General features: G+C 44.1%; 1 protein-coding gene across 2 annotated transcripts; it reads right to left on the bottom strand.

Annotated features, from left to right (window-relative positions):
- Positions 1-71,115: 71,115 nt before the first annotated feature.
- Positions 71,116-133,173, bottom strand: LOC143807520 (uncharacterized). Of its 2 annotated transcripts, none has more exons than XM_077289141.1 (4): positions 132,903-133,173; positions 99,494-99,964; positions 82,663-83,127; positions 71,116-71,790 (listed from the first exon to the last, which is right to left on the bottom strand). In XM_077289141.1, the coding sequence occupies exons 2-4, from the start codon at positions 99,941-99,943 to the stop codon at positions 71,251-71,253; spliced, it is 1,455 nt and encodes a 484-aa protein (XP_077145256.1). In that variant the 5' UTR covers positions 99,944-99,964; positions 132,903-133,173; the 3' UTR covers positions 71,116-71,250. The 2 variants fall into 2 exon arrangements, with proteins under 2 accessions (XP_077145256.1, XP_077145257.1); XM_077289142.1 differs by having other exon boundaries at positions 82,969-83,127.
- Positions 133,174-144,179: the final 11,006 nt, after the last annotated feature.

Here is a 144,179-nt window from a genome sequence, read left to right as displayed (position 1 = left end):
TGTGATTGGTCGCGCGGCCGCCCATGTGACCGCTCGCGCGACCAATCAAAAGCCGCGACGTCACCGTGACGTCACCGAAGGTCCTGGAAGGGCTGATTCTTAGGAAGGAAGGCTGCCGGAAAGAAGCCGAGGGTAAGTATATTCCTATTAGGTATATACTCACCCTCGGACATGCCCTGCTTCTTTCCGGCAGCCTTCCTTCCTAAGAATCAGCCCTTCCAGGACCTTCGGTGACGTCACGGTGACGTCGCGGCTTTTGATTGGTCGCGCGAGCGGTCACATGGGCGGCCGCGCGACCAATCACAAGCCGCGACGTCCCCGCGACGTCACCGCTAGGTCCTGGAAGGCTGATTCTAAGGAAGGAAGGTTCCCGCTTAGTACCAGGGTGCATCAGATGGTAAGTATGGCGATATTTTTTATTTTAATTCTTTATTTTACACTTAAATATGGATCCCAGGGCCTGAAGGAGAGTTTCCGTTCCTTCAGACCCTGGGAACCATTGGAAACCCAATGCACTGCATTGGGTTTCGAGTTTCGGCCGACCCTGACCCCGACTTTTTTATAGGATCGGCCGATTTCACTCGACCCGACTTTTGAAAAAGTCGCGTTTCGTGAAACCCGACCCGATCCTATAAATGTAAAGGTCGCTCAACCCTAATTACAGCCATGAGTCTTCTTGGGAATGATGCAACAAGTTTTTCCCATGTGGATTTGGGGATCCTCTGCTATTCTTCCTTGCAGATCCTATCCAGTTCCGTCAGGTTGGATGGTGAATGTTGGTGGACAGCCATTTTCAGGACTCTCCAGAGATGCTCAATTGAGTTTAGATCAGGTCTCTGGGTTATTCTGAAGATACTCCTTTGTTATTTTAGCTGTGTGTTTAGGGTCATTGCCTTGTTGGAAGGTGAACCTTCGGCCAAGTCTGAGGTCCAGAGCACTCTGGAAGAGGCTTTCATCTAGGATATCTCTGCACTTGGCCGCATTCATGTTTCCTTCAATGACAACCAGTCATCCTGTCTCTGCAGCTGGAAACACCCCCATAGCATGATGCTGCCACCATGTCTCAGTGTTGGGATTGTATTGGGCCGGTGATGAGCAGTGCCTGGTTTTCTCCACACATACCGCTTAGAATTATCACAAAAAGGTCTATTTTCATCTCATAAGACCAGAGAATCTTATTTCTCATAGTCTGGGAGTCCTTCATGTATTTTTTAGCAAACTCTATGCGGGCTTTCATATTTCTTGCACTGAGGAGAGATTTCCGTTGGGCCACTCTGCCATAAAGGCCTGACTTGTGGAGGGCTGCATTGAGAGTTGACTGTGGAACTTTCTCCCATCTCCCTACTGCATCTCTGGAGCTTAACCACAGTGATCTTGGGGTTCTTTATCTCTCTCACCAAGGCTCTTCTCCCACGATTGCTCAGTTTGGCTGGACGGCCAGGTCTAGGAAGACTTCTGGTGGTCCCAAACTTCTTCGATTTTAGGATTATGGAGGCCGCTGTGCTCTTAGGAACATTGAGTGCTGCAGAAATTCTGTTGAAATCTTGGCCAGATCTTTGCCTTGCCACAATTCTGTCTCTGAGCTCCTTTCTCATTTGGTCTGACATGCACTGTGAGCTGTGAGGTCTTATATAGACAGGTGTGTGCCTGTCCAAGACAAATCCTATCAGTTTAATTAAACACAGTTGGCCTCCAATGAAGGAGTAGAACCATCTCAAGGAGAATCACAAAGAAATGGACAGCATGTGATTTAAATATGAGTGTCTGAGCAAAGGGTCTGAATACTTATGACCATGTGATATTTCAGTTTTTCTTTTTTTTATTAAATTTGCAAAAATTTCTACATTTCTGTTTTTTTCAGTCAAGATGGGGTGCATAGTGTACATTAATGTGAAAAAAATGAACTTTTTTTAATTTACCAAATGGCTGCAATGAAACAAAGAGTGTAAATTTAAAGGGGTCTGAATACTTTCCGTACCCACTGTACATATACTTGTCCAGCGTTCAGCTGTCCCTACCCCAGGCTTGGAACAAAAAAGAAAGTACTGTGGTAATGTTGCCATTTAGGCTGCTAGACACAGAGGATTTACACCGACTCATGGCGGCAGCCATCCCTCTGTATTCGGTCCCCAGCCACCACTTTTTCTCCCACATTGTACCAGCATGTCTCCAGAAACATCACCCGTGCCCTTACAAATACACTAGCCGGCATTGTCCACTTAACTACCAATACGCGGATAAGCACTTGTGGCCAGGGACTCTACATTTCCTTGATGGCACATTGGGTGAACATTGTGGAACCTGGGGCCGAGTCACACCCTGTCATGGTGCATGTGCTCTCGATGTTGAGGATTACTGGCCCTACTTCTATCAGGGCTTTGGCCACCTCATACAGCAGTTTCTGAACCCCCTCCTGCTCCTCCTCATCCTCCATCTCCAATGTGCTATCTCAGACCACGTTGTCCATGTCAGCTGGAAGCTCTGCAGCACTGCCTCAGTGAAGTAGCAACAAGCTATGCTGAAGCTAATTTGTCTAAGAGATAAACTGCACACCACGGCAGGGTTACTTAAAGGAATAACAGACCAGACAAATCTGTGGTTTTTGCAGCTGAATCTCCAACCAGGCATGGTCTTGTATGATAATGGACATAACCTGGTGGTGGCAGTGAAGCTTTGCAAGCTCACACACATACCATGCTTATCACATGTGATCAACTTAGTAGTTCAGCAGTTTTTCAAACATACCCAGTGCCCATTTTCGCAAGTCGGCAAATGCCAGCTCACCGACTGGTGTGCAATGTCACCACGCTCTGGAAGGCCACACTGCACATGCTGGCAATGCTTTGCGAGCAGAAGAGGCCAGTGGTTGAGTACCAGCTTCAACACACCCATTGGAATTCTGGTTAGCCTCCGCATATAACAACTGAAGAGTGGGCATGGATGTCTGACATTTTCTTGGTTCTCCAAGACTTTGAGGACACCACAAAGATGGTGGGCTGTGATGATGCCATAGTCAGCGCTGCTATCCCACTTCTGTGCCTACTTAAACAGTTGCTGCTCACAATTAAAAATGAAGCTTTGCATGCATACCAGGTGGGGAAGGAGAAAAACAACACAGAGAGATTGTAGCCAGCTCATCTCATCTGCTCAGTGTGGATTGGGTAACAATGAGGAGGTAGACGCTGAGGAGGAGGAAGAGGAGGAACAGGAGCTGGTGGTTAGCGCACCAAAGGCTGGTAACCACCCAACCTTCATCTGGTCTCTTCTATGTGGATGGATTGAGGATGCGAATGAGGAGGAAGAAAGGGAGGAGGAGGAGATGGAGAGGCATCATCATGGTGGAGATAGGAAAGTGTTGGCTGTATGGAACTTGGCACATTTTATGTACCACTGCTTTTCCTGTGACCCTTGCGTTACATTTATTTTTGCAAAAAAAAAAAGAGTACCGGTTGTTCACCCCGCTAGACCCATGCTAGAAGAAGAACTTTGCTTCTCTTCTTCCTGAGGTGAACAGGTCTTTTAAAATGGTGTGATACCAAAAGGCCATTGTGGAAAATATGTTGAAAAAAATTCCTAGCAGACAACACTAGTGGCAAGGGCCAAGCTTCCTTGCCTAACCAAGGAGGAGAGGCCAGGGAGACACACAGCAGAGGCAGGGGTACATTGTCAAAGACGTGGGCCAATTTCAGAACCCAGCCCAGCACATAGGGCCTGATGACCGGGTATTTTTGACAAGGAGGGAAAAAATTTTAAAGATAGTCAAGCAATACCTGGCCGATCAAACCAGCATACTCCCTAATTCTGCTGCGACTTTCAACTATTGGGTCTCAAAGCTGGACACCTGGCATGAGCTGTCCCTCTATGCCTTGGAGGTGTTGCACTGCCCTGCTGATAGCATCTTGTCTAAGCAGGTTTTTAGTGCCGCCAGAGGGGTCATAACAGACAGGCGCTTTTGACTGTCAGAGAATACAGACAGGCTCACTCTCATAAAAATGATCAAAACCTCGATTAGCCCACACTTTTCCACACCACCAGATGACAGCAGTATATAAACTGCTTGTAATATTCCATATTTGAATGAGGCCTGCTAGTTGTTGCCTTTCAGGGGTCTATGGATAACCCTAATCATAATTTCTGTCTGGCTTTGCACTTTCTGCAAAGCCTTTATGACTGTATAAGTATGTCAAATACACTTTCAAAATATTTTCGTTCAAGATGTTATGGATTCAATGACTCATTCATACGTTTAACACGGTTATTGTTGCATTGTGGTAGTATGTAAAGAGTAGAAAAAGCATTAAAAACATAGTTCAGAATTAGATTACTCCTCCACGCAGTATTACATGCTTTCTGTCACATTTTGGTGGTATATAACAGTAGAAAAAAGCATTAGAAAATTTAGCTTGTTTCTTCACATTAGTTACCCATACAATATTCCATGTTTTGGGGTACATTTTTGTGATATATAAGGGTATGTTTCCACAGTACGGATTGGCAGCTCTGAAAAAAACTGAAATTATGTCTAATATTCTAGGTTCTTCAAAGTAGCCACCTTTTGCTTTGATGACAGCTTTGCACACTCTTGGCATTCTCTTGATGAGCTTCAAGAGTTAGTCACCAGGAATGGTCTTCTAACAATCTTGAAGGAGTTCCCAGAGATGCTTAGCACTTGTTGGCCCTTTTGCCTTCACTCTGCGGTCCAGCTCACCCAAACCATCTAGATTGGGTTCAGGTCTGGTGACTGTGGAGGTCAGGTCTTCTGGCGTAGCACCACATCACTCTCCTTCTTGGTCAAATAGCACTTACACAGCCTGGAGGTGTGTTTGGGGTCATTGTCCTGTTGAAAAATAAATGATAATCCAACTAAACGCAAACTGGATGGAATAGCATGCCGCTGCAAGATGCTGTGGTAGCCATGCTGGTTCAGTATGCCTTCAATTTTGAATAAATCCCCAACAGTGTCACCAGCAAAGCACCCCCACACCATCACACCTCCTCCTCCATGCTTCACGGTGGGAATCAGGCATGTAGAGTCCATCTGTTCACCTTTTCTGCATTGCACAAAGACACGGTGGTTGGAACCAAATATCTCAAATTTAGACTCATCAGACCAAAGCACAGATTTCCACTAGTCTAATGTCCATTCCTTGTGTTCTTTAGCCCAAACAAGTATCTTCTGCTTGTTGCCTGTCCTTAGCAGTGGTTTCCTAGCAGCTACTTTACCATTAAGGCCTGCTGCACAAAGTCTCCTCTTAAAAGTTGTTGTAGAGATGTGTCTGCTGCTAGAACTCTGTGTGGCATTGAGCTGGTCTCTAATCTGAGCTGTTGTTAACCTGCGATTTCTGAGGCTGGTGACTCGGATAAACTTATTCTCAGAAGCAGAGGTGACTCTTGGTCTTCCTTTCCTGGGGCGGTCCTCTTGTGAGTCAGTTTCTTTGTAGCGCTTGATGGTTTTTGCCAGTGCACTTGGGGACACTTTCAAAGTTTGCCCAATTTTTCAGACTGACTGACCTTTATTTCTTAAAGTAATGATGGCTACTCGTTTTTCTTTACTTAGCTGCTTTTTTCTTGCCATAATACAAATTCTAACAGTCTATTCAGTCTATTCAGTAGGACTATCAGCTGTGTATCCACCAGACTTCTGCACAACACAACTGATGGTCCCAACCCCATTTATAAGGCAAGAAATCCCACTTATTAAACCTGACAGGGCACACCTGTGAATTGAAAACCATTCCCGGTGACTACCTCTTGAAGCTCATCAAGAGATTGGCAAGAGTGTGCAAAGCTGTCATCAAAGCAAAAGGTGGCTACTTTGAAGAACCTAGAATATAAGACATAATTTCAGTTGTTTCACACTTTTTTGTTAAGTATATAATTCCACATGTGTTAATTCATAGTTTTGATGCCTTCATAGTGAATGTACAATTTTCATAGTCATGAAAATACAGAAAAATCTTTAAATGAGAAGGTGTGTCCAAACTTTTGGTCTGTACTGTATATTTTTGAGTAAAATGTAAACTTGTTCTATTATTCTATAAAATACTGACAACATGACTCTGAATTTCCAAGCAATAAATTTTGTATTTTTTTTTCAGAAAAGGAGAAATGGTCAAAATTAAAAAGAAAAAAAACCCAGTGCTTTCAGACCTCAAATAATGCAAAAAAACAAGTTCATAATCATTTAGGAACAACAATACTAATGTATTAACTCAGGAAGAGTTCAGAAATCAATATTTTGTGGAATAACCATGATTTTTAATCAAAGCTTTCATGCGTCTTGGCATGCTTTCCAACAGTTTTTCACACTGCTTCTGGCGCAAAAATTTAAGCAGTTCTTAATTGTTTGATGGCTTGTGACTATCTATCCATCATCCTCTTGATTACATTCCAGAGGTTTTCAGTGGGGTTCAGGTCTGGAGATTGGGCTGCCCATGACAGGGTTTTGATGTGGCAGCACTCACTGTTCCTGACGCAATCCTTTATTCACAGCAGTTTAAAGTGGACTGATACTGTACATGTATACTTATTTCACATATTTTTATTATGAGAAAGTTGAACAATTTTAAAATTTGAATGCAAGGGTTTGATAAATTAGGATAGTATAAGTGACAGTATTGATATATAATAATGACGTTGCCTTCGTCTGCGTTACTATTGTAACAAATAGTGTAAAGTTGCTGTTTTTCATATTACAGAGATTAGTAATCAGGGAATGCATCTAAAAACCTTGATATACTAAGCCTTTAACTTAAGTACATAAATGCTGTTTTCAAATGGCAGGATATATTTTGAGCCACTTTAATACCCTAAATATAATTACCTCTTTCATGATGACTGAAAGCATTTGTACATTAATGACTAGTTATGCGCTGTAAGAAGTATCTTTTTAGCTATCTTTACGTTTCTGTTAATTTTTCCACTTCTCTCATCCACATCAGAGAAGAAAAACGAGATTCGGATCTTTTACATAACAAAAGTGGCAAACCCAGAATTTATCCCATTTCATGTGTAATATAAGCATAAAAAACTCTGATCGCCATTCTTTCTAGGTTTTTTGGAACTGCAGGATCTTTGCAGTGATTTTGTCCAAAGACACAGGTATTTCATGCAATTTTGCAACTTTTGGGGTAAAGAAATACAATGAAACTTGCACCATAACCTAAATAATTGTAATTACTAGTTTTAATTTGTGATGAGTGAGTATACTCTCTGCTCGGGGTTCTCCCGAGCACGTTCGAGTGGTCTCCGAGTACTTGTGACTGCTCGGAGATTTAGTTTTTGTTGACACAACTGCATGATTTACAGCTTTTAGCTGCCTGAGTACATGTGGGGGTTACCTGGTTGCTAGGGAATCCCCACATGTAATCAATCTAACAGTCGCAAATCTTGCAGCTGCAGCAAGGAAAACTAAATTTCCGAGCAGTCACAAATACTTGGAGACCACCCGAGCGTGCTCAGGAAAACCCAAGCAATGAGTATACTCGCTCGTCTTAATAAAGGAGAATTCTGCATGTTAAGGTTCAGTATCACTATGGAGGGTCGGGAGCACCGATAAAACAATCTATGTTTGTGGGTAGACTGAAATTCCCTGAACAGCAAACATTTTGATATGTTGGCCAATACTTTGCTTCTCTTGTAGTGCTGTTGCATAGTATTTGTATATTTGTATCTTTTCGACCAAAGTGTATGTGTACCTACCCATGAATGTAATCCTTTGGAAGTGCTACCCTTGTCCTATGCTTTCTGCCTTGTACATTTGAGTATGAGGCCACCCTTGGACTGTGCATCTTTATCCCACCATATTTTCAAGATTATTTTTAATTAGAAGAAAGCTGGATCCTATCTCTTGTTCAGTTCGTTTGAGGCTTGGTAGGCACATAGGGAGGTGAGCCGTTGGGAGTCTATCCAATGAGGTCACCTTGTTGTTGGTGGATGGACACTTTTCATCAAACATGTTAACTAAGCTAACATAATTTTTATGTATATGGCAAAAGTGGAATTCATGTAGTCACTAATTGCCAGTGCTGTTGTATATAGTTTGTATATTTTCCATGGAATATGTGCACTTGTATATTAATTTATGAATGTGGGAGTGTCAGCTTTGTCCTGTGTTTTCTGAACTGTACATTTGGGGCATACTCTCCCAGGGCTGTGTACCCTTCTCCAACCATCTTTCAGAGTCTTATTTTTAACTCATTTGGGCAATTTTTTTTTCACTTTCGTTTTTTTGCTACCTTTCTTCAGATAGTCATATCTATTTTATTCTTCTATTGGCATAGCCATATAGGAACTTACATTTTGTTGGATAAGTTGTAGTTTTGAATTAAACCATTCATTTACCCATACAATGTACTCTTTTCATAAAATAAAATGTTAGCTTAGTATTAGTACCCCAAATTTTTTATGTGTGTAACAATAGTGAACTTCATTTATTCAGTAATTGCAGAGTGCCTTTGTATACTGTTTGCCAATTTGTTTATATGTTATTGGCTCACCAATAAGGTGGATTTTCTAAGCCATATGTCTGCAACACACACAACATTGTGTGGATTACCAGGACAGGGCAAAGTGTGAATTTATTGTGATAGATAGATCAGGTAGGGAAGATATGCGAGATGGAGGAAAGATAATTAGTTCAGACTTGTCCACATTGAGTTTGAGGAAGCGAGAGGAGAAGGAGGATATGGCTGATAGACACTCTGGGATTCTGGAGAGCAGAGAGGTGACATCTGGGCCAGAGAGGTAGATCTGAGTGTCATCAGCATATAGATGATACTGGAAGCCATAGGACTTTATGAGTTGTCCCAGGCCAAGGGTATAGATTGAGAAGAGAAGGGGTCCTAGGACAAAGCCTTGAGGGACACCAACAGAGAGGGGGCGAGATGAAGAGGTAGTATGAGAGTAGGAAATGCTAAATGTGCAGTTGGTAAAGTATGAGGAGATCCACGATAGGTATACACACAGCTCTGCTGCATTCACACACACACCTCTACTACAAATATGCTACATCGATTTTAATAATGAGCAGTTTAGTAGAAGGTACAAAATCTTCTTGCTCATCATACTTTCCAGTTTCCTTTGGGTGTGTGACTGATCACATGAATGATATACTAGTAGGTTGTTCAAGTGTGGTTTTAAATGGTGGGTCGTTTTAGAACCTACAGCATAGTAAGGACTGTAGGAAGCCCCCATTCAGCTATAGTGATGTGCAGGTTCTGCTTCTTTTCCTACCCTGCTCTGATCAGACTGATCAATGTTGAGCAGGAGGAGAGATACCTGTGTCGCTGCTTAGTTTTCTCAATGATAGGGAAGGATAATGTTTGAACCCTAATGTTGATCAGAGGAAGGTGCCTCCGGATTATAAATTTTCCTTGCTAAAAATTGCATCTTAAAGTAAAAAAAATCATATGTCTATGGCTAGCTTAAAATAGTTTTTCAGGGATTATTTGTGGGCCACGACAAAGATTTGGTTTCCTCACACACATTTACATTGTGAGCCCTGTAAGAGTGGTGGATTGTACTATCACTTTTCTACTGAAGCCACCAAACGCGATATAACAGAATGTGAATAATGCTATACGTCTTTCATATATATTGTGATATGGTAAGGTGTAATTTAGAGAGTGTGATAAGTATTGAAAATGTGATATACATAGTGTATAATGATAAAGTAAAGTATAGTACAAGGGAAGTTCTGCCCAGCAACAGACAGCAGGGTAAGTGAGATTTAAGAGTTAGGACTAGCCCATAGTGAAAGGGGCTAGTGCCAGGGAAAGGAGACTACTTCCTGATAGTTAGTGAGATAGGAGTTTGGAGAGTAACAAGTGTGCAGTGCTGCCAAGGGGTAATAATAAGAATAATAATTTTATTTATATAGCGCCAACATATTCTGCAGCGCTTTACAAATTATAAAGGGGATTTGTACAGGCAATAGACATTACAGCATAACAAAAATCAGTTCAAAATAGATACCAAGAGGAATGAGGGCCCTGCTCGCAAGCTTACAAACTATGAGGAAAAAGGGGAGACACGAGAGGTGGATGGTAACAATTGCTTTCGTTGTTCGGACCAGCCATAGTGTAAGCATCGGGTGTTCAAGTAAAGCTGCATGAACCAGTTAACAGCCTAAGTATGTAGCAGTACAGACACAGAGGGCTATTAACTGCATTAAGTGTATGAGAACATGATGCGAGGAACCTGATTATGGTTTAGGTTTTTTGAATGGGCCACACAGGGATAGTTAGGTTAATGCGTTGAGGCGATAGGCCAGTCTGAACAAATGTGTTTTTAGGGCACGCTTAAAACTGTGGGGATTGGGGATTAATCGTATTAAACAAAGTAGTGCATTCCACAGAAATGGCGAAGCATGTGAAAAGTCTTGGAGATGGGAGCGGGAGGTTCTGATTATTGAGGATGCTAACCTCAGGTCATTAGCAGAACTGAGAGCACAGGTAGGGTGGTAGACTGAGACCAGGGAGGAGATGTAGGGTGGTGCTGAGCCATGGAGTGCTTTGTAGATGAGGGTAATAGTTTTGTACTGGATTCTGGAGTGGATGGGTAACCAGTGTAATAACTGGCAAAGGGTAGAGGCATCGGTGTAACGGTTGGTGAGGAATATAATCCTGGCAGCAGCATTCAGGACAGATTGGAGCGGGGAGAGTTTGGTAAAAGGGAGGCCGATTAAGAGAGAGTTACAATAGTCCAGATGAGAATGAATGAGTGAAACAGTGAGCGTTTTTGCAGAGTCGAAAGTAAGAAAAGGGCGAATTCTAGAAATGTTTTTGAGATACAGATAAGAAGAGCGAGCCAGTGATCGGATGTGGGGGGTGAATGAAAGCTCAGAATCAAGTATGACCCCAGGGCAGCGGGCATGTTGCTTTGGGAGTAATGGTGGTGGATCGCCCCCAGGCGCAGGGCAGTGGGGTACTCGGTACCGGGTCCCTCTGTCTCGGTTCTGGGGATGTCACGGTGGCCCGACCCGGTCCGTGGCCCTGCTAAGGGGCGCCCAATTTAAAGGTGAAGTTTGTCAAGTGTTCGTGACGCCACCTGTGGTGTTCGATCAGGGTGACCGACGCTGCTAGGGGTCCGCTGGGGTGATGGAATGGCAGCTAGATGTTATACCTTCCCACAGGTGAACTATGTCCCCAGGGCTTCCCTTGAAGAGTAGGTGGTAATGGTGGATGTTGGATGACGCGATGAATAACGAGGACACAAAGGTTGCAGTCTCTTTACCTTTTACTGAAGACTTCAGCGTCCACAATCCAGAGCACTGCTAACAGGGCTGGCTGAATCCGGACGGTCCGAAGGCACATCCAGAGTTCCCTTTGCAGGTGGAAATCAGTAGCCTTCCTACTAGCGCCTGTGTGTTGTTGTACTTCCCTGCTGAGCACCACGGGATAGTCCTCACAACTGTCTTGTATGTTTCTAATATTCTCTCTCTACATCCCCTAGATGATATGGATAGGACGACCTGTATGACGGGGTAGGCCTGGAGCTTTTTTATAGGGACATTAGAGACGCCCCTCTCCCACAATTTGCCTCCGTTGTCTTCATTAGGTTAAAGGTTGGGCAGCCAACTTGGAATTAACTGTCCTGCCGTTGTTTGAAGTAATGCGTAGAGCCTATTACTCCCTCGGTGTTCCGGCCACCGGCTACGCGCCTCAGAAGGATGTTGCCGATCTTAAGGCAGGACTCCTCCTGGTGTTATCTCCTTGTGCTGTGATCTCGTTTCTCACTTCTCCACAATATACTTCGCTTCTTGTCCTTTCTTAGGATGCTGCCGCAATGAGGTGCAGGCGCAGCTCCGTAACGTTCTATCTCTTGCTAAGTCTCTGTCAGGATCCCACCCCTGACACGGACCTCTGTCTGCAGCTCAGATGTTCCTCCTTCTCTCCCTGTCTGCCTGACAGGTCTTCTCTGGGTCTCACCCAGGCAGCTTTCTCACTAACTTCCTATCCAACCCCGTTTTACCCGAGTGTGAGGAGTGGCGTAATAGATAGGACCCTTTGCTTCCCCTGGTGGTTGGAGTGTGAAGTGTAGTGTGTGACTGTGATACCTGGTCAGGTGAACTCCTTTAGTGCCATCAGACGTACCATCACTCCCCCCTGGTGGGAGAGCAACATTACTGCAACAACCAGGACTCTGGGGCGCTGCAGTGGAACCACACACGGAGATGGCAATGTCAGGCAAAGGTAGGTCAGTGGAGGGAGAGAACACGAGGAGTTCAGTTTTTGACAGGTTCAGTTTCAGATAGAGGGAGGACATGATGTTAGAGACAGCGATAAGACAATCACTGGTGTTTTCTAAAAAGGCAGGCGTGATATCAGGAGAAGAAGTGTATAATTGGGTGTCATCAGCATAGAGATGGCACTGGAACCCAAATCTGCTGATTGTTTGTCCAATAGGGGCGGTATACAAAGAGAAAAGGAGGGGGCCTAGTACTGATCCTTGAGGAACCCCAACAGTAAGAGGAAGATGAGAGGAGGAGGAGCCAGCAAAAGTTGTGGGTGAACCACATCGAAGAACATACTGGAGTGAGGAATAGCAATATCCTAAAGTGAGAGTTATTGAAAAGACAGAGTGACCATCCACCTTTAAAGGTGTTTTTGGATTGGATGACATATGTCACGAGAAACCCGAGAGCTTGCTAGTGCTGAAGGTAATGTACCTAAAGAAGACAGAGCATGGGACTATAGTGGGCGTCCTGACTGGTAGATCCAGGGCGCCTATAATAATAGGATGCAGAACCGCTGAGCTAGTAGATAGAAAATCGATAATCAGGACTCTTGCCTTGAAGCTAAGTCATGGTGAAATAAGGCAAAAGAGTGTGCTTTACCAGCCTTGGAGTAGACTACCATCCATGATCACTTTATAGCCCCCGTGGGGACAGTGATGATAATGACTGTAAGGTGCTTTAGCACATGAGGTCGCTATATAAGTGGAGCGCCCCCACACCGCCGCAGGGCCGAGGGGTACCCGGAGCCGGGCCTCTGAGTCTCAGTTCTGGGGTTGTCACGGTGGCTAGACCCGGTCCATGGCCCTGTCTGTCAGTGGGGGACGTCCGGTGCAATAAGTGGTGTTGTAACGGTGCAGTTGTGGGGTGCAGGTCGCGGTAAATAACGAGGACACCAGGTTGCAGTCTCTTTACCTCTTTACTGGAGATCTCTGAGTCCTCAGTCCAGAGTACGGCTCACCAGGCTGCGCAAGTCCGGCCGGTCCAATGGCACCTCCAGAGTCCTCTTCACAGGTGGAAATCGGTGCCTTCCTTCTTAGCGCTATGTGTTGTAGTCCTCCCCTGCTGTGCTTACGGAAAGTACCCCACAACTGTTGTGTCTGTTTCTTAAGTTCCCTCACAACTCGATTAAATGATGTTCTTCTAATCGTCCGTCCCTCCCTGATGTTACGGTTAGAACGGCACCCGTTTGTCGGGTAGGCCTGGAGTTCTTCCGGGACCCTAGAGACGCCCCTCTCCCGCAATTGCCTCCCAAGACTTCATAGGTGATATGTGTTAGACAGCCCGCCTTAAACTGACTGTCCTGCCGCTGTTTAGAGTATTGCTTGAAGCTGAATGTTATAATACTCCCTCGGCGTTCCGGCCACCGGTAGTGCGCCTCAGTAGGGTGTTGCTTCGGTCTTACAGCACGACCCCTGCTGGAATTCTCCTATCGCTTGATCTCGTTTCTCACTCAGCACAATCTATCTCGCTTCTAGTCCTTTCTTGAATCCCGCCGCTTCCCGGAGCTGGCGCGGACCCGTTACGTTCTTTCCAATGCCAAGCCTCTGTCAGGATCCCACCCCTGACAGAGACCCTACTGTCTCTTCCTCCACAACACCCTCTGCCACTGAGTGTTGCTTCATCCAATCCAGTCAGCTTTCTGATCTAACTTCCTGCCTGACCCCCAGTTTACCCACTATGGTGGGGAGTGGCCTAATGAATAGAACCCTTAGCTCCCCCCGGAGGCCCGGCTGTGAAATGTATTGGTGTCTGTGATACCTGATCAGATGAACTCCTTCAGTGCCATCGGACGCACCATGGCTCCCCATAGTGGCGGAGCCACAGTACTGCAACGACCAGGACTCTGGGGGCGCTGCACTCCCCCCTGGTTAAACACAGTACTCCGGGACTGGGAAGAAAACAACAATACAAGTTAGCAAAAAGACATACAATTTTTGTTGAGTGTAATAACAATAAGCATATTTAAACAGGCTTCCCTTTATGGGAGGTGAGGACACTTGAACGTTACAAACATGGTTAACATTATAAATTACAGGCTATAAATAACTCCTGTTACCCAACCGGGTATTCTACTAAGTGCAAACATTATTGAACAATAATTTAACTTTGCCTTTAAGGATATACACTCTTAGTCCATTAAAGACCTTCCTATAGTCACATTATAAGGTACTTCAACTTTTTTCATTCTCCTTCTTTAAATCTGCAGGACCGCCTGTCCTATCGGCACCAGACCTACTGCCTCTCCTTTCAGTTACAGGACCGCCCCGTTCAGCCAGGGCCTACTGCCTTTTCAACTACTATACACAGTATAGAACATAACTTTTCTTTCAGTTCGAGAACACTGAGCCGGCTCTACTTGGCTCCTATAAGGACTCACCCACTAACCCTTACAGGTTCACTTTCTGTCCTTAGTAACACATTACTAACTTTCGATGGGGAACGCAGGGTTTACCTTCTACTCCCCCCCCCCTTTTCTTATCAACATTATCAACTATCTTCTTTTCATTTAACCAGTTAAACACATATAACTTTTCTCAGGTAAACATTATCATCGTTTTCTTCCATTGACATTATTGCTACCGATCTTAAAGCAATATCACCATTTACGTGCATCAAATGAACATCCCCTTTAAGAGAGGACCAAGTCTCTGTGAGGTAGCACATCTTCGCAAGCTACCAGTCCATACTTCAGCAAAGGTTCCAGTGCGGTATCTTCGCAAAGAGTCCTTGTTTAAGTAAAACCAGTAGGGAGCGCCTTTAATAAGGTGCAAACTATGTACAAAGAAGTTCCGATCATGCATTGTTCATGATTTCTCAGTTTTTGAATAATCATAGAAAAAATAGAAAAATAACCAAAAACAATAGGGATCCCGGGTAAACAAAGGGATCCCTTTTAGAGTTAGCCCTTTACGGGTATAGCAACAAAGTAGTGGAACAGTAACTATTTACAAATTCAGGGTATCGAGGTTTATTCTTCCAAGTCTGGGGCGGTCTCCCCCCTGGTGGAGGCAGCTCCTGAGCTGGTAGTTGGTCTCTCAGGCGACCTCAGATCAGCCGGTGCCTGAATTTGAAGGCTAATCCTGCTTGCAAGTTCTGGAGCCGCTACGAGGCGTACGGTGGTGATAGGAATAAGATCTGGCAAATCGGGATCATTCATGATCGGAGCAACAGGGGACGCTCTTTCAGGCCCACACCGTCGAACGTTCCGGGCACACCATCCTTGTGCACTCCGATGGCGGGTGTAGGTCACCTGATCTCCCCTCTGTAACGGATCACCATTTCGGCTGCAGCAGGGGGTCTTCACGTTATAGCTAGTAACAAAAACATCAGTTGGTAGCCCCGGTTCTTGTATGGAACCCCATCCCCTCTTCGGGTGGTAGGCCAGCACGGTTCCCCGCTTTACCACGTCTTTCCTACCGGGACTAGACTTCTTACGTTGTGTGTCAGGCAATTCGGTCTCGTCTCGATCTTTCCAGTGTTGAATCAAACATTGCTTATACTGTTCCCAGGTAAGTACCGCAAGGGTGAGGCCCTCTTCCCGGGTCCCATCCGGCCCGGTCCAGGGGGTGTCCCACCGAAGGATCACCCCGTCTAGGCCCACATCTAGGGGTTCTCCCATCTTGGTAGTGGGGGCACTAGCTTCCCCATCGCGTTAGAGGTGAGGATCACCCGCTCCACCAAGAAGGAACGATCATTGCTAGGGTGAGGAGCGGTCACAGGAGCGGGATCGATCGGAGGAACCGGATCGGTCGGGGGAGCAGAATCGACCGGGGGAGTAGGGGCGCTTTCCATACCTGCGCCTGATGTGGTTCCACCGGTGTCGATCCGTTCCGCTGACAAGGACACTGGAGTCAGCTGCTGCTCGGACCGCGGCTCCTCTAACGCGGTCCTCGGACGCGGCTCCGCTCGCTGTGGTCCCTCCTCCGCTGGCTCCGGGGTCGGGATTGGTGGACTCAGCTCCGCTATCTGTTCCAGGGGCTTCGGGTCCGCCTCCGATAAATGAGGGTAAACCGGGACTGCTCCTTCCCCGTTCCGGCGCTTGCTGTTCTTCGTCATGATCCGCTGATCGGTGGCAATGCATGCATCGGACTCCGCCATTTCTCCGGGGCCGAGCTTCCCCATCTCCTGCTTCCCGCCGTTGCAAATCAGGGGGTCGTCCTCTGCTTGAGGGCAGGTCCTCACCTTGCAGCCAGAAGCGCAGGGGGCGGTAGCCATTTCTCGCGCCACTCTGGTAGTCTCCTCCCATGGCACGCCCTCCTTCTTCTCTGGCGTAGCAATGGCGGCGGCGTTTGGCGGGAACTTCTCTGGGTCAATGGCAATACACAGTCTCTCAATAAAGTACAGTCCAAGCACAACAAATCACAGTTCCAAGGCACACATGACCTGATTCTTCAGGCTTTAAGTAGATCCTGTTCGTGACGCCAAGTTGGAGCGCCCCCACACCGCCGCAGGGCCGAGGGGTACCCGGAGCCGGGCCTCTGAGTCTCAGTTCTGGGGTTGTCACGGTGGCTAGACCCGGTCCGTGGCCCTGTCTGTCAGTGGGGGACGTCCGGTGCAATAAGTGGTGTTGTAACGGTGCAGTTGTGGGGTGCAGGTCGCGGTAAATAACGAGGACACCAGGTTGCAGTCTCTTTACCTCTTTACTGGAGATCTCTGAGTCCTCAGTCCAGAGTACGGCTCACCAGGCTGCGCAAGTCCGGCCGGTCCAATGGCACCTCCAGAGTCCTCTTCACAGGTGGAAATCGGTGCCTTCCTTCTTAGCGCTATGTGTTGTAGTCCTCCCCTGCTGTGCTTACGGAAAGTACCCCACAACTGTTGTGTCTGTTTCTTAAGTTCCCTCACAACTCGATTAAATGATGTTCTTCTAATCGTCCGTCCCTCCCTGATGTTACGGTTAGAACGGCACCCGTTTGTCGGGTAGGCCTGGAGTTCTTCCGGGACCCTAGAGACGCCCCTCTCCCGCAATTGCCTCCCAATACTTCATAGGTGATATGTGTTAGACAGCCCGCCTTAAACTGACTGTCCTGCCGCTGTTTAGAGTATTGCTTGAAGCTGAATGTTATAATACTCCCTCGGCGTTCCGGCCACCGGTAGTGCGCCTCAGTAGGTTGTTGCTTCGGTCTTACAGCACGACCCCTGCTGGAATTCTCCTATCGCTTGATCTCGTTTCTCACTCAGCACAATCTATCTCGCTTCTAGTCCTTTCTTGAATCCCGCCGCTTCCCGGAGCTGGCGCGGACCCGTTACGTTCTTTCCAATGCCAAGCCTCTGTCAGGATCCCACCCCTGACAGAGACCCTACTGTCTCTTCCTCCACAACACCCTCTGCCACTGAGTGTTGCTTCGTCCAATCCAGTCAGCTTTCTGATCTAACTTCCTGCCTGACCCCCAGTTTACCCACTATGGTGGGGAGTGGCCTAATGAATAGAACCCTTAGCTCCCCCCGGAGGCCCGGCTGTGAAATGTATTGGTGTCTGTGATACCTGATCAGATGAACTCCTTCAGTGCCATCGGACGCACCATGGCTCCCCATAGTGGCGGAGCCACAGTACTGCAACGACCAGGACTCTGGGGGCGCTGCATAAGCAATGTATAATAAATAATAAATTAGGCAACCTACAAAGTATCAGTAGGATAATTAAACCAAACACACACATCTTGCCGTTTTTTACAAGCCTAAAAAAATGCAAGAGAGCAAGAAAACTATGTGATTAGTAAGCCCATACAGGAATTTAATACTAAAAAAGTGCTTTAAGGGCAAGTTTATGAACTGCAAGTCTTCAAAAAAGCTATTTTTTATCACGTTTTTCATTTTCTTTTTTATAATGCCATGGCCAGATGTTAGCTGTTAAACAGTAGAGAAATATAAAACTTAAGACAAACAAAGTATTTTTACCATTATATGGTCTTTGTGCATTATTGGCATAGCCTAGCAGTTTTGCACTATAGAAAAAAATATTTACAAAAGGGTATGTATAAAATATTTGAATCTAAAATACCCTACCAAGAATGCTTGTTAAAACAAAAGTGTGTGTGTGTGTGCGTGCGTGTGTGTGTGTGTGTGTGTGTGTGTGTGTGTGTGTGTGTGTGTAAAACCTTCAACAATCTTTTCTTCAAAGCTCACATGACTTCCTAAAAAACTGTTTATTTTAGTAAACCCTAACTTTAAAAAAAAAAGAAAAAAGGTGTATATAAATACCAGACACTTTACAGCGAAATCAATGACATTTACGCCTAGTACATGTCCTAACATATGTTGCGTGAGGTTGTTTTCAAACTATTCTTTAAAGCATGTTATACAAGAAATCCCATTTGTTCCGTCATTCAAAAATATAATATTACAAAGCAATTAGAAGACGATCCTGCTTTATTACGTTGATGATTCAAACACCTAAAAGTGAGCAGCATCTGTAATTTTCTATAATCTCTGCATTACGTCTAGTAACAATGAAAAGGTCTGAAACACATTTAAAGTAGTTAATGTCGTCATTTCATTGTGTAATATACTTTTTATTGTAAAATCTAAATGACCCGTCGTTGCTCACATTTCATGACTTATATGTTCCTATGCGTGCATCTTACATGAGCTTGTTCAGGTCAGATTATACTGTATCATCAAGAATGACAAATACAGTGGAGTAAAAAAGTGTTTGCCTCCTTCTTCATTTCCTATTCTTTTGCATGTTTATTGCACTTAAATGTTTCAGATCACCAATCAAATTTAAATGTTAGAAAAGATAACACAAGTAACACAAAATGCTGTTTTGAAATCAATGTCTTTTTTATAAAGGAAAAAATAAATCCAAACCTACAGGGTCCTGTGTGAAAAATTGATTGCCCCCCGCCCCTTAAAACATAAATTAACTATGGTTTATCACAGGGAAGATTAGTTCAAATTCCCTAGCCATACCAAGGGATGATTACTACCATACCTGTTCTTAATCAAGAAATCAATTTATATTTGCATTGATTTCCTGTATCTTTTAGTGGATCTCAGTCTCTTCTGAATCAACATTTACTTGAGATCTATCTGAGAGCATATATGTTTTGATATTTGTCCATGTTACTTGAAAACTTAAATAAAGAATTAAAAAAAAAAAAAAGAAATCAATTAAATAGGATCTGCCTGACAAAGTTAAGTAGAGCAAAAGCTCACCAAAGCTAGACATCATGCCTGTGATGCAGTTGCAGTGCAGTTTAGCTCAACCTCCACCAGGGGGTGCTGGTGAGGGAAGAGAGGTTGCACACTCACAGCGTAGCAACAGTGAAAAGCTGCACAGGTATCACAAGTAACGAAAGAGTGGTCAGACGAGCAGAGTCAGAAACTGACAGAAGCAGAAGTACCAGAGGTAACAGCAATTAACGAAGTCAGAGACAAGCCAGAAGTCAGAGTCAAACGGGAGCGCGGTATCCAAAACAAGAGACGTAAGACGTTGTCGGGCACAAGCCAGAAGTCAAAGCCGGTCGGGGAATGATTATCAGAGATGGAAAGCAAGAGGTGGGGTACAGAGATCAGGTCGAGTCATATACAGAACTGTTAAGAAAACCACCAGCCGAACACTAAGTCAGGGATAGGGAATGGGTCTCACACAAATACGGGAAGTCAGAGGAAGAAGGATCACCAGGGTATACAGGTCAGCTGCTCTAGCCTGGAAGCATGAACTATCACTGACACAGGCAACCAGAAATAGCACCAATAAATAGCCACCCAAGAACCAAAGAGAGGCTCAGGAAAGGTTAACCCCTCCATGACCAGGCCAGAGAAAGGGAAGCAAGAAGCAAACCCCGACCTGGATCATGACAATGCCGCAATCCAAAGAAGTACTGGAACAAATCAGAAGCAAAGTAATTGAGATCTATCAGTCTGAAAAAAACTTTATAAAGCCATTTCTGAATCTTTGGGACTCCGGCGACCCACAGTGAGAGCCATTATCCACAAATGGTGAAAACATGAAAGAACCTTCCCAGGAGTGGCTAATCCACCAAAATTACCAAAAGAGCGCAGTGACAACTCATACAAGAGGTCACAAAAGACCCCACAACAACATCCAAAGAACTGCAGGTCTCACTTTCCTCAGTTAAGGTCATCATGACTCCATCAAAAGAGAGAGTCTGGGCAAAAATGGCCTGCATGGCTGAGTTCCAAAACAAAATGCACTGCTGAGCAATAAGAACATAAAGGCTCGTCTCTGTTTGGCAAAAAAACACATCTTGATGATCCCCAAGACTTTTAGACAAATACTCTGTGGACTGACAAAAGTTTAACTTTTTGGAAGGTGTATTTCCCATTACATCTGGCGTATAAAATAACACAGCATTTCTTAAAAAGAAAATCATACCAACAGTAAAATGTGGTGACCATATATAACAAACATGACCAAGACACATGATCATAATAAACTGTAGTATATTGCCCATAATCATGTGTCTATTAGGACTAACTGACCCATCATCAATATCACATATAGACACCATAAACAAAGCAATGATGCAACTGGTCACTTTTATATAGAAAAACTCTATATAATCTTTATTAATAATAATTTAAAAACATAACATCACATCAAACCAAATTTGGGACAAAGGGTGAAATTGGAGCACCTTATACATACTGTGTGTTACATAGGTGACGGACCTCCATACCCGGAATCAGAACCCACCACTGAATATATATAGTTGTGTATATGGTCCAACAATGTGGACTTTAGCCAGCGTTCTTGCTTCAATAATATTGATACCAATCATCAGTTAATATGGACTCAGACTGCTAGCACTGCCATATAACACATACCCCCCAAAAAGAGAGTTACCACCAAAGGAACATCTATATGCCGAAAAAATCAGCTAAATCATTACCTCTGTAGTGGGGGTATCGTGGTGAGGCTGTAATCCGGGCGATGGCGTCTGCCCCAACGCGCGTTTCGGACCTAATCCTTTTTCAAGGGGCCTGGCTGTACTACCTCGCATTGATCTTTAACCCCTTCATGACCCAGCCTATTTTGGCCTTAATGACCTTGCCATTTTTTGCAATTCTGACCAGTGTCCCTTTATGAGGTAATAACTCAGGAACGCTTCAACGGATCCTTGCGGTTCTGAGATTGTTTTTTCGTGACATATTGGGCTTCATGTTAGTGGTAAATTTAGGTCGATAATTTCTGAGTTTATTTGTGAAAAAAACGGAAATTTGGCGAAAATTTTGAAAATTTAGCAATTTTCACATTTTGAATTTTTATTCTGTTAAACCAGAGAGTTATGTGACACAAAATAGTTAATAAATAACATTTCCCACATGTCTACTTTACATCAGCACAATTTTGGAAAGACATTTTTTTTTTGCTAGGAAGTTATAAGGGTTAAAATTTGACCAGTGATTTCTCATTTTTACAACAAAATTTACAAAACCATTTTTTTTAGGGACCACCTCACATTTGAAGTCAGTTTGAGGGTTCTATATGGCTGAAAATACCCAAAAGTGACACCATTCTAAAAACTGCACCCCTCAAGGTGCTCAAAACCACATTCAAGAAGTTTATTAACCCTTCAGGTGTTTCACAACAGCAGAAGCAACATGGAAGGAAAACGTGAACATTTAACTTTTTAGTCACAAAAATGATCTTTTAGCAACAATTTTTTTATTTTCCCAAGGGTAAAAGGAGAAACTGGACCACAAAAGTTGTTGTCCAATTTGTCCTGAGTACGTTGATACCTCATATGTGGGGGTAAACCACTGTTTGTGGGCACGGCAGGGCTCGGAAGCGAAGGAGCGCCATTTGACTTTTTCAATGAAAAATTGGCTCCAATCTTTAGCGGACACCATGTCGCGTTTGGAGAGCCCCCGTGTGCCTAAACATTGGAGCTCCCCCACAAGTGACCCCATTTTGGAAACTAGACGCCCCAAGGAACTTATCTAGATGCATAGTGAGCACTTTAATCCCCCAGGTGCTTCACAAATTGATCCGTAAAAATGAAAAAGTACTTTTTTTCACAAAAAATTTTTTTAGCCTCAATTTTTTCATTTTCACATGGGCAACAGGATAAAATGGATCCTAAAATTTGTTGGGCAATTTCTCCTGAGTACGCCAATACCTCATATGTGGGGGTAAACCACTGTTTGGGTGCACGGCAAGGCTCGGAAGGGAAGGCGCGCCATTTGACTTTTTGAATGAAAAATTATCTCCATCGTTAGCGGACACCATGTCGCGTTTGGAGAGACCCTGTGTGCCTAAACATTGAAGCTCCCCCACATGTGACCCCATTTTGGAAACTAGACCCCCCAAGGAACTTATCTAGATGCATAGTGAGCACTTTAAACTCTCAGGTGCTTCACAAATTGATCCGTAAAAAATGAAAAAGTACTTTTTTTTCACAAAAAAAATTTTTTAGCCTCAATTTTTTCATTTTCACATGGGCAACAGGATAAAATGGATCCTAAAATTTGTTGGGCAATTTCTCTTGAGTACGCCGATACCTCATATGTGGGGGTAAACCACTGTTTGGGTGCACGGCAAGGCTTGGAAGGGAAGGCGCGCCATTTGACTTTTTCAATGGAAAATTAGCTCCAATCGTTAGTGGACACCATGTTGCGTTCGGAGAGCCCCTGTGTGCCTAAACATTAGAGCTCCCCTACAAGTGACCCCATTTTGGAAACTAGACCCCCCCAAGGAACTAATCTAGATGTATAGTGAGCACTTAAAACCCCCAGGTGCTTCACAGAAGTTTATAACGCAGAGCCATGAAAATAAAAAAAATATTTTTCTTTCCTCAAAAATGATTTTTAGCCCGGAGTTTTTTATCTTCCCAAGGATAATAGGAGAAATTGGACCCCAAATGTTGTTGTCCAGTTTGTCCTGAGTACGATGATACCCCATATGTGGGGGTAAACCACTGTTTGGGCGCACGGCAGGGCTCGGAAGGGAAGGCACGCCATTTGGCTTTTTGAATGGAAAATTAGCTCCAATCATTAGCGGACACCATGTCGCGTTTGGAGAGCCCCTGTGTGCCTAAACATTGGAGCTCCCACACAAGTGACCCCATTTTGGAAACTAGACCTCCCAAGGAACTAATCTAGATGTGTGGTGAGCACTTTGAACCCTCAAGTGCTTCACAGAAGTTTATAACGCAGAGCCATGAAAATATAAAATTATTTTTCTTTCCTCAAAAATTATTTTTTAACCCACAATTTTTTATTTTCCCAAGGGTAACAGGAGAAATTGGACCCCAAAAGTCGTTGTGCAGTTTCTCCTGAGTACGCTGATACCCCATATGTGGGGGTAAACCACTGTTTTGGCACACGTCGGGGAGCGGAAGGGAAGTAGTGACGTTTTGAAATGCAGACTTTAATGGAATTCTCTGCGGGCGTCACGTTGCGTTTGCAGAGCCCCTGATGTGCCTAAACAGTAGGAACTCCCCACAATTGACCCCACTTTGGAAACTAGACCCCCAAGGGAACTTATCTAGATGTGTGGTGAGCACTTTGAACCCCCAAGTGCTTCACAGAAGTTTATAACGCAGAGACGTGAAAATAAAAAATGTGTTTTCTTTCCTCAAAAATATTTTTTTAGCCCAGAATTTTTTAATTTTCCCAAGGGTAACAGGAAAAATTTGACCCCAAAAGTTGTTGTCCAGTTTCTCCTGAGTACGCTGATACCCCATATGTGGGGGTAAACCACTGTTTGGGCACATGGCGGGGCTCGGAAGGGAAGTAGTGACGATTTGGAATGCAGACTTTGATGGAATGGTCTGCGGGAATCATGTTATGTTTGCAGAGCCCCTGATGTGCCTAAACAGTAGAAACCCCCCACAAGTGACCCCATTTTGGAAACTAGACCCCCCAAGGAACTTATCTAGATGTGTGGTGAGCACGTTCAACCCCCAAGTGCTTCACAGAAGTTTACAACGCAGAGCCGTGAAAATAAAAAATCATTTTTCTTTCCTCAAAAAAGATGTTTTAGCAAGCAATTGTTTATTTTCACAAGGGTAACAGGAGAAATTGGACCCCAATATTTGTTGCCCAGTTTGTTGTGAGTACGCTGGTACCCCATATGTGGGGGTAAACCACTGTTTGGGCGCACGTCAGGGCTCGGAAGGGAAGTAGTGACATTTGAAATGCAGACTTTGATGGAATGGTCTGCGGGCGTCACGTTGCATTTGCAGAGCCCCTGATATGCCTAAACAGTAGAAACACCCCACAAGTGACCCCATTTTGGAAACTAGACCCCAAAAGGATCTTATCTAGATGTGTGGTGAGCACTTTCAACCCCCAAGTGTTTCACATAAGTTTATAACGTAGAGCCGTGAAAATAAAAAATAATTGTTCTTTCCTCAAAATTATGTTTTAGCAAGTAATTTTTTAATTTTGCAAGGGTAACAGGAGAATTTGGACCCCAATAGTTGTTGCCCAGTTTGTCCTGAGTACGCTGGTATCCCATATGTGGGGGTAAACCACTGTTTGGGCGCACGTCGGGGCTTGGAAGGGAGGGCGCACCATTTGACTTTTTGAACGCAAGATTGGCTGGAATCATTGGTGGCGCCATGTTGCGTTTGGAGACCCCTGATGTGCCTAAACAGTGGAAACCCCTCAATTCTAACTTCAACACTAACCCCAACACACCCCTAACCCTAATCCCAACTGTAGCCATAACCCTAATCACAACCCTAACCCCAACACACCCCTAACCACAACCCTAACCCCAACACACCCGTAACCCTAAATCCAACCCTAATCCTAACCCTAATCCCAACCCTACCCACAACTGTAACCCCAACACAACCCTAACCCTATCCTTAACCCTAACCACAAGCCTAATCTTAACCCTATTTCCAACCCTAGCCCTAATTCCAACCCTAAGGGTACCGTCTCACATAACGATTTACCAACGATCACGACCAGCGATACGACCTGGCCGTGATCGTTGGAAAGTCATTGTGTGGTCGCTGGGGAGCTGTCACACAGACCGCTCTCCAGCGACCAACGATGCCAAGGTCCCGGGTAACCAGGGTAAACATCGGGTTACTAAGCGCAGGGCCGCGCTTAGTAACCCGATGTTTACCGTGGTTACCAGCGTAAAAGTAAAAAAAAAAAACGTACATACTCACATTTTGGTGTCCTTCAGGTCCCTTGCCGTCTGCTTCCCGCTCTGACTGAGCGCCGCCGTACAGTGAGAGCACAGCACAGCGGTGACGTCACCAGGGGCGTAACTACCGCGGTCGCAGCGGTCGCAGTTGCGACGGGGCCCAGACTACTTAGGGGCCCCATGGACAGTAGTGAAGCCACGAGAATGAAATGACCCATGATTGCACCATTTGTGAGTGACCCGCAGCAGGGAGCCGTCACCGCTCTCTAATTATACTTACCTACTCCCGGCGCGGTCCCTGGAAGTCCCTGCTTCTTCCAGCGCTGCAGATTCTTCCTGCACTGAGCGGTCACATGGTCCCGATCATTACAGAAATGAATATGCGGCTCCACCTCCCATAGAGGTGGAGCCTCATATTCATTTCTGTAATGAACGGGACCATGTGACCGCTCAATACAGGAAGAAGATGCAGCGGTGGAAGAAGCAGGGACGCAGCGCCAGGAGCAACCTGCAGGTGACTGGTGGTGAGTATACAGCGCTGCGCAGCGCTGGGCGATATTTACCGCTCCTCGTTCCGGTGCGGCTCTGTCATCAGCGTCCTCTGGCAGTGACGCTCAGGTCAGAGGGCGCGGTGACGTAGTCAGTGCGCGCCCTCTGCTGAACGTCAGTGCCGAAGACAGAGCCTCACGAGGAGCAGCCAGGCAGGTAAATATTGATAGTGCCGGGGGTCCTGAGCGAAGAGAGAGAGGTGAGGTGAGGTGAGTATGTGATTTATTTTTTTTACAGCAGCAAAAGCATAAGGGGCAAGTCGCAAGTGGCTATACGGAGCATCTTATGGGGCCATAACACTTGTGCAGCGCCAGCACTAAAAGGGGCAGTGACTGTGTGGAGCATCTTATGGGGCCATAACTCTTGTGCAGCACTAAAAGGGGCAGTGGCTGTGCGGAGCATCTTATGGGACCATAACTCTTGTGCAGCACTAAAAGGGGCAGTGGCTGTGCGGAGCATCTTATGGGGCCATAACACTTGTGCAGCGCCAGCACTAAGAGGGGCAGTGGCTGTGCGGAGCATCTTATGGGGCCATAACTCTTGTGCAGCACTAAAAGGGGCAGTGGCTGTGCGGAGCATCTTATGGGGCCATAACTCTTGTGCAGCACTAAAAGGGGCAGTGGCTGTGCGGAGCATCTTATGGGGCCATAACACTTGTGCAGCACTATAAGGGGCAGTGACTGTGCGGAGCATCTTATGGGGCCATAACGCTTGTGCAGCACTATAAGGGGCAAGTGGCTGTGCGGAGCATCTTATGGGGCCATAATGAACGGTGCAGAGCATTCTATATGGCACAGCTTTCTATGGAGCATCTATGGGGCCATAATGAACGGTGCAGAGCATTATATATGGCACAGCTTTCTATGGAGTATCTATGGGGCCATAATGAACGGTGCAGAGCATTATATATGGGGCAGGTTTATATGGAGCATCTATGGGGCAATAATCAACGGTATGGAGCACTATGAGGGGGGCTGCGTTGTATTCTATGGTGGTTACCTTGAGTTGTATGGCAGGGCTGCGGGGGGGGGGGGCCCATTTGGAAGTTCGCACCGGGGCCCATAACTTTGTAGTTACGCCACTGGACGTCACCGCTGCGCTCTGCTCTCACTTGCCGGCCGGCAGACAGTCAGAGTGGGAAGCAGACGGCAAGGGACCTGAAGGACACCGACATGTATGTACGTTTTTTTTTTTTTTTTACTTTTACGCTGGTAACCACGGTAAACATCGAGTTACTAAGCGCGGCCCTGCGCTTAGTAACCCGATGTTTACCCTGGTTACAAGTGAACGCATCGCTGGATAGCTGTCACACACAACGATCCAGCGATGACAGCGGGAGATCCAGCGACGAAAGAAAGTTCCAAACGATCTGCTACGACGTACGATTCTCAGCAGGGTCCCTGATCGCTGCTGCGTGTCAGACACAGCGATATCGTATGGATATCGCTGGAACGTCACGGATCGTACTGTCGTAGCGACAAAAGTGCCACTGTGAGACGGTACCCTAACTCTAATTCCAACCCTAACCCTAAGGCTATGTGCCCACTTTGCGGATTCGTGTGAGATTTTTCCGCACCATTTTTGAAAAATCCGCAGGTAAAAGGCACTGCGTTTTACCTACGGATTTACAGCGGATTTCCAGTGTTTTTTTGTGCGGATTTCACCTGCGGATTCCTATTGAGGAACAGGTGTAAAACGCTGCGGAATCCGCACAAAATTGACATGCTGCGGAAAATACACAGCGTTTCCGCACGGTATTTTCCGCACCATGGGCACAGCGGATTTGGTTTTCCATAGGTGTACATGGTACTGTAAACCTGATGGAAAACTGCTACGAATTCGCAGCGGCCAATCCGCTGCGGATCCGCGGCCAATCCGCTGCGGATCCGCTGCGGATCCGCGGCCGATCCGCTGCGGATCCGCGGCCGATCCGCTGCGGATTCGCAGCCAAATCCGCACTGTGTACACATGCCCTAACCCTACCCCTAACCCTAACCCTACCCCTAATTCTAACCCTAATTCTAACCCTAGTTCTAACCCTAACCCTAGCAGAAAAAAAAAATATATATTTTATTTATTTTTATTATTGTCCCTATGGGGGTGATAAAGGGGGGTCATTTACTTTTTTTTCATTTTGATCACTGCGATAGGCTATATCGCAGTGATCAAAATACTTCTGAAATGAATCTGCCAGCCGGCAGACTCTGCGGGCGCAGTGCGCATGCGCCCGCCATATTGGAAGATGGCGGCGCCCATGGAGAAGCCGGACGGACATCGGGAGGCCCGGTAAGTATGAAGGGGGGGTGATCGGATCACGGGGGGGGGACCGGAGCACAGGGGGGGGACCGGAGCACAGGGAGGGGGCACCGGAGCACGGGGGCAGCGGACAGGAGGACGGAGGAGCGGACAGAACGAATTAGGGGGGCGGACCGCGCACCGGAGCACTGGGGGGGCGATCGGTGGGGTGGGGTGGGGGCAGATTAGGTTTTCCAGCCATGGCCGATGATATTGCAGCATCGGCCATGGCTGGATTGTAATATTTCACCGTTTTTTTGGGTGAAATATTACAAATCGCTCTGATTGGCAGTTTCACTTTCAACAGCCAATCAGAGCGATCGTAGCCACGGGGGGGTGAAGCCACCCCCCCTGGGCTGAAGCACCACTCCCCCTGTTCCTGGAGATCGGGTGAAATTGGAGTTAACCCTTTCACCCGATCTGCAGGAGCGCGATCCCTCCATGACGCATACGCATACAGGTCGGGAAGGCACCGACTTTCATGACGCAGCGTATGCGTCAAAGGTCGGGAAGGGGTTAAATAGTATCCTTCCCGCGTGTAAGGTGACGTTGTCACCGGAAGTTGCGCGCCCGGCCCGGAAATGACGCGCCACGTCGTCAAGGTAACCACAGTAAACAGCGGGCACCGGCGTCACAGGGAGGGAAGGTCATATGACCAAACCGCCCCGTAAAGATACCGATGAACCCGCGGTCACCATGGCACCCAGACGGCGAGCGCGTACAGAGCAGGGACCACAACTATCTATACAAGATGGACATTTGCCCAAAGATAAATCAACACTTAAAAATAAATATACATAAAACAGAAGGCATAGCTAGGAAACTGGGAGACAAATAACTGGATACTACAACTCGAGGCTATGCTCCACAGATGATGATTTTTATAAACAGGCTGAAGACCTTAAACAACGCCTGAAGGAGCGGGGCTTCAGCAACCGCATGATTAAGAAAGCATATAACCGTGCTAAGGGTTCTTCTAGAAATGAGTTATTGTATGGTATTCGACATCCCAAAAGGAATGGTGATGTGAGATTTATCACAAATTTTCACTCACAGTGGCAGTGCTAGCAGTCTGAGTCCATATTAACTGATGATTGGTATCAATATTATTGAAGCAAGAACGCTGGCTAAAGTCCACATTGTTGGACCATATACACAACTATATATATTCAGTGGTGGGTTCTGATTCCGGGTATGGAGGTCCGTCACCTATGTAACACACAGTATGTATAAGGTGCTCCAATTTCACCCTTTGTCCCAAATTTGGTTTGATGTGATGTTATGGTTTTAAATTATTATTAATAAAGATTATATTGAGTTTTTCTATATAAAAGTGACCAGTTGCATCATTGCTTTGTTTATGGTGTCTATAAGTAAAATGTGGTGGTAGTGTGGTGGTCTGGGGCTGTTTTGCTGCTTCAGCCACTGTTGTAAATGGAACTATGGATGCTGGTGTTTACAAAAAAACCTGAAGGAGAATATCAGGTCATCTGTTTGTGACCTTAAGTCAAAACACGTGAGCACTGCTACGGTGGTGCACAGGTAGGTTCCCAAACCATATACATGTGATATATAAAGAACCTGGCACTCAACTTGAATTTAAGGTATTTATTCTGTAGTACGATCAAAAAACGTTTCGGCCTGGTGTGGCCTTCGTCAGTTACTACAAAATTACAGGCAAAATCAAAAGTTACATCCATCTGTAAATACATATGTGAATCTTTATAAACTGAAAATAAAATGAAAGTAACAAAAATGAAGACAAGAAAATAAGGTATATACAATGAAACAAACGGTCATAATGGGTAGCTTAATGAAAATCTAGTACAACTAGAGGAGCCAAAAGAACCTCCCAGAGCCCCCTAACATAGGTAGGTAAGGTGGAAAGAACGTGGAAATGTGCATACCGTACAGTAGAATGACTGAGTGTCCACTCAGTAGATCTGATGGTTCTTATAGTTTATCTAAGTAATGAAAGGGGGAAAAAAAGGAAGTCTGCTGTATTGAAAAAAAGGAAAGGTAGGGGTGCACATGTGTAAAAAAAGGGGGGTGAGGGTCCCTTAGGGAAAAAAACGGTACCTGAAGTCTGCTTTTTGTAGCGAGCAGAGAGCACGTCTGAGTGCTGTAAATAAAAGTAAATATGCAGTAAATATGCAAGTAAGGCTAGGAGCTGTGAGATGGCATCATGGTGGCCGGAGGTGGTGGAGGTGTTACCTGACGATGCGTCCAGTGAAAGTTGAGAATGTGATGATGCTGTGGTGCCGTGCAGGTCGCGGTGAATAACGAGGACACCAGGTTGCAGTCTCTTTACCTCTTTACTGAAGGCTTCAGGATCCTCAGTCCGGAATACGGTTAACCGGGCTACCTGAGTCCGGCCGGTCCGATGGCACCTCCAGAGTTCCCTTTGCAGGTGGAAATCTGTGCCTACCTTCTAGCGCTTGTGTGTTGTGGTCCTTCCCTGCTGTGCTTACGGGATAGTCCCCACAACTGTTGTGTCTGTTTCTGAAGTTCCCTCACAACTCGATTATGACGTTCTTCTTCGTCCCCCCAGATGATATGGCTAGGACGCACCCGTATGACGGGTAGGCTCGGAGGTCTTCCGGGACCCTAGAGTCGCCCCTCTCCAAATGTTGCCCCCTGTGTCTGCTTAGGTGATTTTGGGTGAGACACCCCGCCTATAACTGACTGTCCTGCCGTAGGTTTGAAGTAAGGCCTGGAGCTCAATACTTCCTCAGCGTTTCCGGCCACCGGCTGCGCGCCTCAGTAGGATGTTGCCTCATCTTACAGCACGACTCCTACTGGTGTTTCTCCTTGTTGCGTGATCTCGTTTCTCACTCAGCACAATAAACCTCGCTTCTTGTCCTTTCTTGGGGTACCGCCACAATGAAGTGCAGGCGCGGTCCCGTAACGTTCTTTCTGTTCGCTAGGCCTCTGTCAGGATCCCACCCCTGACAGGGACCCACCTGAATCTTCCCCTGCAACACCCTCTGCCACAGGATGTTGCCTGGTTCCAACCCAGTCAGCTTTCTGTCTAACTTCCTATCTAACCCCCAGTTTTACCAGATTGTGAGGAGTGGCCTAATACATAGCACCCTTAGCTCCCCCTGGAGGCCAGACTGTGAAGTGTATTGGTGTCTGTGATACCTGGTCAGGTGAACTCCTTCAGTGCCATCAGACGTACCATAGCCCCCCTTAGCGGCGGATCATCAGTACTGCAACGACCAGGACTCTGGGGCGCTGCACATACACCAGTTTCCAGTAATCCTCCTTCATCTGCTGCTCGTGTTTACTTCCATCTGCATTTGCTGGACATGTAAGCTGTTGCTGCTCTGCTTAAACCTGAGATTATCACCCAGGCCTTCCTGGTTGAGATAAGACTTTGCTTGAACTGCCTTATAAGCATATCTATCTACTAAAACAAGGACTTATTCGTGTCAAGTATCCTCAAGAATAACTGTGCTTCATAGACTTTCTGCGTGATTGCATTTTCCTCTGAAGTTCCCTATAGACTGCTAAGCTGCATTTAATATTTACACCAAGTGTTGTGGACTTCAGTTTCTCTCTGCACCTGTTTGAACCACTGTGTGATAATATAGACTTTACCACTTATAAAACTGTGTCCTGTAGTTGTCTTGTTCCACGCAAAGAGTCTCCTGAGTTATCCCCTATAATTATTACAGGATACTCTAGCCAGAAAAGAGGAAACTGCTGGAACAATGACTGCAGAAAGCAGATTAGAGCAGGTGTTTTCCATAATTAGATCACTGCAGAAAGATGTGGAAGGTCTGCAAAAGAAGTTTGGAAGCTTTGAACACAATCAACAAGTGTTTGGACAAACTTTGCAGGACTTAAGCACCCGCATGGCAGCCCAGGAAAACAAACTTGCTGGCATAGAGTCCCAGTATGGATGGGCTTTTCAGGACATAAGCACGCAAATAGCTGCAGAAGCGACGTTACCCTCTGGGCATTCACCACCAGCTAGCCCACCTAAGTTGCCCCATTCAGATTTAATGGTGATCACGACAAATTTCGTGGCTTTGTGAATCAATGTATGCTATATTTTGATGTGCATGAGGACTGTTTTTCCACTGATAGATCTAAAGTATTGTGTGTAATAATGCTGCTGACCTCACGAGCGCTCGCCTGGGCGAATCCGATGATTGAGTCTCGTGGATGCAAGTGGATGCCGTGCAACCGCTGAATCCGCTTTATTGTCTTTACGCCAGGCTAAACGTTCTGTTATTGAGTATGCTACTGAATTCAGGAGATTAGCGGTAGATACTAATTGGGACAGTTCTGCACAATTACCTATTTTTAAAAGGAGTCTGTCTAACATTGTAAAGGATGAATTGGCTCGCTCTGAATCACCACAAGAGCTAGAAAAATTTATACAGCATTGTGTGCGCATAGACATTTGCCTTACTGAGGGTAGGCAGGAGAAGTTTGCTGCATATAACCGTATTTCTAACTTTTCCCTTCCATCCAAAGAGCCTGCAAGTAAAACATCTCGAGAGGTAGAGGAGGTGCCCATGCAAATTGATTCTGTTCAGAGACGCGAGAGTAATGAGCGCCGGGAGCATCACCTTCGAGAAAGTCTATGTTTCTACAGCGCCCAGTCAGTCCACTTTCTAATCAACTGTCCCAAACGGCCTAACAAGGTGCTAGCAGCAGTAGGGGAGTATGACAACTATGATGATGAATCTGACATCTCTGAATGTAGCCTGCCTTTAAACGCTGTATTCCATTCACCAGCCAAGGAGCTAAATGAAAAGAACTCTCACTGTTCTCTCCCAATTAAGATCCTGTGTACAGGACAGTGGATTTACAGTGCAGCTATGATTGACTCTGGTGCAGGTGGCAATTTCATGGATATCGCATTTGCCAAGGAACATGGTATTGAAATTCAGCAAAGAGCCTCTCCAATTACCATGGAAACAGTGGATGGGTCACCTTTAATCTCCGGGCCTGTGGATCAGGAGACCACACCCCTTGAGATTTTGTTGGAGCCTAATCATCAAGAGCAACTCTCTTTCTTGTTCATTTCTTCTCCTCATTTTCCTGTGATTTTAGGCATCCCTTGGCTGCGTTCTCAGAAACCAACTACCAATTGGGAGACCAAGGAGATTATCTTTCCAACAAGGAGCAACTCAGCATTAACTGAAGCTGTCCCTGAGTCCACAGCTACGGAACCACCAGTACAGGTATTTACTTTACCTTCAGCATATAAAGAGTTCTCTGACATCTGTGACAAGAAGAATGCAGATCAGCTTCCTCCACACAGGCATTATGACTGTCCCATTGAGTTGCTTCCTGGGGCAGCTATTCCTTTTGGTAACGTATATCCTTTGGCGGCACCTGAGCTTCAAGCCTTAAAGGAGTATATTGATGAAAATCTGGCCAAAGGCTTCATACGTCCTTCTTCCTCACCATCAGGGGCACCTATATTTTTTGTAAAGAAGGATGGGTCCCTGAGATCCTGTGTGGACTATCGAGAGCTCAATCAGGTAACCATACGGAATCGTTACCCTCTGCCTCTGATTCCCGAATTACTGGAAAGAGTCCGCCATGCTAAGGTGTTCTCTAAACTGGATCTTCGTGGGCCTTATAATTTGGTGCATATTCGTCCAGGGTATGAGTGGAAGACAGCATTCCGATGCCGGTATGGACACTTTGAATCTCTTGTGATGCCCTTCGGGCTTTGTAACACCCCTGCAACGTTTCAACACCTTGCTAATGACATTTTCAGAGATTTGTTGGACCAGTTTGTGGTGATCTATTTGGACGATATTCTAATCTTTTCTGACTCTACAGGAACATGAAGAACATGTCAAAACTGTTTTAAGACGTCTGAAAGAGAACCATCTGTATATCAAGCCGGAGAAATGCGAGTTCCATCGTTCTGAGATACAGTTCTTAGGTTATATCATCTCTCCCCAGGGGCTGAACATGGAATCTGGTAAGATTCAGGCTATCCTTGACTGGCCGGTACCCAAGAATGTTAAAGAGGTGCAACGTTTTATTGGTTTTGCAAATTTCTACAGACGCTTCATTCGAAATTTTTCTGATATTGTGCGTCCCATTACTTCCTTGACAAAGAAGGAAAAGCCCTTTAAGTGGTCATCACAGGCTCAAGATGCTTTTGATCGGCTTAAGATCTGTTTCACCTCAGCACTGCTGTTGATACACCCAGATCCAACGCTTTCTTTAATTGTAGAGGTGGACGCTTCTGATAATGCCTTGGGGGCTATTCTCTCCCAAAGAACTGGAGAGAAGGGTCTGCTACATCCTTGTGCTTTCTTTTCCCGTAGACTAACCTCAGCAGAGAAGAATTACGATGTGGGAGACAAGGAATTGCTGGCTATTATTGCGGCTTTCAAGAAATGGAGGCATCATCTGCAAGGAGCTGCACAACAGATCGTAGTGCTTACTGACCATCGCAATTTAGAGTTCCTCAGTTCCGCTAGATGTCTTTCTCCTCGTCAGGCTCATTGGAATTTACTTTTAAATCAATTTAATTTTGTTATCTCGTACCGTCCAGGTTCTCGTAATGGGAAGGCTGATGCTTTATCCCGAATCCATGCTGCGGATTCCGTACCTGGAGCCCCGTCCAAGACCATTCTATCTGATGCCAATTTCATCGGAGTTATCCACGATCAGGACTTGTGGAAGAAGTGCAGGAAGGCTTATGACGGTGATGTATTTCTGGCCAACCTACCTGTTGATATTAATCTTGTCTTTAAGGGTGGCATCTGGTTCAGAGATCGACGTATCTACGTCCCTGAAGCCGTCCGTCTGCAGATCCTCAAGTTGGTACATGACTCCAAGTTGGCTGGTCACAGGGGGGTACAGAAGACACAAGAGTTCCTAAGCCGATTTTTCTGGTGGCCAACTTGTCTGAAGGATACTAAGGACTATGTTCTCTCTTGCGAGGTATGTGCTCGTTACAAGACTCCTCTTGTGGCACCTACGGGTCTCCTGCAACCATTACTTGTTCTGTCCCGACCTTGGGGGTCTATATCAATGGAATTTATTGTGGAGCTGCCTACATCGGGGAACATGAATACGATCATGGTAGTAGTTGATCGCCTGACTAAAGCCACTCATTTTGTTCCATGCACCGGCCTCCCCTCAGCTAAGGATACAGTGAACTTAGTTATTTAGAATGTCTTCCGGCTGCATGGGGTCCCGGATGAGATAATCTCTGACCGTGGAGTACAGTTCACTTCAAGATTCTGGAAGGGGTTTTGCTCTGCACTCAATATTAACGTCTGTCTCTCTTCCGCTTACCATCCCCAGACAAATGGTCAGACTGAGCGTACCAACCAGACGTTGGAACAATATCTAAGATGCTATGTTAGCCATCTCCAAGATGATTGGTTGGAATTACTGCCGTTAGCCGAATTTTCATACACCAATTCTCAGAGCGCCTCCACTAAGTTCACTTCTTTCTTTGCCAATCTGGGTTATCATCCATGTATCTTACCTAGGTCTCCGATTAATTCTCCGGTTCCAGCAGTCGAGCAAAGGCTGACTGAGATGAGGCAAAATCTGGAGGTTCTGAAGGAATCCCTGACCACGGCTCAAGAACGTTATAAGAGATTGGCTGATAGATTCCGTAAACCTGCACCCATGTTCAAGGTAGGAGATTCCGTGTGGTTATCAACTAAGAATCTGAAGTTAAACGTTCCTTCACAAAAACTTGGACAGAAATTCATTGCCCTTTCAAGATAAACGGTATTGTGAGCTCTGTGGCCTGCCGGCTGAAGCTGCCTAGGACTATGAAGGTATACCCAGTTTTTCATGTATCTTTACTAAAGCCTGTATCTCCTAATACCTTCCAGGGACATGTTGTGCCACCTCCGCAGCCTGTGGTGATTGATGGGCAAGAACAATTTGTGGTGGAGGAAATTATTGATTCCAGGATTCGCAGGAATCGGCTCCAATATCTTATAAGATGGCAGGGATATCCCCCTGATGAAGACTCTTGGGAACCTGTGGAAAACATCAATGCCCAACAGAAGATCTCTCGTTTTCATCAAAGATTCCCTGAGAAACCAGGTCCAGGATCGTCCTGAGGCCGCTTCTAAGGAGGGAGTAATGTCAGGACTCTGAACATTTTGATTACCTTTTGTGCATTACTGCCCTTTTCCAAGATGGCGTCTTTGGTCTCATGTGCACTGTGTCTTCCTGCTATATAACTCCACCCCAGCCTTTAGTCTGTGCTAGAGTATTCTGCCTTCCATCCAGCTCCACCCTGGCGACTCCCTGGCTTTGCGCCTGCGCCTGCACCTGCACTTGCTCCTGTGAACCTGTGTGGAGATCCTGCTACTCAGCTCTGAGTTTCTGCTGCGTACATCGGTTTCCAGTAATCCTCCATCTGGCTGCTTGTGTTTGTTTCCATCTACATTTGCTGGACGTGTAAGCTGTTGCTGCTCTGCTTAAACCTGAGACTTTTACCCAGGCCTCCCTGGTTGTGCTAAGATATTATTTGAACTGCCTTATAAGCATATCTATCTGTGTTTGGACTACTAAGGACTTATTCGTGTAAAGTATCCTCAAGAATAATTGTGCTTCATAGACTTTCTGCGTGATTGCACTGCGTTTATATTCACACCACGTGTTGTGGACTTGATTTTCTCTCTGCACCTGTTTGAATCACCGTGTGATAATATAGACTTTACCACTTATAAAACTGTGTCCTGTAGTTGTCTTGTTCCATGCAAAGAGTCTCCTGAGTTATCCCTTATAATAATTACACAGGGTTAGGGGTGTAGTTACGGTTGGGATCAGGGTTAGGGGTGTGTTGGGGTTAGGGGTGTGGTTAGGGTTGGGATTAGGGTTAGGGGTGTGTTTGGGTTAGGGGTGTGGTTAGGGTTATGGTTAGGGTTGGGATTAGGGGTGTGTTGGGGATAGGTATGGAGTTAGAATTCGGGGGTTTCCACTGTTTAGGCACATCAGGGGCTCTCCAAACATGACATGGCGTTCGATCTCAATTCCAGCCAATTCTGCGTTGAAAAAGTAAAACAGTGCTCCTTCTCTTCTGAGCTCTGCCGTGTGCCCAAACAGTGGTTTACCCCCACATATTGGGTATCAGTGTACTCAGCACAAATTGGACAACAACTTTTGCAGTCCAATTTCTCCTGCTATCCTTGTGAAAATAAAAATTTAGGGGCTAAAAAATCATTTTTGTGGGGAAAAAAATGATTTTTTTTTATTTTCACGGCTCTGCCTTATAAACTTTAGTGAAACAATTGGAGGTTCAAAGTTCTCACAAAACATCTAGATAAGTTCCTTGGGGGGTCTAGTTTCCAAAATGGGGTTACTTGTGGGGGGTATCTACTGTTTAGGCACATCAGTGGCTCTGCAAACGCAACATTGCGCCTGCAGACCATTCCATTAAAGTCTGCATTCCAAAACATCACTACTTACCTTCCGAGCTCTGCCATGTGGCCAAACGATGGTTCCCCCCCACATATGGGGTATCAACGTACTCAGGACAAATTGCACAACAGCTTTTGGGGTCCAATTTCTCCTGCTACTCTTGAGAAAATAAAAAATTGCAGGCTAAAAGATCATTTTTGTGGAAAAAAAGATTTTTTATTTTCACGGCTCTACATTATAAACTTTAGTGAAACAATTGGGGATTCAAAGTGCTCACCACACATCTAGATAAGTGCCTTGGGTGGTCTACTTTCCAAAATGGGGTCACTTGTGGGGGGTTTCTACTGTTTAGGCACATCAGGGGCTCTCCAAACGCAACATGGCGTCTGACCTCAATTTCAGCCAATTCTGCATTGAAAAAGTCAAACGGTGCTCCTTCCCTTCCGAGCTCTGCCATGCGCCCAAACAGTTGTTTTCCCCCTCATATGGGGTATCGTCGTATTCAGGACAAATTGTACAACAACCTTTGGGGTCCAATTTCTCCTGTTACCCTTGGTAAAATAAAACAAATTGGATCTTAAGTAAATTTTTTCTGAAAAAAAATTAAATGTTCATTTTTTTTAAACATTCCAAAAATTCCTGTGAAGCACTTGAAGGGTTAATAAACTTCTTGAATGTGGTTTTGAGTACCTTGATGGGTGCAGGTTTTCAAATTGTGTCACTTTTGGGTATTTTCTATCATATAGACTCCTCAATGTGACTTCAAATGTTATGTGGTCCCTAAAAAAAAATGGTATTGTAAAAATAAGAAATCGCTGGTCAACTTTTAACCCTTAAAACTTCCTAACAAGAAAACATTTTGTATTCAAAATTGTGCTGATGTAAAGTAGACATGTGGGAAATGTTACTTATTAAGTATTTTGTGTGATATATCTCTGTAATTTAAGGGCATCAAAATTCAAAGTTGGAAAATTGCGATATTTTCCAAATTTTTGCCAAATTTCCATTTTTTTCACAAATAAACGCAAGTCATATCAAATAAATTTTACCACTATCATGAAGTACAATATGTCTCGAGAAAACAATATCAGAATCACCAGGATCCATGGAAGCATTCCAGAATTATAACCTCATAAAGGGACAGTGGTCAGAATTGTAATAATTTGCCTGGTCAACATGGAAACCACCCTTGGGGGTAAACGGGTTAAAACCAATTAAAAAGACAGGGAATATGACCTCCAAAAAAGGGGAGGGTGGGCTACGGCAAGTCAAGAAATAACCTGTTTATTATGGGGAGATAACGACAGGGGAAGCAAAGAGGGGAGGGGGAGTTGTAAAATAAGGCTGTATGTGGTGTAACAGGTGAAAAAGTGTGCTGATTACATCCAATGTAATCCTTTATGGGGCTCTGAAGGATGTGCAATTGCAGCTACTTGTCACCACAGAAAGACCTATCAATTAGGTAGCTATACAATCCCTCCCCCCAGTAGTGCATGCCAAGCTGTGTGAGCATATACTTTGTTGTTTATCTCCACAAAGATGGTAGTAAAGTCAGGATGGCATGCAGTATTCCTCTCATACCCGATGGGCGCCATTTAACTATTGCTTTTTCTGGGGGCGTGTATCAATAAAAATATACTGTTTTATTTTTCAAATGTTTGGAATCTCTTCTTGTGAGGTCAATTTACCTATCACCTGTCTTTAGTTTTTCTTTCGCTATCTTCTTATAGCCTTCTAATGCTTTGTGGGTCTCCACCATTTTTATTTTCAGAGTGCTAGTCAGCTGCTTAAAAAACTCCATGGCTGCTGTTTTTTGGCACAAGGTTGGAAGAGCCTGGGTTTTTATAAATCTGGATTATTTACATCACCTGGCTTTTCCTAATGATGATAGTGAACAAGCCATAACCCTAACAGGCTAATTAAGGTCTGAAACCTATTGGTGCCCCGCCCGGGGCATCAATGGGCTGGCATGACAGCAGTGGGTCTGCAGAACACCCCTGTGCTTGTTATTGCAGACGTCCTATAAATAGGAGATTATGATTTCTACTACACATAGTAGGGCTTAATCCCTGTTGTGTGTAGCAGAGGAGATCAAAAGTCTCCTAAGGGAAGCAAGTAAAAAGAAATGTTTTAAAAAATATTTTAAAACTTTTAAAAATATATAACTTTAAATTACCCCGTTTTTTTGCCCCATTCAAAATAAAGCAATAAAAAAATTCACGTTTTGTATCGCTGACTTCAGAAAAGTCTGATCTATCAAAATATAAAGTAAATTAATCCGGTCAAAATACGACGTAACAAGACAAAAAATCAAAACCCCAGAATTACGTTTGTTTAGTTGCTGCAACATTGCATCTTGGAGACTCATATTGGCAGGTCAGTTTTAGCATTGTACAACATGGTAAAAAAAAAAAAAAAAAAAAAACACAATTGCACTTTTTTTGCAATTTCATCATACTTGTAAGTTTTTTCCCATGTACCACTACACTATGGTAAAATCAATGGTGTCGTTCAAAAGTACAACAAGGAGAGTTGACAAAGTTGTTGAGAAGTACAAGTCAGGGTTGTGTTGTAAAAAAAAATCCCAATCTGTGATGATCCCCCGGAGCACCATCAAATCCAGTATTATGAAGTGTAAAGAACATGGTACTACAACAAACCTGCCAAGAGAGGGCAGCTCACCAAAACTCTCAGCGCAGGCAAGTACGGCATCCGCACATTGAAACGTGGAGGCAGCATGATGCACAGAAGATGTTTTTTGGCATCAAGGGTCGGGAAAATGGTCCAAGTTGAGGGGAAGATGGATAATGCAAAATACAGGGATATTCTTCAACAAAACCTGTTTCAGTTAGTCAGTGATTTGAGACAGGGACAGAGGTTCACCTTCCGACAAGACAATGACCCAAAGAATACTGCTAAAGCAACACTCGAGTGGTTTAAGGGAAAACGTGTAAATGTGGCCTAGTCAGAACACAGACCTTAATCCAAATGAGAATTTGTGTGCAGCAGAGGAAATGTTGAAAGCTAATAGAGACTTATCCAAAGCAACTTGCAGCTGTAGTTGCCTCAAAGGGAGGCTCAACAAACCACTGACTTTAGAGGGATGAATAATTATGCACACTGAAGTTTTCAGTTATTTTGCCCTATTTGTTGTTTGCTTCACAATAAAAGGAAAACTACATGTTCACAGTTGTAGGCATGTTCTTTACAGGAACTGATGCAAACCCTCAAAAAAAACCATGAAATTTCGGGTTGTGAGATAGCAAACATGAAAAATGCCAAGGAGGGTGAATACTTTAGGAAGCCACTGTATATAATTTTTTTTCTTAGGAAATACATTTTATTACATGCATGTCACAACAAATCTACGCATATAAGGAATCCTCATGATGGTAATAACCACTAGAATTCATACAATAGATTATTTGGTGTGAAATGTGAATAGTAAAAAAATATAAACAAATGAAACAACAAAAACATACATGTTTTCCATATTTATTAACCATAGAAAGGCATATAAATGAATAAAAAGACATGTATCAGTAAAAAGTAGTTTAAAACAAAGGGTCAGGTAAAAACGCATAAGTGTCACATAAAGAGTAGTGGCAAGGGTAGCATTTTAGTAAATAACTATATAAAGTGCTGGTGTTTCAGTGCCTCACATATAAAGATGGATAAGGATGCAGAAGAATTGAAAGCAGTATGTTTACTTATTCATTAAGGGCATGATATACCTATAAATTGAGTCATAGTTAATATAACTATTGCACCCATGAATACATCTGCTATAGGCTCTTACCCATTGTTCCCCTAATGTGACACCACGCCAGCAGCCCCAACGCGCATTTGGCGTTGGCTTCCTCAGGGGGCTGTAGATGGAAAGGTTGAAAAAAGACGTACGTCCATCAAGTTCAACCGTCCTCCACCAATTGTTCACTTTGTCACTAAATTAACTATAACCAGCAATGTTATGTGTATTGAGGAAATCATCCAGCCCTGTTTTATAAGCTGTTATATGTCTGCCATTACTACCTCCTGTGGTCGGCATTCCACAGTCTGACTACTCTAACTGTAAAGAACCCTTTCCTATTTAGCTGCCGGAATCTCCATTCTTCCACCCATAATGAGTGCTCCCTTAGTCCTCAGTATGGTACTTGGAAGGAATAAGTAATGTGCCAGTGTTTTGTACTGGCCACACATATATGTATACATGTAAATGAGATCTACCATGAGACGCCTTTTTTCTAAGCTAAACAAGCCCAGCTTTTCCAACCTCTCCTCATATAAGAGGCCTTCCATCCCTTGTAATAATCTAGTTGTCCGTAGTTGAACTGATTCTAATTTCTAAATATAATTTTTAAAATGTGGAGCCCAAAACTGGATCCCGTATTCTAGATGTGGCCTCACCAATGATTTATAAAGTGGTAATAAAAAGTTGGGATCGTGGGATTTTCTCTCTCTTTTGCCCATTCAGACATCTTATCCAGATTATTTTGCAAAATTGTACTGTCAAGGTCAGATTTTAGTATAAAGTTTAGCACTTCATATCGCTATATACTAATACTAGCTATTGAACCCGTTCTACGCCCGGGTGGCGAGCATTTATATTGGTATATGGTCTCCATCCTGGTATGTGCTGCTCCCATCTTGCTCTCCCATCCTGTCATGTGCTGCTCCATCCTGCGCCCCCACCCTGTCATGTGCTGCTCCATCCTGCATCCCCATCCTGTCATGTGCTGCTCCATCCTGCATCCCCATCCTGTCATGTGCTCCCATCCTGCGCCCCCATCCTATCATGTGCTGCTCCATCCTGCGCCCCCATCAGTGCGGGCGGCTGTGCTGAGTGCGGGCGGCTGTGCTGGGTGCGGGCGGCTGCGCGTGGCTGTGCTGGGTTCGGGCGGCTGGGCGTGGCTGTGCTGGGTTCGGGCGCTGTGCGTGGCTGTGCTGGGTGCGGGCGGCTGCGTGGCTGTGCTGGGTGCGGGCGGCTGTGCGTGGCGGTGCTGGGTGCGGGCGGCTGTGCGTGGCGGTGCTGAGTGCGGGCGGCTGTGCGTGGCGGTGCTGAGTGCGGGTGGCTGTGCGTAGTTGTGGGCGGCTGTGCGTGGCGGTACTGAGTGCAGGCGGCTGTGCGTGGCTGCGGGCGGCTGTGCTGGGTGCGGTGGCTGTGCTGGGTGCGGTGGCTGTGCTGGGTGCGGTGGCTGTGCTGGGTGTGGTGGCTGTGCTGCTCCATCCTGCGCCCCCATCCTGTCATGTGCTGCTCCATCCTGCGCCCCCATCCTGTCATGTGCTGCTCCACCCTATCATGTGCTGCTCCATCCTGCGCCCCCATCAGTGCGGGCGGCTGTGCTAAGTGCGGGCGGCTATATGTGGCTGTGCTGTGCGTGGGCGGCTGTGCGTGGCGGTGCTGAGTGCGGGCAGCTGTGCGTGGCTGTGCTGAGTGCGGGCGGCTGTGCGTGGCTGTGCTGAGTGCGGGCGGGCGGCTGTGCGTGGCTGTGCTGGGTGCGGGCGGCTGTGCGTGGCTGTGCTCGATGTGGGCGGCTGTGCTCGATGTGGGCGGCTGTGCTGGGTGCGGCGGCTGTGCTGGGTGCGGCGGCTGTGCTGGGTGCGGCGGCTGTGCTGGATGCGGTGGCTGTGCGTGGCTGTGCTGGGTGCGGCGGCTGTATGTGGCTGTGCTGTGCGTGGGCGGCTGTGCGTGGCGGTGCTGAGTGCGGGCGGCTGTGCGTGGCGGTGCTGAGTGCAGGCGGCTGTGCGTGGCTGTGGGCGGCTGTGCGTGGCGGTGCTGAGTGCAGGCGGCTGTGCGTGGCTGTGGGTGGGTGTGCGTTGCTGTGGGTGGCTGTGCTGGGTGCAGTGGCTGTGCGTGGCTGGCTGGGTGCGGCAGCTGTGCGTGGCTGTGCTGGGTGCGGCGGCTGTGCTGGGTGCGGCGGCTGTGCGTGGCTGTGCTGAGTGCAGGCGGCTGTGCGTGGCTGTGGGCGGCTGTGCTGGGTGTGGGCGGCTGTGCGTGGCGGTGGGTGGGTGTGCGTGGCTGTGGGTGGCTGTGCTGGGTGCGGCGGCTGTGCGTGGCTGTGCTGGGTGCGGCGGCTGTGCGTGGCTGTGCTGGGTGCGGCGGCTGTGCTGGGTGCGGCGGCTGTGCGTGGCTGTGCTGGGTGCAGCGGCTGTGCTGGGTGCGGCGGCTGTGCGTGGCTGTGCTGGGTGCGGCGGCTGTGCTGGGTGTGGCGGCTGTGCGTGGCTGTGCTGGGTGCGGTGGCTCAGGCTGTGCTGGGTGCGGTGGCTCAGGCTGTGCTGGGTGCGGTGGCTCAGGCTGTGCTGGGTGCGGTGGCTCAGGCTGTGCGCGGCGGTGCTGGGGGCCTGAGCAGGCGGGGACACCGGCGCGCTGTGGGGGTCAGGTGCCTGAGTCGCCGCTAGCTCAGGCCCCCGGCACTTGCTATAGTTACCTGGCCTGATCCAGCGCTGCGCGCCGGTCTGTCTTCCGGGTCCTCTGGCTGTGACTGTTCAGTCAGAGGGCGGCGCGCATTAAGCGCGTCATCGCGCCCTCTGAACTGTGAACGTCGCAGGCAGAGGATGTGGACCAGAGGTCGGAGGAGCAGCGCGCAACCGAGGAACGGGACAGGTAAATATATCATACTTACCCTCCTGGCGGTCCCTGCTTCTCCGTTGGAGATCGCGGTGTGCGTTCAGTGTTTACGCATACCGCGATCTCCTGGGAGCGTCGCTCTGTGGGGTCTAGACTGCGCCGGCGCGTGCGCTTGCGCAGTCTATAGAGGCTTCGGACAGAGTGACGCTCCCAACGTTATATTATAGATCTGATGCTCCCCCTGCCCCTTCTCTTGTGACTTGCACTTTTTTACCCAACCTTTTGCGTTAAATGACCGATACATGTCTTTTTATTTGTTTATATGCCTTTGTATGATTAATAAAGTATTTTTTTTTATATACCGTATTTTTCGGACTACAAGACGCACTTTTTCCCCCCAAAAAAAGGGGGGAAAATGGGGGGTGCGTCTAATAGTCGCAATGCAGGCTTACCGTGGCGGCAGAGGTGTGGTGGCAGAGGTGCGGCGGCAGAGGTGTGGCAGCAGAGGTGCGGAGATGAGGAGGCGCAGTGAGCGGGGTCCCTTTTCCCGGTGAGGTGATGCAGCAGCCCGGTAAGGCAGCAGAGCCGGGTGAATCCTGTTGATATCGGTGGGCGCGGCCATCTTCCTGAGGCCGCGCGTGCGCAGATAGAGCGCTCTGCTGCCCGGGGCTTCAGGAAAATGGCCGCGGGATGCCGCGCGTGCGCAGATGGGGATCGCGACGGCCATTTTCCTGAAGCCGAGATGCGAACTCGGCTTCAGGAAAATGGCTGCCGCGATCCCCATCTGCGCATGCGCGGCATCCCGCGGCCATTTTCCTGAAGCCCCGGGCAGCAGAGAGCTCCATCTGCGTGCGCGGCCTCAGGAAGATGGCCGCGCCCACCGATATCAACAGGATTCACCCGGCTCTGCTGCATTACCGGGCTGCTGCATCACCTCACCGGGACTTTGGACTCTGTATACTCCATCCTTTTGCTTCCCAGGATGGGTGCAGCAAGGTTCAGGAAGGATCTCGTGGGCACATGGACTGGAGATGATGGAGGTAGTGGTGTACATTGTGAAGCGAGTATTCCACAGGAGCTCAGATGTCTGAGTCCTTGCCGCTTCCCGGCGCTCCTCAGCACCGCATGGCACGGCCGGCTCTCCGCCTCCAGCAGGGCACGCAGCAGTACAGAGGCGCTTTTCCCGCAGCGTCCGGTCGTGGCGGCTGTGTCTCGGTAGCGGATATCCTCACTTATTACCGGCTTCTGAAATAATTATTGCGCTGAGGAGCGCCGGGAAGCGGCAAGGACTCAGACATCTGAGCTCCTGTGGAATACTCGCTTCACAATGTACACCACTACCTCCATCATCTCCAGTCCATGTGCCCACGAGATCCTTCCATCACCTCACCAGGGAAAGGGACCCCTCTCACGCCATACCTCACTGTGCCTCCTCATCCCAGCACCTCTGTCGGTAACCACTGCTGCCACCCTCCCATGGACACCAGGCCGTGGCGTCGCCCACCTAAGCAGGGAGGGACCCTGCTCAGGTGCACGCCGTACCGCATCACCCCACCTCTGCTGCCACCATGCCTCCTGTGACCCTACTCTGCCACCACCAGCCCTCAGGTAAGATACTGTAAATTCGGACAATAAGACGGACCCCCATCTTATAAAAAATCTTTTTTTCTGCAATTTTCACCCCAAATTTGGGGTGCGCCTTATGGTCCGGTGCGTCTTATAGTCCGAAAAATACGGTATATAATCTGTTCTATAGACTCCATGTTTCTTGTATTCATCTGAGCATAGGAGTGTCCTTGTAGTTACCATGAAAGGTCCTGTTAACGGAGGCATAGGACCTTATGATAGACTTATGATTTTGAATGTTTTCTGTTTTGATGATATTGTGTCATGTTTGCATCACATAAAGCTATGTAAATTACCCAGGAATTTATAGGTACTCCAAAACAGTGCTAAAAAATAATACAATATTTCTTACCAAAAACAAAGGCTCATACAGCTTGGAAAAAATAAAAAAAGTATTAGCTGTTGAAAAACAAGAGTGAAAAACTAAAAAAATTGGCTGATTGTTATAAAGAACTGTTCAAATGTTATATCTTCAGGAGAGCATCACTCCAGGCTCCCAGCTATCTTCTGTGCACCCCTGAAGATTGACAGTTGGGACCAACTGCATCATTGGGCTGCTGGTCTGAACTTTAGCTTTCCCAGGCTGCTGGCAGAAAATGCTTCACCTCTGCAGAAGGGCAACTCATGCCTAAAATCACAGCTAGAACATGTACTGTGCATGATTCAGGGACGTCTGAATGAGGCTTTGTGGTATATTCACAAGTCACATTTTTTGCAAAAATCTCCAATGGCTTCAACTGGACACATCTTCCTTTTATGCTGTTAAAAAACAGGTTTCAAAATGACATGCTTTTTTTATAAATAGATTCAGTTTATTGAAGAGTGCCATACCTGCTTTTCTTTCCTAAATTCTGATCAGCTCCTGCAATCCAGGGTTTCAGAAAGGTCGGACATTCTGACCCTCATTGCTTTTTGATTGCCTTACAATAAACAGGACAACCATACGTAGCAGATTTAGTATAACAAGGCTGGGGAAGATTTACTGTGTGAGGGAAATTTACTGTGTATGGAAGATTTAGTATAATGGGGCTGAGGGAAATTTACTGTGTGTGGGCATTTACTGTGTGTGTGGGTATTTTGTGTGTGGGAAGATTTACTGTGTGTGGAGGGAGATTTAGTGTGTGTGTGGTGGGGTATTTACTGTGTGTGGGGGTATTTAGTGTATGGGGGAGATTTACTGTGTGTAGAGGGAGATTTAGTGTGTGTGTGGTGGGGTATTTACTGTGTGTGGGGCTATTTAGTGTGTGGGAAGATTTTCTGTGTGTGGAGGGAGATTTAGTGTGTGTGTGGTGGGGTATTTAGTGTGTGGGGGAGATTTACTGTGTGTAGAGGGAGATTTAGTGTGTGTGTGTGGTGGGGTATTTACTGTGTGTGGGGCTATTTAGTGTGTGGGAAGATTTTCTGTGTGTGGAGGGAGATTTAGTGTGTGTGTGGTGAGGTATTTACTGTGTGTGGGGCTATTTAGTGTGTGGGAAGATTTACTGTGTGTGGAGGGAGATTTAGTGTGTGTGTGGTGGGGTATTTACTGTGTCTGGGGGTATTTAGTGTGTGGGGGAGATTTACTGTGTGTGGAGGGAGATTTAGTGTGTGTGTGGTGGGGTATTTACTGTGTGTGGGGGTATTTAGTGTGTGGGAAGATTTTCTGTGTGTGGAGGGAGATTTAGTGTGTGTGTGGTGAGGTATTTACTGTGTGTGGGGCTATTTAGTGTGTGGGAAGATTTTCTGTGTGTGGAGGGAGATTTAGTGTGTGTGTGGTGAGGTATTTACTGTGTGTGGGGCTATTTAGTGTGTGGGAAGATTTTCTGTGTGTGGTGGGGGAGATTTAGAATAACAGGGTGAATGATTTGAGGAGCAAGGAAGGGACAGGTGCAGACAATATGGAGTGTGGGAGAAATTTGAAGACACAATATGAGGGACAAAGGATGAGATGAGGGCATGTATGAGGAAACAGTATGGGGGATGGGTGAAGACAGTATGAGAGGCGAGGGGAAAATGTATGTGGACACAGTATGGGGAGCGAGAGTGATGGGATGGGTGCAGACACAGTATGGGGAGTCAGATGGGTGTGTGAGAAAGTAAATGTTTGGAGACTATTGAGAGGAATAGTGCAAGGAGACAGCATAGGGAGACAAGTGTGAGTGGGCACAGAATAAAAACTGAGTAGTAAGCGAGGTAGCATGGAAAAACAGTGTAAGGTCACAGCCAGGAAGGGATAGTAAGCCAAGGAAGGGGAATGTCATGAGAGGATATAGTACAGAGACTAGGCAGCATAGGGGGAACACAGTGTGAGAAGACAGTGTGAAGAGGGGGCCCAGTATGAAAAGAGAGGGAACTGTGGAGGACATATTTTGTGCAGGGAATATTTATTTATTCAGGGTCTCAGCATAGGGCAGATTTTTATTTAGGAGCATTATAACTACACTGCTATTTTTAAGGGAATTGCGTGGGGATGTGCTGTAGAAGACCTGAGAAGATGGAGGTCTGCAGAGACGAGCTGTGGATAAGAAAACTCATCATGGAGTCTGGACAAGATGAATAAGAAAAGAAAGAGAACAACTCCAGAGACGACGTCATCAGGTACCCGGTAGTGTATGTTTTTTGTGATACTAATTCTCATATTTATATTTATGTTATGAGAATTAAAGGGGTTGTCAAAGTTTGTGATGAGTCTGCAGTCATTCTATGTTAATGCAGGCTTCTGAATTCTGACAGTGCACACTACATGCTGTCAGGATTCTCTTGTGCCAGCGATTTGCGTGGCCTCACTCTATGAAAATGAATTGAGCAAGGCGGAAAAAGTCTAGTCGGAATGTGGCCAGAAATATGCAAATCAGACACTTGTGCAAGGGAGAATCCTAAAAGTTTGCAGTGCATGCGCTGTGAGAATTCAGATTCATGCAGCCATGTATAGTGACTTCAGACTTTCATCTTAAACCTGGACCAGCCCTTTAATTATAAAACGAAGCCCTGCAGCCAATTCTGACAGCATGTAACATACTCACTGTCAGGATTCAGCTCTGCTTGAAGGTTCCAACAGTCACCACATGGCCTCTTCACTCATACGTGAATTTTAAATTTTATGGTCACTTGACAACGAGCTTCTCTTCCTGCTTCACTGTTTTTCACTGAACATTGAGAGAATTAGAAAGACCAGCTTGTTGGCACGTGACTAAGTGGGCAAGTCGCATATGTGTTTGGGGGGGGGGGGGGAGAGCGCCAACCCGAATTCTTGCCCTGGGTGTCGGAAAACCTAGACACACCTCTGGCGGGAGCAGCAGCTGTTCCTGCTCTCTTCTCACTCCATTACTTAGCATAAGCTCAGCCTGCGTAGAACTACCACCTCTCCTCCAGCTCTCTTCTAACTGCTAGCAGTGTGCAACAGGTTGCTTCAGATTGGGGTGCATTGTTGAGTTACTCTGTGCTGCTTTTCTCAAGAGCCATGCTACAAGAATCACCTCATATCTGTGACAGTTCTGTTCATGTCTATGAGAATTCTGCTCTGGCCATCATCTCATAGATTGATTTTCTTGCAGGTAGGACTAGAAATTGTTTTGTAGGGGACTAGCTGCTTTGGCCACGCCCCTTCTACAAGTCACATGGGCTGTAGAAATCTGTCAGGAACGTCATCAATAAGCAGCCAGTATTCATCAGTGACATCACATCAGCTCCTATCTAGGTTTGGTCAGAGGGCAACTTTTAGTTATGTTGTCACCTGTGGGATGGTTGTGTGAATACATTTGCCCTATTTTTTATCGGAAACTGGTGCTAGAAATACTAAATGTGTGTGTGATTATGTGTGTAAAGTGAAATGTCTCAAAATTGTGTGCAGTATGTGCCTTTAAGATGTAGCAGAGTGAGAAGCTACCTCATTCGGTTTGCACAATGTTCAATTTCCCTTTGCAGATAATGTACCATAGAATTCAGTACATAGAAGTGGTTTATATGTGTATACAGTGATGTACTTATTATGTTCTGCTACCAGAAGGCTGTAAAGAGTTAACAAAGCAGCCCTGCTTTCCATATATGGCCATGAGGTCACATGGTTAGACCACATGACCAGGTCCTGGTTTAGCACTGTTAGGCTTCTTTCACACTTCAGTTGTTTGGCGTCAGTCACTTCCGACATAGTGACGGATCGACGGATCCGTCACAATTGTTGAGAAAACGGTTCCAACGGATCCGTTTTTTTGACGGATCCGTTACTTGGGGGTTGTCTGGGAAAAGTATCTACATTTTGGAGCATGCACAATTGAAAAAGCGGATTGGGGCGACGGATCCACCGAAATGACGGTCGCGACGGATCCGTCGCCCATAGGCGGCCATTCTATGGAATGACGGACGCGACGGATCCGCCGCGAACCGTCATTTCGGCGTTGACAAAAAACGTTTCAATGTCCGTCTATGTCTAGACAACGTCCGCCAAATTTCGACGGATCCGTCGCATGACGGATGGAACGGATGACCATTCGTCACAATCCCTCGCCAATGCAAGTCTATGGGAAAATAATGGATCCGCCCAAAAAAATGACGGATCCGTTATTTGAGGAAACTGGCGGTTTTAGACTGACGCCAAACAACTGAAGTGTGAAAGAGGCCTTAAGGTACCTTCACACGAAGCGACGCTGCAGCGATAGCGACAACGATGCCGATCGCTGCAGCGTCGCTGTTTGATCGCTGGAGAGCTGTCACACAGACAGCTCTCCAGCGACCAACGATGCCGAGGTCCCCGGGTAACCAGGGTAAACATCGGGTTGTTAAGCGCAGGGCCGCGCTTAGTAACCCGATGTTTACCCTGGTTACCAGCGTAAAAGTAAAAAAAACAAACAGCACATACTTACATGCGTCCCCCAGCGTCTGCTTCCTGACACTGACTGAGCTCCGGCCCTAACAGCACAGCGGTTTCACTTTCACTTTAGGGCCGGCGCTCAGTAAGTGTCAGGAAGCAGACGCTGGGGGACGCATGTGAGTATGTGCTGTTTGTTTTTTTTACTTTTACGCTGGTAACCAGGGTAAACATCGGGTTACTAAGCGCGGCCCTGCGCTTGGTAACCCGATGTTTACCCTGGTTACCAGTGTAAAACATCACTGGTATCGTTGCTTTTGCTTTCAAACACAACGATACACAGCGATCGGACGACCAAATAAAGTTCTGGACTTTATTCAGCGACCAGCGACATCACAGCAGGATCCTGATCGCTGCTGCGTGTCAAACGAAACGATATCGCTAGCCAGGACGCTGCAACGTCACGGATCGCTAGCGATGTCGTTTCGTGTGAAGGTACCTTTAGATAAGGAGCTGTGCACCAGTGTGTTGCTCAGAAAAACTGAAGGAACAGGTAGGAAACGTCCAGAACTCCTGTGAAAGAAAAACCATGGCTTCAGCTTCATAAAGCTCTGAGATAAGGACTGTGCATATAAGCGGAAGTTCAGACTCAGGAATCACTGCACCATTGTTATATCTACAGGACTATACTGTAAAGTAACTGTGATTGCTGCATTGGAATTGAATCTCTCTTAAGTCATCGTTTATCTGAATGTACCTGTGTATGCATGCAACAAGCCTGTTTTCTGGACTATTTGGAGTGCACCACATTACATCACACTACCAGGAAACATAGGTTAATTAAGTGCTTAAAAGACTATGCTCTAGATCAAGTCTATGATTGGGGACATGGGAACAAAAATTATAAATCCCCCAGGTCTATTTTGAAAAACAGCTCAGCTCACAGGAGATCGGTCAATAAATCGCAGGTGGGATTTTTTTCATCTGACGCCGAATCATCGGATGCGAATCTGAGTGCATCGGATGTATCCCTTGAGAATAATACGTGGGAGAATAGCAAAAGACCATACAAGCCGACAAAAAACGGAAGAGACGGGGTGGAAGAAAACATAAGAAGCGCACCCAGAGCATCCACCAGATACAAAGGGAAACAGAAAAAGAAACTGAATGCAATGTAATAAATTTATCAACACAAGAGTTAACAAAAGAACAGCTGAGTGTGTTGTCCTTGGGATTGAATTTTGTGCCAGACACGGAATTCAATCTTTTTATGACTATCATGGATGTGAATAAATTTGTCCCCAATTTAACCATAAAGAAACATTTTGCCAAAAGTGAACTAGATCTGACTCAAAGAAATAAATCAAATGGGAAAAATGAATATGAAAATTTAGACTTTCACGAACAATTAGCGCTCTTGTGTTTACAAGACTTGTCTACACAGGGCGCAGCAGGAGGCATACAGGATAATCAGTCGTTATCATTTACTACAAAAAATCCATACTTCTACCCCATACAATCAAGGGTGGAATGTATGGATGAATTCCAGGAAATGATAGAAAAAGATCTTAAATCACTAAAGGATAGGAAATTTGAAGGAAATTATGATAAAAAACAAAATAATCTTTCATATAAACAAAAAAAGCCCTTAGGGAATTAAAAGAAATGAAAAACATTGTCATTAAAAGAAGTGACAAGGGGGGCATGATAGTAATCCTTCAAAAAAATACAATTAAGAAATTAACATTATAGTCAATGAAGGAATAAGTCTTGGTGTCCTTAGCAAAAAACAAGCTGATTACCTGTATGTCCCCTGTCCAAAATTGCCAATTTTATATGGACTGCCAAAAGTTCATAAGGGAGAAGGTTTGCCCGCAATGAGACCAATAGTGTCGGGAAAGGGCTTGATGAATGAACACTTATGCGAATGGGTGGATTCCATTTTGCAGTCGCTTGTGGTGAAATTGCCAGGTTACATTAAAGATTCTAGAGAGGTGTTAAAAACTTTTTCAAGTAAAATATGGCAGAGTAACTTTTCATGGCTCTGCTGCGATATTATATCGCTATACACCTGCATACCGCATACATTAGCAATGGAAGCGCTGCAATACCATCTGGAAAATAATAGCTCATGCACATAAGATCTTATTAATTTTGTTCTGCAGGTAACTTTTTTTCTCCTAAAGCACAACATCTATTCCTTTGAAAATGTGGTATATGAACAGAGAACAGGAGTTCCTATGGGAGCCAAATACTCCCCATCGCTAGCAAATTTGACCATGGTGTATTGGGAGCGTAAATACATCTATAGCGTGGATAATCCCTTTGTTGAGGCTCTTGTCTGGTACGGCAGATACATCGACGACACCCTAATTATTTGGGGGGGCCATGTGTCTGCCGTACCAGACTTTATAAATTATATTAACACAAATGAATATGGAATCAGATTTACCCACAGATGGGATGCTGATAAAATGTCATTTTTAGATTTGGATCTGATGGGGGTAACTAATAAAATAATTGGAAGTAAAACTCATGTGAAACCCCTAAGTGGTAATACTATATTACACGCAAGGAGTAGTCATCCAAGACATACGATAAAATCTATCCCGGTGGGGGAGTATACCAGGCTAAAAAGGAATTGTAGTGGGGAAACAGATAGAGATGAAGAATTTCATCACTTGAGGGCCAAATTAAAGAAACGGGAGTACCCCATTTGGACCCTAGACAGGGCACATAAATTAGTACGTAGTAAATCTAGAGACAATTTTCTTAGAACAAATATAGAAAACAACGAAGGTAAAGAGAAAAATAAAAATAAACCATATGTCTGTTTCCAGTATAGTCCGCAATTTTCTGACATAAAAAACATAATCCTAAAAAGATTACCCATTTTACAGGAGGATGATTGTTATGATCCCAATGGCAGGGGACCTCAAGATTACAGCAAAGTCTGCAAAACATAAATACCAGCTCATAGGGAAGTGGTAACTAGGCTGACCATATACCTGATCCTAGCGCAAACACTAACAGCAGCTGGGGAACGTGCCTACGTTGATTCTAGACGTCTCGCGCCAGCCGGAGAACTAACTACCCCTATCAGGGAAAATAAGACCTCTCTTGCCTCCAGAGAAAAGACCCCAAAGTAATACAAGCCCCCAACAAATAATAACGGTGAGGTAAAAAGAAAAGACAAACGTAAGAATGAACTAGATTTAGCAAAGAGAGGCCCACTGACTAATAGCAGAATATAGTAAGAAGACTTATATGGTCAGCAAAAAACCCTGCAAAATATCCACGCTGAATATCCAAGAACCCCCAAACCGACTGACGGTGTGGGGGGAGAATATCAGCCCCCCTAGAGCTTCCAGCAATAACAGGAATCACATATTGTACAAGCTGGACAAAAAATATGAACAATGCAAATGATCAAGAGTACAAAAGCAGGACTTAGCTTATCTTGCAAAGAACCAGGACCTGAAGACAGGAGCAAACAGAAGTGAACTGATTACAAGGAAGCCAGGCACTGGACTGAGAATCCAGGAAGTTTAAATAGCAACACCCCAGGCCTAACGAAGCAGGTGAGCACCAACCTGGTAAAAGACAATCCAAGTGCCAAATCACTAGTGACCACAAGAGGGAGCCAAAAAGTATAATTCACAACAGTACCCCCCCTTTAAGGAGGGGTCACCAAACCCTCACCAAGACCACCAGGGCGACCAGGATGAGCAGCGTGGAAGGCACGAACCAAATCGGCCGCATGAACATCAGAGGCGGCCACCCAGGAATTATCCTCCTGACCATAGCCCTTCCATTTGACCAAAACTGGAGCCTCCGTCTAGAGAGACGAGAATCCAAGATCTTCTCCACCACGTACTCCAACTCGCCCTCAACCAACACCGGAGCAGGAGGCTCAACAGCAGGAACCACAGGCACAACGTACCGCCGTAACAAAGACCTATGGAACACGTTGTGAATGGCAAACGACACCGGAAGATCCAAACGAAAAGAAACCGGGTTAAGAACTTCCAAAATTTTATAAGGACCAATAAAGCGAGGCTTAAACTTAGGAGAGGAAACCTTCAGAGGGACATACCGAGAAGACAACCAAACCAAATCCCCAACACGAAGTCGGGGGCCCACACCGCGGCGGCGGTTGGCAAAACGCTGAGCCTTCTCCTGTGACAACTTCAAGTTGTCCACCACATGATTCCAAATCCGCTGCAACCTATCCACCACGGAATCCACCCCAGGACAGTCAGAAGACTCAACATGACCCGAGGAGAAACGAGGATGAAAACCAGAGTTGCAGAAGAATGGCGAAACCAAAGTAGCGGAACTAGCCCGATTATTAAGGGCAAACTCCGCCAATGGCAAGAAGGTCACCCAATCATCCTGGTCCGCAGAAACAAAACATCTCAAATAAGCCTCCAGTGTCTGATTAGTTCGCTCCGTTTGACCATTAGTCTGAGGATGGTAGGCAGATGAAAACGACAAATCAATGCCCATCTTAGCACAAAAAGATCGCCAGAATCTGGACACAAACTGGGATCCTCTGTCGGACACGATATTCTCCGGAATGCCGTGTAAACGAACCACATTCTGAAAAAACAAAGGAACCAGATCGGAAGAGGAAGGCAACTTAGGCAAGGGTACCAAATGGACCATCTTGGAAAAACGATCACACACCACCCAGATGACAGACATTCCCCGAGACACCGGAAGATCAGAAATGAAATCCATGGAAATGTGCGTCCAAGGCCTCTTCAGGACGGGCAAGGGCAAAAGCAACCCGCTAGCACGAGAACAACAAGGCTTAGCCCGAGCACAAGTCCCACAGGACTGCACAAATGACCGCACATCCCGTGACAAGGAAGGCCACCAAAAGGACCTAGCCACCAAATCTCGGGTACCAAAAATTCCCGGATGCCCTGCCAACACCGAGGAATGAACCTCGGAAATGACTCTGCTGGTCCATTTATCAGGAACAAACAGTCTGTCGGGTGGACACGAGTCAGGTCTACCAGCCTGAAATCTCTGCAACACACGTCGCAAATCCGGAGATATGGCCGACACGATCACTCCCTCTTTAAGAATACCAGCTGGCTCCGAGACTCCAGGAGAGTCAGGCACAAAGCTCCTAGAGAGAGCATCAGCCTTAACATTCTTCGAACCAGGCAGGTATGAGACCACAAAGTCAAAACGAGAGAAAAACAATGACCAACGAGCCTGTCTAGGATTCAGGCGCTTAGCAGACTCGAGATACATCAGATTTTTGTGATCAGTCAAGACCACCACACGATGCTTAGCACCCTCGAGCCAATGACGCCACTCCTCAAATGCCCACTTCATGGCCAACAACTCCCGATTACCAACATCATAGTTCCGCTCAGCAGGCGAAAACTTCCTAGAGAAAAAGGCACATGGTCTCATCACAGAACAACCAGAGCCTCTCTGCGACAAAACAGCCCCAGCACCGATCTCAGAAGCATCCACTTCAACCTGAAAGGGAAGTGAGACATCAGGCTGGCACAAAACAGGCGCCGAAGTAAACCGGCGCTTCAGCTCCTGGAAGGCCTCCACGGCTGCAGGAGCCCAATTAGCCACATCAGAACCTTTCTTGGTCATATCCGTCAAAGGTTTAACAACGCTAGAAAAATTAGCGATAAAGCGACGGTAGAAATTAGCGAACCCCAAGAACTTCTGAAGACTCTTAACAGACGTGGGCTGAGTCCAATCATGAATAGCTCGGACCTTGACTGGGTCCATCTCCACGGCAGAAGGGGAGAAAATAAAACCCAAAAAGGAAACCTTCTGCACTCCAAAGAGACACTTTGAGCCCTTCACAAACAAAGCGTTATCACGCAAAACCTGAAACACCATCCTGACCTGCTTTACATGAGAATCCCAATCATCCGAGAAAACTAGAATATCATCAAGATACACAATCAAAAATTTATCCAGATACTTCCGGAAGATATCATGCATAAAGGACTGAAACACTGAAGGGGCATTAGAGAGCCCAAAGGGCATCACCAAGTATTCAAAATGACCTTCGGGCGTATTGAATGCAGTTTTCCATTCATCTCCCTGCCTAATGCGCACAAGGTTGTACGCACCACGAAGATCTATCTTGGTGAACCACTTGGCGCCCTTAATCCGAGCAAACAAGTCTGACAATAGCGGCAACGGATACTGAAACTTAACAGTGATTTTATTCAGAAGCCGATAGTCTATACAAGGTCTCAAAGACCCGTCTTTCTTGGCCACAAAAAAGAATCCCGCACCGAGAGGGGAAGAGGATGGACGAATATGCCCCTTCTCCAAAGACTCCTTGACATAAGAACGCATCGCGGCATGCTCGGGTACAGACAAATTAAATAATCGTCCCTTAGGAAATTTACTGCCAGGAATCAAATCTATAGCGCAGTCACAGTCCCTATGAGGAGGAAGAGCACTGGACCTGGACTCACTGAATACATCCTGATAGTCACACAAATACTCAGGAACTTCTGAAGGAGTAGAAGTAGCAATAGACACCGGCGAAGAATCGCAATGAATTCCCTGACAACCCCAACTTGAGACAGACATAGCCTTCCAATCCAAAACAGGATTATGGGTCTGTAACCATGGCAGACCTAAAACGACCAAATCATTCATTTTATGCAGAACAAGAAAACGAATCACCTCCCGATGTTCAGGAGTCATTCACATGGTCACTTGTGTCCAATACTGCGGTTTATTTTCCGCCAGTGGCGTATCACCAATTCCTCTGAGAGGAATCGGAACCTTTAAAGGCTCCAGGACAAAACCGCAGCGCTTGGCAAACGACAAGTCCATAAGACTCAGGGCAGCACCTGAATCCACAAATGCCATAACAGGGTAGGAAGACAATGAACAAATTAAAGTCACAGACAAAATAAATTTAGGCTGCAAATTACCAATGGTGACAGGACTGACAACCTTGGTTAGGCGTTTAGAGCATGCTGATATAACATGTGTAGAATCACCACAGTAAAAACACAGCCCATTCTGACGTCTATGATTTTGTCGTTCGGTTCTAGTCAGGATTCTATCGCATTGCATTGAGACAGGTGTCTGTTCAGACAACACCGCCAGAGGTTTAGCGGATTTGCGCTCCCGCAAACGCCGATCAATCTGAATAGCCAGCGCCATAGAATCATTCAGACTTGTAGGAATTGTAAAACCCACCATCACATTCTTAATGGCTTCAGAAAGGCCATTTCTGAAATTTGCGGCCAGAGCACATTCATTCCATCGAGTAAGCACGGACCATTTCCGAAATTTTTGGCAGTACACCTCAGCTTCATCCTGGCCCTGAGAGATGGCCAGTAGAGCTTTTTCTGCCTGAATTTCAAGATTAGGCTCCTCATAAAGCAATCCGAGTGCCAGAAAAAATGCATCAACATCCGCCAATGCAGGATCTCCTGGCGCTAACGAGAAAGCCCAATCCTGAGGGTCGCCACGCAAGAAGGAGATAATAATTTTAACTTGCTGAGCTGAATCTCCAGACGAACGAGGTTTCAAAGATAGAAACAATTTACAATTATTCCTAAAATTCCTAAATTTAAATCGATCTCCAGAGAACAGCTCAGGAATAGGTATCTTAGGCTCTGACATAGGACTGCTAACAACAAAATCCTGAATGCCCTGCACACGTGCAGCAAGCTGATCCACACTAGTAATCAAGGTCTGAACATTCATGTCTGCAGCAAAGCTTCAAGCCACTCAGAGATAAAGGGGAGGAAGAAAAAAAAACAAAAAAAAAAAACAACTCAGAACTTCTTTTCTTTTAATCCCACTTCAGCAATGCATTAACTATTTATGGGCCTGGCTTACTGTTATGATCCCAATGGCAGGGGACCTCAAGATTACAGCAAAGTCTGCAAAACATAAATACCAGCTCATAGGGAAGTGGTAACTAGGCTGACCATATACCTGATCCTAGCGCAAACACTAACAGCAGCCGGGGAACGTGCCTACGTTGATTCTAGACGTCTCGCGCCAGCCGGAGAACTAACTACCCCTATCAGGGAAAATAAGACCTCTCTTGCCTCCAGAGAAAAGACCCCAAAGTAATACAAGCCCCCAACAAATAATAACGGTGAGGTAAAAAGAAAAGACAAACGTAAGAATGAACTAGATTTAGCAAAGAGAGGCCCACTGACTAATAGCAGAATATAGTAAGAAGACTTATATGGTCAGCAAAAAACCCTGCAAAATATCCACGCTGAATATCCAAGAACCCCCAAACCGACTGACGGTGTGGGGGGAGAATATCAGCCCCCCTAGAGCTTCCAGCAATAACAGGAATCACATATTGTACAAGCTGGACAAAAAATATGAACAATGCAAATGATCAAGAGTACAAAAGCAGGACTTAGCTTATCTTGCAAAGAACCAGGACCTGAAGACAGGAGCAAACAGAAGTGAACTGATTACAAGGAAGCCAGGCACTGGACTGAGAATCCAGGAAGTTTAAATAGCAACACCCCAGGCCTAACGAAGCAGGTGAGCACCAACCTGGTAAAAGACAATCCAAGTGCCAAATCACTAGTGACCACAAGAGGGAGCCAAAAAGTATAATTCACAACAGATGATGTGCTTTCTGAAATCTTAAAAGATGGACTGAATATAGTGGCAAGAAGAGCGCCGACAATTGGCAGTACATTATCCCCTAGCTCTCATATTCCCCAGGTGACATCAAAAACCTGGTTAGACTGTAAGGGTTTCTTTAGATGTGGTGTTACAGCATGTAGTACCTGTCGTAATGCTGTAACAAAAAATATTTTTCAAAATAAGGAGGAAACAAAATCCTATTTTATTAAGGATTTTATTAATTGTCATACCAATAATGTTGTTTATAAGATTGATTGTACCTCCTGTAATGTCTCTTACATAGGATGCACCACCAGAAAATTAAAGGTGAGAATATCAGAGCATTTGAGGGATGTGGCCAGTACTAATGCTGGGAATCGTAATATATCAGCAGTTGCCAAACACTTTGCTATACATCACGCAGGAAGCACGTCTGGTATGAGGATTCAAGGAATTGAACATGTTAAAATGTCGCAGCGTGGAGGTGATGTTAAAAGACGGCTTCTCACTAGAGAAGCTTTCTGGATATATAATTTACAAACTAGATATCCATTACGTCTCAACCGAAAAACTGAAATAATGTATCACTATTGTTAAACTGTATTATGTGTTTATATTTTAACTTTTGTAAATTTATTTGATAGTTTTGTACAAAATGAAGTGTTATATTTATACTTATATATGCAAAGGGTAGAATTTCCGTTTAGGACCTGCAGTCCTAGTCAGGTGACTTGAACTGCTTTTGACATTGGTCCGAGCAATATATAAAAGAATTAAATCAGACATTTATTAAGTTTCAATCTAAAAACTAAAATAATGTATCATTATTGTCAAACTGCATTATGCGTATATATTTTAATTTTTGTAAATTTACTTTATAGTTTTGTACAAAGAAATTGTTATATTTATATTTATATATGCAAAGGGTAGAATTTCCGTTTAGGACCTGCAGTTCCAGTCAGGTGACTTGAACTGCTCTTGGCATTGGTCCAAGCACAATACAAAAGAATCAGTATGTGCCTGTTAGGATTATGCATTGATTAAGATCTGACACGATCGAAACGCGTCGCATATTTCTTGTACATAAGCATTTGCATGTATGCAAGGAGTTATGGAATTGAAGGAATTTTAAGGAATGAATAAAGAAACATTGTTTTATGGAGCCGGAACGCTTTTCCTTTGTTAATTAAGTGCACCCTCATGTCTCAAACTTTGCTTTCTTTTATTTTGTCCCTGCCATAGCAAAGTGATATCATCCGCACACCACATGGTGTGTGACCCATGGCATAGTAGTGCATCTCAACATTACAACTTCTGGCATCTACGAAAAGGATGCAGAATGCATCAGTGATTCCTGCAGCATAAGAGAACCGGTTCATAGCCGGAATTAAAGGGACAGAACCCCTGGAATAGGGTACATAAACCTTACCAACACCTGATTATAATAAATTAGGGTCGTGCGGCTGTATGCAGATGCTGCCGCATGCGTCGTTTTGACGATGCGGAAAAAAAAAAATGCTACAGGCTGCGTCCTACGCTGGTCGCCGCATCGTCAAAACGACGCATGCGGCAGCATCTGCATACAGCCGCACGACCTGCGTACCTAATGTTACAGATAGGTACGGAGGTCGCATGCGGGCCGCATGCATAAGTAGGTGGAGCTAGCGGTGGAGGTGCGGCCGGGGGCGGGGCTTCAAAGAGGAAGTCCGCAGCCTGCCGCACATCAGGGAAACGCTAATGTGAAAGTAGCCTAAGAAAAGAAACAAATCTTTGAGAGGCTAAGTGCCACCGTTGATACAAGACCAGTCCCAGAATTAAAAATGCTGTTCTTTGGCAAAAAACAGCAGCTTGATGGGTCACTCAGAGAATTTGCTCTTAGCTTGCAAGAAGCACTGCATGCTATACGTAGGGTGGACCCTCATGAAGTAATGAACGCAGATATCGCCCTAAAGAACCAATTTGTGAAAGGAACTAGGAGAGAGTCTATCAAGACTCACCTGAGAATACTTTCTCTACAAAATCTAGGCCGCTCATTCCTAGACTTCAGGGAGATGGCCATTAGAGTCTTAGACGTAGAATCGGGTTCCAGACAAGTTCCTGCTTGCAGCAGCCCATGTAACCAGCCTAAGAACCAAGTGAGTGTTTTACCTAGGCCTGAAATAGCGCAACTAACTGGCCTCAAAGAGATCGTTACCAATTGTGCTGATGTTCAAGCCCATGATGCAGCAGGCAACCTGCGCAAGCAAGATGAAGAACTCACTAGAATTGGCAACCTGAAGACTCCTGGTTCCACAGAGACAGATGGCATTATGGCTCCATAGACAGTGGCTATGACAGCCTGGGAAGACGGCCCATTTATCAGTTTGATACTCAAGGGGGGGTTTTCTTCATGAACTGCCGGAGTGGCCACATCGAACCAGAGTGCCAACAGTTAAACTGGAAAGCCCTGAGGGGGAGGACCAACCCTCGGGAGAAACATGCCTAGGTCAAAACTATCCAAAATAGACCCCCCAATCCATGGGCAGGTATTCAGTAATCACCATTAAAATTGGTGGACTTCCTTTCTCAGCTTTACTTGATACAGCTTCGCAAGTCACCACCATTTAAGCCTCCTACTATGAACTCTACTGGAATCCTGACCAGTCACTACACCTTCCAGAAACCTCCAAAAATGTTATCTCCAGAAATGGACAAACTGTTCACAAGCAAGGTTATTGGGAACCTACAGTAAACATCGTCCAATCGAAACTCCCAAGACAGGGCCTAATTGTTGTTGATGTCCAGGATGATCGATTCCCCCTGTTGTCCTTGGTATGAACATTCTGCAAAATTGCCTGCAAGAGAAGCTGAATGCCCTGAAACATTTATTGACTCTGGCTTCATCCAACGACAGAGAAGTGATCCAGAGGACCCTCCGCCAACTGCATTGGAACCAACAGTTTGTTGGCCCAGATGGAACCATCAGTACAACCAGGGTGGTGAGTACACATCCTATCTTTGTACCCACAGGTACTGAAACAGTGATCTGGTGCAAAGCACGAATAGGACCGCAAGATCAAAACTATGATGTCCTGGTGAAACCGATCCCGCTGAAGGGTTAAGTGCCTGTTCTGGTCACACAGAGTCTAGGTGCGGTAATCGGAGATTGAGTCCCTATTCATTTTATTTCAATTTATCTCAGTGATCAAAATGAGAAAGAATGGTGCTGTCACCAAGCTGTCAAGAGTGTCCTTTCAGTATATCCTGAGTCAAGAGGCCCTGAATTGCTAACAAGGTGCCCAGAGTGTAGTCCCGTGAAAACTCCTGAAAACCCATGGAGGAAAGAGATTCATGTTGGATATCAGAGCACACCAAACAAACGGAAGAGTGGAGTTCTAAAGGTTGTGAAAGAACACCATCAAGCCTTCAGTAAGAATTCCATGGACATAGATAAAGTGAAAGTCATTCAGCACACTATTCCCACGGGTTCACACCCACCTATCCGGCAAAGACACTGACACTTCCATCCATCGATGTACAAGCCAGTGAAAAAGTTAATCCAGGACATGAAAAGCACAGATGTCATCAGAGAGGAACAGTCCTTGGGCGGCACCACTTGTCCTTGTGAAGAAACATGGGAGCATCTGTGATAAGTGTCACCCCGAAAAATGCCTACTCCAGGCCCTGTATTGAGGGATCATTCACAGCCATAAAGTCAGCTGCATTCTTCTCAACATTGGACCTGACCAGTGGGTATTGGCAGGTACCTGTAGCCCCAAAAGACCGAGAGAAAACAGCCTTCACAACACCTATGGGCCTATTTGAATTCAATTTCATGCCATTTGGACTGTGCTCCATGAACTTTTCAAAGGCTAATGGAACACTGCCTAGGACATAAGAACTTAGAAATGGTCCTGATTTATCTGGATGATGTGATGTTTTGCAAAACATATAAAGAACACCCTGAGCACCTGTCAGATGTCTTCAAGAATCTCACTAGTTAAGACCTGAAAGGAAAGTCCTTCAAGTGCCACCTATTGAAACCCAGAGTGCAATATTTAAGCCACATAGTGAGTGCTGAAAGAGTGGTTCCAGATCCTAAAAAAATCGCCGTTGTCCAGAAGTAGCCTGTCCCTACTACTATCCAAAAAGTCAAACGTTTCTAAGGATTTGCAGAATACTACCGCCGCTTCATCAAAACTTTCACCCAGATTGCTGCACCCCTGTAAGAACCGTTGAGGTCATTCTTCACATCAGACAGGAAGGAGTCAATTGGTCACCTGGACTGAGGAATTATATGTTTCCTTCAATCAACTGAAGAAAATATTCACAGAGGCTCCTATCCCGTCATACCTTGACTGCAACTCTCTGTTTCAACTTTATACCGATACTCGCAATAAAGGACTAGGCGCTGTCCTTGCAGAAGTTCAAGATGGTAAGGAGAAGGTAATTGCTTATGCGAGTTGTTCCCTCAGACCCACAGAATGAAATCCAGAGAATACAGTTCCTCCAAGTTTGAGTTCCTTGCATTAGTATGGGAAGTAACAGAAAAGTTCAGAGACTACTTGGCAGCTCCTCCTTTCATAGCCTTCACAGACAACTCATTATCACACCTGAACACAACCCGACTGGGAGTCCCAGAACAGAGATGGGCATCACGACTGGCAATTTAACAATTTACTATCAAATACAGAGCAGGAAAATCTAACAGCTGACGAGCTGTCCCAGCTTCCTACTGCTAAAGAGCCTGAAGTTGATGAATGAAATAAAGTGGAAATGCCAGATTTCCAACAATCATTTCTAAGGCAAGGAGCCCGTGTGATGAGCTGAAGTCTTCAGCCTATGTCTGAACACCAAGAGCACTGTTGCAAACTGACAAAGATTAATAGATTAAAATTCAGGAAGCGAGAAGAGTGCTGAATACTCCCAGGAACATCCTCACTATGAAGAACGGATTCCATAGAGACCAGGGCAGCTGCAAGAACATTGAGTTGAGTAGACTCTTGAGACAGTGGAAAAGGCTATTCTTTGAAAGAGGACTGTTGGTTAGAAGAACCATTGATCCATCTACCCACGAGCGAGTAATTCAGATTGTACCAAGGCAAGATGCCAACATTGTCTTGGTAGCCCATCAAAACCAATCTGGACATTTTGATTCCCACTAGACTGAGGCCAGCATCCAAAAGAGAATTATATTGGGTTGGGATGAGAAATTACATAGAAAAATGGTGCCATGAATGTAACTCTTGTACCTTGAGACATGGAGAAAGCTCTGACCAGAAAGCATCTCTGCACCCAAGTCACTCACAAGCCATTGGAATTGGTTGCATTCGATCACGTGATACTACAGCCTAGTTCAATTGGAGTCTCCTACACCCTGAATATCATCGACCACTATACAAAATTTGCTGTGGCAGTGCCAGTGAAAGACCTTACAGCTAATACGACAGCCAAAATCTTCTAGAAGATGTTCGTACAACATCATGCATATCCAGAAAAGATCCTAACTGACAGAGGTGCTGCATTTGAATCTGAACCGTACCAAGAACTGTGTACTCTATGGCTGTATGAAAGTGAGAACAGCTGCATATCATCCACAGTGTAACGGTCTGTGAGAGAGGATGAACCAGACTCTAATTGATATGCTACATGCAATATCTGCTCAGCAGAGAACTGATATACCAATTCTGGCAGTAGATTTGGCGTATTTCTACAATAACAATATCCATTGTTCCACTGGGTATACGCATTATTACCTGATGTTTGGTAGACAAGGAAGACAACCCGCAGATATTATCTTGGACATGTGAGTTCCAGAAACCGTCAACCCTTTACCATACACTGATTGGATAACAGAGCATCAGCGACGACTAGAAGAAGCTAATGTGATTGTGGTAGAGAGAATGAAAATCGTTAGAGACAAGAGAACCACGATTGGAATGCCAAAGCAAAACCCCTGAAAGTCATAGATCGCGTTTACCTTAAGAATCACCAGACCAGCAAACAAGATGAGAAGTGGTAGACTTGCCCATACATCATTCACGCTATCCCTCTGCGTGGAGTAGAAATCTACAATATCTATAAAAAGAATGAAGAGACAACCAACTTGGTACACATAGCCAGCTGAAGCTTTGCCTGACAGATGATGTCCAAGATCCCTCCAGTGATCACAGTAGAGAGGACATTGCCGACCACCCACAATATGACTTCAGAGCTGATTCCAAGAAGAATCCCCAGAGAGCGCGGTTTAAGCCGAGGTGCTTCCTGACAAAAGGTCAGAGACAGCTCCAGAATGTAAAAGTAATGTTTCTTGTTGGATGGTCATTTGGTCCTTGTTTCCATTGGTCCATCCCACAACCTGCTTACCCACAGTGTGAACTTGTTGATTCTCAGCCAACCCCCACTTAATGAGTCACCATCAGATATCACCAGTGACTCCTTGAGAAGGTCAGAGTGGCCAAAGGCTTTGCCAGCAAGATATCTTGAATGACTGAGTTAATGAGAGGAGGAAATTGATCCGGCACACCAACCCGCATGAAAAATATAAAAAAAAACTTTAAAACTTGATAACGTTTTTTGATAGTTTTCATGCGGGTTGATGTGCTGGATCAATTTCCTCTTGCTTCTTCCACGGCTGTGCTCACCAGCGGAACAAGCACCCAATTGTTTTCCCAATTGGACTCAACCTCAATTGGTTTGATTTTGGACTACATCGACTCCTCCCCCTCCTATACGACTGAGTTAATGCTATGTACTTTAATTGGGATTATTGAAAAAGAAACTAGCCCACTGCAAGAGACTGTGATAGAACAGCCCCACTATTATTCATTTCTCCCATTTGTATGCAACGTTCAAGCTATGTACCTTCAAAAACTTTTGAATGATGTTATATTTGTTCTAGTATTTATACCGAGACTTGTGGACTCATGATATTTTACGGTTTGCATTTTATGTGTGTTTCTCATATAGGTTGTCCTACAACACGGTAAGAAGTTCCATATGCATGGGAATATGCAATGCCCAGTTGTTCGGTAGGTGCCTTTAACCCCGAAGTCTGTTTACACCTTCCTGACCAGGCCAATTTTTTTATTCTGACGGCTGTCACTTTATGAGAACTCTGGAATGCTTCCGTTTTTTTTTTCGAGACAAATTGTACTTCATGATAGTGGTAAAATTTCTTCGATATGACTTGCGTTTATTCCTGAAAAAAATGGAAATTCAGCAAAAATGTAGCAATTTTCAAACTTTAAATTTTTAGACCTTTAAATCAGAGATTAATGTCACACAAAATATTTAATAAATTCTGTGACACACCTGTGGTGTCAATATGATCACTGCACCCCTACATGAATTCATTGACAGGTGTAGTTTATAAAATGGGGTCACTTATGGGATTCTGCTGATCTACACCTCAGGGGCTCTGCCAATGTGACATGGCTCCCTCAAACCAGTCAACCAAAATCTGAACTATAATATGGCGCTTCTTCCTTTCTGAGGTTTCTACTGTGCCTCAAAAGTATTTTTCAACCACATATGGGGTATCTGTGTACTCGGGAGGAATTGAACAACAAATTTTGGGGTCCATTTTCTCCTACTATCCCTGTGAAATAAAAAAAAATTGGGGCTTAACCAACATTTTTGTGGGAAAAATATATATATATTTTTATTTTCACAGAGCAAAGTACAATTCTGGTTCAAGGTGCTCACCAAACATCTAGCTAAATTCCTTGAGAGGTCTAGTTTCCAAAATGGGGTCACTTGTGGGGGGTTTCACTGTTTAGGCACATCAGGCTCTCTCCAAATGCTACATGAAACACACAACATTCCATCAAAATCTGCTTTGCAAAACGTCACTCCATCCTCTGAGCCCTGCCATGCACCCAAACAGTAGTTTTCCTCCACACATTGGGTATTAGCAAACTCAGGAGAAATTGTATGGTGCATTTCCACCTGTTACAAACATTTTTTGCATGAAAAATGTGATTTTTTTATTTTCACGGCTGAACGTTATAAACGTCTCTGAAGCACCTGTGATTCAATGTGCTCACCACACATCTAGATAAGTTCCTTGAGGGATCTAGTTTCCAAAAGGGTGTAACTAATGGGGGATTGCCACAATTTAGGCACAATAAGGACTCTCTAAAAGCAACATGGTGTCTGATAATGATTCCAGCAAAATTTGCATTCAAAAGTCAAATAGCGCTCCTTCCCTTCCGAGCCCTAACGCGGGCCAAAACAGTACTTTTTTATCCACAAATGGAGTATAGTCGTGCTAAGAAGACATTGCACAACACATTATTGGGGCCATTTTCTCCTGTTACCCTCGTAAAAATAAAAAAATCGGGTTTAAATTAAATCTTTTGTGAAAAAAGTAAAATGTTCATTTTTTCCTTCCACATTCCATTAATTCCTGTGAAACATCTGAAGGGTTAATAAAACTTCTTGAATGTGGTTTTGAACACCTTGAGGGGTGCAGTTTATAGAATGATGTAAATTTGAGGTATTTTCTGTCATATAGGTCCCTCAAAGTCACTTCAATTGTGATGTGATCCCTAATAAAAGATGGTTTTGTAAATTTTGTTGTACAAAATAAGAAATTGCTGGTCAACTTTTAACTTCCTAATAAAAAATGTTATGTTTCAAAAATTGTGCAGATGTAAAGTAGAAATGTTATTTATGAACTATCTTGTTACAATTATGATCATACATCAATCAGACGCTCTCTGATTTAAGGGCATAAAAATTGAAGGTTTGAAAGTTGCAAAATTTTTTACGTTTTGCCAAATTTCCGATATTTTCACAAATAAAAGTCGTATTAAACAAATTTGACCATTATCATCATGAAGTACAATATGTCACAAAAAAATAATCTCAGAATCACTATAATCCTTCTTTGAAGCGTCCAGAGCTATTGTCTCAAAAAATGACACTGTCTAGAATTGAAAAAAATTGGCCTGGTCAAGAAGGTGAGAACAGGCTTTGGGGGTGAAGGGGTTAAATAATCATTTACGATCCCGTGCTCTAGTGTCTATATACTCTCCTTTGCTTCCTCCCCTGCCCAGGAGCTGTGGTATGATCAGACCATGTTCCTGTACAGTCAGACACAGCCATTACACAGTACACAGCAGGGGCACATCTGTAAGATTATCTCAGCACAGGAACATTTTTTTAACACATGCAATTGTGGAACTTCTTATTCAAGGATATATTGATTAAACTTAACTTTGCTTGTAGTAAAAAAAAAAAGCCCTTTAATTCCGTGATGGATAGAAGCTTTGAATTTTTTTTCCATACGATTAAAATCACTGATGATAAAAACAAGCACTGATGAAAGGAGGACAGTTTTTTACATGAAAATTTTATGACCTCAGAATGAGGCCTAAAGGTGGCTGTATATATTAGACTAAGGTTGGCTGAACTAGAAGACTATCTAATATGTGTATTAAAAGACAGGCCAACTTTTGTTTGGTCAATTTCAGAGTAAAAAAAGCATACCCAATACTTTAATCTCAATGAAGATAAAAAAAAAAAAACAACCCAAAAACCAAAACACAAAACAGTAAAAGGGGAGCCAGCTAAAGTTGGCCTAATGGGGAGAATAATGCTTCCAATTTACCTGCTATGATTTAAATTACTACTGCGCAGCAGGGAAATTCTGGACTACAATTACCGTATATACTCTAGCATAAGCCGAGATTTTGAGCCCATTTTTTTAGGCTGAAAGAGCCCCTCCGAGTCATTGTCCCAGTTGGTCGAGGGGGGAGAGGGGGGTATAAGGGAGCGGCAGGAGTCAGCGGCTGTCACATCATACTCACCCCCTCCTGGCACGGTCTCTGCACTTCCCTGCTTCTCAGATGGTCTCCAGCCCCAGCAGCTCTTCCTGTGCTCAGCGTCACGTGGTACTACTCACTAAAGTAATGAATATGCACGCGACTCCACTCCAATAGGCATGGAGCGCATATTCCTTACTTTAATGAGCGGTACCATGTGACCGCTCAGCACTGGAATCCTGCCCCGGGACAACGGAGAAGCAGGGAAGTACAGAGACCGCGCCAGGAGGGTGAGCCATGCGATATTCACCTGTCCCCGTTCCACAACTGGGCTGTGTCTTCCGCATCCTCTGGCTGTGATGTTCAGGTCAGAGTGCGCGATGACGTGGTTAGTGCGTGCCCTCTTTCTGAACAGTCACTAAGGGCGCCGGAAGACAGCAGCGTGTGGTAGTGGAACGGGGACTGGTGAATATCACAAGTGCCGGGTCCCGAGCCAGTGGCGACACCGGCACATTGCCCCCATAGCGCGCCAGTGTCCCCGCCTGCTCAGGACACCGGCACCTGGCCCCCAGTGATGAGAGGTGAGTATGTCATTTTTTTTTATTTTTTTTTAATCACAGCAGCATATGGGGCATATTATTCTATGGAGCATCTTATGGGGCCATCAACCTTTATGGAGCAGCACATGGGGCATATTATTCTATGGAGCATCTTATGGGGCCATCATTAACCTTTTGAGCAGCATTATATGGGGCATATTTTAATATGGAGCATCTTATGGGGCCATTATTAACCTTTGTGCAGCATTATATAGGGCATGTTTTTTGTATGGAGCATCTTATGGGGCCCATCATAAACTTTATGGAGCATTATATGGGGCTCCCGATTCAATATGGATATTCAAAGACACTTAACCTACTGATGTCTCAATTAATTTTACTTTTATTGGTATCTATTTTTATTTTTGAAATGTACTAGTAGATGCTGCATTTCCCACCCTAGGCTTATACTCTAGTCAATAGGTTTTCCCAGTTTTTTGTGGCAAAATTAGGGGCCTCGGCTTAAACTCTGGTCAGCTTATACTCGAGTATATACGGTACTTAGACTGATGAATACATCTTTTGCATATCGATTTGTCGCACTTACACTTCTTTACCTCTATAAGGAAATACAGCAATATAGCGGAAAGTAAATGATACATTATGGACCCGATTTTTCATTTGAGTTTATTCTGCGTTCCTGCATTTTTGTCATTGACCCATTTTGCTAATTTTTAGCACAAAAATTTGCACATTTCACTAGATAGTACAAATTTGCACTAACATACCTTGTGTACATAAAATGTCTCCGGGTAGCAGAGGGGCGAGTTGGGGTTTGGGAACAGAGTACATTTGTAACAAATTTGAAACTTGCGGAAAATAAAAGTTGATCTAAAATGGCAAACAATAAAAGGAACCGTCACCAGGCTTTTGATGTTATTTGACATCAGCATTATATTGGGGCAGAGAAACCGATTCCAGCGATGGATGAGCTAAGTGCGCTGCTTAGTGCAGTTTTAATAAAATCATTTGTTTTCTTTGCTGCAGATCTACCTATTCTCCGAATGCTGAGCTCTGTTTAACACCGCATACACCACTGATTATCAACTTTCTGTCAATGTAATGTGTACACAGAAAGCTGTCAGTGTTTGGGGCGAGTTACACATAGCAGGTGGACTACATGGCATGTGACAACTAGCCCCCTTCTGATAAAATTAAAGTTTTATCAACAGGAGATTATTGAACCTTTAATAAGTAGCTTAGTAAGTGACATCGCTGGAATCAGGTTCTCTGCCAGTGCATTATGCTGCTCTCAGATGGGGTAAGAAAACCTGGTGACAGATTCCCATTAGGTAAACACAAAATAAGCTTTAAAAAGGTGCAAATGAAAAATCGGTGAAAAACTCCAAAAACTAGACAAAAAAACCCAAGTGACACTGCAATTTTGAATTGGGACCTTTGTGTTTTTGGCGTTAGATTACTTATATTTGCACCACACAAAGTAGTTACTGCTGTAATAGTCAATCGAGTTTCTGCTTGCACTACAAGCACACATACACTGCTTAGTGTCAACTAAACTGATTATTTTGTACACAGTCATCACTACCAAAGTATATGTGATAGTACAAGTTTATAGTTGTTTTCTATTACCACTTACCCCATTTTGTTTTTGTTGTTAAGAAACTATAAAAAGCCATAATAATTATAAAATTTAATATAAAACAGAAAATGCCAAGTTCATAATAAAAACAAATTAAATTATATCCTAATAAAGGAACAGCTTTAATTGTAGTGTCCCAATAAAAACACTAAAAAGTGTTGAATGTCAGTGTTACAAATGTTCTTCTTTGTACTGAGAGGGTTCTATTGCATGTGAATTGGGCAGTGGAGACATACAAAAGGACTGACTTCCCCTCATCCGTGTAGGACTACAGCTATATTCATGATTAATGGAAACATAATCTTGCCGAGGAGAAGTCATTGCCTGATGTTGAATACTATAGTCAATAGAGTTAGAGCAACTTGGTGGCTGACAAGCATAATGTGGCATTTGAAAGAGTGAAATGCTAGATTCTTCAGTGAGTTTCTTCATCATCCCCTTGAACAAAATATCAGTTATAAGAACTTCTGATAATAGTCTTTGTTTGTCATCCATTTTGCGCAGCTTTGCAGCAACTGTTACACCAAATGCATCAAATTCATCTTCTTTTTGGTTTAAAACAGCTGCTGCTTCAGAAAGCAGTTGTCGACTTAGATCATCGTTTACAGGCTTTCGTTTTTTCTGGCTTGGCACTGGAATGGGCGCCTGCTGTTGCTTCTGTTGGTGGTGTTGTAATTCAATGATTTCTTGGGGTGGACTACGAATACAAACCTAAAAAAATAGACAAGAAAACTGTTACAATCGCTGGTCGGGGAGTAAGACGAAAGAAAAAAATGTTGCTATTAAACAGATATTCTCGAGTTGTGGGCTTTGTTACTTGGGGTGCGGGTACTTCCCTGAGTGACGGGTCTGAATCTGAAGCTTTCTTCTACTATTGAACTTCTCATTGCTACTGTGACACATCACCAATCTGTCTGGGAATTGTTCTGATTCTACACTGTCACAGTCACTATATTTCTATACAGACATCACAGTGCATTGGAACAAGCTTATGGCTCTAGTGAGCAATGACTAGGACAACTACTCTGAAAATTACCAATGGTAGGAGGCTGCAGGATTGTGATTTTGCAGGACTAATAACACATCAGGAGCCGAGAGAGAAGGGTAGATAAGCAGCAGAGCTAAATGGGTACTTCTATCTTCAAGATCCTATCTCTATACTATCTATATGTAGTAGGTGTAGTAATAATAATATTAGAAAATAGCTCCTATTAGAAATGTATATAGTTCTTCTGATTAGCCATGTTACTTACTCAATGTGTAGGGCATTTCAGTAGCTTAGATATCCATGTTTACGGCTACTCACATAGCAACAGTTAGTGGCTGCTACCATGATTATCTAAGCTAGTGCAATGCCCTGCGCATGGGGTAAGCAACATAGCCAATCAGACGAACTATACTACTAAATATTTCTTATTGGAGGTGTTTGTTAATATTATTATTACACCAACTACAAATTGGGATAGGATCTTAGAGATGGAATACCACTTTAAGGTCACGTTCACATGTTCAGCATTAGGGTTGTATTTTACCTCAGTATTTGTAAGCCAAAACCAGGAGAGGAACAATCACGAGGAAAAGTATAATAGAAACACGTCACCACTTCTGTATTTATCACCCACTCCTGGTTTTGGCTTACAAATACTGATGTAAAACACTGGCGGACATACCGCATGTGAAAGCTGTGCGGCTGCACAGGGGCCCAGAGGCTCCGGGGGGCTCCTGCAGGGCGGCTAATAATGAGGGCAATCTGACCTGTTTATCCGGCCCCGAGGCTCCAGGGGGCCCCTGGACAGATTGCCCTTGTGTGGCAGACAGGGAGAGATCCCTGCAGCTCCGCTGCCTACAAGAGAACATTGCAGCGGAACTGCAGCGATCCGTCCTGCTTCCTGTCACAGCAGTCAGCGGTGCAGCTGGATGACATCATCACTCAGTGCCGTGACCGCTGTGCCAGTGAGAGGAACCTGACGGTGATGCTGCGGGAGAGCGTGCGGAGAGGTGAGTGGTGCTGTGTGTGTGTGTGTGTAGGTGGAGGAGAGGGCAATGATGGGGTGGTGGAATTGGGCGATGGGGTGGTGGTGGAAGAGGAAATTATGGAGGTGGTGGAATGGGCAATGATGGGAGTGGTGGGGGAGAAGGAAATGATGTAGGTGGTGGAAAAGACAATGATGGGGTGGTGGGGAGAAAGCAATGATGGAGGTGGTGGAATGGGCAATGATGGGGTGGTGGGGAAAAGGCAATGAAGGTGGTGGTGGAAAGGACAATGATGGCCATGGTGGAAAGGGCAATAATGGGGTTGTGGGGGAAGAGGAAATGATGGAGGCGGTGGAATGGGCAATTATGGGGGGTGGGGGAGAAAGCAATGATGGAGGTGGTGGAATAGGCAATGCTGGTGGTGGAAAGGACAATGATGGTCGTGGTGGAATGGGCAATGATGGGGTGGTGGGGAAAAGGAAATTAAGGTGGTGGTGGAAAGGACAATGATGGTCATGGTGGAAAGGGCAATAATGCGGGTGGTGGGGGAGGAGGAAATGATGGAGGTGATGGAATGGGCAATTATAGGGGGTGGGGGGGAATGCAATGATGGAGATGGTGGAATAGGCAATGGTGGTGGAAAGGACAATGATGGTCGTGGTGGAAAAGGCAACAATGGGAGTTGTGGGGGAAGACGAGGAAATGATGGAGGGGGTGGAATGGGCAATGATGGGGGTGCTGGGGAAAAGGCAATGATGTGGGTAGGGGAGATGCGGGGGAGGAGGACAATGTGGGGTGTAGTGGATTGGGAAGGGAGGAAGGGGGATTTATAATGGATTTAGGAACAGGGGGAGGTGGAGAAAGACATCGCTTATTATGTTTAACACAGTCCCTTAGTATAGAGTGTACTCACTTATTATACATAGCACAGTCCCTTAGTATATAGTGTACTCACTTATTATGTATAACACTATCCTTGGTTACATAGTTTTCTCTTTAATTATTTATAACACCGTCCCTTATTACATACCATCCTCTCTAGTTATATATGGTTCCATCCCTTATTATATAGCTTCCTCTGCTGTTATGCACAGTGCTGTCTCTTACACAGTGTATTCTTGTTATTTTTGTTATTCACAGCGTCCTCTTATTACATAGTCCGCTCTTTTGTTAGATATAAAATGAATGCTGATGGAGGAGTCGGTGACTACCAGACCATCATCTCCTCCATTAGAAAAGAAGCTTTCATATGCTCCATCAGCCATCATTGCATTATATATATATATATATATATATATATATATATATATATATATATATATATCTAACAAGAGAGGACAGTATGTATTAAAAATAGGGCTCTATATAATCCAATATGTAAGGGACGATGCTGTACATAGCAAGAGAGGGCACTGTATAAGGGACGGAAATATACATAATAAAGAAGACTATGTAATATATATATATGTATGTGTGTGGCTATATATATATATATATATATATATATATATATATATATATATACATATATACAGTAAAGACCAACAAAAGTTTGGACACACCTCACTTAAAGATTTTTCTATATTTTCATGACTATCAAAATTGTAAATTCACACTGAAGGCATCAAAACTATGAATTAACACATGTTGAATTATATACTTAACAAAAAAGTGTGAAACAACTGAAATTATGTCTTATATTCTAGGTTCTTCAAAGTAGCCACCTTTTGCTTTGATGACTGCTTTGCACTCTTGGCATTCTCTTGATGAGCTTCAAGAGGTAGTCACCGGGAATGGTTTTCACTTCACAGGTGTGCCCTGTCAGGTTTAATAAGTGGGATTTCTTGCCTTATAAATGTGGTTGGGACCATCAGTTGTGTTGTGCAGAAGTCTGGTGGATACACAGCTGATAGTCCTACTGAATTAGACTGTTAGAATTTGTATTATGGCAAGAAAAAGCAGCTAAGTAAAGAAAAACGAGTGGCCATCATTACTTTAAGAAATGAAGGTCAGTCAGTCCAAAAAATTGGGAAAACTTTGAAAGTGTCCCCAAGTGCAGTTGCAAAAACCATCAAGCATTACAAAGAAACTGGCTCACATGAGGACCGCCCCAAGAAAGGAAGACCAAGAGTCACCTCTGCTTCTGAGGATAAGTTTATCTGAGTCACCAGCCTCAAAAATCGCAGGTTAACAGCAGCTCAGATTAGAGACCAGGTCAATGCCACACAGAGTTCTAGCAGCAGCCACATCTCTACAATAACTGTTAGGAGGAGACTTTGTGCAGCAGGCCTTCATGGTAAAATAGCTGCTAGGAAACCACTGCTAAGGACAGGCAACAAGCAGAAGAGACTTGTTTGGGCTAAAGAACACAAGGAATGGACATTAGACCAGTGGAAATCTGTGCTTTAGTCTGATGAGTCCAAATTTGAGATCTTCGGTTCCAACCACCGTGTCTTTGTGCGACGCAGAAAAGGTGAACGGATGGACTCTACATGCCTGATTCCCACCGTGAAGCATGGAGGAGGAGGTGTGATGGTGCTTTGCTGGTGACACCGTTTGGGATTTATTCAAAATTGAAGGCATACTGAACCAGCGTCGCTACCACAGCATCTTGCAGCGGCATGCTATTCCATCCGGTTTGCGTTTAGTTGGACCACCATTTATTTTTCAACAGGACAATGACCCCAAACACACCTCCAGGCTGTGTAAGGGCTATTTGACCAAGAAGGAGAGTGATGGGGTGCTACACCAGATGACCTGGCTTCCACAGTCTCCAGGGGTGAGCTGGACCGCAGAGTGAAGGCAAAAGGGCCAACAAGTGCTAAGCATCTCTGGAAACTCCTTCAAGATTGTTGGTAGAACATTTCCGGTGACTAACTCTTGAAGCTCATCATGAGAATGCCAAGAGTGTGCAAAGCAGTCATCAAAGCAAAAGGTGGCTACTTTGAAGAACCTAGAATATAAGACATATTTTCAGTTGTTTCACAATTTTTTGTTAAGTATATAATTCCACATGTGTTAATTCATAGTTTTGATGCCTTCAGTGTGAATTTACAATTTTCATAGTCATGAAAATACAGAAAAATCTTTAAATGAGAAGGTGTGTCCAAACTTTTGGTCTGTACTGTGTGTATATATATATATATATATATATATATATATATATATATATATATATATATATATATAGCTTTGTCGCCATAAGGAGGGGGGCCCAGACACATTTCTTGCACAGGGGCTCCAAGTTGTCATTGTCCGCCCCTGAATTGTAAAATACTGACCAAACACTGAGCATGTGAATGTGGCTTAACGCTTCAGCCTGGAATGTATATATTGAGCGTACTGATGGTTGATCACCTTGGAAACAAGCTGTACACCATGTAGAATGCAGGTTGTCATAGCAGAAGTGCTAACAGCAGATAGAAAAAGCAACTCATTTGCAGTCATATTTATTTTCATGCTAACGTGACCAACTTCATAATATATAATGCAAAAATACGGAAATATTAGACTGTATGTAACTCCAGACATTCAGGTCTGAATTCACTATACATAGAATTAAAATATCATTAACTGTACATTTACATGCACATTGTACCAACATTTCTAAAAAATAAAAATAAAAATATGAGCTACTTTGATGAAATAACATCCACAGACTTTGTGACTCCAATGTACACTTATGAATATTGGGGTTAGTATAGATCCGATATTGATGGGACATACATTTTCACCTTCAGGACTAATAGCGGAAGAATAAGATTTATTTTTATAACTGTAAGGGATGTGCACACGTCAGGATTTCTTCAGGAATTTTTGCGTGTTTTTTTTGCGGATTTCCCCAATAAAAACGCTATAATACCGCATAAAAAACGCATACATTATGCATCCTATCATTTAGAATGCATTCCGCATTTTTTGTGCAAATGTTGCGCTTTTTTCCGCAAAAAAAAAAACGCATTCCGGAAAAAGAAGCAACATGTTCATTATTTTTGCGGATCTTTTGTGGATTTCCCATGAAATTGCAGTGTCAGGAAAAAATCCGCATAAAAACCGCATAAAAATGCATAAAAAACACGCAAAAAAACGCATGCGGATTTCTGGCAGAAATGTCCGGATTTTGTCAGGAAAATTTCTGCAAGAAATCCTGACCTGTGCACATACCCTGAGACCTGCCAATAAGCCTCAAGTCAATAGTAGCCAGAGAGGAAACATGGCATGGCTGTTGTCAGCTCTGGAAAGGTAAAATCCTGATTAAAAATATGACTGAGATATCTGAGATATATAAAGCCTGTGAGCATCAGAAGGAACGATATCAGGGATGTTAGGAATATCATAATTTTCTGAAATTGAAGCCAAATCCCAAGACCAGCCCTGTTATGAGTCATCAAGGTGAGGTGTGTTGGTGTAACTTCTGATATAAAATACAAGGCAAATTATGAACTGTGCTCAATGTCGTTAGATACATCGCTGTATAGGCTTGATCCACGTTTTTCAGTCGGATCTCTTCCATCTGATAATCTCTAAAGCCATTGCAGTGACGTCAGGTTTATTTCTTTTCTTTTGTTAATTCTCTTTATTTTATGTAATTGTATATGCTGTATTGTTTTGTCCCCTTTTAAAAATCTTTTGTAATCTTTTGGGTATTTTATAAACAATACCTATCATTCTTGATTAAATCTAAAAGTTAATAGTTACGTTCCCTTTGTTCTGTAAACCACACGTTACCTGTAACCAGGCATTCAATCAGTCTACAAATGACTGTTGATGGCAGCTAATAATCTTTCTTAGGTTATTGTGGAGATAGCAGTGACCGTACAGGGGTGTGTGTGTGTATATATATATATATATATATATATATATATATATATATATATATATATATATATATATATATATATTCCATGCGTTGGAATCGAAGGTGTATATACCATACGCTGTGGCCTCCTCCGTTAATCGACGGTCAATTGTGTAGTTGTCCTGACGATAGGAAGCAGCAGAGGGCTGTTTGTGACAAAATGATAACAGCGTCGTGGGTTCAGCATGACACCCCCCAACTGTGATCTTTGACGCCCAGTTTCATTAAAGATATTGAATGAGTCTTTAGTAAAAGGCCACATTCACACATCCATTTGATACGTCCTAGTGCTATCCATTTTTTTTTCTCAAAATAGTATACTGACTCAGAGAGCTTATTGATCCATGTAGACATCAATTTCAAATCCGTGAGACTCAAAAAATATGCCATTCTCATCTATATTGTAGATCAGTTTCAGCCATTAAAATCTATGGGGATTCCTGTAAAAAAAAGATCAAATACGTCCTAGTTTCCCCTGCATTTTAACTGATCCATTTATGAGAGTCAAATGGATAGGTTGAGACCGTTAAAACAGATGAAACTCAGATGGAAAACTGAAGTACAAAGTATGCCTCCATTGTTATCTATTTTATAAGGATTCCTATAGACTTTAATGGACGTGTCTGATCCGCACAATGGATGAGAATAGGATATGCTCCGAATCTCACAGATCAGAGATACAGATTTTTTTTTTTTTAAAACAATGTGTGTATCACCAATGTAATTATAAGTCCGCATGCGACCCTCTAAAGAAAAAAAAAAAAGGAACAGCGTAAGGATGTGCCACACGAACTTGCCACATGAAAGTGTCAATAAACACTTACCCTACACACATTGCCCATTTCTCTTCTGCTACTGCACTGAAATGTCACAGAATGGAAGGAAAATAATATACATTATCCCTACTACAATAAACCCTATGATATATAGTTTAAGCAGTAATAAAAACAAATAAAATAAAGTGAAAAAAAAAAAATTCCTGTTGTGACATTGCTACAATTTGCTTAAGTCACGCGCACTTGTGATAAAGTGCCAGAACGTTACCTCAAACATAATCAAGTACTTCCTCATATTAATTTTTGTCTAAACACCATCTTATGCCTACAAAATAATGCCTGTGTAATTGTGCTTTGTACATACATGTATCCTATATACCAGGGAGGCACGTTAAAACAATTGGACCCTGCTGTGAGGCATCTGAGCCATGTAACACAACTGTATAAGAAAAATTGAGAAATTTAGGAAATGTTTTTCATTTTTCACAAGTTCCTCCCTTCCAAATAAAATGTTCAAAATTTAGAATGTCTCACAATAGAAGTAAATGTTAGAGCACAACATTAAAATATTTAGCTAAAATGTCGAACTCAAAAATATGAAACAGCTTTGGGCATTTAGGGTAAACTAGCAGATCTCCCACTACGCATTTACAAATGGAAAACCATTCAAGTGATATTTAAGGGTAAGAAATGAATGAGATCTCAAATCTCATGACACCTGTTCTTTCCATGCAGATTTGAACCACGGCATTTTTGCAGTATGTCTATTCTTTCAACTCTTTTGCAGCATTTTCACCCATTCAAATAAATGGGAAAATACAATTTAAATTAAAAACTCATGTAAAAACCTGTGTATTTTACGCAGCGTTTTTTCTGCCAATGCACTGGTTCTTGGTACAGAAAAATACTCAATGTGTGCACATACTCTCATAATATTGTAATTGTGAATGAGATTTCAATAAATCCGCAGACTGAATTAACTGGGGACGTGCATGTTCAGTGCAAAGGGTAAAATGGCAGCAAATTAGCACATCATTGTAGGGATTGCACGAGACAGAAAAGGGATACAAAAACATGTTTGAAAATTTTTTTTTTATGATTTACATTACATTTGTCTCTACTTTGTAATCTGGTGCCAAGCTGAAATTATCACTTAGAAAAGTACTTTAAAAATGGAGCTCATCCCTATCCAAAAAAACCAAGTGAATCTAGAACATTCAGCTAACAAGTTCCAACTTTCTTTAATTTTTTTGGTCCTTCTGACTAAGACTGAGAAGTTTCATTAGAGATTGACGTAACTGGAATTTAGGCCAATGTCATTCATTTGCATAGCAAACATAATGAAAAACAAAGTATACACATAATGTGAAATACTATAGGAGATAAAGATGTCTAAAGTGTGTCCCCTTTACTGCAAAGAAAAACTATGCTACTATGTCTCAACTCGCCGGTTAAATAGTGTTAATCGGCTCTGTTCACATGCATTCAACGACTCCATTTCAGGTTTTGTCAACTTTTTCATTATTATTGATGACAAGCACAGTGCATGGTGGGCGCTCTTCCACACATCTATTTAGGTGAAGTTCACCCCATTTCAGTCATTGTGGGCCATCTGTATTTGCAATTATCTGCTTACAATTATTCAGGCATAGCCTTCAAGGCTTGGTAATTAGCGCTGGCAATTGCAGCGCTGGGGTCCTGGTTTCATATCCCACCAAGGACATCATCTCCAAGGAGTTTGTATGTTCTCCCCGTGTTTGCATGGGTTTCCTCTGGGTACTCTTGTTTCCTCCCAAACTCCAAGGACTTAGATCGTGAGCCCCAATGGAGACAGTGATGCTAATGTCTGTAAGCGCTGTGGAATATGATGGCGCTATATAAGCACAGCACAATAAACAAGCACGGGTAGTTTAGGCAGCTACACAGTGCCTAACTTTCCTCAAAGGTTAGAAGAATATTGCAGTTTTGTCACAGTCTTAGGGATCTGGTGTCTGCAGTAGGTTAGGGAATCTGTAGGTTTTATGGGTATGGTGTGGGATCTGCATTTATTTTGGCCTATGGCCCATATCCATTTACTAGGACTAGACTGTATATTTTAAACAGTCACGTTTTGGATCAGAATTGACATAGGGATCTGGATCTGAATTTGTACAACATTCATATAACCTAGTCAGTGGGTCTGAATTTATTTAGCGGATTGGTCTGGTGGTCACAATTTATTTAGCGGCCTGCTCTGAGGTCTGAAGTTATTAAGCAGTATCTTTAGCAGCCTGGCCTATTCAGTGGTCTGGTTTAGAGGCAAATATGTTGCATCAGAAAACTCTGCAGTAGCAGAATAAGACATCATAGCAGTCAGAGATGAATGAACAAGTAAACCAAATACAATCAGATGTTTCCTGCAAGCTAGTGGATTTATAAAAGACCTATAACATCTCCTGAAATGTCTGTTTTACCAAATAATTGTAACCCACATAAAGTCAGTGTTGCAGAGTCCAAATTGACTATTGATTGTTCACACCCCTTTCACCAACAGGATGATACTATAAGGCTATGTGCCCACGTTGCGGAATTCTGTGCGCATTTTTCCGCTCAGTTTTTGAAAAATCCGTGGATTTCCAGCAGTTTTTGTGCGGACTCCACCTGCGTTTTAACACCTGCGGATTCCTATTGAGGAGCAGGTGCGGAATCCGCACAAAGAATTGACATGCTGCGGAAAATACAATGCAGCATTTCCGCGCAGAATTTTCCACAGCATGCTCACTGCGGATTTTGTATTCCATAGGTTTACATAGTACTGTAAACCGGATGGAAAACTGCTGTGAATCCGCAGCAGCCAATCCGCAACGTGTGCACATATCCTTAGGAAGGATTTACCTCTTCGAAAAGAGGAACTGTAGTAACAACTAATTGTCAGTTTCAGCATATACAGGTGCATCTCACAAAATTAGATCATCAAAAAGTTAATTTATTTCAGTTCTTCAATACAAAAAGTGAAACTCACAAATTATATAGTCATTACAAACAGAGTGATGTATTTCAAGTGTGCATTTCTGTTAATGTGATGATTATGGCTTACAGCTAATGAAAACCCAAAAGTCATTATCTCAGTAAATTAGAATGCAGTAATTAATGTAAAAGGAGCCTCGACCAAATATTGAGTGCATTTACTGAACATACATTTCAGTAGGCCAACATTTCGGATTTTAAAATCATTTTTCAAGCTGGTGTTATAAAGTATTCTAACTTACTGAGATAATGACTTTTGGGTTTTCACCGGCTGTAAGCCATAATGATCAACATTAACAGAAATAAACACTTGAAATACATCACTCTGTTTGTAATGACTTTAAATAATATACGAGTTTCACTTTTTGTATTGAAAAACTGAAATAAATTAACTTTTTGATGATATTCTAATTTTGTGAGATGCACCTGTAAAGCAGATGTTAACTAGAGACAAAATGTGGCAGGTTGGGAAAGGAGCCCCATTATATTTAGTCCAGAATAAATGTAGTGCTGTAAACATGATGTAATAGTCAATACAGTAAGTGAACACATCCATAACAAAAAGTGGATAATAAAAGCATGCTTAAGTTTTGTGCAATGCAGATATCTGGCTTATGTTGCTTTAGAAAACTGTACCCACAGCAAAATAGCAGAAAGTGTTATTAAAGGGCGATTATTAAGTATATGGGACAAACACAAGTCCAATATCAACTCTAATCTATTCAAATGGAAGCAGTCAGTACTGAAAATGCTGGATGACAGCTGGAAAATGACTGCCAACAGGTCTTTGTGGTCTGGTAACTGTAATAGCAAGCTGTCACGTAGCCAGCATCGATCCAGCCTACAGAGTGACTGACCATGCGTGAGCTAGCTAAATCAAATTGTTCATCTCAACTGATCCCTAAAGTACAGTTCGTACAGGACACAGATTACCCTAATGTTCTGTGACAAAATTCAGCAATGTCATACCTGGGCTATGTTTGTATTTTCCCCAGCACTCTCTAGGCTGTCATCTGTGTTTTCCTCCTCTGGCCGCTCATCATATGTCTCAGGGTAGTTGAATACACACTGTATTTGCTCGTCCTGATCAATTGTAAATTTGAGAAGGTCAAAGTACCATAAGCGTGGTATATACACGTCATCATCGGATGCACCAGATGTTCTTGAAGACTCCATTTTCTTTAGTTGCCTTTTGAACACTGTTCTTAAATTAGAAATTTTATGTTTAACAAGTTCTACAGTCGCCGCGGGGCAAACAGTCTTACAAAGATTTACCAGTGTTTCATATGCTTCGGCTTTTTTCTGTCTGTTGGAATAATCAGCGCATTTCACTTTCCACAAGCAAGGAAAAGATCGGTATAATTCAATAAATTCTTTTAAGAAATCAGGGTTCATAAATATCTCTGCAGACATTTTCTTCTTTCCAACAGTTACCTACAAAAATACACTATGAATTATAATTTTGCCGTGTTTCCAACATTAAATAAATTGATTTTTTTAAGATATGGATCATTACAATGTGTCAAAGGTTAAAGAAAAACTTCAAAAATAGCGTCCATTCAGTGATGAGAAACGTGGAAGCTGTACAATAATATTTTTTGTGCAATGTGACCGTTGCAGCTTCTCTGTTGGTTTCGTATTCTCATGATAATGTTGCCCTCCAGTATTATAGCAATTCCTCCTTATCATAGCAACATCTTTTGGACCAAATCAACATCCACAGTATTGCATTATGGCTACAGCGGGAGTTTGGATGTGAGCCTCAAACTGGAAGCAATTTAGATCTACAAAATGAAGCAGGAAGAAATTAATAAAAACTAGTGCAAGGGACCTGGTTTTTAGAGTACTTGGTATAGGGTTGTCCTCCCCACAACCTAAATGAAAGGACTAACGTCAGCTTAACCCTTTCACGACACACGGCGCATATATATGGCGCAAGTCAGAAGCGCGTGTATGGCGCGGGCTTACGCAGCGAGTCCACCCCATACCTGGCAGGCGATGGCTATGTATTACAGACAGGACCTGCCACTAATCAATCTCTGACAGCAACATTAAACTCACACCAACGTGTGCATCTTTACTCCCGTCCTACTATGTGCCAGTGACGTGATCATGAGTTGCCGATGGGCTGTCATCACAGCCGGGGTCAGCTGATGACCCCCGTGACTAATTAAGGGACTCCTTTGAAACAAAATCAGTAAAAAAATAAATGCTAAAAAATATGAAAAAAATAATAATATAAAAGTTTGAATCACACCTCTCACCCCCCCCCCCCTTAAAAAAAAAAACTAAAAAAAAGAATACACATATATGGTATCGCTGCATTCAGAAAAGTCTGATAAAATATAAAAACAATTAACCAGATTGGTGAACCCTGTAAATGGAAAAAATTCGACAACGCGAAAATTACGATGTTCTTTGGCCACCACAATTCCACAAAAAATTATGTAACAAGCGATCAAAAAGTCACATATATCCCAAAATGGTACAAAAAAACCACCGTCTAGCCCTGCAAAAAATATGCTATGATATAGCTCCATCGGATGAAAAATAAAAAATGTTACGGGTCTCGGAAAAAGGCAACATCTCCAAAATTATTAAACATCAGATCTTTTTCACCACTAAAACAATTTAAAAAAACTGGACATGTTTGGTATTGTATTGAGGAGGAGAATCATATTGCATGGTAATTGTGGGTTCTTTTTTCACAATTTCACAGCACTTTTTCCCCCATCTTCGAGCACACTACATGGTGAAATTAACTGTGTCATTCAAAAGCAATACTCTTCATGTAAAAAACAAGTACTCATATGTCTATGCGGACAGAAAAAGAAAAGTTTCGGCTCTGGGAGGAAAAAATGGAAACGAAAAAATGAAAATGGGCTGCAGCGTGAGGGGGTTAAAGAGCACATAACAGGAAGTGTGATCACTAGGGGACCTAAATAGAGGTAATCAGGCATCAGGAACTCAAGGTATAAATTAAGCTTTGTCTAATGAATTTGGAGAATGTGATCAGTGACCTTGCCACAAATGCAGCAACTGTTGAAGGACAGGTCTAGCCATGCCCTGTCTCCTTCCCAGCACCACCCATCTATGTGGATCTAACCTAAACTGTTGTGAAACACCAAAAAGTCACAACAATATTTTTCGACATCCACACTGAAGAAAAATATTGCTTTTTTTTTTTCAAAGGTTGTTATGCCAGAAAAGGGGTAAACACTGTGTATATTTTGAGAAGTCTAAAATAAAAGGTCTGTGGCTCTGATTCATCAATTTATATAAAATTCATAGTTTTAATTTATATAGTAGAGATATTTTGTAAAAAGCTGTCATCAGATTTTTGCTATGTAATCTGAGAACAGCAATTACAATCATGTGTCACTTACTGGGCTGTGTTTTGCTGTTTGAATACAATTGGAGTTTTATCAGCAGGAGTTCACTACAGGCCTCAGGCAACATAGTCCAACTCTGCCCTCAGCACCGATTAGCAGCTTTCTGTCACTATATAGCTGTGCTATGACTGCAACATAAAAATAACGGTCACCATCATAAGTGCTGCACCGAGTAAACTCAGAGATACATCACTGGAAACAGGGTCTTTGTCCCTTCCTCATACTACTGTTGGTTTACACAACAAAACATGCTAACAGATTTCCTTTAAAAAAGAGTTATCCTGGACTTTTTTTTAGCTATTTAGCGAAGCTGTTGTCGACAGGTACTAACTACCTGCCTGTCCTGAGGTGTGACGATCTCTATTGGCAGCGATTTTCCTACTTCATGTTATGTCATGTTGATAGAGTGTTGCATGTTAATTAACAGCTGGCTCCTAGCAGTTAGGTAGCGGAAAGACGGCTCTTAATCAATATGACGCCACCAGTGATGCCCCATTGTCAGAGCAGGGTGGAAGAGAAGGGTAGCTACACAAGTATGAGAACATTTAGTGCCTAGATCAGTGGCGCACTATCTATTTTTGCTGTAGTTACCGGAGAGAAAGCCCTGGTGATTCACAGCTGTCTATTCTCCTGAGCTGGCACCAAACAGGGTATGTACAGCCTGCATCATACGCTCCTCTGGGCATTCTAGGGATAGTCCAGGCATTGCAGCAGGAATAAGCCCAATGAAATGATTCATAGAACAGCATGTGAAACAGGCCACTTAAGACATTGAGCCATGTAAGTTTAATAACTGCAATCTATTGAGATTTACTAATGCATGGTTGTAATGCTGTAAGTCTCATTGTCTTTGTGTCTGTGAGCTTAGCCTACAGTATATGTTGGAATCTTTTCCTGACATATACTGCAACGTTGGCATAGGCCTCCATTCACTAGATGGAGGCAAACAAAAGGGATTTTTAGTACTCACGGTAAAATCTCTCGGATAGCCTTCATTGGAGGACCCAATAAACCATGGGTGAAGTTTACTGCCACAAGGAGGTTGACATTAACCCCTTAATGACCGCCAATACGTCTTTTAACTGACCTGAGATATAAGAGAATAGCCTCCCCATACAGGTGACAATCCAGCAGCTGCTGGCTGTCCACTATAGCCAACAACTTGCTGCATTAGCCACGATCAGTGTTTGCACCGTCCATATCTGTTTAACCCCTTAGATGCTGCTGTCAATAGTGACTACATCATATAAATGGTTAACGGAGTGTGGGGGCTTTCTATTTATCCCAATTGGTGCCCTCACATCATGATTGTGTGGTCCTGACATTTGCCATGACAATTCATGACCAAATAGTGGCCTTAGAGTTTGCCGGCTGTTGTAACCTGTTCAGAAGTTAGCGGCATTTAGGTGGTAAAAATACATTTCTGTCATGCCACTTTGCATTAATTCCTGAAAATTACCTGAAGGGTTAATAAACTACCTGACTGCAGTTTTCAATATTTCAGGGGGGTGTTGTTTCTAAAACGGTATCATTTTGGGGGTTTCCCAATATAAGGGACCCCTAATGTCACTTTTAAACCTCCTAAAATGCTAACAAAATAAAAGAAAATTTTACAAATGGTGCTGTTGTAAAGTCGACATGAGAGAAATGTTATTTATTAATGTTTTGCTGTGGTATGACTATCTGGATTAAAGGGATACTCATTCAAAGTTTGAAAATTGCTAAAAAAAATTAAAATTTTCTCAAATTTCTGATATTTTTTATAAATACAGCATATACTCGAGTATAAGCCGACCCGAGTATAAGCCGAGACCCCTAATTTTGCCACAAAAAACTGCGAAAACTTAATGATTCGATTATAAACCTAGGGTGGAAAATGCAGCAGCTACTGGTAAATGTCAAAAATAAAAATACAGTTGTGGCCAAAAGTATTGACACCCCTGCAATTCTGTCAGATAATGCTCAGTTTCTTCCTGAAAATGATTGGAAACACAAATTCTTTGGTATTATTATCTTCATTTAATTTGTCTTAAATGAAAAAACACAAAAGAGAATGAAGCAAAAAGCAAAACATTGATCATTTCACACAACTCCAAAAATGGGCCAGACAAAAGTATTGGCACCCTCAGCCTAATACTTGGTTGCACAACCTTTAGCCAAAATAACTGCGACCAACCGCTTCCGGTAACCATCAATGAGTTTCTTACAATGCTCTGCTGGAATTTTAGACCATTCTTCTTTGGCAAACTGCTCCAGGTCCCTGATATGTGAAGGGTGCCTTCTCCAAACTGCCATTTTTAGATCTCTCCACAGGTGTTCTATGGGATTCAGGTCTGGACTCATTGCTGGCCACCTTAGAAGTCTCCCGTGCTTTCTCTCAAACCATTTTCTAGTGCTTTTTAAAGTGTGTTTTGGGTCATTGTCCTGCTGGAAGACCCAGCTTTCTCACACTGGGCCCTACAGGTCCTTCTCAAAAAATTAGCATATAGTGTTAAATTTCATTATTTACCATAATGTAATGATTACAATTAAACTTTCATATATTATAGATTCATTATCCACCAACTGAAATTTGTCAGGTCTTTTATTGTTTTAATACTGATGATTTTGGCATACAACTCCTGATAACCCAAAAAACCTGTCTCAATAAATTAGCATATTTCACCCGTCCAATCAAATAAAAGTGTTTTTTAATAACAAACAAAAAAACCATCAAATAATAATGTTCAATTATGCACTCAATACTTGGTCGGGAATCCTTTGGCAGAAATGACTGCTTCAATGCGGCGTGGCATGGAGGCAATCAGCCTGTGACACTGCTGAGATGTTATGGAGGCCCAGGATGCTTCAATAGCGGCCTTAAGCTCATCCAGAGTGTTGGGTCTTGCGTCTCTCAACTTTCTCTTCACAATATCCCACAGATTCTCTATGGGGTTCAGGTCAGGAGAGTTGGCTGGCCAATTGAGCACAGTAATACCATGGTCAGTAAACCATTTACCAGTGGTTTTGGCACTGTGAGCAGGTGCCAGGTCGTGCTGAAAAATGAAATCTTCATCTCCATAAAGCATTTCAGCCGATGGAAGCATGAAGTGCTCCAAAATCTCCTGATAGCTAGCTGCATTGACCCTGCCCTTGATGAAACACAGTGGACCAACACCAGCAGCTGACATGGCACCCCACACCATCACTGACTGTGGGTACTTGACACTGGACTTCAGGCATTTTGGCATTTCCTTCTCCCCAGTCTTCCTCCAGACTCTGGCACCTTGATTTCCGAATGACATGCAAAATTTGCTTTCATCAGAAAAAAGTACTTGGGACCACTTAGCAACAGTCCAGTGCTGCTTCTCTGTAGCCCAGGTCAGGCGCTTCTGCCGCTGTTTATGGTTCAAAAGTGGCTTTACCTGGGGAATGCGGCACCTGTAGCCCATTTCCTGCACACGCCTGTGCACGGTGGCTCTGGATGTTTCCACACCAGACTCAGTCCACTGCTTCCTCAGGTTCCCCAAGGTCTGGAATCGGTCCTTCTCCACAATCTTCCTCAGGGTCCGGTCACCTCTTCTCGTTGTACAGCGTTTTCTGCCACATTGTTTCCTTCCAACAGACTTACCATTGAGGTGCCTTGATACAGCACTCTGGGAACAGCCTATTTGTTGAGAAATTTCTTTCTGGGTCTTACCCTCTTGCTTGAGGGTGTCAATGATGGCCTTCTTGACATCTGTCAGGTCGCTAGTCTTACCCATGATGGGGGTTTTGAGTAATGAACCAGGCAGGGAGTTTTTAAAAGCCTCAGGTATCTTTTGCATGTGTTTAGAGTTAATTAGTTGATTCAGAAGATTAGGGTAATAGGTCATTTAGAGAACCTTTTCTTGATATGCTAATTTATTGAGACAGGTTTTTTGGGTTATCAGGAGTTGTATGCCAAAATCATCAGTATTAAAACAATAAAAGACCTGACAAATTTCAGTTGGTGGATAATGAATCTATAATATATGAAAGTTTAATTGTAATCATTACATTATGGTAAATAATGAAATTTAACACTATATGCTAATTTTTTGAGAAGGACCTGTACATTATGCTGCAAAATTTGTTGGTAGTCTTCAGACTTCATAATGCCATGCACACGGTCAAGCAGTCCAGTGCCAGAGGCAGCAAAGCAACCCCAAAACATCAGGGAACCTCCGCCATGTTTGACTGTAGGGACCGTGTTCTTTTCTTTGAATGCCTCTTTTTTTCTCCTGTAAACTTTATGTTGATGCTTTTGCCCGTAAAGCTCTACTTTTGTCTCATCTGACCAGAGAACATTCTTCCAAAACGTTTTAGGCTTTTTCAGGTAAGTTTTGGCAAACTCCAGCCTGGCTTTTTTATGTCTCGGGGTAAGAAGTGGGGTCTTCCTGGGTCTCCTACCATACAGTCCCTTTTCATTCAGACGCCGACGGATAGTATGGGTTGACACTTTTATACCCTCGAACTGCAGGGCAGCTTGAACTTGTTTGGATGTTAGTCGAGGTTCTTTATCCAACATCCGCACAATCTTGCGTTGAAATCTCTTGTCAATTTTTCTTTTCCGTCCACATCTAGAGAGGTTAGCCACAGTGCCATGGGCTTTAAACCTCTTGATGACACTGCGCACGGTAGACACAGGAACATTCAAGTCTTTGGAGATGGACTTGTAGCCTTGAGATTGCTCATGCTTCCTCACAATTTGGTTTCTCAAGTCCTCAACCAGTTCTTTGGTCTTCTTTCTTTTCTCCATGCTCAATGTGGTACACACAAGGACACAGGACAGAGGTTGAGTCAACTTTAATCCATGTCAACTGGCTGCAAGTGTGATTTAGTTATTGCCAACACCTGTTAGGTCCCACAGGTAAGTTACAGGTGCTGTTAATTACAAAAATTAGAGAAGCATCACATGATTTTTTGAACAGTGCCAATACTTTTGTCCACAGCCTTTTTTATGTTTGGTGTGGAATTATATCCAATTTGGCTTTAGGACAATTCTTTTTCTTTTTTTTCATTTAAGACAAATTAAATGAAGAAAATAATACCAAAGAATTTGTGTTTGCAATCATTTTCAGGAAGAAACTGAGTATTATCTGACAGAATTGCAGGGGTGTCAATACTTTTGGCCACAACTGTAGATACCAATAAAAGTAAAATTAATTGAGACATCAGTAGGTTAAGTGTTTTTGAATATCCATATTGAATCAGGAGCCCCATATAATGCTCCATACAGTTCATGATGGGCCCCAGAAGATGCTCAATATTAAAATATGCCCCATATAATGCTTCACAAATGTTGATTATGGACCCAAAAGATGCTCCATAGAGACATTTGCCCCGTATAATGCTCCATACAGTTCATGATGGGCCCCATAAGATGCTCAATATTAAAATATGCCCCATATAATGCTTCACAAATGTTGATTATGGCCCCAAAAGATGCTCCATAGAGACATTTGCCCCGTATAATGCTCCACAAATGCTGATTGTGGCCCCATAAGATGCTCCATAGACTATTATGCCCCATATGCTGTTGCTGCGATTAAAAAAAAAAAAAAAAAAAAAAAAGACATACTCACCTCTCGTCGCTCAGGCCCCCGGGCACTTGCTATAGTCACCTTCCGTGTTCCACCGCCAAGCGCCGCTGTGTCTTCAGCGTCCTCTGCACTGACTGTTCAGGCAGAGGGCAGCGCGCACACTAATCGCGTCATCGCGCCCTCTGACCTGAGCGTCACTGCAGAGGACGCGGAAGACGGAGCGGCGCCCGACGGTGGAACGACTAACAGGTGAATATCGAGCACTGCCCCCGTCATACTCACCTGCTCCTGGCGTGGTCCCTGCACGTCCCTGGTACTCGGGGCGCTGACAGCTATTCCAGCATTGAGCGGTCACATGGTACCGCTCATTACTGTAATGAATATGCAGCTCCACCCCTATGGGAGTGGAGTCGGGTCTATATTCATTACTGTAATGAGCGGTACCATGTGACCGCTCAATACAGGAAGAAGCTGTCAGCGCCCGGAGAACCAGGGACCTGCAGGGACCGCGCCAGGAGCAGGGGAGTATGATTAGACAGCTGCCGTTCCCCCTCCCCTGCCGACGCCTGGGAATGACTTGAGTATAAGCCGAGGGGGTCAATTTCAGCCTGAAATTCTAGGCTTATACTTGAGTATATACGCTAAACACAAAACATATTGACCTAAATTTACCATTATCATGAAGTATAATGTTTCATGAAAAAACAATCTTAAAATCACTGGGATTTGTTAAAGTGTTTCAGAGTTATTACCACAGAAAGTGACACTGGTCATTTCAAAAATTTGGCTCCGTCACTAAGGGGTTAAGAATACATCTTAAAAGAAAAAAAAACCTCAGCTCTTAATCAACAGGCAACAATTTCTCCTGCCTGGATAACCAAACCAAAGACTACCCAAACAAAGGAGAATGCTGTGTCGCACAAAGAGGGTTACAAGAAAGATTTTACAGTGAGAACCAAAAATCCTCTTTACTCGGATGCTTTATTGGGGACACAGGAAACCATGCACCTCTCAAAGTAGTCCCTAGGGTGGGAAAATGAATATTTTAGAAGAATCTTCAGGTTCCACCCGAGCAACTGATGCTTACAGCACCCTTCTGCCAAGACTTGTGTCTGCTGATGTAAAAGGTAAGAGCTCTTCAAAGATGTTGACTGAAAACTAAGGTTCAACCCTATAGGATAGAAAAAAAGATGCGAAGAGACACACGACCCAAGAGGCTAATATTGGGCCAAGCCTAGCAGCTGGTGCCCTGGCTTAGCCCAATCTTCTGCAAAGGCAAATCAAAACCAGAGATCAATGGCAGTGAGAACTCTGCTAAGGCCTACCTGGATGACCAGGCATCCAAACATTTTAACGGAGATATCAGAGAGACAGGTAGGGCTGCACAGCTATGACGTCAAATTGTGAAAGAACCTCTCAGGGAGAAGAGAAGTGGAGCGCGTAAGGAAAGAAAGCAATTTCCTCATTAAGGCACAAGGAGGATAACAAGTTAGGGAGAGAGGAGGGTGCCAGACGCAAGATCACCTTGTCCCATAAGAGAGTGACAGGCGAGAGCCACCCTTGTGCTCTCCCACTGCTCATCCGTGAGTTACCACACTCTATTTGTTAGTCACTGTCTATTTGAGTTACAATGCTGTATTTTTCAATATAACTTTTTTTTTTATCAGTCTCTCATTTCCACTTGTGCTAATTTTTCAGTTGGATATTATATGCATTAAACATATTATAGCTAGCATTTTATATTACCATTGTGTTTTGGCAGTCTTTACTGTGTGGTGTAGTGCCTTTCCTGGCTGCTTCACATACTGTTTTTGTATTTTCTGGCTTATCTGTTTCTTGTATTTGTGTATTTTTTATCTTTGTATTTAATAAACATTTACTTGTTTTATATTGGCTTAATATGCCTTATTGTTTTCCTTTTTCTGTCTTTGTGCGCTCAAACAGTAGTTTTCCCCCACATATGTGGTATCAGGGTACTCGGGAGAAAATGGACCCCACAATTTGTTATGCAGTTTCTACTGAGTACCATTGGGAAAATGAAAATTTTGGGGCTAAGGAAACATTTTGTTGGAACTAGTTTAAATGGTTTCTTTTTCCTTCCACATTGTTTTAATTCCTGTGAAGTGTTAATAAACATATTGAATGTGGTTTGAGCACTTTGAGGGGTGCAGTTTTCAAATAGGTGTCACTTTTTGTTTGTTTTTTTTCTGTCAGATAAGCCCCTCAAAGTCACTTCAAATGTGATGAGGACCCTAAAAAAATGGTTTTGTTTGTTTTCAAATATTTCACTGATTTATATTATAAAAAAATGGTTTAGTAAATCTCTATGGAAACGTGAGAAAATGCTGATATTCTTTTAACCCTTCTAACTTCCTAACAAAAAAAATGTTTACAAAATGATGCAGATGTACAGAAGACATGTGGTAAATGTTATTTATTAACTATTTTGTGTGGTATAACTATCTGGTTGAAGAGCATAAAAATGTACAAAGTTTGAAAATTGCAACATTTTTATTTAAAAAAAAATTTACATTTTTAAAAACAAACAAATCATATCGACTAAAATTTACCACTGACATGAAGTACAATATGTCACAAAAAAAACAGTCTCAGAATCACTGGAGTATGTTGACGCGTTCCAGAGCTATTAACTAGTGATGAGCGAATATACTCGTTACTCGAGATTTCTCGAGCATGCTTGGGGGTCCTCCGAGTATTTTTTAGTGCTCGGAGATTTAGTTTTTATTGCCGCAGCTGAATGATTTACATCTGTTAGCCAGCATAAGTACATGTGGGGGTTGCCTGGTTGCTAGGGAACCCCCACATGTACTTATGCTGGCTAACAGATGTAAATCATTCACCTGCGGCAATAAAAACTAAAACTCCGACCACTAAAAAATACTCGGAGGACCCCCGAGCATGCTCGAGAAATCTAGAGTAACAAGTATATTCGCTCATCACTACTATTAACACATAATATGCAACTTGCAGCTTCAGAAAGGAAGAGGCCTAGAACACTAACGCCACCCTGTTGGAAGTATCCTATAAGTCACTATAGACCAGAGGTCTCAAACTGCATTGCTCCAGGGCCGCAAACAGGTCATGTTTTCAGGACTTCCTTGTATTGCACAGGTGATTAAATTATCACCTACACACATAATGATTACAGCACCTCGTGCAATGCTAAGGTAATCTTGAAAACACGCATGGTTTGGGGCCCTCGAGGAATGCAGTTTGAGACCTCTGCTATAGATCCTTTAATGAGCCTTGGAATATGATTTAACCCCTTAACGACTGCCGATATGCCTTTTAACGGCGGCAGTTAAGGGTTCTTAAACCACAGCGCCGCTTTTTAACAGCGCTGAGCTTTGACTGTATAGCGCCTCCCAGCATCAGAATTTCTCCGGGGTCTCAGCTACCGGGGGTTAGCTGAGACCCCAGAGAACATGATTCGGGTCGGTTTTTACCAACCCCGGTGTTGCGATCACTGTTATTAACGGTATAACGGCGACTACAAAAAAAAAGTCAGATTTTCAATTTAATTTCTCTCCCCTCTGATGTGATCGCACATCAGAGGAGATAGAAATAGGGTCCCCCAATTACCCCCCGGTACCTCTGGTGTCCAGGCATCTCACCATGAAGTCACCCGGGCTGCCGGCATCTTATTCCGGGAGAAAATGGCGGTCGCATGCGCAGTTGCCCGCCGAGATCTGCCGACTGGCAGCAATAGGAAATTTTCCCTATTGGTTCATTTTGATGAATCACAGTGATCAAAATAAAAAAAATGTAAATAAACCCCCCCTTTATTACCCCTTTAGCTAGGGAAAAATAATAAAATAAAAAAATATATTTATTTCCATTTTTCCATTAGGGTTAGAGCTGGGCTAAAGTGAGTTGGGCTAAAGTTAGGGTTAGAGCTAGGGTAAGGGGTTTGTTAGGGTTAGGTTTGTGATTAGGGTTGGGATTAGGGTTATGGGTGTGTTGGGGTTAGGTTTGTGGTTAGGGTTATGGTTGGGATTAGGGTTATGGGTGTGTTGGGGTTAGGTTTGTGGTTAGGGTTATGGTTGGGATTAGGGGTGTGTTGGGGTTAGGGTTGGCGTTAGAATTGGGGGGTTTCCACTGTTTAGGTACATCAGGGGGTCGCCAAACGCGACATGGCACCACCATTGATTCCAGTCAATTTTGTGCTGAAAAAGTCAAATGGTGCTTCCTCCCTTCTGAGCCCTGCCATGCGCCCAAACAGTGGCTTTTCCCCACATACGGGGTATCGGCGTACTCAGGAGAAATTTCACAACAAATTTTGTGGTCCATTTTCTCCTGATACCCTTGTGAAAATAAAAAAATTGTTTCCAAAGTAAATTTTTTGTGAAAAAAGTAAAATGTTCATTTTTTCCTTCCACATTGCTTTAGTTCTCGTGAAGCACCTGAAGGGTTAATAAACTTCTTGAATGTGGTTTTGCGCACCTTGAGGGGTGCAGTTTTTAGAATGGTGTCACTTTTGGGTTTTTTCTCTTACATTGACCCCCTAAAGTCACTTCAAATGTGAGGTGGTCCCTAAAAAAATGGTTTTGTAAATTTTGTTGGAAAAATGAGAAATCGCTGGTTAACTTTTAACCCTTATAGCTTCCTATCAAAACAAATTTTGGTTACAAAATTGTGCTGATGTAAAGTAGACATGTGGGAAATGTTATTTATTAACTATTTTGTGTGACATATGTCTCAGATTTAAGGCCATAAAAATTAAAATTTTGAAAATTGCTAAATTTTCACCATATTTCCATTTTTTACATAAAAAAGCAAGTAATATCGAAAAAAATTTACCACTATCATGAACTACAATATGTCAAGAAAAAACAAACTCAGAATCAGCTAAATCTGTTGAAGCGTTCCAGAGTTATAACCTCATAAAGTGACAGTGGTCAGAATTGTAAAAATTGGCTTGGTCTTAAGCACAAAATTGGCTCTGTCACTAAGGCCTCTTTCACACTTCCATTTTTACAATCTGCACAGGATCCGTCGCTGAGCGATTTTCCAACGTACAGAAAAAACGTTCCCCTGTGCGTTGTCCCCGCCCTACGGACAGCAATTTTCCGACGGATCCACTGTACGACGGATGAAAAGGATTGGCCATCCGTCACAATTCGTCGCTAATACAAGTCTGTGGGAAAAAACAGGATCCAGCAGAAAAATTTGCTGGATCCTGTTTTTTCAAAAATCGACGGATTTCGACGGGAGCTCAAAGACGGAAGTGTGAAAGAGGCCTAAGGGGTTAAATATTTCATAAAATGACACCAAACACAGCCTACTTAGCTTACACTAAACTAAGGTGACATTTTGTATTTTTTCCTCCTCCAGTCTGTCCTCTCTGGCAATCTTTTCTCTCTCCCTATTTCCTCAGGTTCTTATAGCTCCACCTTCACTGCTCTTCCATTGGCTTACACATATGCCACTCTTCTGGGACTCCTGCTGGCTGTGCTGCAAGCTTCCTTATTACCATAGCAACCCTCACTTGTGCAGTCACAGTCTAGACCTCCTTTGCTCTGTCCCTTGCACCGACTGATCAGACACTTATTTCAGCAATCAGCTTCCTCACTACATTTCTACACTTACCACAACATCATCAGCCGTTTGTCAGCTTCTCCCTGATGTTTTGTTACCATATAATCATTCACCCAATAATATTACTCACTGACCCCTCCTGATCCCCTTTTAAACCCTTTTTTACATTTTGGTATTAGAAATAGGAGATGCTTGTCTTACTCCATCAGTTTTAATGATTGATATTCTGTGTTTGCCTATGTGAATTTAAACATCTATTCTCTATTTTAACTTCATCACAGGTCAAGGATCAAGAAGATGTCATATCGCTCCCATTCTCAAGTGTATGTTTGTCTGTATCTCTTTATTCATACGGTCTGATGAAGGCAACTGTACGGTTCTGAAACGCGCTGCCTCAATAAAATGACTGAACATCTACCGATAAGTCGTCTTTTCCAACAGCACTCAGTCGTTCCTTGCTTTTCTTCTACACACTGCAATATTCACTGCGGTTACCATCGTGTATATCCAACACAAGGAACAGCTGCAGCTGGCCCACTCTTTACTTCTCAGATGGAGCTGTTCCGGTGGTAAGCACATCTTACTAAGTTCAGCAGTTCTGCTTACTCTGAGTCACTACATTTTTTTAAGTCTACACCAAGGGGCACCACTTTTTTGGTCTTTTTCTTTTAGGATTTAGGGATATTCTTTTTTCGGTTTTAAAATACCATAGCTGAACAGAAAGACATGGACCACACACCCAAAACTTAAACAATGATCTGTTGCTAAGCAAAAATGTACTGAACTGAACAAGAGTTTCTCAGTTTAACACTCTGATCAGTCTGTATGAAACTCATGAGATTGCCATGCCCTGGCCTTCCAATTGCAATGGTCGAAACGTGGCGTCTAAGGCCTTTGCGCCCTGATCCTATTCAGATCAAACTAATCAGGAAGACCTGAAGCCTTCAGAACTGTGGCCTGAATAGTCATAAGGGTAAAATAAACAACCGAGAAGTCAGGTGGAAGCGGAGACCCTGGGAAAGCGTTATCTGGAGGCTATGGGTGGTACAAGGGCATCTGTAACAAAGAACACAAATTCTGGCCCCAACCTGAAGAGCCATGATGACAGCAGGAAATCAAAGTCCAAAATGGGGCAAAAAAAAAAAAGAAAAAGATCCTTGCCTTGAACGTTACCCTAAACTTGTCACCTGCTGAAAACTCTACAAAAGGAGGTAGGCATCATGGGAGACCTTTTGGAACCTAACAACTCCAAATGCCCTGAAGGTATAGGCAATACAGCAAAAGTTGATTGTCTGAACGACTTGCTTTAAGCCTCAAATGGGACGGATATGGCTGGCACACCACCACAGAAAGTAATTTGATGGAAACAATACTCGTATTCTCTAACCCAGGAACTCTAGGAAGAATAGATTAAGATAAGGAGGAGATTACCTTGGAGACAGAGATAGCATGAAGGCTATTACAGAATGCTGTAGATAGGCCCCTGATGCCGGTGGGCTTAGCTCATCATCGATTTTGGGGGTGACAGGTTCCCTTTATCATAAAATATATATTTTTTTCCACTACTTTCTAATGTGTAAACTTGATTACATTTTCAATAAAAACACAATTGTAATATTAGTAAATCTGATGCTAAAAGTTGTAGCCAAAGCCTAAGCTGTTGGCACATTGTTGTTACATGTGATCAGATCTGTCAAAAATTTGAATTCAACAAATTGCGCAAAGTCGATTTACAGGTAATATCTGCAAATTGAATGTCGTCCCTTATTATGCAATGTGGTCTCTTCAGGCTCCAAAGCATAATAAATTGCAGATTAAGAACGATTAACATTTATACTCATCTGCCCGTCCCCTGCGCTATCCGATGCCTCATGGCTGGCTCTCTGAGGCACCTCTTTTACTCATCGCAAGCCACATCTCCTGGCCAGTTAATTCGCAGTTAGAAGTACCATCCCAGAGTAAACAGGCCAGAGCTATAACGGCAGAATAAAAGCCCGGAGCACAGGACGGCGGACAGTGAGCAGAACTCTCTGCTGTCGTGTCATCAACCACAGGGTCACTGCGCATTGCATGTCAGTGACATCATGACAAACGACACGCCGAGACCTCTGAGGCCTGGTCGTGACCAGAAGTCCCGGCCTAGAGTGAACAGGCCAGGAGATGCAGATTGAAATGGGGAAAAGATCAGGTGTGACCAAAGACTACACAGCGATGACAGGTGAGTATAAGGTTGTTTTTTTTTTAATGATTGCTGGCTGCCAAAAGTTAACTTGTTTCAGTTTTGTAAACTAGCAACTTTACAAAAATCTGTATTCTTAAAAATTGTGGATGTTCTGTCTATTTGAGTAAAATTCAATTCCAGGTAAATAAATTTATCTCCAGTTGTTACCTTTGAATCTGTATCTCAGGAAATTGACACTTTTTTACTGCTGGAAAATGACAGAGTTGGTTAATAATTACCAAGCATTAGCTACTCCTTTAATTTAAGATTTACTAATATATCTACATATTTTAATTTTAAAGTGAACCTGTCAGCAGGATTGTGCTCTTTAAACTACAGTTTCAGGTTTGCGCCGTTATAGTGATTAAAATGATACCTTGCTTGATGAAATCCGTCTTGTGGTTGTTGTTTAATCTTTATTTGTAGCCCTTTATGTGGTGCTCTGCTTACATATGCATCTGTATGGGCTTATGACAGGTCACTGATCCTTCAGTGACCTACCTCCCATTTTACATACTGCATATAATAGCGTTTGCTTTGAAAAACTTAATTTAAACTTCAGCAAATTGGCAGCGTTAGCTTTGAAAAAAAAAATTAAAACTTCAGTAAAATGGCAACGAGGCATGCGCATTAGCATGTATCGTTTGCCAATAGATGCTACTGGGCAAGCGGCGCCGTTTTGCTGCAGCCATTTTTTGTTCCTCCAACAAAATGGTTCTTGCGCAGTAGCATCTATCACTTGCCGATAAATGCTATGCGTCACTTTGCTGAAGTAAAAATTTTTTTTCAAAGCCAACACTTTGTAAAAATGGGAGGCAGGTCACTGATGGAATCCTGCTGACAGGTTCACTTTAAGAGTCAAGCCAACATAAGTCAAACATGCAAAGTGTTGGTGAGAGTGCCACAGACTTTTTATTCTAGCGATCACAGAGTCCATAGTTTCTAAAGGGGGTAGATAGAACAATACAGAATAATTTCCTTTATATAAAGAAAAAGGTAATTTTTTTTACCTTAAGTCTTAATTTGAGAAATTGCTCCATACAATTAAATGACACTAAAACAAAAGTAAAACAGATGCCACCTACCTGGGAGAAGTTTGCACATTCCCCGGCACTTTCTAGGCTGTCATCTGTGTTTTCTTCTTCTTGTCGCACATCGTATGCTTCTGGATAGTGGTATACAGGTTGTGGTTGTGGTTGAATTTCTTGGTCTATAGTAAATTTCAGAAGATCAAAGTACCAGAGTCGGGGTATATACACTTCATCACCAGAGGCACCAGACTGTATTGATGACTCCACTTTCTTTAATTCTTTTTTGAACACTGTTCGCAAATTTGCAATCTTATGTTTAACAAGTTCTACAGTCGCTGACGGACAAACTGACTTACAAAGACTTAGTAATTTTTCATAGGCTTCTGACTTTTTCTGTCTGTTGGAATAATCGGAGGACTTAACTTTCCACAAGCATGGAAGAGACCGATACATTTCAATGAACTCTATGAGGAAATCCGGGTTCATTAGGCATTCTGTCGACATTTTCTTCTGTGTATCAATCACCTACATTAAAACAAAGAAATACTAATTTTACACATAAAGGTTTCTTGCCACTTTAAAAGACATGTCAGTTATTCCACAGTAATTTCCTAGCTTACATATAATTCCCAAAGTGACCTTGATCTCCACAATAAAGTTGTGGTCAGGACAAAAGTCTGTGATAGCAATAGCCTCAGTGTAAGTCACCAAGGACTACTATAAAGTCAAGTCACCAAAAGCTACAACTAGTAACATACAATTGTGTTCGAAACGCATCAGAAAAGCATTTCTTCCCTGTTTCCAAATGTTGACTTTTACTGGATTTTTGTGATATAACATGTTTTTAATACGTTTTATCCTCATGTGACGAACATTTATACTTCTTCTCAGCACACACTTTATCACTAAACACAATGCTTCAATGCAAGAGGCAGAAAGTATACCTATATCTGGTGCAATAGACCAGGTCTGTAGGATTTGTCCATCTGATATGGTCCACTCTCCTGACCAAACACGTCAAGCTAGCTCCACTGTATAAGAACTTATTCATATATCCGTATTTAACCCCTTTACTGCCCAAGGCTGTTTGCACGTTAATGACCAGGCCAATTTTTACAATTCTGACCACTGTCACTTTATGAGGTTATAACTCTGGAACACTTCAACGGATCTCATTGTTTCTGAGATTTTTTTGTGACGTATTGTACTTCATGATGGTGGCAAAATTTCTTCGATATGACTTGCGTTCATTTGTGAAAAAAATGGAAATTTAGCAAAAATTGTGAAAATGTTGCAATTTTCAAACTTTTATTTTTTATACCCTTAAATCAGAGATATGATACACAAAATAATTAATAAATAACATTTCCCACATGTCAACTTTACATCAGTTTTTTAGATACATTTTTTTTTGTTAGGAAGTTATAAGGGTTAGAAGTTGACCAGTGATTTCTCATATTTTTTTTAGGGCCCACATTGCATGTGAAGTAACTTTGAGGGGCCTATATGATAGAAAATACCCAAAAGTTACACCATTCTAAAAACTGCACCCCTCAAGGTGCTCAAAACCACATTCAAGAAGTTTATTATCCTTTCAGGTGCTTCACAGGAATTTCCGGAATGTTGAAGTTAAAAAGGAACATTTAACTTTTTGTCACAAATATTTTACTTCAGACACAATTTTTTTTTGATTTTCACAAGGGTAACAGGAAAAAATGGACCCCAAAATATGTTGTGCAGTTTTACCTGAGCATACCAATACCCTATGTGTGGGGAAAAACCACTGTTTGGGCACACGGCAGGGCTTGGAAGGGAAAGAGCGCCAATAGACTTTTTGAATGTAAAACTTGGTGGAATAATTAGCGGATGCCATGTTGCGATTGGAGAGTCCCTGATGTGCCTAAAGAGAGGAACCAAAAACCATTTTGGAAACTAGACCCCGCAGGGAACTAATCTAGATGTGGGGTGAGCACCTTAAAGGGCCACTGTCACCCCCTCCAGCCGTTATAAACTAAAAGAGCCACCTTGTGCAGCAGTAATGCTGCATTCTAACAAGGTGGCTCTTTTAGTTTTCAGTTCAAGTATTCCCAAAATAAAGCGCTTTGAAACTTATCCAAAATAACTGTCTTTAGCCAGGGAGGCGGGTCCTCACTCCCCAGCTTGAACCGCTACTCTGCCATCACTCAAATCTTCAGGGGCTTTCGGCGCCGCCCCCTCCATGCTTTTTTCGCTTCAAAACCGGCGCCTGCGCTGTGTTTAAGCTCTGGCCGTCTGACGTCCCAGCCAGGCTTGCAGACTGCGCCTGTGCGGGCATTGCGGCCACCCACCTTGGGAATCCCAGCCCCGCAGTGTGTTATGCATTATGCACAGTGTGGGGCTAGGATTCCTGGGCATGCGCACTGCGTGTGTCAGCCTGTCACTCAGGTCCCCCGCCTTACAGCGTCTGTATACTGTATTCAGCTAATCGTGCCTCCTCCTCCTCCTAGCAATCGCCGGGAAAGAACCAACGTATGACGTCAGACGGCCAGAGCTTAAACACAGCACAGGCGCCGGTTTTGAAGTGAAAAAAGCGCGGAGGGGGCGGCCCGAAAGCCCCTGAAGATTTGAGTGACGGCAGAGTAGCGGTTCAAGCTGGGGAGTGAGGACCCGCCTCCCTGGCTAAAGACAGGTATTTTGGATAAGTTTCAAAGCGCTTTATTTTGGGAATACTTGAACCAAAAACTAAAAGAGCCACCTTGTTAGAATGCAGCATTACTGCTGCACAAGGTAGCTCTTTTAGTTTATAACGGCTGGAGGGGGTGACAGTGGCCCTTTAAACCCCCAGGTGCTTCACAGAAGTTTAGAATATTAAGCCGTGAAAATAAAAATTCCCCACAAAAATATTTGTCAGCCCCAAATTTTGCATTTTCACAAGGGTAACAGGAAAAAAAAAAAAAAAAAAAAAAATCGCACCATACAGTTTTTTGTACACTTTCTCCTGAATATGCTTACACCATATGTGGAAGTAAACTACTGTTTGGGCTCACGGAGAGGCTCAGAAAAGGAGTGAAGTTTTGGAACGTAAATTTTGATGGAATGGTCTCCTGGTGTCGTGTATAGTTTGGAGAGCTCCTGATGTGCCTAAACAGTGAAAAAAAAAAACCATAAGTGACACCATTTTGGAGGCTAGACCTCTCAAGGAATGAATCTAGATGTGTGATGAGCATCTTGAACCCCCAAGCTGCTTCACATAACTTTATACCGTAGAACCACAAAATAAAAAAATAAATTAAAAAAACACCACTTTTTTTCCCCACAAAAATGTTATTGTAGCCCCAAATATTTTATTTTTTACAAGGATAGCAGGAGAAAATGGACTCCAGATTTGTTGTACAGTTTCTCCTGAGTACGAAAATACCCCATATGTGGTTGAAAGCTACTTTTTGAGGCACAGTGCAAAGCTCAGAAAGGAAGAAGCGCAATATTGGAGTTCACATTTTGCTGGACTGGTTTGAGCATGCCATGTTACATTGGCAGAGCCCTAAGGTGCAAGAAGAGAAGAACCCCCCCGATTTGATATTTTCACACTGGGAAATGGGCAAAAAAATGACTCGAAAATGTGTCCCACAATTTCTGCTGAATGTAGAAATACCCCATATGTGGCTGTATAGTACTGTTTAGTCATACGGCGAGGCTCGGGAGTGAGGGAGCACTATTTGCAAATAGCGATACGTCCCTCACAAGTCTCGCCGTATGGGTAAGCAGTACTATTATACAGGAGACATCCTCAAGCGCAGAATTTTCGATAATAGTTTGCAAACTCCACATACAAAGCCCCCAAGTGCTAGATGAGCAGAATCCCCCCTTTGTCCCCATTTTGAAAATTACACCCCTTTGGGATTTTATCTACAGTTGTAGTGATGATTTTGACTCCATGGGTCTTTTCCAGAAACAACCAGCAATGGATGTTGCGGAGTGAAAATTGCAAACTATCATTGTAGTGCTATCACATTGTACCCAGCTCATGCACCCGTAAATTAGGTGGGCTCTCATCGCTACAGAAACAGAAATGCCAAACATGTGGACCCTAAGGCTATGTGCACACGAAGCGTTTTTTTCCCCTTATGAAAGGTAATTCATTGACAATCCTGAAGTGTTGTGCACATGATCAGTAAATTTCCGTCCGTATTTGCAGTGCATTTTTTTCTGCAGCATGCAATTCTTTTTGCGTCTCTGAAGAGTTTCTGCACCCATTGACTTCAATTAACCCCTTCATGACCCAGCCTATTTTGACCTTAATGACCTGGCCGTTTTTTGCAATTCTGACCAGTGTCCCTTTATGAGGTGATAACTCAGGAACACTTCAACGGATCCTAGCGATTCTGAAATGGTTTTTTCGTGACATATTGGGCTTCAAGTTAGTGGTAAATTTAGGTCGATAATTTTTGCATTTATTTGTGAAAAAAATGGAAATTTAGCGAAAAATCTGAAAATGTCGCAATTTTCAAATTTTGAATTTTTATTCTGTTAAACGAGAGAGTTATGTGACACAAAATAGTTAATAAATAACATTACCCACATGTCTACTTTACATCAGCACAATTTTGGAAACAACATTTTTTTTTGCTAGGAAGTTATAAGGATTAAAATTTGACCAGAGATTTCTCATTTTTACAACGAAATTTACAAAACCATTTTTTTTTAGGGACCACCTCACATTTGAAGTCAGTTAGAAGGGTCTATATGGCTTAAAATACCCAAAAGTGACACCATTCTAAAAACTGCACCCTCAAGGTACTCAAAACCACATTCAAAAAGTTTATTAACCCTTCAGGTGCTTCACAGCAGCAAAAGCAACATGGAAGGAAAAAATGAACATTTAACTTTTTAGTCACAAAAATTATCTTCTATTTTCCCAAGGGTAAAAAGAGAAACTGGAACCCAAAAGTTATTGTACAATATGTCCTGAGTACGCCGATACCCCATATGGGGGGAACCACTCTGTTTGGGCGCACGACAGGGCTCGGAAGGGAAGAAGCGCCATTTGACTTTTTCAATGAAAAATTGGCTTCAATCTTTAGCGGACACCCTGTCGCGTTTGGATAACCCCTGTGTGCCTAAACATTGGAGCTCCCCCACAAGTGACCCCATTTTGGAAACTAGACCCCTCAAGGAACTTATCTAGATGCATAGTGAGCACTTTGACCCCCCAGGTGCATCACAAATTGATCCGTAAAAATGAAAATACTTTTTTTTTTTCACAAAAAATTTCTTTTAGCCTCAATTTGTTCATTTCCACATGGACAACATGATAAAATGGATCCTAAAGTTTATTGGGCAATTTCTCCTGAGCACACGGCAGGGCTTGGAAGGGAAGGAGCGCCATTTGACTTTTTGAATGAAAAATTAGCTCCAATCGTTAGCAGACACCATGTTGTGTTTGGAGAGCCCCTGTGTGCCTAAATATTGGAGCTCTCCCACATGTGACCCCATTTTGGAAACTAGACCTCCCATGGAACTAATCTAGATTTGTGGTGACCACTTTAAACCCCCAAGTGCTTCACAGAAGTTTATAACGCAGAGCCGTGAAAATAAAAAATCATTTTTCTTTCCTCAAAAATTATGTTTCAGCAAGCAATTTTTTATTTTCACAAGGGTAACAGGAGAAATTAGACCCCAATAGTTGCTGCCCAGTTTGTCCTGAGTATGCTGGTACCCCACATGTGGGGGTAAACCACTGTTTGGCACACGTCGGGGCTCAGAAGGGAAGTAGTGACGTTTTGAAATGCAGACTTTGATGGAATGGTCTGCAGGCGTCACGTTGCGTTTGCAGAGCCCCTGATGTGCCTAAACAGTAGAAACCCCCCACAAATGACCCTATTTTGGAAACTAGACCCCCAAGGAACTTATCTAGACATGTGGTGAGCACTTTGAACCCCCAAGTGCTTCACAGAAGTTTACAATGCAGAGCCGTGAAAATAAAAAATCATTTTTCTTTCCTCAAAAATTATGTTTTAGTAAGTAATTTTTTATTTTTACAAGGGTAACAGGAGAAGTGGACCCCAATATTTGTTGCCCTTTTTGTCCTGAGTACGCTGATACCCCATATGTGGGGGTAAACCACTGCTTGGGCACACGTCGGGGCTCGGAAGGGAAGTAGTGACGTTTAGAAATGCAGACTTTGATGGAATGGTCTGCGGGCGTCACATTGCGTTTGCGTTAACCCTAATCACAACCCTAACCACAACACACCCCTAACCCCGACACACCCCTAACCCTAATCCCAACCCTAATCCCAACCCTAACCACAACCCTAACCCCAACACACCCCTAACCCTAACCATAACACTAACAACAAGCCTAATCTTAACCCTATTTCCAACCCTAGCCCTAATTCCAACCCTAACTCTAATTCCAACCCTAAGGCTATGTGCCCACGTTGCGGATTCGTGTGAGATTTTTCCGCACCATTTTTGAAAAATCCGCAGGTAAAATGCACTGCGTTTTACCTGCGGATTTACAGCGGATTTACAGCGTTTTTTTGTGCGGATTTCACCTGCGGATTCCTGTTGAGGAACAGGTGTAAACCCGCAGCGGAATCCGCACAAAGAATTGACATGCTGCGGCATGTGCAGCATGTGCACTGCGGATTTTGTTTCCCATGTGCTGTAAACTTATGGGAAACCGCTGCGGACCCGCAGCTGCGGAAACGCTGCGGTTCCGCAGCGAAATCCGCAGAATGTGTACTGCACATACCCTAATTCTAATCCTAACCCTAATTCTAACCTTAATTCTAACCCTAACCCTAGTGTAAAAATAAAAGTAAATACATTTTCTTTATTTTTATTATTGTCCCTACCTATGGGGGTGATAAAGGGGGGGTTCATATACTATTTTTTTTATTTTGCTCGCTGTGATTTTGGAAGATGGCGGCGCCCATGGAGAAGACTGACGGACACCGGGAGGCTCGGTAAGTATGAGGGGGGATCAGAGCACGTGGGGAGTGGACAGGAGGACGGGGGAGCGGACAGGAGGACGGAGGGGAGCGGAGCACAGGACGGAGGACTGGGGAGATCTGCGGCGGTGGCGGGGGGCAGATCAGGGTTTCCAGTCATGGCCGATGATATTGCAGCATCGGCCATGGCTGGATTGTAATATTTCACCATTTTCATAGGTGAAATATTACTAATCGCTGATTGGCTGTTTCACTTTCAACAGCCAATCAGAGCGATCGTAGCCACGAGGGGGTGAAGCCACCCCCCCTGGGCTGAAGTACCACTCCCCCTGCCCCTGCAGATCGGGTGAAATTGGAGTTAACCATTTCACCCGATCTGCAGGGACGCGATCCCTCCATGACGCCACATAGGCGTCACAGGTCGGATTGGCACCGACTTTCATGACGCCTACGTGGCGTCACAGGTCGGGAAGGGGTTAAGTCAGTCAAATCCACAGCAATAACGCAGGTATAAAAATGTTTGCAGATTTATTGAGCTTTTGTTTTGCGTTTTAATGGCTTCCTATGGTGTTTCCCACGGTCATCTGTGTGATAGCTTGGGAAACACCGGTACGATAGTTCTTATCGGTGGTAATGTTACCGCCAGGAAGATCGTCGGTCACAGCGCTGCGGGATCATGCTGTCAGATGCCAGCGTGACTGTGACCCGAGGTAATGTTATGCAGACTGTCTGCCATGATCCATATTTGGATTTGTGGCAGCTCTGGTTCCACTCAGGTTAAAACTTTTTTTCCTTTTGGACCATCGGGGGTTAATGTCAGTTTCTTTCCCCGCTGGCAATCTGATGTTACTGCAGTACTGCTGGGTCAGCTGATGCAGGTGTTTTTATACAATATCACTATGGGATTACTAATGGATAGGTTTTAAATTTCAAAAAACTGACAGTCACATCCAAACATAGACTAGGTGTCAACAGTGCTTACCTAGAGTCACCAACTCATATACAATCAAATAAATAAGGCAGCACTCTGTAGTGCCATAGCTTGCAAACATGAAATATGAAAACTGATTTGCATTACCGCACTAAAAGAGAGGATTACCAGTGATAGGACCTGGAAAAGAGAAATGTGGTTGCCAGGTACACATGAATTGGCCAATTTATGCGCTGTCACGCCCTACAGATGGGTCTATCGGGTGGACCCTCTGGACCGCCAATACAGCGGTTGCTGATACCAGGAAGGGAGAGCCAGACCAAGAGAGCAGGTTCAAACGCTTTATTGTAAAGTAATACAAATACTAGGGGAGACACCCCAAAGGAGGGCCACAGGACCACAACACCAGGGTGCCTCTAAGGAGTCCAAGGCTTGGAGTGACCCCTATACAGGGATTTCCCCTTGACCACCAATAGAGGGTCCGATGAAGCAGACACCTGTGTTAAACCGACCTAGGAGGCTGGGAAGAAATGAACTGACAAAACAGGGCAGAACGTGGAACTAGGAAGCAGGCTGAAGACTGCAGGGAACCGTACAGGATCCAGGACTCAGGATGCAGAGAAGGCCAGACAAGATCCTAGGGAAAAAGGAACACAGAGTAAGGCAGGCAAATTGGATTGGTAAGCATAGCAGGAGCAGACCTGGAGCAGCAACTTCAGGATAATAGAAGTTGCCCAGGCGGAGTCCAGGAGTGACTGAGATCCTTTTATCCCTCCAGCCTGCAGGTGATAGGCCGGGAGGAGGGGCAGTGAGTAGGAACGGGCAGGCCCTTTAAGAAGCCTGAGAGCTGGCCTGCCCGCCCCCTATGCACTCCCTTGGAGAGGGAGAGGAACGAGGAAGTGCAGCAGACATGGGAGCAAGGACCCGGGCAGCATGTCTGCAGGGATGGACCCCGGAGCGCCGGCGGACGACCGGAGCGTGACCCTTCTGGCTCAGGACAGGACCGGAGGAGGTAAGAACAGGTGGGGAAGAGAAAGTAGGTGCCCCGGGCCGCGAGGTGGTGACAGTACCCCCCCCTCCAGGCCCCCCCGGGCGGCGACTGGCAAGGAACCGACGTAGGAGACGAGGAGCATGGATGTTGCCCTCCGGTTCCCAGGACCTCTCCTCAGGACCAAACCCCTTCCAGTCGACCAGGTACCATGTGGCACGCCCTCTCTTCTTCACGTCCAGAATGGCACTGACCTCATACTCGTCATTGGCCGAGATAGGAGGAGGACGCTCTCCCGGATCCTGGGAGAAGCGGTTGAGGATCACAGGCTTGAGGAGGGAACGGTGGAAAGAATTATGTATTTGCAGAGAAGGAGGCAGTAGTAGCCGATAGCACACATCGTTGAGTCTCCGGGACACCTCGAACGGTCCGATGTACCGAGGTCCGAGCTTGAAGGAGGGCACCTTAAGGCGGACGTACTTGGCTGATAACCATACCTTGTCACCCGGTTGAAACATCTGGGCATCAAGTCTTCTTTTGTCGGCATGGTCCTTCATACGCTGGGATGCTTTCTCAAGAGCTACACGAGTCTTGTTCCAGATGTTGGCGAAGTCGCGAGCCACAGCCTCTGCTGCAGGATTGGTAGTTGCGATGTCCAAGGGAGTCGGGATCCTCGGGTGCTGCCCATATACAATAAAAAATGGAGTGTTACGTGAAGACTCACCAACATGATTATTGTACGAGAACTCCGCCCAAGGCAGCAGGGATGTCCAGTTGTCGTGGTGTGCGTTGACAAAGTGCCGTAGAAAACCTGCCAACACCTGGTTTACCCGTTCCACCTGTCCGTTAGACTGTGGATGATAAGCCGAAGAGAAGTCCAAGGCAATATCGAGTTTCCTGCAGAGAGACCGCCAGAATCGGGAAACGAATTGAACTCCCTTATCGGAAACAATGTTGGAGGGTAACCCATGCAACCGGAGGATATGTTGAACAAACAACTCGGCCAGCTTGGGTGCCGAAGGAAGACCAGGCAGAGAAACGAAGTGACCCATCTTGGAAAATCTGTCCACCACGACCCAGATGACAGTATTCCCTGAGGATGCAGGAAGATCCGTGACGAAGTCCATCGCAATGTGTTGCCATGGTTTTGATGGTATAGGCAAGGGCAAGAGTTGACAGGCGGGAAGCCGTTTGGGGGTCTTGTTGCGGGCACAGGAAGAACAGGCAGAGACGTAGTCTGTCACCTCTTGACGCATCCCAGGCCACCAGTAGTACCGGCCGATCAACTGTAGGGTCTTAGTCAGACCCGCGTGCCCGGCTAGTAAGGAGGAATGTCCCCAGCGAAGGATGCGTTCTCGATTAGGTTCAGGCACCAGTGTTTTACCTGGGGGTACCTGCGACAGTCGGAGCGGTGCAACCATGATCACCTTGGATGGATCGATGATGGGACGAGGTTCCTCCTAATGATCGTCGGTAAGAAAAGACCGGGAGAGGGGCGTCAGCCTTGACATTCTTATCTGCGGGACGAAAATGAAGACGGTAGTCAAACCGAGCAAAGAATAAAGACCAACGGGCCTGGCGAGGATTGAGCCTCTGGGCAGAGTGGAGATAGGCCAAGTTCTTGTGGTCGGTGTAGATCACCACCGGGTGCACCGCCTCCAAGGCCATTTTGATGGCAAGCAACTCACGGTCACCAATGGAGTAATTCCGCTCACAGGGGGAAAAGGCCTTCGAAAAGAAGCCGCAAGAGACCATACGTCCGGAGGCGGCTTTCTGCGTGAGGACGGCCCCGGCACCTGTGGAGGATGCGTCCACCTCCAGAAAGAACTGCTTCTCAGCGACGGGCCTGTGCAGGGCTGGTGCGGAGGAGAAGGCCCGTTTGAGTGCCTGGAAGGAGCACTCGGCCTCTGGAGCCCATCCATTAGCAAGTGTTCCCTTGCGTGTGAGTGCAGTGAGGGGCTTGACCAGATCCGAGAAGTGCGGGATAAACTGCCGGTAGTAGTTGGAGAATCCCAAGAAGCGCTGGATGGCTTTGATCCCGACCGGCCGAGGCCAGTTCATGATGGCCGACACTTTATCAGGATCCATCTCCAGCCCAGAGTCAGAGACGATGTATCCAAGGAACGGCAGAGAAGACCGCTCGAAGAGGCATTTCTCATACTTGGCGTACAAGCGGTTCTCCCGTAATCGAAGGAGAACTCGTCGGACGTCTCTTCTGTGTGTGGGTAGGTCTGGGGAGAAAACCAAGATGTCATCTAGGTATACCACAACACATACGTACAGCAAGTCACGGAAGACGTCGTTCACGAACTCCTGGAAAACGGCTGGTGCATTGCACAGTCCGAAGGGCATCACCCGGTATTCGAAGTGACCATCACGGGTGTTGAAGGTGGTTTTCCACTCGTCACCGGCCCGGATGCGGACAAGGTTGTAAGCCCCTCGCAGGTCCAGCTTGGTAAACATCCGGGCTCCCCGGAGCCGATCGAAGAGTTCTGGAATAAGAGGCAGAGGGTACTTATTCTTTACCGTGATGGCGTTTAATCCACGGTAGTCAATGCAAGGACGCAAAGACCCGTCCTTCTTTTTCACGTAGAAGAACCCGGCTCCAACAGGGGATGTGGACCTCTGGATGAATCCCCGGGCCAAGCTGTCTGTGACGTATTCTGACATCGCCTGAGTCTCAGCAGGGGACAGTGGGTAGATTCGTCCTGTAGGAAAAGAAGCACCTGGAACCAAATTGATGGGACAATCATAAGGCCTGTGCGGGGGCAAGACCTCTGCTTCTCGTTTATCGAAGACATCCGCATATGCCCAGTAGGCCTCCGGAAGTCCAGGCAAGGACGTAGGTGAGGGAGGCAAACGGATAGGCCGGACGGACAGCAGGCAATGGCTATGGCAGTCCGAACCCCAACGCTGGACCTCCCCACTTCGCCAGTCTATGACTGGCTCATGCATACGCAGCCATGGCAGACCGAGCATGAAAGGTGGGGAGAGAGTGGGTAACACGTAAAAGGCAATCCTCTCAGTATGGAGAGCTCCGATCTGAATCTCCACCTCACTGGTAATGCCCTCAACGGAGTCTTGTAGGGGTCTCCCGTCAATGGAGGTGATGGTGCGGGGATGCTGTAGGGGGTGTATAGGGATGCCGAGGCGGAGAGCCATGTCTCGCTGAATAAAGTTACCTGCAGATCCCGAGTCCAAATACGCCAACTCTGAGAACCGCCTGTCACCGACTTTCACCTGTATGGAAACAGTTAACGGTAGAGAGGTATCACTCTCACCTAGGATGGCCTCTCTTACCTGTCCTAGGTGGAGGAGTTTTCCGGTCTTCTGGGACATTGCCGGCGGAAGTGGTTGGAGCCACCACAATAGAGACACAACCTCCGGGCGACTCTCTCCTCACGCTCCCGGGGACTCAGCCGGAGACGATCCACCTCCATGGGTTCGGGTGCTTCGGCAGACGAGGCGTTACCTGGTAACAGGGGCCTCTGAAAAGAGGGTGCCAATCGAGGTGGTCTTCTCTCCTGGGTTCTCTCCTTGGTGCGTTCTTGTAGGCGGCGGTCCATCCGGACGGCAAGGGAGATGTATTCGTCCAGGGTACCGGGAAGGTCTCGTACGGCAAGCTCGTCCTTCAGGCGACTGGATAACCCTCTCCGGAAGACACCGATCAGGGGCTCGTCAGACCAGCGAAGCTCCGAAGCCAAAGTGCGAAACTGTATGGCGTATTGGCCAACCGACTGAGTACCTTGCTGTAAGTTGAACAACTCCTCTGTGGCCGAAGCCACTCGACCTGGCTCATCAAAGATCTTCCGGAAGGTGTCCAAGAAGGACCGCAGATCGGATACAATGGGGTCCTCTCTCTCCAGCAGTGGGTTGAACCAGGCCAAAGCCTCGCCCTCCAGGTGTGATGCCAGAAAAGCCACTTTCGCCACATCCGTAGGGTATTGATGAGGGAGAAGCCTGAAATGCAGCTGGCATTGGTTGATGAAACCCCTGCACATTTTTGGATCCCCAGAGTACCTGGTAGGTTTGCAGAGACGAGGGGAAGAGAAGACGCCTCCTACGGCACCGGGATCCAACACGGGTGCAGCAACCGGGGCAGGAGGAGACCGCTGCAGATTCGAGAGCCGCTCATCCACAAACGTCATGTACTCCAGCATCTGGGTCTGTATCCGTCCCTGTTGATCCAGCTCTTGATGTAGATCTGCAAGATGAGAGGAGTAAGATGCATCCACCCCCTGAGGGGAACCTAGACGGGCCTCAATGGTCCGCATGAACGCAACAACCTGTTCCTGGCTCTGGGGGAGACTAGCAAGCTCCCTCTGAGCATCGAACCTGGCATCAGTGGGGTCCATGGCCTGGGTAAAATCTGTCACGCCCTACAGATGGGTCTATCGGGTGGACCCTCTGGACCGCCAATACAGCGGTTGCTGATACCAGGAAGGGAGAGCCAGACCAAGAGAGCAGGTTCAAACGCTTTATTGTAAAGTAATACAAATACTAGGGGAGACACCCCAAAGGAGGGCCACAGGACCACAACACCAGGGTGCCTCTAAGGAGTCCAAGGCTTGGAGTGACCCCTATACAGGGATTTCCCCTTGACCACCAATAGAGGGTCCGATGAAGCAGAAACCTGTGTTAAACCGACCTAGGAGGCTGGGAAGAAATGAACTGACAAAACAGGGCAGAACGTGGAACTAGGAAGCAGGCTGAAGACTGCAGGGAACCGTACAGGATCCAGGACTCAGGATGCAGAGAAGGCCAGACAAGATCCTAGGGAAAAAGGAACACAGAGTAAGGCAGGCAAATTGGATTGGTAAGCATAGCAGGAGCAGACCTGGAGCAGCAACTTCAGGATAATAGAAGTTGCCCAGGCGGAGTCCAGGAGTGACTGAGATCCTTTTATCCCTCCAGCCTGCAGGTGATAGGCCGGGAGGAGGGGCAGTGAGTAGGAACGGGCAGGCCCTTTAAGAAGCCTGAGAGCTGGCCTGCCCGCCCCCTATGCACTCCCTTGGAGAGGGAGAGGAACGAGGAAGTGCAGCAGACATGGGAGCAAGGACCCGGGCAGCATGTCTGCAGGGATGGACCCCGGAGCGCCGGCGGACGACCGGAGCGTGACCCTGCTGGCTCAGGACAGGACCGGAGGAGGTAAGAACAGGTGGGGAAGAGAAAGTAGGTGCCCCGGGCCGCGAGGTGGTGACATGCGCTAAGCTTTCTCAATGATTCATATTTCTAGTGCGGTAATGCAATTCAATTTTCATATTTCAGCTGATGAGCCTACTCTTCCCATCAGACTCGGTTTGCTGTCACTGATAACAGTGATAGCAGGAGTAGCTGATGGGAGAAGTAGTCTCGTCAGCCGACGCCTGTGCTCACACTTAAAAAAAACAAAACACACAACATGTAAATTAATTGCATACATATTCAAATAATTAAAAAAAATTATACTCACCTAACACCAAATCCCCGATGCCCTCATCTCGTAGAAAAAAATTAAAAATAATAAACCACCATATACTCACATGAGTGTCCCACAGCGATCTCACGTGAAGAACAGTCACATCAGACTGCTCTACCCGGCCACCAGCGATATACTGAAAAGAGGTAATCGCTCCTGCAGTGTATCACTGAGCTGCCGTAAGGGAGTTCACTGGAGTTCATCAGCTGATGAGCTCCGGTGCTCTCACTTACGGCACCACCGTATGCAGCAGAAATGCAGGTGTGCTGTGAGCGCCGACTACAGGGTGGCGCTCACAGCTGCCGGCGATCAGTAACCATGTAACCATAGAGGTCTCAAGGACCTCTATGGTTACACTGCAGAAGCATCGCTGACCCCCGATCATGTGACGGGGGTCAGTGATGCGCTCATTTCCGGCCGCCCGGCCGGAAGCGCCGGTTGAATGCCGCTGTCTGTGTTTGACAGCGGCATTTAACTAGTTAATAGCGGCGGGTGAATCGCGATTTCACCCGCCGCTATTGCGGGCACATGTCAGCTGTTCAAAACAGCTGACAAGTCCCGGCTTTGATGCGGGCTCACCGCCGGAGCCCTCCATCAAAGCGCGGTATCTGACCTCGGACGTACTATCCCGTCCAAGGTCAGAAAGAGGTTAAGAAATAATCTACGGCTGTAGACCTAGCGGGCATAAAGCTCGATTAATCACTGTGCATGACATTAGATATTATGTTATTTAACCTGGAGGCCAGAACTTTTAATTTTAATATCCGTAGGAAGCAAAGATATAGGCCTATAGGAATCAGGAAGAAATGGATCCTTGCCCGGTTTGGGTATAAAGACTGCTTCTCTCATTGATAGGGGCAGATTGCCTTCCTTAGCTGACTCCGGTAAGGTGCACAACAATTGAGGTAATAATGCATCCCCAAATTTCTTGTATAGTTCCACAGGGAACCCATCCAACCACGGTGATTTATTATTGGCCATTGATGCTGTGGGCATTTGTAGCTCCTCTAATTGCAAGGGACTATTCAGCTATTTTTGATCTGCCTCAGAGATAGCTGGAAAATCAATTTTCTCCAGATAAGTGAGGATTTGTTCTCTGCTAACATGGATTTTGGTTCCGTATAAGTCCTGATAAAATTCCTTGAAAATATTTAAGATTTGATCTGGCTGATTAACCATTGCATATTCCTTGTCTTTTAAAGCTCCTATTTGAGCTCTTGCGATCATAGCCAATAAATGCCCTGCCTTTTCCCCTTCTTCATAGAAAATATGACGTATATTCTAGGACTTCTCTGTAATGTGCATTGAGTATGCCTTTTGCGCCTCTTTCCAAGTCATTAGGTCCTCCTCTGCACCTGATAAGACAAATTTATTTTCCGTGATTCTAAGGCTATGTGCACACGTTGCGGATTTCCTGAGGATCTGCAGCATTTTTTCCACGCAGAAAAGCTGCAGAACTGCAAGTGATTTACAGTAGAATGTAAATCAATGGGAAAAAAATGCTGTGCAAATGGTGCGGAAAATTCTGCACGGAATCCGCAGCCGATTAAAAAAAGGACCATGTCACTTCTTTGTGCCTTTCTGCAGCGTTTCTGCACGCATGAAATCTGCACAGAACCGCAGGAAAAACACACAAATCCGCATAAAAAACTAGCAAATTTTGACCTGCGTTTTCTAACAAGAGATGCATAATCCACACAGAAAATTCCACAGGCAAATCCGCAACGTGTGCACATACCCTAACCCTATCCTGCAAGAATTCCCCAAATTGAATAGTTTTAGTCTTGGATCTATTTATGGCTTGTATCAAAACTCCCCTCAGGCAGGCCTTCATAGCGTCCCATAGTGAATTCTGCACCACAGAGCCATTATCTTCTGTAAAATAGTTTTGAAGAGCTGACGTGATCAAGTTTGTGTCTATAATTTGCAACCAAAAGGGATTCATGGACCACCTAGTAAGGGTAGTTTCCAGTCTGGGCAGGAGACAGAGTTTCAGCATCAGAGGCGAATGATCTGACAATACTCTGGGCAAGTACTCCACCTTTTCCACTAGAGGGAGAATATGCTCTGTTCCCAATGCTAAGTCTAGGCGTGAGAGTGTATTATGTGATTTAGAGTAGCAGGAGAACTGTTGTATTTTGGGATATTTGAGACGCCATGTATTAGTCAATGATAACTAACAGGAGCTCCCCAAACTTGGTTATGGGGGTGCCCTCGGCAGCTGTGCCTGATCTGAATCTATCCCAGTATGGGTGTATAATATTATTAAAATCTTCCATGCATAACACATGGACCCCAGGTACTTTGTCTATAATCGACGCAATCTCCTTCATTATGGAATTATTATAGGGTGGTGGGATATATACTGCCACAAGTAGGATTTCTTTTGCAAATATTCTACAATGAGTGCCACTGAATCTTCCCTCCCCATCAGCGATTTCTCATTTTTACAACAAAATTTGCAAAACCATTTTTTAGGGACCACCTCACACCTGAAGTGACTAAGGGTCTCATTTTTACAACAAAATTTGCAAAACCATTTTTTAGGGACCACCTCACACCTGAAGTGACTAAGGGGTCTATATGACAGAAAATACCCAAAAATGACAACATTCTAAAAACTGCACCCCTCAAGGTACTCAAAACCACATTCAAGAAGTTTATTAAGGCCCCTTTCACACATAAGTTTTTTGCCATCAGTCGCAATCTGTCGAATTTTGAAATAAACGGATCCGGCGACTGATGCCACAGGATCCGTTTTTTTTTCTCATAGACTTGAATTATCGACGGATGGCCTCACGTTTCATCTATCGTTTGCCGAATCCGTTGAAAATTGTTTGTCCGGCGGCCGGAGACAAAGGACAAAGTAAAGTTTTTTCTGTACGTCGAAAAAACAGACAGTGACGGATCCATCGCCGTCCGTCGTTTGCTAGAATGGAAGTCTATGGTGCCGGATCCGTCAAATGACGGAATCCGGTGACGGATTCAGTTTTTTAACTGAGCATGCTCCGATCCAATTAGCAAGATCCGCTAGTCAGATCCGTCAAAAAAAAACAGATCAGTCGCATCAGTTTTTCACAATCTGCAACGGATCCGTCGAGCCAACGGATTGTGACTGATGGCAAAAAACTGATGTGTGAAAGGGGCCTAAGCCTTCAGGCGCTTCACAGGAATTTTTGGAATGTGAAAGGAAAAAATAAACATTTACTTTTCTTTCCCAAATTTTCCCTTTAGACCTATTTTTTTTTTACTTTCACAAGGATAACAAGAGAAAATGAACCATTTTGTTGTGCAATTTCTCCTGAGCATGCCGATACCCCATATGTGAAATAGGGGGAAATCTAGTGTTTTTTACACACGGCAGGGCTCGGAAGGGAAGGAGCGCCATTTCACTTCTTGAATGTAAAATATGCTGGAATAATTAGCGGTTGCCATGTCACATTTGAAGAGCCCCTGACGTGCCTAAACAGGGGAAACCTCCAACGTGACACCATTTTGGAAATTAGACCCCTTTGGAAACTTATCTAGATGTGTATTGAGCACCTTGAACCCCCAGGTGCTTCACAGAAGTTTATAATGTTAAGCCGCGAAAATAAAAAAAAAAATAAAAATTTCCCACAAAAATCTTTTTTAGCTACAAATTTTGTATTTTCACAAGGGCAAAATAAGAAAATGGGCCCCAAAGTTTGATGAGCAATTCGTCCTGAGTTCACCAATACCCCATATGTGATCGAAAACTACTTTTGAGGCACAGTGCAAAGCTCAGAAGGGAAGTAGCACCATATTACAGTGCGGATTTTGCTGCACTTGTTTGAGTGTGCAATGTTACACTGGCAGAGCCCCTGAGGTGCCAACACAGCAGAACTCCACATAAGTGACCCCATTTTACTAATTAGACCTCTCAATGAATTCATCTAGGGTTGCAGTGATTATACTGACACCACAGGTGTGTCACAAACTTTTAAACAATTGGGAAGTGAAGAAAAAATAATTTACATTTTTACCACCAAGATTGTGCGTTAGCCCCAAGTTTTACATTTTCACACTGGGAAATGGGTACAAATGGCACCAGAATGTGTCCAACAATTTCTGCTGAATGTAGAAATACCCCATATGTAGCTGTACAGTACTATTTTGCCATACGGAGAGACTTGGTAGGGACGGAGCACTATTTGCCTCCTGGAACGCAGATTTTCCTAGAATAGTTTGTGGATTTCATATAAAGTGCTAGAAAAGCAGAATTCCCCCTCAAGTGACCCCATTTTGGAAATTATAACCCTTTGGGAATTTATCTACAGATGTAGTGACGATTTTGACTCCATGGGTATTTTCCAGAAACAAGCAGCAGTGGATGATGCTGAGTGAAAATTACAAACGACCACTGTAGTGACCAGTACATTATGACCAGCTCATGCTTCTGGAGAGACGCACCCGTAAATTAGGAGGGCTCTCATCACTACAGAAATGCCAAACATGTAAGTGCTAAATATTGTTTAGGCACACTGGGGGCTCAGAAGGGAGGGAGGGATTTGGGAGCAAATAATTTGCTGAATTTCTTTTGGTGGGTGAGACATTTCGCTTTTCCAGAGCCTTTGTGCCGCAAGTATCGTATTTCCATTAACAGATGACAGATCTGAGAGGGACTTGCTTTCTTTGCGGATTGAGTAGAAGCTTTTATTGGGAAAATTTTACATAATGTTTGGGATCACATTTCACCGGAGTTCTACGTTGACCACTTTCTTTGCGGTTTCCATCTAAATCTCCAAGTGACGTGATTCAGATGAAACCCCAGTGGGATCCATTCACTATAGTGAGGCAACAGAGTTACTCTGGACTCCATCTGTCCTCAGTTCCACGGTTTCCTTTTTATCAGAAGTGCACAAAACGGTACTTTTATGCAATCCTAAAAAGATGGACACCGCCGAATCACAGGTCCTATGGCGGCCACAGTGCCTCCATCTGCCTCATTATAGAGAATCGTCACCCAGAGGTTCTGTCTGTATTTCAGAGATTTACACGGAAACCCCGATGTAAGCACTCAGTGCAGAGCGCAGGATAAATGTGTGCCGAGCCTTACTGCGATGTGTGAAGAATTGGTTTTATTTTTTATGCGGTTCCTCATGCGGCATCTGTGAGTAGGCAACTTTATTCTTCGGGTTGGTGCGATACCAGATTTATATTGCGAAAACTATTTTTTGCATTACCATATTGTGAGAGCTATAATTTTTTTCATATTTCAGCCGACAGAGTCATGTGAGGGCTCGTTTTTTGCGGGACAAACTGACGTTTTTATTGGTACCATTTTCAGGCACATGACATTTTTTGATAGCTTTCTATTCCGATTCCTGGGAGACAGAATGAACAAAAAACAATAATTCAGGAATTGATCTTTTTTTTTTTATATACCGTTCCGTGTGTCGTAAAATTGATGACAGTTTTATTTGATTGGGTCAGTACAATTACAGAGATACCTCATTTATATATTTTTTTGTGTTTTGGTGCTTTTACTCAATAACCATTATATAAAAAAATAATTTTTTGCTTCTCTTTATGCTGAGAGCTATAACTTTTTTATTTTCTGCTGATGGCGCTGTATGGCAGCTTGTTTTTTTGCAGGACAAGATGACGTTTTCAGAGGTACTATTTTTATTCACATCTGTCTTTTTGATCACGTTTATTGCACTTTTTGTTTAGCGGTATGATAAAGCATTGTTTTTTGCCTTTTTTATGGTGTTCACTGAAGGGGTTAACTAGTGGGACAGTTTTATAGAGTGGGTCGTGATGGACGCGGCGATACCAAATATGTGCACTTTTATTGTTTTTTTATTTACATAAATAATTGTATTTATTGGTAAAAAAAAATGTTTTCTTTATTTGGGGATTTTAAAAAAATATATTTTTACAGATTATAATTTTTTTGAAACTTTTTACATTGTCCCATCTCGGGACATTACTATATTACAGCAGATGGCTGATCTGACACTTTACACAGCAGAGTGTCAGATCAGGATCTGACAGGCAGGGAAGTAGGCATGCCGGGGCCTGCTCTCAGCAGGCGCTCACAAGCCACCTCCCTGAAGGACCCTCCAGGACCCCGCGGCCATCTTGCTGCCAGGAATCTCCATGGAGACCATCAGAACAACGTGATCACATCGCGTTGTTCTGAGGGAAGAAAGCAGGGAACCCCCTGCGCGATGTTTCTCTATGCGGGTCATTCCGTGTCAAGTGAACCAATGATTTTTACCTCTATATTTTTAATTATTTTGAGATTTTGTTATTTGGAAATAGTGTGTCAGAGAATGCAAAATGTGAATAAAAAAAATTCTAGAATATTTTTTTATTGATTTTCAAAGTTCGGAAAAAGTGCGAATTTCGGTGTTGCCTGCCTTTACATTTCTCCTCATAACTCAGGCTAGAAAAAGGATAGAGAAACAAAATAAACACCATTCTACTCAGAACTGTACAGGCTTTCACCAGATATGTCACAAGAGTATCTTTGTTAACCCCTTCATGACCCAGCCTATTTTGGCCTTAATGACCTTGCCATTTTTTGCAATTCTGACCAGTGTCCCTTTATGAGGTAATAACTCAGGAACGCTTCAACGCATCCTTGCGGTTCTGAGATTGTTTTTTCGTGACATATTGGGCTTCATGTTAGTGGTAAATTTAGGTCGATAATTTCTGAGTTTATTTGTGAAAAAAACGGAAATTTGGCGAAAAATTTGAAAATTTTGCAATTTTCACATTTTGAATTTTTATTCTGTTAAACCAGAGAGTTATGTGACACAAAATAGTTAATAAATAACATTTCCCACATGTCTACTTTACATCAGCACAATTTTGGAAACAAATTTTTTTTTTGCTAGGAAGTTATAAGGGTTAAAATTTGACCAGTGATTTCTCATTTTTACAACAAAATTTACAAAACCATTTTTTTTAGGGACCACCTCACATTTGAAGTCAGTTTGAGGGTTCTATATGGCTGAAAATACCCAAAAGTGACACCATTCCAAAAACTGCACCCCTCAAGGTGCTCAAAACCACATTCAAGAAGTTTATTAACCCTTCAGGTGTTTCACAGCAGCAGAAGCAACATGGAGGGGAAAAATTAACATTTAACTTTTTAGTCACAAAAATGATCTTTTCGCAACAATTTTTTTATTTTCCCAAGGGTAAAAGGAGAAACTGGACCACGAATGTTGTTGTCCAATTTGTCCTGAGTACGCTGATACCTCATATGTGGGGGTAAACCACTGTTTGGGCGCACGGCAGGGCTCGGAAGGGAAGGAGCGCCATTTGACTTTTTGAATGAAAAATTGGCTCCAATCTTTAGCGGACACCATGTCGCGTTTGGAGAGCCCCCGTGTGCCTAAACATTGGAGCTCCCCCACAAGTGACCCCATTTTGGAAACTAGACCCCCCCCAAGGAACTTATCTAGATGCATAGTGAGCACTTTAAACCCTCAGGTGCTTCACAAATTGAGCCGTAAAAATAAAAAAGTACTTTTTTTTCACACAAAATTTCGTTTAGCCTCAATTTTTTCATTTTCACATGGGCAACAGGATAAAATGGATCCTAAAATTTGTTGGGCAATTTCTCCTGAGTACGCCGATACCTCATATGTGGGGGTAAACCACTGTTTGGGTGCACGGCAAGGCTCGGAAGGGAAGGCGCGCCATTTGACTTTTTGAATGGAAAATTAGCTCCAATCGTTAGTGGACACCATGTCGCGTTTGGAGAGCCCCTGTGTGCCTAAACATTGGAGCTCCCCTACAATTGACCCCATTTTGGAAACTAGACCCCCCAAGAAACTAATCTAGACGCATAGTGAGCACTTAAAACCCCCAGGTGCTTCACAGAAGTTTATAACGCAGAGCCATGAAAATAAAAAAATATTTTTCTTTCCTCAAAAATGATTTTTTAACCCACAATTTTTTATTTTCCCAAGGGTAACAGGAGAAATTGGACCCCAAAAGTTGTTGTGCAGTTTCTCCTGAGTACGCTGATACCCCATATGTGGGGGTAAACCACTGTTTGGGCACATGCCGGGGCTCGGAAGGGAAGTAGTGACGATTTGGAATGCAGACTTTGATGGAATGGTCTGCGGGAATCATGTCACGTTTGCAGAGCCCCTGATGTGCCTAAACAGTAGAAACCCCCCACAAGTGACCCCATTTTGGAAACTAGACCCCCCAAGGAACTTATCTAGATGTGTGGTGAGCACGTTCAACCCCCAAGTGCTTCACAGAAGTTTACAACGCAGAGCCGTGAAAATAAAAAATCATTTTTCTTTCCTCAAAAAAGATGTTTTAGCAAGCAATTGTTTATTTTCACAAGGGTAACAGGAGAAATTGGACCCCAATATTTGTTGCCCAGTTTGCTGTGAGTACGCTGATACCTCATATGTGGGGGTAAACCACTGTTTGGGCGCACGTCAGGGCTCGGAAGGGAAGTAGTGACATTTGAAATGCAGACTTTGATGGAATGGTCTGCGGGCATCACGTTGCATTTGCAGAGCCCCTGATGTGCCTAAACAGTAGAAACCCCCCCTAAGTGACCCCATATTGGAAACTAGACCCCCCCAAAGAACTTATCTAGATGTGTGGTGAGCACGTTCAACCCCCAAGTGCTTCACAGACGTTTACAACGCAGAGCCGTGAAAATTAAAAATCATTTTTCTGTCCTCAAAAAAGATGTTTTAGCAAGCAATTTTTTTTTCACAAGGGTAGCAGGAGAAATTGGACCCCAATATTTGTTGCCCAGTTTGTTGTGAGTATGCTGGTACCCCATATGTGGGGGTAAACCACTGTTTGGGCGCACGTCAGGGCTTGGAAGGGAGTAGTGACATTTGAAATGCAGACTTTGATGGAATGGTCTGCGGGCGTCACGTTGCATTTGCAGAGCCCCTGATGTGCCTAACCAGTAGAAACACCCCATAAGTGACCCCATTTTGGAAAATAGACCCCAAAAGGATCTTATCTAGATGTGTGGTGAGCACTTTCAACCCCCAAGTGCTTCACATAAGTTTATAACGTAGAGCCATGAAAATAAAAAATAATTGTTCTTTCCTCAAAAATTATGTTCTAGCAAGTAATTTTTTATTTTTGCAAGGGTAACAGGAGAAATTGGACCCCAATAGTTGTTGCCCAGTTTGTCCTGAGTACGCTGGTATCCCATATGTGGGGGTAAACCACTGTTTGGGCGCACGTCGGGGCTTGGAAGGGAGGGCGCACCATTTGACTTTTTGAACGCAAGATTGGCTGGAATCAATGGTGGCGCCATGTTGCGTTTGGAGACCCCTGATGTGCCTAAACAGTGGAAACCCCTCAATTCTAACTTCAACACTAACCCCAACACACCCCTAACCCTAATCCCAACTGTAGCCATAACCCTAATCACAACCCTAACCCCAACACACCCCTAACCACAACCCTAACCCCAACACACCCGTAACCCTAAATCCAACCCTAACCCTAATCCTAACCCTAATCCCAACCCTACCCACAACTGTAACCCCAACACAACCCTAACCCTATCCTTAACCCTAACCACAAGCCTAATCTTAACCCTATTTCCAACCCTAGCCCTAATTCCAACCCTAAGGGTACCGTCTCACATAACGATTTACCAACGATCACGACCAGCGATACGACCTGGCCGTGATCGTTGGAAAGTCGTTGTGTGGTCGCTGGGGAGCTGTCACACAGACCGCTCTCCAGCGACCAACGATGCCAAGGTCCCGGGTAACCAGGGTAAACATCGGGTTAGTAAGCGCAGGGCCGCGCTTAGTAACCCGATGTTTACCGTGGTTACCAGCGTAAAAGTAAAAAAAAAAAACCGTACATACTCACATTTCGGTGTCCTTCAGGTCCCTTGCCGTCTGCTTCCCGCTCTGACTGAGTGCCGCCGTACAGTGAGAGCAGAGCGCAGCGGTGCTGTCACTGCTGTGCTGTGCTCTCACTTTCTGGCTGGCAGACAGTCAGAGCGGGAAGCAGACGGCAAGGGACCTGAAGGACACCGAAATGTGAGTATGTACGTTTTTTTTTTACTTTTACGCTGGTAACCACGGTAAACATCGGGTTACTAAGCGCGGCCCTGCGCTTAGTAACCCGATGTTTACCCTGGTTACAAGCGAACGCATCGCTGGATCGCTGTCACAACGATCCAGCGATGACAGCAGGAGATCCAGCGACGAAAGAAAGTTCCAAACGATCTGCTACGACGTACGATTCTCAGCAGGGTCCCTGATCGCTGCTGCGTGTCAGACACAGCGATATCGTATGGATATCGCTGGAACGTCACGGATCGTACCGTCGTAGCGATCAAAGTGCCACTGTGAGACGGTACCCTAACTCTAATTCCAACCCTAACCCTAAGGCTATGTGCCCACGTTGCGGATTCGTGTGAGATTTTTCCGCACGATTTTTTTAAAATCTAAAAGGCACTGCGTTTTACCTGCAGATTTACAGCAGATTTCCAGTGTTTTTTTGTGCGGATTTCACCTGCGGATTCCTGTTGAGGAACAGGTGTAAAACGCTGCGGAATCCGCACAAAAAATTGACATGCTGCAGAAAATACAACGCAGCGTTTCTGCACGGAATTTTCCGCACCATGGGCACAGTGGATTTGGTTTTCCATAGGTGTACATGGTACTGTAAACCTGATGGAAAACTGCAACGAATTCGCAGCGGCCAATCCGCTGCGGATCCGCAGCCAAATCCGCTGCGGATCCGCAGCCAAATCCGCTGCGGATCCGCAGCCAAATCCGCTGCGGATCCGCGGCCAAATCCGCACATGCCATAAACCTAACCCTACCCCTACCCCTAGTTCTAACCCTAACCCTAGTGGAAAACGAAAAAAAAATATATATATATTTTCTTTATTTTATTATTGTCCCTACCTATGGGGGTGATAAAGGGGGGGGGGGGTATTTATTATTTTTTTTATTTTGATCGCTGTGATAGAACCTACCACAGTGATCAAAATGTACTTGTAAGGAATCTGCCGGCTGGCAGATTCGGCGGGCGCACTGAGCATGCGCCTGCCATTTTCCAAGATGGCGGCGCCCAGCGAGGAGACGTACGGACACCGGGAGGATCGGTAAGTATGAAGGGGTGGTGGGGGGGTGGATTGGAGCACAGGGGGGGTGATCGGACCACAGGGGGGGTTTATTCAAACAAGGAGGGAGCGGGCAGGAGGACGGGGGAGCCGGCAGGCGGACGGAGGGGAGCGGACCCCATAACGGAGCACTGGGGGGGCGATCGGTGGGTGTGGGGGGGGGACATATTAGGTTTTCCAGCCATGGCCGATGTTATTGCAGCATCGGCCATGGCTGGATTGTAATATTTCACCAGTTTTTTAGGTGAAATATTACAAATCGCTCTGATTGGCAGTTTCACTTTCAACAGCCAATCAGAGCGATCGTAGCCACGGGGGGGTGAAGCCACCCCCCCTGGGCTGAAGCACCACTCCCCCTGTCTCTGCAGATCGGGTAAAATGGGAGTTAACCCCTTCACCCGATCTGCAGGGACGCGATCCCTCCATGACGCATACGCTGCGTCATAGGTCGGGAAGGCACAGACTTTCATGACGCAGCGTATGCGTCAAAGGTCGGGAAGGGGTTAATATCCATGCAAAATTTTAAAAACCATTTCCAAAAAAAAGTTTAATTTAAAAATGCCAAAAACTGCACATGTGCCTGCTATGCTCCTAGCCACATCTGTACCGAAAAGCTTTGTTAGGGCTCAACCTGAGAATGTCCAGGGGTAGACAGTGAATGCAGAGCAGATGATAGGCCAGCAGCTCGGGCCTCCAGAGGCCATATTCAGACCAAATCTTAACACCCAGGCAACTTTTCAAATGGAGTGAGAAAAATATTAACAGTCCAGTTCATGTATTGTACAAACCAGGACTACGAAGAGCAGGAGAGTTTGTTAAAACATCGGTTACAGGAAGCAGAACCCATCAAAGGGACTCAGCTATACCACACTTTCATTCCATGTTGTGAAACAGAAATAAAAACAAGGGTTTTTTCATTCAGCAAAGACAATGAAGTCCATGAAATGGTAGAAGGCGGCACAATATTGGCAATGGATGACATAACTGGTGATTTGACCTGTGAATACGATTGGCGCTGGTGGCGGCTACTGTACTCTCCAGATTGTGAAAATGAAGAAGTGACTTTTTTTGCACCTTCTGGTCCAGCGCCGTCCTTTGTGCATCCAAGAAAACCAGACATTTTACAAGTTAACAAAAATCAGATATGAACTCAGGTGGAGCCGAACACCATGACAGGCCGTACATACTCTGACACAAAAGGAAACGGCCATTGCTAGTAAGCGCTTATGGACAAGATGACATTTCACCTACTAGAAGGGGCAAATTGATGATAAAAGGCCAGTTTAAAAACCTACTATTGTTTGATTAGTTCATATTTTATAGAACAAGGATTTAACTACTGTACTATTCTTCTTAAACACTTCATAAATGACATGCTTAGTGATATAATAGAAAAAAAATTGTTACATGTATAAATAGGTGGTAAAAATATTGGTTCTTTTAATCTTGTTTTTAACAATTAGGATGAGACTGCATTTAGAAAACCACACCTGGGGATATGATCACCTTTTTTCTTTTGGTTTGTTCAATGCATTCAGGAAGAAAATTATGAGAAAGTTGTGTTATGATAATTAAGATGTATTTATTCTCGCACTTCGGTATTTGTTTTTTTGTTTATTGTTGCATATAAATGTTGAATTCAATAAGTTGTAATTTGAAAAGAAAGAAGGAAGAAACTCACACAAACATAAAATCAGATGATTCAAGGCTTAAAATAAATAAATAAATAAATAAATAAATAAATAAATTTCCTTGTACACATATAAACAAGAACACAAGTAACACACGTTTTTTCACAATTTTAAAACATACCTTTTTTTCACAATTGCGCATCAAAATTTTGAATTTTATTACTCCCAAACAAAATATAAAGAAACATAGCCTTGTGAAAGCCGGTACCGTTCTGAGAAAAATGATGCCTCTCCCACCTCTTTATCTTAATTCTAGCCCGAGATATGATATAAAAAGTAAAGCCACATCAGGCCAAAAATTCTGTAATTCAAGTCTGTAAAAAATTAACTGATGAAGAAAAAAATTCAAAACTTTTAATTTGTAATTAACTAAAGTTGTACTTCATAAAAAAAAATCTAAAGACGTCAGGTCAAAAAAAAATTCATATTTGGATCACTTGATATGGAATGACCCATGCCGCTGTCATCAGCGGCATCAGAGGGGATAAATGCCCACGATCGGGGCTGATCATGGGCGTTGCTGCGGGGTGTCAGCTGTTGCATAGTATTGCTCTGAAGACAAATGCACCTCACACAGAGGGGTTAATAAATAAAATTTCCCACATGTCTACTTTCCATCAGCACAATTTTGCAAACATAATTTTTTTTGTTAGGAAGTTATAAGGGTTAAAAGTTGACCTGCGATTTCTAATTTTTCCAACAAAATTTATAAAACCATTTTTTTTTTTAGGGACCATCTCACATATGAAGTGACTATGGGGGGGGGTCAATATGACAGAAAATACCCAAAAGAGACACCATTCTAAAAACTTACTAACCCTTCAGATACTTCACGAGAACTAAAGCAATGTGAAAGAAAAAAATGAACATTTAATTTTTTCACCAAAAATGTAATTTAGAACCAAACTTTTTTATTTTCACAAGGGTATCAGGATAAAATGAACAACAAAATTAGTTGTGCAATTTATCCCGAGTATGCCGTTACCCCGTATGGGGGGAAATCCACTGTTTGGGCGCATGGCAGAGCTTGGAAGGGAAGAAGCACCAATTGACTTTTTGAACGTAAAATTGGCTGGAATCGATGGCGGGAACCATGTCACATTTGGAGACCCCTGATGTACCTAAACAGTGGAAACCATCAATTCTAACTCCAACCCTAACACTGCCCTAACCCCAACCCTTAACCCCAGTCCTAGCTCCAACACCAACCCTAACTGCATAGAATGGAAAAAAATTACAATTTTTTATTTCAATATTTTTATCTAAGGGCAACGTTGACAAAGGGGGATTTGATGTTCTTTTTTTTAATCACTGTGGTAGGGTTTATCACAGTGATCAAAATGAACCAATAGGAAAAAATCTCCTATTGTTGCCAGGTACCAGTCAGCAAATCTTGGCTGGCGCTCTGCGCATGTGTCTGCCATTTTCTTCCAGGAAGATTACACGGACGGCTGAGGGACGGAGCAAGAGGGTCCGGGAATGGCAAAGGTATCGGGGTGGCTCAGGGTCCCCATTTCTCTCTCCTCTGGCATGCTAGATCATATTAAAAAAGAGAAATTAATGGAAAATCTGACCTTTTTTTTGTGATCGCTGTTATTCGATTACTGATAAAAACCGACCCGAAGCACATTCTCCGGAGTCTCGATAGTCGAGACCCCAGTGATATTCTGACGCTGGGGGGCGCTATACACTTATTTCTCAACGTCGTTAAAAAGTGACACTGAGGAATAAGTACTCTTAACTGCCGCTGTTACAAGGCGTATCAACGGTCGTTAAGAGGTTAAACAACTACAACACGGATTTCATCAACTCAGGCATAATTTTAATCAGTATAATGGTGCCAACCTGACACTGTAGTTTACAGAGAACAATCCTGCCAGTGGGTTCGCTTTAAGAACATGTATTTGTTGGGGGAACTGTTGGAGACTCTACATTGGGGTCCACAAGCTTCAGGTTACGCCACTGGTTACAAACATTAAACAAACCACTTATACTTCATTATTTATCTCACCACGGTCACATGCCGAATCTCTGGTCTCTTCACTAAAGGCCAGGACTAATGGTTGCTTTCAGTCTTTGGAGGTCACTGCATGTTGTAAAGTCTCTACATCAAAAGGTATGCAGCGACCTCCGAGTCCTGGATGCAGGTGGAAGTCTTGGCCCATGGTGAAGAAGCCGGAGATGTGGAGCGTGGATACAGAAAGAAAGGGACAGGAGAGGAAGCAGAAGGTGAGCAATGAGGGGAGAATTAGCTTTTTTGTTTGTTTGTTTTAACATTTGCCGACCCCATAACAGTTTCTGTAGGTTTAATCTGAATTTGTATGCATGTTGGAATAATCTAGATCAGACCTGAGGCAAACTGTGGCCCGCAGGCTACATTTGGCCCTCTGGCTATTCCAATCTGGCCTGTGGCGTGAGACAGCCAAAGGGATCAAACAGTGGACCAAAGGGCAGCACGCACCATTTCTTGTCCGAGGTCTAGCTGCCGCCGCTATCTGCATCCTCAGGATATAGACAGTGGTGAATACATTGGTGGAAGACGGGGCCCCCAGCTCCATCTTCCACTAATCAGTACGTGAAGACAGCAGACGCAACATCATTTCATCGTGTTGGTGCTAAGACTCAGTGCACAGGAGACGGGAGCAGAGTGCCGGGGGAAAAGGTGAGGGTTTTTTTTTATGTGTATGGGATAATTGCATGCATATATGGAGGCTCCTACGGTACACGCAGGGGGTCTGCGAGCACGGGGCTCCTACGGTACACGCAGGGGGTCTGCGAGCACGGGGCTCCTACGGTACACGCAGGGGATCCGCGCGCACGGGGCTCCTACGGTACACGCAGGGGATCAGCGAGCACAGGGCTCCTACGGTACACGCAGGGGGTCTGATCAGTATTAAGTGAATATTAAATAATATGTTAATATTATTGCTGAGCAGAATTAATTTCAGTCTACTGGTTTGGCCCTCCACAACATTCATGGCTTCTCATGCAGCCCCTAAGGAAAATTAATTGCCCACGTCTGATTTAGATCATAAGCTTGGGAGACAGCTTGTTTCGTCAGAGTTATCGTTGGGAGAAGCACTTTCACCTTTTCCTCCCACAAACTGCCAATCACAGCTCATCAGCTGATCTGGCAGTCTAAGAAGCTGCGCTGTGATTGGCAGTATCTGTGAGGGAGGAGTGGAAGTGCTTCTCCCAAAAAGAACTCTGAAGATAGGCTTAGTTGGACTACAAATGGAGATTTCACCTATTGCTCTCCGAAAGCAAAAAATGTAAAAATCTCTGCAATGGAGCAACGCAATGCAAAATGGAGAAAAAAAATAGAATCGAGGGAGGGCAGGGTTCTGGGTTTCTTTATCTTTCTTTCCATTTGGCCAATAAAAAAGTATTGAACTATCCCTCTATATTTATGAAGAAAAAAAGCAACAACATATTCTGACACATATATTCATGCAGCTATTTCTGGTTGGAAATTATTATTGCTTTAAAACAGGCAGATTACTATTGTCACACATTGTTTTATTGTAATCAACAAATCCTCATTATTGTAAGTGCTGCCACATAGACATTCATCTTTACTATTGATCTAATTACTGCATTGATGGGAGGCAAGAGATAGGAATCCAGTCCTTTATAATGATTTGCTGTTAGGCCATCCCTTCCCCCACTTCACAAAAGAATAGCTCATATGGTCAGGTTGACACAGGACACCACACATGCTGCTATTTTTACACAATTTTTCTCTACAATCGAGAAAAACGGTGTGAATATTCTGAATCAGGCTCTGGTCAGCGTGGCATCAGTTTTTCTCGGATATGGAGAGGAAAAAAAAAAAAAAGTTTCTCCACCTTCTCCATTCTGTCAGTTCATGAAAATTGAAGTACACTCGGATGTCAACTAAAGTCTGATTTTTTTCATGAAGCCATGGACTTACACTTGAGTCAAAATAGGACGTCATTGATTTTTTCCTGGAATCACGCAGTACGAGGAAGAAAAAAAATTGGACTTGAGCAGAGCCCCATAGAATATGATAGGTACAAGAGCTATTCTCTATACATGAAATCCATAGCTAGCACTTGTCCGAGAAAATCAGTCATGTGCACAAACCCTAAGGGTATGTTTCCACGTGGCGTATTACATCAGAATTTGCTGCGGATTGTCCGCTGCGTACAGCCGCAGCGTCCAGATGTTACAGCATAGTGGTTGGGACTTTATGAAATCCTGTCTCCACTATGTGCGCACGGTCGCATCCGGCAGTATGTCTATCTTGTGGAGACGCTCTGTCTCGGCAAGATAAATAACCCAGTCTATGGATAGGATGCGGTGATTCAGCATGTGTTCAAAGAACACATGCGGAATCACCAAGCGTACAAAGAGGGGTGGCGCTTTGGGTGGAGAGTTATCCGCTGCATCCAAAGCGCAGCCATTACGCCCCGTGGAAACATAGCCTAATAGTGAACAAATCCAGCTACCAAATGTACGTATTGAATTGGCCTGTATCATGCATTGGGGAGTCTTGTTTGCTTTCCATCAATGTATGCACCAGACAGGCACAGCTCGCACCACAGAAAATCTGAGAAATGCTTTGTAATTACATTTCCTAACATAAAATAAATGAAAAGCACTATAGCGTACAAACAGCATATAGGACAAAAAGCCCTTCCAAAAGGAAACAGTCTCTGAGCTCAATGGACTTGCATATGATGATCTGCCTTCCAGGACTGTTCGTGGATCTCCACACACAGTGGATGTTCCTACAAGCATTCATAAGCCGAAAATCCAAGGAAGACTGCAACACGGAGAAAGTTCTGCACTTGTCCAAATTATAGTTTTGCTGGCAACATGAATTTCTGCAAATTCTTAGAAGATAAAGTGGACAGTGGTAGAAATTTCTGCAAGAAAATCTTTGTGTGAATGCTCCAGATCTCAGCGACAAGCTATGGAGAGGATCTGCTGCAGAACAGGACATGCCTGCAGATTTCACCTCTGGATTTTACTCTGCAAAGGAAGAAATTTACTGCAAATCTGCATTGAAATGCAATAGGGAACAGTCCAGTGTGGACAGGAGGAAAGTGGCTGAAAGGCAGATCCACCTATTCTAGAAGTATTCGAAGCACAGCATCTGATGGCCCCTGGGTATGACCACCTCCCATTGCTCCCAGTGACAGCTGGAAAGGGTGCTTATGACCCCTCACCCTGGAACCAGTTGTCCCTCTGCTATGGCCCGGATGCAGTCAGCCCACCACCAGGTCCTGGCACTGCACCCTGACCAGCTACAAAGGGGGGCCAAGAGGCTCCCATAGCCCCTCACCCTGGTATCACTCGTCCCTCTGTTATGGCAAGGATCTAGTGACCACTGCACCAGGGCCTGGCACTGCACGCTGACCAGATACAAAGGGTAACCAAGCGGCTCCCATAGCCCCTCACCCTGGTATCACTCGTCCCTCTGCTATGGCAAGGATCTAGTGACCACTGCACCAGGGCCTGCACCATGGCCAAATACAAAGAGTGACCAAGCAGCTCTTATGGCCCCTCACCCTGGTATCACTCGTCCCTCTGCTATGGCCAGGATCTAGTGACCACTGCACCAGGGCCTGCACCATGGCCAAATACAAAGAGTGACCAAGCAGCTCTTATGGCCCCTCACCCTGGTATCACTTGTTCCTCCGCTATGGCCAGGATCTAGTGACCACTGCACCAGGCCCTGCACGCTGACCAGAAACAAAGGGTAACCAAGCGGCTCCCATGGCCCCTCACCCTGGTATCACTCGTCCCTCTGTTATGGCCAGGATCTAGTGACCACTGCACCAGGCCCTGCACCCTGGCCAAATACAAAGGGGACCAAGTGGCTCTTATGGCCCCTCACCCTGGTATCACTCGTCCCTCTGCAATGGCCAGGATCTAGTGACCACTGCACCCTGACCAGATACAAAGGGGGACCAAGCAGTTCTTCTGGACCCTCACCCTGGTATCACTTGTTCCTCCGCTATGGCCAGGATGTAGTGACCACTGCACCAGGGCCTGCACCCTCACCAGCTGGAAGGGACATGCACTGAGGAAGGTCTGTCCCCTTGCCGTGCACTATGTGATGGGCAGAGGTCCAGCCCCGCGCCCTCAAACTTCCCACACACCATTGTGGGCAGTGAGGCGGACATGGCTCACGTTTCCTACAACTATGCCCACATAACCGGACACATCTGCCAGCCAAACTTCCCCAAGGAAACTTCCCACTAGTGCCAAGCTGCTGTGACGCCCAGCGCTCGCCCTCGCCTGCCCCGGCAGTCTCATGTTAGCATCACCCCCACCTCCAAATCTTTTACTCCATTTTGTTTTCCCTCATACCTCGTACTGGTGATCCTCTCACAACTAGCCACTCAGCCATGTGACCCCGCCCCCGGCAGTCACGGGTTCTCCGGGTCATGGCTGAAGGGGCTGGCTCGGACGCATCTCTCGGCGCTCGCTCTCCACACAAGCGGTGACATTGTGAGTGGCCATGATACACGGTGGCGTGTGAGGACGGCGCCGTGCTCCTCCCAGGCACAGGGAAGCCCTGGACTAGCGCGCACATGCACGGCCCAAGCCGCTGCCTTTCTCCCTCTGACGTCATTGCTAGCGGCCAACGGTGTCATCTCCCTGCTTCACGCGACGGTTCCGTTGAGCCTAGACTGTATGGGCTCCTGCCAGGTCCTGACTGCAGCCCATACAGTGTAGCCGGCTCAGTACTGAAGATGCTGGACTGTATGGGCTCCTTCCAGGTATATATTCTTGAAGATAGCAGACTTTATGGGCTGCTGCCTGGCCCTGGCTGCAGCCCATACATAACACTAGAATGTATGTGCTTCCTCAAGGTATAAATTAGCCAGTAGAATATATGGGCTCCTGCCAGGTCCTGACTCCAGCCCATACAGTCTAGCCGGCTCACTAGTGAAAGCACTAGACTATGGGCTCCTTCCAGGTATATATTATTGTAGATATAGACTGTATGGGCTCCTCTCAGGTATATATTATTGTAGATATAGACTGTACGGGCTCCTGTCAGGTATATATTATTGTATATACAGACTGTACGGGCTCCTGTCAGGTATATATTATTGTAGATATAGACTGTACGGGCTCCTGTCAGGTATATATTATTGTAGATATAGACTGTACGGGCTCCTGTCAGGTATATATTATTGTAGATATAGACTGTACGGGCTCCTGTCAGGTATATATTATTGTAGATACAGACTGTACGGGTTCCTGTCAGGTATATATTATTGTAGATACAGACTGTACGGGCTCCTGTCAGGTATATATTATTGTAGATATAGACTGTATGGGCTCCTGTCAGGTATATATTATTGTAGATACAGACTGTATGGGCCCCTGTCAGGTATATATTATTGTAGATACAGACTGTACGGACTCCTGTCAGGTATATATTATTGTAGATATAGACTGTATGGGCTCCTGTCAGGTATATATTATTGTAGATACAGACTGTACGGGCTCCTGTCAGGTATATATTATTGTAGATATAGACTGTATGGGCTCCTGTCAGGTATATATTATTGTAGATATAGACTGTACGGGCTCCTGTCAGGTATATATTATTGTAGATATAGACTATGGGCTCCTGTCAGATATATATTATTGTAGATACAGACTGTACGGGCTCCTGTCAGGTATATATTATTGTAGATACAGACTGTACGGGCTCCTGTCAGGTATATATTATTGTAGATATAGACTGTATGGGCTCCTGTCAGGTATATATTATTGTAGATACAGACTATACGGACTCCTGTCAGGTATATATTATTGTAGATATAGACTGTATGGGCTCCTGTCAGGTATATATTACTGTAGATATAGACTGTACGGACTCCTGTCAGGTATATATTATTGTAGATACAGACTGTATGGGCTCCTGTCAGGTATATATTATTGTAGATATAGACTGTACGGGCTCCTGTCAGGTATATATTATTGTAGATACAGACTGTACGGGCTCCTGTCAGGTATATATTATTGTAGATATATACTGTATGGGCTCCTGTCAGGTATATATTATTGTAGATACAGACTGTACGGGCTCCTGTCAGGTATATATTATTGTAGATATAGACTGTACGGGCTCCTGTCAGGTATATATTATTGTAGATACAGACTGTACGGGCTCCTGTCAGGTATATATTATTGTAGATACAGACTGTATGGGCTCCTGTCAGGTATATATAATTGTAGATACAGACTGTATGGGCCCCTGTCAGGTATATATTATTGTAGATACAGACTGTATGGGCCCCTGTCAGGTATATATTATTGTAGATATAGACTGTATGGGCTCCTGTCAGGTATATATTATTGTAGATACAGACTGTACGGACTCCTGTCAGGTATATATTATTGTAGATATATACTGTATGGGCTCCTGTCAGGTATATATTATTGTAGATACAGACTGTACGGACTCCTGTCAGGTATATATTATTGTAGATATAGACTGTACGGACTCCTGTCAGGTATATATTATTGTAGATACAGACTGTACGGACTCCTGTCAGGTATATATTATTGTAGATATAGACTGTACGGGCTCCTGTCAGGTATATATTATTGTAGATACAGACTGTACGGGCTCCTGTCAGGTATATATTATTGTAGATACAGACTGTACAGGCTCCTGTCAGGTATATATTATTGTAGATACAGACTGTACAGATTCCTGTCAGGTATATATTATTGTAGATATAGACTGTATGGGCTCCTGTCAGGTATATATTATTGTAGATACAGACTGTACGGGCTCCTGTCAGGTATATATTATTGTAGATATAGACTGTACAGACTCCTGTCAGGTATATATTATTGTAGATATAGACTGTACAGGCTCCTGTCAGGTATATATTATTGTAGATACAGACTGTATGGGCTCCTGTCAGGTATATATTATTGTAGATATAGACTGTACGGGCTCCTGTCAGGTATATATTATTGTAGATATAGACTGTATGGGCTCCTGTCAGGTATATAGTATTGTAGATACAGACTGTATGGACTGTCAGGAATATATTATTGTAGATATAGACTGTATGGGCCCCTGTCAGGTATATATTATTGTAGATATAAACTGTATGGGCTCCTGTCAGGAATATATTATTGTAGATATAGACTGTATGGGCTCCTGTCAGGTATATAGTATTGTATAGACTGTACGGGCTCCTGTCAGGTATATATTATTGTAGATACAGACTGTATGGGCTCCTGTCAGGAATATATTATTGTAGACACAGACTGTATGTGCCCCTGACAGGTATATATTTATGATGTCATCAGAATGTACAGGCCCCTTTCAGGTATATATCAGTGATGATATCAGAATGTATGGGCTCCTGTCAGGTATATATTAGTGATGATATCAGAATTAGTGATGAGCGAGTATACTCGTTGCTCGGGTTTTCCCCGAGTGCGCTCGGGTGGTCTCCGAGTATTTGTTAGTGTTTGGAGATTTAGTTTTCATCACCTCAGCTGAATGATTTACAGCTATTAGCCAGCCTGAGTACATGTGGGGGTTGCCTGGTTGCTAGGGAATCCCCACATGTATTCAAGCTGGCTAATAGCTGTAAATCATTCAGCTGCCGTGATGAAAACTAAATCTCCAAACACTAACAAATACTCGGAGACCACCCGAGCAACGAGTATATTCGTTCATCACTAATCAGAATGTATAGGCCCCTGTTAGGTGTACAGTACAGACCAAAAGTTTGGACACACCTTCTCATTTAAAGATTTTTCTGTATTTTCATGACTATGAAAATTGTACATTTACACTGAAGGCATCAAAACTATGAATTAACACATGTGGAATTATATACTTAACAAAAAAGTGTGAAGCAACTGAATTTATATCTTATATTCTAGGTTCTTCAAAGTAGACACCTTTTGATTTGATGACTGCTTTGCACACTCTTGACATTCTCTTAATGAGCTTCAAGAGGTAGTCTCCGGGAATGGTCTTCCAGCAATCTTGAAGGAGTTCCCAGAGATGCTTAGCACTTGTTGGCCCTTTTGCCACTTTGCGGTCCAGGTCACCCCAAACCATTTCGATTGGGATCAGGTCTGGGGACTGTGGAGGCCAGGTCATCTGGCGTAGCACCCCATCACTCTCCTTGGTCAAATAGCCCTTACACAGCCTGGAGGTGTGTTTGGGGTCATTGTCCTGTTGAAAAATAAATGATGGTCCAACTAAACGCAAACCGGATGGAATACCATGCTGCTGCAAGATGCTTTTGGTAGCCATGCTGGTTCAGTATGCCTTCAATTTTGAATAAATCCCCAACAGTGTCACCAGCAAAGCACCCCCACACCATCACTCCTCCTCCTCCATGTTTCACGGTGGGAATCAGGCATGTAGAGTCCATCCGTTCACCTTTTCTGCATCACACAAAGGCACGGTGGTTGAAACCAAAGATCTCAAATTTGGACTCATCAGACCCAAGCACAGATTTCCACTGGTCTAATGTCCATTCCTTGTGTTCTTTAGCCCAAACAAGTCTCTTCTGCTTGTTGCTTATCCATAGCAGTGGTTTCCTAGCAGCTATTTTACCATGAAGGCCTGCTGCACAAAGTCTCCTCTTAACAGTTGTAGAGATGTGTCTGCTGCTAGAACTCTGTGTGGCATTGACCTGGTCTCTAATCTGAGCTGCTGTTAACCTGCGATTTCTGAGGCTGGTGACTCGGATAATCTTATCCTCAGAAGCAGAGGTGACTCTTGGTCTTCCTTTCCTGGGGCGGTCCTCATGTGAGCCAGTTTATTTGTAGCGCTTGATGGTTTTTGCCACTGCACTTGGGGACCCTTTCAAAGTTTTCCCAATTTTTCGGACTGACTGACCTTCACTTCTTAAAGTAATGATGGCCACTCCTTTTTTTTTACTTAGCTGCTTTTTTCTTGCCATAATACAAATTCTAACAGTCTATTCAGTAGGACTATCAGCTGTGTATCCACCAGACTTCTGCTCAACACAACTGATGGTCCCAACACCATTTATAAGGCAAGAAGTCCCACTTATTAAACCTGACAGGGCACACCTGTGAAGTGAAAACCATTCCCAGTGACTACCTCTTGAAGCTCATCAAGAGAATGCCAAGAGTGTGCAAAGCAGTCATCAAAGCAAAAGGTGGCTACTTTGAAGAACCTAGAATATAAGACAAAATTTCAGTTTTTCACACTTGTTTGTTAAGTATATAATTCCACATGTGTTAATTTAGAGTTTTGATGCCTTCAGTGTGAATGTACAATTTTCATAGTCATGAAAATACAGAAAAATCTTTAAATGAGAAGATGTGTCCAAACTTTTTCTCTGTACTGTATATCAATGATGATATCGGAATGGAGTATATAGAGAGAGAGAAAAAAAATTCTGTGTCACCATTAAAAAATAGAAATAGAGTAATAACTTTATTCAAAGCGTATTAAAATCAATAAAAATAATGCCCACAGGTAACGGCTCTATCAGCGATCCACAGCCCACACTGGAAAAAGATTGTAACGTTTGTTATTAGTGCGCTGTATTGTAGGTTGTGAGTTCAGAAGCAGATGATACATTGTACATAGCAGTGTATCTCTGTGTACCTATATCTCTATGTTCCTGTATTGTACACTTGAAGAAAATATTAGTTTTTTTCATATAAAATAAAAAATAAATTCAACAAAAAAAAAAGTCAATTTCTTTATCCTCTTCATTCACCAGCATTTTTTTCACTTTAATGACCAGACTACTCCTGGGAAGGTTCACCACTGTTCCATGTTTTCTCCATTTGTGGATAATGGCTCTCACTGTGGTTCCCGGAAGTCCCGAAGCTTTAGAAACGGCTTTAGAACCTTTTCCAGACTGGTAGATCTCAATTACTTTGCTTCTCATTTGTTCATGAATTTCTTCGGATCGCAGCATGATGTGTAGCTTAAGGCTGTGTGCACACGTTGCAGATTTTTTGCGTTTTTTTCGCTATGAAAACGCAAAAAAAACGCATACATTATGCATTCCATCATTTATAATGCATTCCGCAATTTTTGTGCACATGATGCGTTTTTTTCCGCGAAAAAAAGCATCGCGGTAAAAAACGCAGCATGTTCATTAATTATTTCCCACTATATTATTGCATTGGGAACCTCCGTAAAAAAACGCATTAAAAACACGAGAAAAACTCATGCGGATTTCTTGCAGAAAATGTCCGGTTTTGCTCAGGAAATTTCTGCAAGATATCCTGAACGTGTGCACATAGCCTTAGAGGATCTTTTTGTCTACTTCATTTTGTCACAGGTCTTATTTAAGTGATTTTTTGATTAAGAGGTGTGGCAGTAATCAGGCCTGGGTGTGGCTAGGGAAACTGAACTCCGCTTTTCAAAGATGTGACAAACCACAATTAAAACAAAGTAGGGAGCAATCACTTTCATACAGGGCCCTGTATTTTTTTCCCCATTAATAATAAAGACCTTCATTTAAAAATGTTATGTCGTGTTTACTTGTTATCTTTGTCAATTTAATTTGTTTGTTGCTCTGAAACATTTACCGTATATACTCGAGTATAAGCTGAGATTTTCAGCCCATTTTTTTAGGCTGAAAGTGCCCCTCTCGGCTTATACTCGAGTCTGTCCCAGGGGGACAGGGGAGGGGGAGCGGCGGCTATGACATACTCACCTGCTCCTGGCGCGGTTCCTGCATCTCCGATGGTCTCCAGGCGCTGACAGCTTTTTCCAGCGTTGAGCGATCACATGGTACCGCTCATTACAGTAATGAATTTGGACCCGACTCCACTCCCATAGGGGTGGAGCCGCGTATTCATTACTCTAATGAGCGGTAAAGGTGACCGATCAACGCTGGAAGAAGCTGTCAGAGACCGGAGATGCAGAGACCGCACCAGGAGCAGGTGAGTATAATGGGGAGGGGGAGCACTGCGCGATATTCACCTTTCCTCGTTCTGGGCGTCGCTCCTTCAGCGTCCTCAGCAGTGACGCTCATGTCAGAGGGCGCGATGACGTGGTTAGTCCGCGCCCTCTGCCTGAACTTAAGTGCAGAGGACACGGAAGACACAGCGGCGCCGGAACGAGGACCGGTGAGTATTGCAAGTGCTGGGGGCCTGAGCAACCAGAGGTATGTCATTTTTTTTTTTTTTTATCGCAGCAACAGCATATGGGGAAAATATCTCTATGGAGCATCTTATGGGACCATAATCAGCATTTGTGGAGCATTATATGGGGCAAATAACTCTATGGAGCATCTTATCGGGCGATATTCAACGTTTGTGCAGCACTATATGGGGCAAATATCTTAATGGAGCATCTTATGGGGCCATAATCAACATTTGTGCAGCATTATATTGGGCAAATGTCTCTATGGAGCATCTTATGGGGCCCATCATGAACTGTATGGAGCATTTTATGGGGCTCCTGATTCAATATGGATATTCAGAAACACTTAACCTACTGTTATCTCAATTAATTTTACTTTTATTGGTATCTATTTTTATTTTTAAAACTTACCGGTAGCTTCTGCATTTTCCACCCTAGACTTATACTCTAGTCAATAAGTTTTCCCAGTTTTTAGTGGCAAAATTAGAGGGGGGTCGGCCTATACTCGAGTATATACGGTAAGTATGGTACAAGAGTTAAAAAAAAATCAGGGGGCGGGGGGAACTTTTAAACATCACTATACAGTACAAGGCCAAACAGATCTTTATATGAAGAATGTACTCACCACATCCCCTGTATCTGCAGTAAGTATCCCCCACAGGTAGTGGCTTAAAATACAATGACCAACTTTCTGCTCTGCTTTCTGTGGCGCTTTGTCTGAGGCATGGCAGGCATAATATAGGAATGTCATCACGTGTGGTCTGATGCACGGCAGGTACAATCTAGTAATGTTCTCAAGTGTGGTCTGAGGCACAATCTAGCTATCTCCTCACATGTCTGAGGCACGGCAGGTGCAATCTAGTAATGTCATCATGTGTGGTCTGAGGCACAGCCGGTACAATCTAGTAATATCCTTATGTGTGATCTGAGGTACGGCAGGTACAATCTAGCAATGTTCTCAAGTGTGGTCTGAGGCGCAATCTAGTATCGTCCTCAGCTTCCAGTCTCGGTTGCATGAGGCTGGTTTCACACGTCCTGATATTTATGGTCCCAGAAAACTCGGTACCGGAGATATCCATGTCCGTACGACATGCGGCACATAGTTGCCACAGTACCACACGGACGGCCGCCGGGGAAATAGCGCTACGTAAGTGCTGTTCCCCTGTGTTTTGCTTAACTGCTCGGTCGACGAGAATGAATGATACTCAGTGGGCACAAGCTCAGCAACTAACGGTGACGTCAAGGAGTCTGTGTTTGCATGCCGGCATGAACTTCTGTGACCTCAGGACCGTGGGAGAATGCAAGTGATGAGGTCACGGCCGTTCAAGCTCTGTCAATGACCTCATCACTTGCATTCTCCCACGGTCCTGAGGTCACAGGAGTTCATGCTGGCGACGAGTACAGACTCAGCGACATCACGGCTAGTTACTGAGCCTGCGCCCGCTGCGTATCATTCTCCTGTAGTTTACAGCTGGACCGGTCTCATTAGCACCACTCCCGGTTGTAAACTGTCTATCCACTATATATAGATTACAGCATGGGACTAACTGAATGCCAGACAGGTATGGGTATATTTGTTGGTTTGTTATTTTTATTTCTTTTTTTACAGAAGATCGAGGGCGTCACTTGGATTTCCAGTATAATAAAGATGGAAAAACTGTGTGGTGTATGATTTCATTAAAAGACTGAATTCTTACTGTGTGGTGTTTAATTAACCCTCTACCAACTATAGGATTAGTAATGGAGAGGTGTCTTATTGACACCTCTCCATTACTAAGCTGAGCTTAATGTCACCTTACAATAGGAAGGTGACATGAACCCCTCATTACCCCACTTGCCACCACTACAGGGCAAGTGGGAACAACTGGGCAAAGCTCCAGAATTGGCGCATCTAATAGATTAGCCTTTTCTGGGCAGCTGCTGGCTGCTGTTTTTAGGCTGGGGGGGTCCATATCCATGACCCCTTACCAGCCAGAGAATAGCAGCCCGTACCTGTGAGTTTTGCTGGGTTGGTTCAACAACATGGGGGGGGACCGCACGTTGGGGTTTTTCATTCATTCATTGTCCAATGCTCGCCGGCAGGGCAGGAGAGAATGGATAAAAGCTGCGTTCAGCACCACATGCAGGGTGAACAGCGCTAACAGTAGTGCTACTTCCCCAGCAGTCCTCCGTGCACACAGAGGACAGTGTGCACTGTTCTCCGTGTGCACGTGTGTGGCATGTTTTGCGGGCAGTGTGTCCGGGTAAAAACGGACATGTCTGCGTGTTTTGTACAAACAGAAACAATGATTGAATACTCTGTAGTAAACCACAGTAGTGCATGAAAATATAGTGTACACATTTTTTGATAAAATTGGGACAGTCCTAACTAATATTAAAAACCTTAATATATATTGATGTGGTTTCCCATGGCTATGTGTTCTTTAGTTGGGCCCAATCCTTATCGGCCCTTATCCACATGCATGTCAAGTGACAGAATGGTAAGGTTTTTAATATTAGAGTTAGGACTGTCCCAATTACGGTCACTGTGGTGGGATGACTTTGGCTTTTTTTTTTTTTTTAATAACATGTTAGCTAAATACCCTATATTATTTTCATGCACTATGCTATTTATTTACTTCAGGATATTCAATTATGTTTCTGTCTGTTTTGTTTTTCTGTTCAGTGAACGTACACTTACACTCTGCATGCACAACAATTTTTTGTGTTTTTATGGGGAAAACCTGGTGACAGGTTCCCTTTAAGCAGACCATCTATGCAGCTTGTACAAGTGAGCTTCATTGTTTCAAAATTGGTTTACTTGTCCAAGCCTGTTATTATAGTACCCTACTAGTGATGAAAGAGTATGCTAGGTACTTGGGTTTTCCTGAGCATGCTCGGTTGTTCTCTCAGTATTTGGGCGGTCTCCGAGTATTTGGGCGTGCTCGGAGATTTCGTTTGTGTCGCTGCAGCTGCATAATTTGCCGCTGCTAGACAGCCTGTATACATGTGGGGAATTCCTAACAAACAGGCATTCCCCACATGAATTCAGGCTGTCTATCAGCCACAAATCATGCAGCTGCGGAGACACAAACAATCTCTGAGCACGCCCAAAATACTCGGAGAACACCCGAGCATGCTCGGGAAAACCTGAGTACTGAGCATACTCGCTGATCACTATACCCTACATGTGTTACACAGGTACATCATGGGCTTGTTCTGCCCTATGCATGAAATAAAAGGCTAAAATACAACGCAGAGACTTAATCAGAGTAATGTTTTATTTACATTCAGAACTGGTTTAAGAGGAACAAATTAACATTTCCAATATCAATCTCAGACTTTTACTGATAGAAATATTGGATAAATAAGATTTTAACACTAGATATAGAAACTTATCTAATTTTATGAAAGTGCATTTGTTTGCATTGGAAAATGTATGCCTTTGCTTGTTTCATTTTATGCATTTCTTATGTATTACACACAAAAATTGCCCACCAATTATACAAACACAAAGTTTGGACTGAAAATGCAACCATAACTACAGTTGTGGCCAAAAGTATTGACACCCCTGCAATTCTGTCAGATAATACTCAGTTTCTTCCTGAAAATGATTGCAAACACAAATTCTTTGGTATTATTATCTTCATTTAATTTGTCTTAAATGAAAAAACACAAAAAGAATTGTCATAAAGCCAAATTGGATATAATTCCACACCAAACATAAAAAAGGCGGTGGACAAAAGTATTGGCACTGTTCGAAAAATCATGTGATGCTTCTCTAATTTGTGCAATTAACAGCACCTGTAACTTACCTGTGGCACCTAACAGGTGTTGGCAATAACTAAATCACACTTGCAGCCAGTTGACATGGATTAAAGTTGACTCAACCTCTGTCCTGTGTCCTTGTGTGTACCACATTGAGCATGAAGAAAAGAAAGAAGACCAAAGAACTGTCTGAGGACTTGAGAAACCAAATTGTGAGGAAGCATGAGCAATCTCAAGAAGTTTAACCCCTTTCTGACATCGGACGTACTATCCCGTCGAGGTGGGGTGGGCCCGTATGACCACCGACGGGATAGTACGTCCAGCGCGATCGGCGGCGCTCACGGGGGGAGCGCGGCCAATCGCGGCCGGGTGTCAGCTGACTATCGCAGCTGACATCCGGCACTATGTGCCAGGAGCGGTCACGGACCGCTCCCGGCACACCGCGATCAAACATGATCGCGATGTGCCGGCGGTGCAGGGAAGCATCGCGCAGGGAGGGGGCTCCCTGCGGGCTTCCCTGAGCCCCCCGCAGCAACGCGATGTGATCGCGTTGCTGCGAGGGTCTAACCTCCCTCCCTGCCTGCTCCAGACCCGGATCCAAGATGGCCGCGGATCCGGGTCCTGCAGGGAGGGAGGTGGCTTCACAGAAGCCTGCTCAGAGCAGGCACTGTGAAGCAGCCTGCACTTCTCTCAGATCAGTGCTATGCAAACTGGCAGATCACCGATCTGTATTGTCCCCCCCTGGGGCAAAGTAAAAA

This window comes from Ranitomeya variabilis, chromosome 2, assembly GCF_051348905.1.
Source record: "Ranitomeya variabilis isolate aRanVar5 chromosome 2, aRanVar5.hap1, whole genome shotgun sequence".
Lineage (NCBI taxonomy): Eukaryota > Metazoa > Chordata > Amphibia > Anura > Dendrobatidae > Ranitomeya > Ranitomeya variabilis.
This window is presented reverse-complemented; position numbering and strand designations above follow the sequence as displayed.

Coding starts and splice junctions, on each gene's coding strand:
- LOC143807520 (XM_077289141.1), bottom strand. CDS start 99,943: ATGTCGACAGAATGCCTAATGAACCCGGATTTCCTCATAGAGTTCATT. Junction 83,128..99,493: donor AATGTGCAAACTTCTCCCAG/GTAGGTGGCATC, acceptor GTATTTTTGTAG/GTAACTGTTGGAAAGAAGAA. Junction 71,791..82,662: donor AAAATACAAACATAGCCCAG/GTATGACATTGC, acceptor CTATTTTTTTAG/GTTTGTATTCGTAGTCCACC.